At 44.8% G+C, this 127763-nt stretch overlaps 4 protein-coding genes across 40 annotated transcripts; 3 read left to right on the plus strand and 1 right to left on the minus strand.

Moving 5' to 3' along the window:
- Nucleotides 1-13003: 13003 nt before the first annotated feature.
- Nucleotides 13004-23217, plus strand: LOC119714124 (von Willebrand factor A domain-containing protein 5A-like). Of its 3 annotated transcripts, none has more exons than XM_072028867.1 (18): nt 13004-13507; nt 14525-14583; nt 14993-15240; nt 15347-15569; nt 15922-16064; nt 16275-16386; nt 16832-16959; nt 17268-17356; nt 17770-17914; nt 18216-18295; nt 18789-18900; nt 19240-19404; nt 19549-19652; nt 19981-20162; nt 20341-20547; nt 21042-21262; nt 21443-21569; nt 21764-23217. In XM_072028867.1, the coding sequence occupies exons 2-18, from the start codon at nt 14535-14537 to the stop codon at nt 21898-21900; spliced, it is 2472 nt and encodes an 823-aa protein (XP_071884968.1). In that variant the 5' UTR covers nt 13004-13507; nt 14525-14534; the 3' UTR covers nt 21901-23217. The 3 variants fall into 3 exon arrangements, with proteins under 3 accessions (XP_071884968.1, XP_071884969.1, XP_071884970.1); XM_072028868.1 differs by having other exon boundaries at nt 13012-13507; nt 15196-15240; XM_072028869.1 differs by lacking the exon at nt 14993-15240 and having other exon boundaries at nt 13012-13507.
- A 9089-nt stretch (nt 23218-32306) lies between these two features.
- Nucleotides 32307-33248, plus strand: LOC119714005 (olfactory receptor 6E1-like). Its single transcript, XM_038168563.2, has one exon. The coding sequence runs from the start codon at nt 32307-32309 to the stop codon at nt 33246-33248; it is 942 nt and encodes a 313-aa protein (XP_038024491.2).
- Nucleotides 33249-37928: 4680 nt separating this feature from the next.
- Nucleotides 37929-41169, plus strand: DAD1 (defender against cell death 1). The gene is made up of 3 exons (XM_027445275.3): nt 37929-38228; nt 40267-40417; nt 40969-41169. Exons 1-2 carry the CDS (start codon nt 37979-37981, stop codon nt 40395-40397), a joined length of 381 nt encoding a protein of 126 aa, XP_027301076.1. The 5' UTR covers nt 37929-37978; the 3' UTR covers nt 40398-40417; nt 40969-41169.
- Nucleotides 41170-45395: 4226 nt separating this feature from the next.
- LOC106020188 (M1-specific T cell receptor alpha chain) lies at nt 45396-113130 on the minus strand. 35 transcript variants are annotated; one of them, XM_072028920.1, is made up of 5 exons: nt 113065-113130; nt 48189-48458; nt 47696-47743; nt 46396-46502; nt 45396-45963 (listed from the first exon to the last, which is right to left on the minus strand). In XM_072028920.1, the coding sequence occupies exons 1-5, from the start codon at nt 113090-113092 to the stop codon at nt 45958-45960; spliced, it is 459 nt and encodes a 152-aa protein (XP_071885021.1). In that variant the 5' UTR covers nt 113093-113130; the 3' UTR covers nt 45396-45957. The 35 variants fall into 35 exon arrangements, with proteins under 35 accessions (XP_071885021.1, XP_071885022.1, XP_071885007.1 ...); XM_072028921.1 differs by having other exon boundaries at nt 113077-113107; XM_072028906.1 differs by lacking the exon at nt 113065-113130 and adding an exon at nt 110621-110757.
- Between the last annotated feature and the right edge of the window lie 14633 nt (nt 113131-127763).

Below are 127763 nucleotides of genomic sequence, written 5' to 3' on the forward strand. Positions count from 1 at the left end.
CTAGTGGGGAATTAAAATCTCTTTCCCACAGCTCAGAAACAGAAAGCCAACAGAAAGTATGGTAGAAACAGCATCTTAAAATGATGGACCCTGTCCGTCATTTTCAGTGCCAACTTACTATTTCCTTGGCAGCAAGAATCCACTGCTGCAGGATGGGAGCAACTTAGCGCACTTTGGTGACTCCAGCCCTCAATTAAAATAGACTTTGCCTTGGGGAACAACGAGGCCTAAGTGGTCCTCAAAACAGTACCCCACCTCTGGATATAGGCTCACCCATTACCGAACCATTTCCAGCTTTGGCAATCAATTGTCTGTGGGTGTGTGCCTTCAAGCAAGCTCAGCAATGTCTACAAGAAAGATCCAAGATGCCCATGTCTTCTTCAAGGCTTCTTCACTGCTCCAAAATTGGCTCCCTACCTGTATCCTGTTGGACCCAATGAGGCATGTTGGCAAAGCAAAAGGTGTAGTGGGTTTAGGTGGCAAGGTTTTGGTAGCAGGGGGGCCATAGGAGTGGTTTCTGTGAGAAGGATCTAGAAGCTGCCCCATGTTTGGTAAGGGCCCCACTGCTGACCAGAGCTGAGCCAATAAGTGATGTTGTTTTGCACCTCTGTGAGAGCATATTTAAGACAGGGAAAAAAAAAAAAACACTGCACCACACAGCAGCTGGGAGAGTGAGAGGAATGAGGAACAGCCTTGCAGGCACCAAGGTCAGTGAAGAAGGAGGGGGAGAGGTGCTCCAGGTGCCGGAGCAGAAGTCCCCTGCGGCCTGTGGTGAAGACCATGGTGAAGCAGGATGTCCCCCTGCAGTCCATGGAGTACCACGGTGGAGCAGGGTTCCAAGCTGCAGCCCATGGAGGAGACCACGGTGGAGCAGGTGGACCTGCACCAATGGAGGATGCCACCTGTGGAAGACCCCTGTTGGAGCAGATTCCGGGCCGGACCTGTAGCCCGTGGAGAGGAGACCACGCAGGAGCAGGTGACCTGGCAGGAGCTGCTGCCCGTAGGGGAGCCAGGTTGGAGCAGTTTTCTCCCGAGGGATGGACCCCATGGTGCGGACCCATATTTGGAGGACTTCTGGAAGAGCTGCTGCCTATCGGAAGCCCATGCTGGATCAGTTCATCAAGGACTGTATCCCGTGGGTGGGACCCCACAGTACAGGGGACGAGAGTGACCGAGAAGGAGCGGCAGAGAAGTGCTGTAGACTGACCATAACCCTCAATCCCCCGTTCCCCTGCGCCGCTTGGGGGAAGGAGGTGGAAGAGGGTGGGGGGGAAGGTGCTTTTGGTTTCTTTCCTTTGTTTCTCACTTCTCTAGCTTGTTAGTAATAGGCAAAAAATCTTACTATCTCCTTATGCCAAGTCTGTTTTGCCCGTTACAATAATTATTGAGTGATTTTCTCATCCTTATCTCAACCTTTGAGCTCTTTTCACATATTTTCTTCCCATTCCTCTTTGAGGAGTGGGAGTGGGAGAGCGGCTGTGGTGGAGCTCGGCTGCCCACTCGAGCGGAGCCATGACAAATATGCAGTTCCATTGCAAAACAGCACTGAAGATGTTTAGCATGTCAGTTATCAAATGCATAAGGATTTGCAAAATGGTTCTCTGTTGTGGCAAGCTGCGCATCTGCCTGTCTCTGTGTGTGTGTTGACAACAAAACCTTTGTTTTCATAGTGTTTGGATACTCCTTACCACTGATCTGGCAAGAAAACATGCGTAAGCCAAAATCCATGGAGTACTAGCTTAAGCACATCTACATACCACAACGAAGATGCCTGAATTCCAACTGGAACTCGTTCAAAAGAAATTATTCTGAGTTTAATGAAATAGCATTTTTCCTGTAGTGCTATTCTTGATTTACCAACCTGGTTACACATAATCACACAGAATTGTTTATGTTTGACAGGCTCTCTTGAGATCATGTAATCCAACCCACTGCATAAACGGGGTCAGCTCAAACAAGCTGTCCAGAACCTTGTCTGATTGGGGTTTCAGTATCTCCACAGATGGAGAGTCCACAGGTTGTCTGGGCAACCTGTTTCAGTGTCTGACCAACCTCTCACTAAAACATTTTTTCTTGAGCTCAGATTCAATTTCCTAATTCTTTAAACTCGGTCTGAACACAAGAAAACACAGGAAAACACTAGTAAATTAAACACAGGACAGCTCTGAGGACTTTGACATTTTTTAATATCACAGGCATACTCGTCTAATGCCAGGATGTTATAGGCAATATTATTTGACTGGGACTATTCAGTGCACCATGGGACAAAGTCAAATACTTCTGCTATTGTGAACAACCTATAGGTCAGATATTTAATATTTGATCAGTTTTAAATTTTATACACAAGAAATGCAGAAAAATGAGCAGGTGAGAAATACGGAGTCATAAATTCATTATTCTGCGCAGAAGAGAAAACAATCAAACAAACACAAAAACTACCTTTGCATTCAGAACTTGTTTGTATGAGAGGAAGATAGAAGCAGTTGTATCTCTTGCAAAATTCTCTTACTATTATTGGACACATTCAGCTTTGCTTTTGCAAGGAGATCTTTGATTTTAGTCTCGGAGTAGGACATGTTAAAAGTAGAGAACTTACTTCTGTATTCTTCAATTTTATCTAGAAAACAGAAAACACTGTGTAAGTAAATGACAAATATAAAGCTACAAGATCATCCAAGAAAAGCATGGACTTGTGGAAAATATTAATCCCTGAAGACCCACAAGTTTCACATAAAAATTTTTTATCACATTAAGATAATGCTGGAGCCAGCAACATGAGAAAGCAGAAGTTCAATCACAATTTCAGAGGTACTTATTCGATCACCAGCTTTATCAGTTATCTAAGAGAGAGAGATAAATCTGCAACAACCTGTTCCTCATCAGTAACTATAAGGGAAACAGTAATAAATATCCCCAATTTGGATTGTCTAACTTCTAAATGTGATATCTCCTCAACTTCTTTTTAATGGGAGGTCCGCAATTTAATTAAAATGATCACAGAATCACAGAATCACAGAGTGGCCGAGGTTGCAATGAACCTCTGAAGACCATTTAGTCCAACGCCCCTGCTGAGCAAGATCACCTAGAGCACACTGCACAGGATGGCATCCAGGTAGTTTTTAAATATTTCCAGAGAAGGAGATTCCACAACCTCTCTGGGCAACCTGTTCCAACGCTCTCTCACCTTCACAGTAAAGAAGTGCCCCCTCATATTCAGACGGAACCTCCTGTTCTTCAGTTTGTGCCTGTTGCCTCTTGTCCTGTCACTGGGCACAACTGAAAAGAGACCGTCTCCATCCTCATTAAACCCTTTCCTCAGGTATTTATATACGTTATTGAGGTCTCCTCTCAGTCTTCTCTTTTCCAGGCTAAGCAAGCCACATTCTCTCAGCCTGTCCTCATATGACAGGTACTCCAGTCCTCTAATCATCTTTGTAGCCCTTCTCTGAACTCACTTCAGTAGTTCTATGTTCCTTTTGTACTGGGGAGCCCAGAACTGGACATAATATTCCAGGTTTGGCCTCACCAGGGCTGAGTAGAGGGGGACGATCACCTCCCTTGACCTGTTGGCAACACTTCTGAATGCAGCCCAGGATAGCATTGGCCTTCTTGGCCACAAGGGCGCATTACAGAATCACAGAATCACAGAATTTCTAGGTTGGAAGAGACCTCAAGATCATCGAGTCCAACCTCTGACCTAACACTAGCAGTCCCCACTAAACCATATCCCTAAGCTCTACATCTAAACATCTTTTGAAGACTTCCAGGGATGGTGACTCCACCACCTCCCTGGGCAGCCTGTTCCAATGTCTAACAACCCTTTCGGTAAAGAAGTTCTTCCTAACATCCAACCTAAACCTCCCCTGGCGCAACTTTAGCCCATTCCCCCTCGTCCTGTCTCCAGGCACGTGGGAGAACAGGCCAACCCCCACCTCACTACAGCCTCCTTTAAGGTATCTGTAGAGAGCAATAAGGTCACCCCTGAGCCTCCTCTTCTCTAGGCTGAACAAGCCCAGCTCCTTCAGCCGCTCCTCGTAGGACTTGTTCTCCAGGCCCCTCACCAGCTTTGTCGCCCTTCTCTGGACCCGCTCAAGCACCTCGATGTCCTTCTTGTAGCGAGGGGCCCAAAACTGAACACAGTACTCGAGGTGCGGCCTCACCAGAGCTGAGTACAGGGGGATGATCACCTCCCTAGCCCTGCTGGTCACACTGTTTCTTATGCAAGCCAGGATGCTGCTGGCCTTCTTGGCCACCTGAGCACACTGCTGGCTCATATTCAGCCGGCTATCAACCATCACTCCCAGGTCCTTCTCTGACAGGCAGCTCTCCAACCACTCCTCTCCCAGCCTGTAGTTCTGCTTGGGGTTATTGCACCCCAGGTGGAGGACCCGGCACTTGGCCTTGTTAAACTTCATGCAGTTGACCTCAGCCCATCGGTGCAGCCTATCCAGATCCTCCTGCAGAACCTTCCTACCCTTGAGCAGATTGACACAAGCACCTAACTTGGTGTCATCTGCAAACTTACTGAGGGTGCACTCAATGCCCTCATCCAGATCATTGATGAAGATATTAAAGGGCACCGGCCCCAGCACCGAGCCCCGGGGAATGCCACTAGTGACTGGCCTCCAGCTGGACTTGAGTCCATTTACCACGACTCTTTGGGCCCGGCTATCCAGCCAGTTTCTAACCCAACAAAGCGTGCGCCAGTCCAAGCAAAGAGCAGTCAGTTTCTTGAGGAGAATGCTGTGGGAGATGGTGTTAAAAGCCTTGCTGAAGTCAAGGTAGACCACATCCACAGCCTTTCCCTCATCCACCCAGTGTGTCACTTTGTCATAGAAGGAGATCAGGTTCATCAAGCAGGACCTGCCTTTCATAAACCCATGCTGACTGGGCCTGATCGCCTGCTTGCCCTGCAAGTGCTGCGTGATGACTCTCAAGAGAATCTGCTCCATGAGCTTCCCTGGCACTGAGGTCAAACTGACAGGCCTGTAGTTTCCCCAATCTGCCCTCCGGCCCTTCTTGTAGAAGGGCGTCACATTTGCTAGCCGCCAGTCAACTGGGACCTCCCCCGATAGCCAGGGCTGTTGGTAAATGATGGTAAGCGACTTGGCCAGCTCCTCTGCCAGTTCTCTCAGTACTCTTGGGTGAATCCCATCCTGCCCCATCAACTTGTATGCATCCAAGTGCTGTAGTAGGTCACCAACCAGTTCTTCGTGGATAGTGAGGGCCACATCCTGCTCCCCATCCCCTTCCACCAGCTCAGGGTACTGGGTATCCAGAGAACAACCGGTATTGCCGCTAAAGACTGAGGCAAAGAAGGCATTAAGCACCTCCACCTTTTCCTCATCTCTTGTAACTAAGTTTCCCCCCCGCATCCAGTAAAGGATGGAGATTCTCCTTAGTCCTCCTTTTTGTGTTGATGTATTTATAAAAACATTTTTTGTTATCTTTAACGGCAGTACCCAGATTGATCTCCAGATGAGCTTTGGCCTTTCTAATTTTGTCCCTGCACAGCCTCACAACATCCTTATAGTCCTCCTGAGTTGCCTGCTCTCTTTTCCAAAGATTATAAACCCTCTTTTTTCTCCTAAGCTCCTATGTATATATTGATCAAAGTGGAAGGATAAAGTGGAAGGATAGCTACGGATTTAAATGAAATTTGGAAACAGATGTAGATTTTACAAAGAGTACAAAGGAACAACACTTCTTTAGGTTTCTCCAAGGTCTGGAAATGGCTTACTTTCTGGTTTCCAGACTTGGGAATTTGGTTCTGAAAAGTGATTGAGTTAGTGGTAACCAGGGAAATTCTGTTTGTATGTATATATGTCATAATCCAATGTTGTGTAAGCTGCTGTAGCCAAATACTCAGAAAAAGGGCTAGACAGTCATTTGAAACTCTAGTGGAGATGAAGGGGAAATCCAACATGACAAACAAAGAAGATTTCCTGAGAACTCTTGAACAATTAAGAAGAAACAGAAATAAGAAGTGAGACTTGAATAAAATAGAAGCTAATACTCTTCATTCTGGTCTCAAAGAGAAGTATAGTGATAGTGAATTATATAAGTAAGAGTTGGTGGAATTTCACAGAGAAGGAAGCATGATGATCAAAGGTTAGTCACAGAACGTTAGGCCCTAAATATGCAACCAAGGATATCCTGGCTCAAGGAAGGGGAGAAAGGGGAGGATTCCATGGTAAATTCAGAAATGAAGAACATAGGAAAATGAGTTCTGACTAAACACATAAATTGACACTTGTCAACAATAAGGAGATAAGAAATAGCTGAAAGAGCAAGATGACTTGTTGGTCGAACTTTGGGTGAACTATCTTCATTTACATCTAAAAACCACACCTCCTGATCAGAAATAGCCCCTTCCTCACTTTTAACCCACTCCTCATATGGTATTTGCAGGGAATTTAAGTGTCATGGTGTCTTTAAACCAACACAAGACAGGGAATTAACCAATTAGAAGTTGTCATTCTCATTTAGCCACCAATTGTATTAAGTTTGTGTCTAATTGATTTGTGTAAAGATGTGTTTGCAGCATTGAAAAATGTGCTAGTTTTGTGGAACTACCACCTAAGTACCCAACTCTGTACAGATATGAAATAAACAAATATCTCAACTCTGTGTGTTAATCATCTCTTTGCACACTGGGTAGAGAACCCAGCTGTGGGACAACAATTTAGTGACCCAGATGGGATGGCCATAAGGCCTTGCCTGGCTCAACTTGCTGCCTTTGGATGGGAGAGGGTACAGTCCAGAGGGCACCAATCTGTTGGTCGGGGACTCTTCCACTCCCAACAGCACCAGAGCGGTAAGCAACTCAATGGTGCAACACCAACCAGAGATGGGTGGGGGGCAGCAAGAGAGAAGGTAGTCATGGAAGGCTGAGTATTGACCCCATACAAGTGATGCTCCACCTGTTGTGCTTTGAAGTACACAGTGGGAACCCACAATAAACACATGCAGACATCTGACATCCAGTAAACTATCTTTACTGACAGGTGATCAGAGCTAAGTGCACAAGGAAAACCTTTTGAGAAATATGGGATCTAGCCAACATTGGGGGGATGTTTAAATCCAGTTGTGCACTTCCAAAATACCCCATAGAGTGAACTACTCACCCTACTTCTTCATCACTGTTTGTCCAGGGGTGAGCTTTTTCCTTGAAGGGTCAGTATTGAGATGCACACCTTCCCCCTGGGGTATCCCCACTTTCTTGTCGGCATTTGCCCACAGATGAGCATCTTCCTCGAGGATTCAGCCCTGAGAAGCACATGCTCTCAGGGGTACCCAGCTCAGGGGGAAATCAAGAGTGCAGCCCACTGTGGTTCCTGTGATGAAAGGCTAATGAATAAAATAAAACAAGAAGACCATAGTATGAGTCACCAAGAAAGAACAGTACGATCTTGGGCATGCACACAAATAAATAAATAAATAAAAATTACAGACAGACAGACTTAATTCCAAAAACCAGGAAACCTCACTTGGCTATATTCTATAAAGTTACCCAAGTCAGCTAGATGAACTTAATTCATTATAATGTGAAATACTTTGAAAATCACGCCTTCTGAAGGCAAGACCTCTCCTCACATTAGCCCCCTAGTCATAAAAAGACCACTCCTCGCTTAAGACCATTCCTTATATGCACAGGCATAGCAGATTAAAACATTACTGCATCTTTACATGTTATTTAGAAATATAGGAACTAACTTCTATTCATCAGTTGTAATAATTAAGCAATAATAAGGAAATAGACTAGTATAAAGAAACTACAATTGGGACAATCAGTGTGCTAGCCCTGTGGAGTTACCACTTAACACCCATCTTTGTGCAGACATGAAATAAACAAATATCTTGACTATGTGTGTTAACCAGCTCCTTGCATACCAGGTAAAGAGACCAGTTTTGGGACAACACCTGCAGATTTCAAGGGACTCTTCTCTTAGGACTACTAATTATAGAACCATGAGATGATTGACTATTACTTAGTACCATTCCATCCTGCCCATGATGGTATGATAAAGCAATTTTGGTATTTTCCACCAACCTTGCTATTCTGGTACCTTCCAGAATGCACAGTGCTGGTACTCCCCAGAACCCAGGCTGCAGGGTCTAAGATACAATCAAGGAGTGCCTGTTCATATTCACCTGATTCACTCATTGCTTGCTTCTCCAGTTACTTTCATTCAGTCTTGTTAAAAAGCACATGTGGAGAAGCAGTTTCTGGGGTTCTTCCTAAGAAGGAAACAGGAAATTCAGCTGCAGTTAAAAAGAATATTTTATGTACCAGGAAGCTGTGAATGAGCTGACTATAACAGAAAAATCAAGGCCGTTTTCAACACACCTTATTTCAACACCCTCATGTATCATACTGCATACTGGGATGTTGTTTGTGGTTCTGCTTTCCACATTCTTTACTTGGTCCCATTCACTTGGAAAAGCAAGTTCACAAATATCACACCCTACATTGCAAAGATTTTCTATTTTTTCATATACCACAGAGAATTGCTCAATACAGACAGTGGGGTCTGGAGAGTACACCATCTCTCTCAGAAGCAATTCCCTGGCAAGCTTAAGTGATCTTTATACACTGCTGAATCTAATGACAAAGGTCTAACTTCAGCCAGCCATATATACTGTTGATGCTACTTTATACACCCTAGGATGTCTCTCCTGTCATCCAGCTGTAACTCCAAAAGAAAAAAGTTTATCACTATACTCATAATCTTCAAAGACAGAAAAGGGGCTTTTCTAGAACATGTTCACAGAAAAGGCAAACAAGATTAGTTGCTAGAGCTGTCTAGCAACAGAAATTTCCAAATCTATAAAAAGAACATTTCTGGAAAACAAGTTAAAGTTTCTAAGCCTTCATTCCTTTTGCATACTTGCATACAAACAGAATTGAGGGTGAGAGAGGAAAGAAAGAGAGAGAGAGATCTAATTCATTTATCTCATGGGTGGGCCAGAGAAATCCCAAAGAAGGCCTAGAAAAAAAAATATATATAAAGGAATTATATGAGCTTGTGGAAGAGGATCATTTTTCTCTATTTGTCACACAAATTACAGGATAGTTGAGGTTGTAAGGGACCTTTGGAGGTCATTTGCTGCAAACCCCTTGCTTAAACAGGGCTACCTATAGCCAGGACCATGTCCAGATGGCTTTTTAGTATCTCCAAGAAGAGAAACTCCACAACCTCTCTGAGAAATCTGTGCCAATACTTGGTCATCCATACACGAAAAAAAAATAATAAATCTTGATGTTCAGATGGATCCTCCTGTTTGTGTCTTCTGCCTCTTGTCCTGACAGTGGGCATGACTGCAAAGAGCCTGGCTCTAGCCTTTTTGCAACCTCCCTTCAGATATTTTTATACATGGATGAGATTCCACCTAAGCATTTTCTTGTCCAGCTCTCTCAGTCTTTACTCATAGGAGAGGTGCTCCAGTCCCTTAATCACATGTGGCCACTTGTTGCCCTCTGTCCAGTAGCTCCATGTCCTTGTACTGGAGAAACCAGAACTGAATACAGTATTTCAGGTGCTGCCTCATCAGTGCTGAATAGAGCAAAAGGATCACTTCTCTCATCCTTCTGGCAACACTCTTCCTAATGCAGCCCAAGATACAATTACCCTCACAGAGCAAGTGCTCCACCCCCAGCAGTTTCAGTGACATTCCACTGGACTTGCCCCAGTTTATCTATGTCTTTGAGGAGAACAAAAGTGGACATTAAATCCAGGTGTGGTCTGATGAGTCCTGAGGAGAGGGGGACAATCAATTGCCTTGATCTACAGGCTCTGCCCCTGTTGGGAGCTGGATACCCTCGCTGGACATTCTCTTCTGCATATGTATTCACCTCTTCTTAATTTCTTTCTGTTCATTCTTTTATTTAATTATTTTTCAGTCTAATTTCTCCTGAAAATTTCTATCACCTGTCCACCTCTCCATTGAGCCAGCTCTTTTCAGGGTTCATGTCCAGAAGAAACTGGATTTTGTCAGACCCACAGGAAAAAGGATGTCATTAAAAAAAAAAAAAAAAAAATAGACTTTCTTACTTTCACTAAAACAAGCCACAAGACTTTAAATTTTGGGGTAATGGTGATGAATATTCCTCCTGCTTCTGTGCATTGTTAGTACAGCAAATAAAGACGGGGTAATTAGAGCAGGCATAGACTCTGCAAATAGCTGTGGCCCTGCTGTGGGCTGCAGTAGCAAGAAAAGAGACTGTAACAAGAATTGCTTTATTCCCAGAACATGAACCAAAGGGTGTCTCTGGCTACCGAAAGATACTTTCCTCTTTCTGCCTGATTCCCACCAGGACATAAACCAGAATACTTTCCTTTCAAAATATCTTCATTTTCCATTCTTGCAATACATAATTAAAACAAGCGACAAACAAAAGTGATGCTGTATTTATTCACTGAAACACATCTGAGAGCTCCCTAATTAGCTACACAATGTTTACAACTCTGAAGGAAGTGGCTGGAAACCACATGCAGAACTCATTAGAGCTGCCAGCATTTTAATGAGTCCCTTGAGGAATGTGGTGCTAAAGTCTTTGTTACTTTGCAGCTCTGGTAAAATCTGGCAAGGTGCCTTGACAAAATGACAGGCAGAAGCAGAAAGAAAAGTTAGTTGGACTTTTAATGGAGACCAGTGTTAGATGCAAGACTGGAAATGGAGTTGGACAATACGTTCCCACTGGAGCTCATCAGAGCAGAAATTCACAGGCTTTGATTACAGACAGAGCAGAAAGTCATGGACTTCTTCTGTATCAAACTTCCCTTACAGAAGTCAAACAGCAATCTCCAGGTGTTGGGAAACATGATCCTTTCAGTCAGTAATCCATCCCACACAGAATGTGGAGAGGAAATTCCATGGATCCACCTACGCAAACTCATGTTTGCAAGAGACTGGCAGATGCACAGGACCTGCTCTCCAGGCCTCCATCATAGTGACCAGCCAAGACACTCTGATGGCAATACATGTGCCTGAGATGTTTATCACAAGCCTGCTGACAGGCTCCATCCTAACTCACAGCTCCGTCCCCTCCATCGTGATCCAGGTCATCTCTGGATTTATGTACGGGCTTAAATGTTGCATCTCAGCCCCAGTCCACTGTTATATAAGCCTTTGAACACCCCTTTCTCTGCTCAGTGCAACCAAACCCATGGGCTTAATGGCTTTTCTTGATGTCCTTCTACTTCTGAGGATGTTCCAAGTAGGGAACTACAATATTTCACTTTATGACTGGTATGACAACATAGTGAACACAGTGTTCTTTATCTCCTGCCCCAGCCCTGAAAGCACTTAAGGTCAGGTTGGATGCGGCTTTGAGCTACCTGGTCTAGTGGAATGCTTCCCCCCGGGGGGGGAGGGGGGGGGGGGGAGAAGGGGAGAAGGGTGGGGGGTAGGGGAAATTCGATGATCTTTAAGGTCCCTTCCAACCCAAAACATACTCTGATTCTATCATTCCACAATTCCTCATTACAAAGGAGATGAAACAGACTAAACAAATGGCTCCTTGGCACTGACCCTCTACCTCACAAGTTCTTCTCCCTGCCACTTGCTGAGTACACTCACACATCACAATCCTCTGATCACCATTGTTTTATCAGCATTTGTGTATTCTTTTGGAGTGAAACCTTGAGTTTACCCTATAACAAAAATAGGATACAGGCTTGTATACAGTTTGAGATGCCCTTGAGTTCCCCACCTGGTCAATTCAGAAGAGTTTGGCTTTCTTATACTTTCTACATCATATTTACTGTTGATGCAGCCCAGGATGCCCTTGGCCTTCTGGGCTACAAGTGCACACTGCTGGCTCATGTCAAGCTTTTCATCAACAAGAATCCCCAAGTTCTTTTCTGCATGGCTGCTCTCAATGAGTTTTTCTCCCAGTCCATGCTCATATCTGGGATTGCCCCAACCCAGGTGCAGTACCTTGATGCAGGTGGAAGATAAGGTTTAATTTTTAAGAGTCCTGTGTGGAGCCAGGAATCAGACTTAACGATCCTTGTGAGTTCCTTCTAGCTCAGGATATTTTATATGATTCATTTGCACCAAGTCAATTGGAGACAACGTGAGGTGTTCAACCGGTACTTGAAGGTAGTAATCTCCCAATGGCATGTTCACCCATTTCATTAAAGGACTTGATCTCTATAAGTGTAATGAGGCTGGTCTCACTGTGGCACAATTTGAAAAAAGGGCAACTAGAATTGTCTGTGATGATCAAGGCTGTGACACCATCAGCATAGCCCTTGATGTCATCTTGTCTGAGGAGCACACCAATACATAGAGGCAGTTTGAAGAAAACTGCCCAGGTTTGGTTGACAATTGAGAGTTGTGCTGCGGGATCATCTGAAGTCAAGTGTAATTTGGCCTCCTAGGCATCCATAGACCACAAATGAGGTGTGTTGTCTCAAACTGCTGCCTGGGTGGTATAAGCATGGAGCTATATTATGAGAGGAAGGTGGAGTCAGAGTATTCCAATCCCGCAGAGGCAACATACCAGTGAAAAGGAGGTGTGTGAGTCTGAGCTTGTCTACCAATTCTCTCCCTTATTCAGCTAGCCAGAATGTTGGGTTTGAGGCTTCACAATCTCTAACCCAATTAAACAGCCTGCCACTAATCCATGTAAGGACTTGAGACAATCCTCCAAATCTGCAGCCAGTGCTGCAGGCCTGGCAGTGGGACAGGACTGTGGAGGGAGGAGTGCTGTCACACAAGACACCAGCCTGGCTGCACGAGGCCTTTGGCAGCTAATGCTCATTGCACCAGAAGTGAGGACTGAGCTGAAGAGCTGGGCAGTGTAGGGAGGTTTGGCAGACACTGCTTGGCCAGGAGCAGTTCTGCTGAGGGATTTGCAGCACTGTCCTTGGAGGCAGCGAGTGCTGGGCACAGCCTATACAAGCCTGCGGTGAGGGATGACGTTCCCTGCCCCGCTTACCCTTCCCGTTCAGGCGCTGTTGGGAACAAGGCGTGGAGGCTGCACTGGCTGCAGCAACGCAGTCTGTATGCAGACGCTTCCTTGCCCACCGCCACTTTCGCTTCCGAGGTGGGACTTGGCGGGAGAGGGGTCCCCAGGGACCCCCACTAAGTGCCGTCCACCGGGGGTGTCCCCGCGCCCCTCCTCGCCCCGCAGCCCCCCAGGCTTCCCGAGACGCACGGCCCCGCCCGTCCCCAGGGCAGCCAGACCCTCCGGCCGCACGGGAGGAGCTTGGCGTCCCCGACGGCCTCTCCCCGCCCCTGCCCGCCTTCCCCTGCCTGTCCATCCGCCCTTGCGTCCCTCCGACTCTCTCCACATCGCAGACGCTTCTCCATCTCCGTGGCCCTGCATCTTCCCGTTTGCCTGAACATCTCTTGCTCGGTCTCTCCATCTCTTCCTCTTCCGTCCCTTCTGTTTGCCTGTTGTTTGCCTCTTACTGCCTCTTCCCCTTCCTCTTCTATCTCTTCAGTGCATCTGATTGTCTGTCTCTCCCAGCTGACGACCCCGGCTGTTATTCTGGTGAGTGCCTGCTTGTTTGTTCTACGTTTTGTTATTTTCTCCCTGTTGTCTGTTCATTTTCCTCCATCACTGGGAAGAGCTTGCTCCTGTTCCATCCATCCCTCTGCCCATCACTCAGCCCTACTTCCGCAAGGAAGAAGAAAGAAAACACCCTATTTGGTTTCTTTGTCCACACTGTCAGCATAATGGTGGGGTGGGGATTTTTCTGATGCTGCTGACCCTGCCACCCCAGAACAGGAGAAAGTGAGGCAAGTGTATTGTAATCAGAGAAACTTATATGGGTGACTTTGGGATACAGGTGGTGGAGTCCCATTCACCTCTAGGCACTTGGGCAGAAGGCAACCAAACATAACTTACCTGCACACTCCCCCCAGTGCCTTTCTGGGATTTGCTCTGTCACCATGGAATACCTGACCCTGCCTTCATTTCTCTCTCTGCCATTTCCCCCCACATTGCCTGGCCTTTCAGCCTGTCCTTGCAAGCTACTCCATGAACATATCCTCACAGGTGCTGTCTCTTGTGCAGCAGCATTCACACAATACTGCCTGTGGTGGGTCTGCACTCATCCCTTCTAAAATGGACCCTTCCACCTATCCATCCATTGTTCCGTCTATTCATCTACTTCAACAAAAAATCTCATGTCTCTCTTTGTCCATCTCTTCATCTGTCTGTCCCAAAATGGATCCCATCTGCCATCCTGTTCATCCAGACATGGATTGTTCATCACAATAAAATTACAGACAGCTACTCTTGCTTTCCTCTGTCTCCTGTTGCTATCTCTCAGTTCTCTTCAAGATTCTCCCATGATGGGAATGGGATGCAGACCTCTTCACTGCAGAGTCATTGCACAGTCTTTACAAACAGGGATTTCTGAATCCCTGGGTTTGCTCTGGCTGTACCTGGTGGGTTAGGGCCTTCAGCCACATACATAGGACTGGGGAAACAGCAAGGAATCTTCACCAGATAAAGGCTACCTGGTGGTATCTCCTCTTACAAGAGACCCCTTCCTGTCTACAGGTCTCCAGAAATGTGGCGTGAGAGCTTTGGACTTCTAGAAAAATCCTACGTCAGTGGCGGTGAGCTGTGGATCAGACAGGGATATTTTGGGAATGCTCCCAAAGGAGGGTAAAGAAAGAGGGAGAATAGGCTGGATCTTCCCAGAGGGAAACACGGATTGGAATGGTCAAGGGGTCTACAGGATCAGGGTGGGGGACAGAGGTATGGAGGAAAAAGGAAGCTGAGATGTAGAAGTAGGCACTGTTCTGTGGCAGGCTCATGCTAGACCTTCAACAATGTTAAACATGATCCATGGATAAAGACTTAGGATCCCCTTTTGCCATTAGGAGGGGAGAATCTGTCATTGTGTACTGTTCATTGGCCACCTAGTTTTAATTTCCTGGGTGGGAACACACACTTGAAGCAGCTCCAACTCTCTCCTTGTGTCATTCATGTGTTCTGATGGAAAGGTTGCATCTCTCCCAACAGCACCAGCATCCTTTTTGCTGGGGAAGGATCTCCATATACCCCTGTGCCCAGTACCCCTTTGTAGTGCAGTGGTGGATGTTGCCATCCAGGACTATGTGGCTGATGTGGCCTCTGAACTGATCTACCAGAACAAGAGTCGTACCTCCTCAGAAGTCATCTTTGTCTTCCCCCTCGCCCCCCACATGACCATCTACTCTTTCCAGGCCTTAAATGAGGATGCCAAGGTTCAGGCCTTGCTGCAGGATGAGGTACCAGCATTCAGGAAGGAATGGGGGCAAACACCAGAGGGGCATGGAATGAGCAGCCCATGGTCTGCCTGGGGATCAGCTTTTTGTCCCTCCCCTTTCCGTCCAGACCCAGCAGCTGCACAAGGCTACAAAGGGCCAGGAGAACTGGGAGTACCTTCAGCATCAGTCTGAGCATTCAGGCGAGGTGTTTGCCTGCTTCCTGGGTTCCTTGTCCCCTGGCAAGGAGATGGTCGTGACCTTACGCTATGTCCAAGAGCTGCCACGGAAGCTAGGTGGAGCAGCCCAGTTTTTGTTGCCAGCCACGCTGCATCCTCACTGGAACTACTACAGTGAGTAACCCCATAAGGACCTTCCCTCCCAGTCACACACTCTACAGAAGGACCAGAGCTTCCCCATATACTTTACAAGCAGATCTAATGCAAACTTTCTTTGTACCCACAAAGAAAGAGACACACATTTTCCCCCGTGCAACCCATGAACAGATCCACTCTTCCTTCCTGTGTCCCTTGAAACGGATCCACACCTCCCCCACACATTTCACATAAACAGACACTGGAACCCCTCTGTACACTTTATCGACAATCCCTAGTTATCCTCATATGTCTTATATATAGATGCCAAATCCCACATGCACTCAAGAGAGAGACTGTGTCATTGTCAGTACCATGTTTCTCCCTGCAGCCTGGAATTGTCACAATAACAAGCCTTACTACAGCCTGCTGCTCACCGCCAGCCTGCAGTCACCCCGTGGTGTGGTCAATGCCGAGGCCAACTGTGCTCTTACTCCTTTGATCTACACTGCCCAGGACCACAGCGCTGCACAGGTATGGCCTCCTGAGGGCCAGGATCCTGGAGATATTGGGCAAGTGGCGTCATCACTGATGGCCTCCTGAGGGCCAGGATCCTGGGGATAGTGGGCAAGTGGCATCATCACTGAGAAAAAGGAGATGCGCTGGGATTGGTGCTTGTGCTCCTGGCCTAATGCTGGGCCTGGGCCTCCTCCTCCTGTGTATGACCAGGCATCCCTTCTCTAGGTCTCACTGGCTGAGACCCCTCCAAGAGATGATTTTGAGCTGCTTGTGTATTATGGAGACCCCACTGAAGTCAGTGCTGTGGTGGAGAAGGGAGACCCTGGGGCCCCCGTTGGTGAGTTCATCTGGGGAGGGAACGTGGGGGCACCTCTGAGTAACAGGAGTCATTGAGGCACAGGAGGACACTGGGGATTGTGGGGTGAGAGGCTTCATTGGACAAAGATAGGAGGCATTCAGATGGGATAGTGTGTGTCCTAGGGTTCCACAGTGAGGTGCTGGGGACATTGTGATGAGGTATTAGATGTACCAGGATGGCTATGAGGACCCCTATATTAGGGCTTACTGGGTAACCTGTATTGGAGCCACTGGGCTGGAGTACTGGGGGCAATGTGTTGTGCAGCTTGTGTACATTACAGTAGGGTAACAAGGCACCAGTGTGGGTTATCAGGAGCTCTGGGATGGTGTAAGCTGAGGGCACAATGAGGATCAGAACCAGGATGAGGAGAGGGGTCTCTAACTGGGCATAATTGGGCTTTATCCCCACCCTATACCTCCTCCAGGCTCCCTGCTTGGTGACCCCCTCGTGTTGGTGACTCTGTCACCCAGCATCCCTGATGCAATGCCTGGGCAGTGCCGGTCTGGGGAGTTCATCTTCCTTCTGGACACCACTTTCCTTGAGCGTGCACAGGTACCTCCACAGAACAGGGACCAAACTCGATTTGGGGAGCAAGCTGAGAGGGAACAAAGCCAGGGCAGGTGTTTGAGACACAGACATGGGGGGGGGAGGGGGGTGGAGACAGGGGGAAACAGGGTGGGTAGGGGCAATGGTGGGCTCTGAAAGGGTCCTGGAATATCTTGGGTGCCTGGGAGGGGTCAGGACACTGGCTGGGGTCATCCAGAGGAGTCCAGAGGCTTTAGCCAGACCAAGATAAGGGCAAGGGCATCTGTATCCACCACTGGTACCTCCTAAGACCTGCCTGCAGTTTCTTTCCACAGGAATCCCTGCTCTTCCTTCTCAAAAGCCTTCCCCTGGGCTGCTACTTCAACATCTACTGCTATGGAGCAACATCTGTGGGCATCTATCCGTGAGCAAACATGGGGCAGGCTGGGTGTTATGTGTCTGGATTAGATGCTGGCGAGTAGGGCTGGATGCTGTGGGGCTTGACTGGTTGCTGTGAGGCAGAGCAAGATCCTGGAGGATAGGTCTGGATTTTCTGAAATAGGCAGATTGGTATGGGGCAAGGCTGGGTACTGGAGTGCATGGCTGGGTGCTGGAGGGCAGGACTGGATTCTGGGGACAGGATCTTTGTGGCACCATGGGAGAGCATTTATTGGGGTTCTGTTGAGCAAAATCTTGTAGGAACTATGAGGCAAGGTCTCTTTAAGACCTCCTATGGGGCAGGATCTTGCAGAAGATATAGCTATGGGGGTGAGTCTTGGGGAGCACCACGGCCAGCACAGGGTGATGTGCTCTGCAAACATGTTGTGCCTGCTGCAGGCAAAGTGTTGAATATACCCAAGACAACCTGACCAAGGCAATGCAACGCATCCCGTCCACCAGCTCTTGTCTGGGTGATGCTGACCTGCTTGGAACTCTTCGCACAATCTACAATACGCCCCAGCCCCACGGACATGCACGACAGGTCTGGGCACAGGAGCATGGAGGAGTGGTGGGATAGGTGTCCCCGAGGAGCACAGAGTGTGTGGGGAAGGAGTGACACAAGGGGTGTCCTGGTCCAAGGTGAACAGACTATATGGGGGAAAGGAAAAAAAGGTGGGTCCATATCTCGGGGGGGTTCTGTCCCCTGAGAGAATGGATATCTCTCCTTGGGGGTAGTATCTCTACAGGGTCTCTCTCACCTGGGTCCCTTTTGGGGACCTGCTGTCCCCATTTTGGGGTCTTGTGCAAGGTGTCACCATTCATTTATGTCTCCTATCTCCCAGCTCTTCATCTTCATGACTGGGCTACCTCCTGACAAGGAAGCCATTGCTGCTGAGGTCTGCCATCATCGCAACAGCCACCGGTAATTGGAACTCTCTGCCCCCAGTCCTTAGTCATCCCTTGATCCCCTCCCATCATTGATGAGGGCCCCTGTTCACCTGTCTGAATCCTTGAACCCCTTCAGTGTCCCAGAGACCCTTCCCACCCTGCGCAGCTCTGTCCTGTGTCAAGCCTCCACAGGGGAGTCTTTACTTAATACTCCCACACCCAAGGTACCCATCACAAAGTGAGGAGGGATTTGTACACCCTGATGTGCCCCCAAGCTCTGCCCCAGCCCCACCATACTGGTCCCAGCTCTGCCCCAAGCTCCAGCTCTTCCCTGCCACCTCCTGTCTAACCCCAGCTCCAACCCCAATTCCTCACTCCACTCCTTACTCTTCCTCCTGCCCCTTGTTCTGCACCCTAGATTTGTTCCCCTGCCTAAAACTCCAGCCTGTCTTCTCCAACTCTTTTCCTACATGCGTGCATCCATCTCTGGCTCCTATTTCTGACACCTTTCCCTGCTTCCACCATAGGTGTTTCTCCTTCTGCTTCTCTGAGGACAGTGCTGCCCTGGCCATGACTCTGGCCAGGGAGACAAGGGGTGAAGCTACCTACGTTAAATCTGACAAAGAACTGGCAGTTGTGGTAGGAACCCAGGAGCCCTGGTTCGTTCCCTTCTTTCCACAGATACACTACTTTCCAGTAACCCTGGCACCTGGACTGCCCACCTGTGGTAGCCAAGACCCAGCTGCCCCAAGGAACCCAGGCACCCAGTCTTTCCCTAACTCTCTACCCCACTGCCCCACCCCACAGAAAACCCAGATGCCTGAACTTCTTCCCCCCATGGCACAGACCTGACTGCTACCAGGGAAGCCATCTGGCACCCCACACATCCCCGTGCTATCCAAGGAATTCAGACAGAGGGGCCGTATGCTGAACTCTAATGGAGCTCCCAAAGTGTGGTGTCTTGCCCTTTCTACCCAGGTGCTGAACTGCTTGAAAAGAGCCCTTAAGCCAGCAGCTGAGGGAGTCTCTCTGAGCTGGACTCTGCCCCTTGGCCTGGAGGCTGAGGTGCTGGGAGGCACACCTCGGTCCATCTTTCAGGGTGAACACATCCATCTCTATGCAAAGATTCGTGGAGAAGCCCAGGTGAGAGCTGCCACTATGTTTTTTTCCAGTTACTTCCTAATAACCTTGCATTAACTACTAGTAATCTTTGAGTAATTTCCCAGTACCTCCCAGCAGCAATCATGTATTTCCAGTAACCTCCAGTATCTTTCCATGTGTTACCAGGATATGAAAGTGGCCACTGGTGTCTTGACTTTGCAGTTCAGCCTGAATGGCCAGAATGTCGCTCACACGATCCCGTTCCCACTATGCCCACAGGGAGATGGCCGGTGAGAGCCTGTCCTACACATGGACTCCAGCTGAGAAAGGAAACATAGCTTGTTTATTCATTCCCACCTTCCACGTACCATCCCAAACTGGGAGAGAACCCAAGTGTCCAAGCATGCTCTCCTTCCCTGCTTTGAACCCACAGGGATAGGACTCATGCACCTGGACCTCATTTCACTGCAGACAGGGGACCCATGCATCCACATCTTCCCTCTACCCATTCTTACCCCTGAAGGGAGAGAACCTAGGTGTCCAGGACCAATCTCTGTCCACCTTTCTCCAGCACGGAGAAAAGCCAGGTAGTTGGGCCTCACCCCACTCTGTCCCCAGGCTGGCAGGTCATCGTCTGGCTGCAAGGTGCTTGCTCGGGATGTTGTTGGCAGACGCTGTGAGTGGGTCAGGGGATGAACCAAGGCAACGTGCAGTCGAGATCAGCCTGACTTCAGGGATCATCTGCCCCTTCACCAGTTATGTGGGGGTTCGCACATCTCAGTGGGTTACCTGGTACCAAGGTAAGGAAAGATGCTTGGGGGAAAGATCTGGAGGGGTGTCTCCATGGGATGTTCTCATTCCACAGGAGCCAGAACCCCAACCACAGGGCACCCCCAGTCTCATGGGGTAGGCCCCATCACCACCAGGTACTCCGTTCCCATGGGCTTAATTCAGTCTCTTTCCCTGTTTCCTTCAAAGGGCCCCTGGCACTGCTGCCACCCCACCAGTCACTGGTTGCCTGCCAGATCCTTCAACTACGTGGCTCCATTTGCAGCTCTTCTTGCTTTCCTAAGAGCATCTTCATCCCACCTGGCTGGCTGACTGCAGTACAGGAGTCATGGTTTGCCATCCAGCGTCTAACCCATGACATTGCTGCCTTGGCTCAGAATGGGGCTCACTCAAAAGGTATGGGATCTTGATCCAGACAGGAGATTTAGGGATTAATTAAATGTCTGACAAGAGGGTTATGTTGTCACTCTCCATGTTTGCTCTTGGTCTGAAAACTAATGAATTTTGCCTTTAACCTTTCCGCTAATCATGCTTAAAGCTTAAAGTCCTTCAGCAATTATGGGACCCAGGTCAGGGACACCCAGAGACAGGTCAGGACCAGTGCTGCATCATGAATGCACATTTGGATGAGATATGTTCTAAGGATATCAAGAGAGGGTTTGGGGACATGGCTGGGCAGGAAAGCTAGGAGAATAAGGATGAATTAGGGATGTTCAGAAAGGGTTGATGATAGGAATATTTTGGAGATATGCAGGGAGGTCCTCAGCCTGCAGGTAATTGCCCAAAGAAGATCACAGTGTTCTGGGCATTTTCTCAGAGCACAGGGGAGTAGAGAGGGGCCAGCTTTCCTGTGATTCCTCAAACCCTCCAGTTTACATTTTTTCCCACAGCACCTAAACCACCGCCACCATCTATTTATTCTCTCGAGAGTGTGGATCCCAATTTTGTTTTGTCCTCTCAAATTTTTTGGCCATGGGTCAGCAAAGCCATTGATGAGTGTCAGGAGCTGGTTGCACTGCAGAATGTAGATGGCTCTTGGACCCTCAGCTCAAGCTTAGCTTCTGCACTGCAAGTCGATGAGGCTGAAATCAAGGGAAAGATGCCTGGTGAGGTAAGGAGATAATCCTTTGTGGTGCCAGGGTGTAGACTTGGGGCAGTGGGAACACCTTGGCTGGTGGAACCCCTTGGAATCCCAGGGCACCCAGAGGTGAGTGGAGGGGTCAGGAACCAGAATCACAAAGGAAGAGGTGCTCAACAATGTCAGCGGGTCTGAGTCATTGTTCTTCTACAGGTCACAGAGCCAAGCATCTGGGCCACAGTACTGGCTGTGACCTGGCTGCAGAAGAAAAACAGGTATTATCAAGGCCTATGTGAGTTGCTGGAGGCCAAGGCTGTGACCTGGCTGTGCAGCCGAGCTGGTGAGTCTCGTTTTCCAGATCTCCACAGAACGGCTTCCTCCCTGCTCTCTCCAGTGAGGCCTACTAGAGGCCTAATAGTGGACCTCTTCAGGACCACTGTTTCCTGGGAGTCCTGTGTCCCCTTTCTTCTTTCTGCCTGTGGACCTTTCTTCCTGCCTTACTCCCATGGTGCCCCTATCTCTCCCTCATTGCAGCGTCCCAGCTGGACAAATGCCTGGAGGCAGCCAACACCCTCCTCGAGAGCAGCGTGGAGCTTGTTGCAGGAAAAGCGGCCGAAAACTTGACAGACACTAGTATGGTCAGATCATGCTCCATTTTATTACCCGAATAGCCTGACTTTTACAGTGAACTTAACAGGGGCGGATAGTGTCTCACACAAGATTATTGGTCAAAAGCACTCAGACAAACAACTACAAGAAAACAACCCCCTTGTGATTAGCAGTCACGTAGACCTTGTCCTTGAAGCCAACTACTGGCAACAATATTTTTCTAAATTCCTCAGCTGGGTGATGTGGGAACACTGTCATGGGAACTTCTCATAGTCATCCTGGTAGCTTGGTTTGCTCAGATGCAGCAAGCCATGGGATCTTTGCTGTTTCAAAAATCCCTCAACAGGAGCTGAGTGTTTTTAGGCTCTGAGCTCAACACATGCCTTGTGCTTCAGACCATCAGCATTCGTGGAATAAAACAGGACCACAAAACACAGCTTAAATTTACCTGCCATGCTGGGATCCCACTGCTGCTGTCAGTTGGGGTTTTACATAACAGATGAACCCTCACTGCTTTTCAGATATCTTCTACTAGGTGAGCTGCATTTGTAGCATGCTGAACTCCTGAACAGTTCACAGCCTCCGGCATGTTTGGTTTGGGTGGGAGTGAGAGTTGGAGATAGCCTCTTCTAATTGTGCCTGTCATCAGCATCTCCAGACACGGTCCATCATGGCCTAACAGAAACATGTTAGAGTGTGGGTGAATCACCATTTTGAGTCGCCTATCCATCCCAGGATTTCTATGGACCTCCTAGGTGTTTTCCTTCATCTTCATTTCCCTCTAAAGTCTTTACAGTCATGGGGAGGGAATCATCAGGGTTATTATTATGCTCATCTGCAATGCTGGGAAAACCCTAGGAAGGGGCCCGTTTCTGTGTCCTTGTGTCGACTGGGACAGAGTAAATGTTCTTCATATGGTATGGTGTTGTGTTTTGAATTTAGGATGAGAATAATGTTGATAAAACAACAATGGTTTAGTTGTTGTGGAACAGTGCTTATACTAAGACAAGGACTTTTCAGCTTCTCACTCTAGCCTGCCATTGAGGAGGCTGGGGGTGCACAAGAAACTGGGCTGGGAGTGGACAGAATTAGGACAGCTAACCCAAACAGCCAAAAGGGTATTCCATACCGTATGATGTCACGCTGAATAATAAATATGGGATGGCTGGCCAGAGTGAGGGCTGGGGCCGCTGCTTGGGGATGGCATGGGAAGGGCATCAGTCAGCAGGTGATGAGTGATGCATTGTGCATCACTTGCTTTCCATATCCTCTTATCATTATTATTTATATTTGTTAATACTATTTTTACTACTATTACTATTATTATTAGTTTTCCTTCATTTTCTCTCCTATTAAACTGTCTTTATCTCAACCAACAAGCTTTTATCATTTTTTTCCCCAATTCTACCCCCCATCCTCCTGTGTGTGTGTTTGGTGTGCGTTTTTGGAAGGGGGGTGGGGTGGGAGGAGGGTGGTGAGTGAACATCTGTGTGGTCCTTACCTGCCTGCTGGGTTAAACCACAACACTCCACACATGGACTTTCCCTGGGCAGACAGTGAGGCACATTCTGGGTATTTACTACAAGAATGCGCTAGGTGATGCTCCTTGCCCACTTAACCATCACTCAGCCACCTACTGGCAATCCTGAACATAGAGCCCCAAACCTACAGGACAAAACAGACGATAAATGCAGCGCCAATTCTTCTACTGATACAAAAAAGGACATCAGTTATGATATGACATCACTTGGGGAGCATGTGAAGCATTTACTGTTACTGGAAAGTGTGAAGCGTTAGCTAGTGAGGAAAGAAACTTGGGACTCTATGAAGAACATAATGATCTTTAACAGCTTACGTAAATCATGGCACATAGGTATGATAATCACAGCAATAGCAAATACATTCAGGACAGTTATGTTTGTTGAAATTTGTTAGCATGTGACTACAATATAACTGTACTGCGATTAATTCTGATAATTGTCAGTAAATGCCTACCAGAAATGTAGCTGCACACAAGCATGGTTAGTGATAGCAGTATAATGTTGTTTGTCATGTCCCCCTTAACATATTTGCACTGAAAAGCACTGAAAAGATCAGGTAACCCTACTGAACACACCTTCCAAATACCTTTGCAGTCAGCACTTCCAGACACTTTGCTTAGCAGCTGCGTTTTTTAAGCAACACCTTCATGTCATGTCCCCAGAGACACTGTGTAACTTTGGTTTGAATTGACTGCTAATTCCCCCTTTCATGTAGTTCTTTCAGCAGGCTGGGCAGTCAGATGAATCCTCCCAACTGGACCAAGGACAGGGAATCCTTTCTATTGTCCTTTCCACTTGAAAGACACAAATCTTCACTCTGCTCCTGATGATTTAGCTGTTCACTCACCTGGGGAGCATGGTCATCATTTCCACAACCATTTGACCACCAGTTCCACACTTCAAAAGTATTTCTTCTTCAGCAACTTGCCCTTTGATATTCTTCTTTGATATTTCTTCTTTGATATTCACCTTGGTGAATTCCCCAAAAATCTGTGTCAGCCTTATATTGGAAATGAAGATGGGGTGGCTGCTCATGATTCTCAACCTTCTCCTTCATCCGGATTCTGCAGCTGGGACAGGGCAACCCTGGATATTCATACAGCCTAGGGGATGGGAGGCTGAAGAGCAGCCCCATGGAAAGGTATCTGGAGAGTTTGGTTGATAGTAAGTTGAATATGAGTTAACAGTGTGCCCTGTCATCCAAAAGGGCCAATCATATCCTGGGGTGCATCAAGGACAGCATTACTAGCTAGTCAAGAGAAGCGATTGTCCTGCTCTGCTCTGCACTGGTGCAACCTCACCTTGAGGACTGTGTGCAGCTTTGCATGCCACAATACAAGAAAGACATTAAAAAAAAGACATACCTGCTATCCTAAAAAATAATCCACTTTCTGTCCATGTAGATCATTCTATCGCTCTGTGCTTTCTGCAACACTATCTAGAACAGAACGTTAATAGTGTGTGGTGGTTTTACTCGGGTGAGCAGCCAAGCTCCACCACAACTGCTCTCTCATTCCCCTTCCACAAAGGGAAAGGGGGAGAAAATACATTGTAAAGGGCTCATGGTTTGAGATATGGATGAGGAGATTGCTCAGCAATTATTTTGATGGGCAAAAACAGACTCAGAGTAGGGAGATTAGTAAGTTTTTTTGCCTATTACTAATAAGCTAGAGAAGTGAGAAACAAAGGAAAGAAACCAAAACCACCTTCCCCTCATCCATCCTCTTTGACTTCCTCTCCCCAAGTGGCACAGGGGAATGGGGGTTGCGGTCTGACTATAGCACCTGGTCTCTGCTGCTCCTTCATGGTCACTCTCTGCCCCTGCTCTACATGGGGTCCCTCCCACGGGATGCAGTCCTTCCCAAACTGATCCTGCGGCATCTGCCCACAGGCAGCAGCTCTTCAAGAACTGCTTCAGATATGGGCCTGTACCACAGGGTCCATCCATCAGGAACAGACTGCTCCAGCCTGGGCCCCCCATGAGCAGCACCTTCTGCTAAGTCACCTGCTCCTGTGTGGGCTCCTCTCCATGGGCTACAGGTCCGGCCTTAAAATCTGCTCCAGCGGGGGCTCTCCATGGGCTACAGCCTCCTTCAGGTCAGATCCACCTGCTCCACCATGGGGTCCTCCATGGGGTGCAGCATGGAAATGTGTTCCACCATGGTACACCATGGGCTTCAGAGGGACAACCTGCTTTACCATAGTCCTTTCCACAGGTTGCAGGGGAACTTCTGCTCTGGCTCTTGGAGCACCTCCTACCCCCTCCTTCTTCATTGACCTTGGTGCCGGCAGGGCTGTTTCTTACTCCTCACTCTCCCAGCTGCTGTTGTGCAGCAGTTTTGTTATGTTTTGTTTCTTAAATATGCTTTCACAGAGGTGCAAACAACATCGCTTATTGGCTCAACTCTGACCAGGGGTGGGACCCTCATAGGGCAACTTTTGGATTCTTCTCACAGAAGCCACCCCCGCAGCCCCTTGCTACCAAAGTCTTGCCACATAAACCCACTACATAGAGTTATCAGAGAGTGTCCAAAGGAGGGCAACAAATATGTTATACAGTCTAGAGGGGAAGACATATGAGAAGTGGCTGAGGTCACTCGGTTTGTTCAGCCTAGAGAAGAGGAGTCTGAAGGGAGGCCTCATGGGGAGGCCTGCAGCTGCAGCTTCCTCATGAGGGGAGCGGAGGGGCAGGAGATATCTCTGCTCTCTGGGGACAGTGACAGGACCCAAGGGAATGGCATGGAGCTGTGAGAGGGGAGGTTCAGATTGGGTATTAGGAAACGGTTCTTCACTAAGAGGGTGGTCGGGCACTGAAGCAGACTCCCCAAGGAAGTGATCATGACACCAAGCTGCCAGAGTTCAAGAAGTGTTTGGACAATGTTGTCAGAATTATGATTTCATTTTTGTGTGGTCCTGTGTGGAGCCAGGAGGTGGACTCAAAGATTCTTTTGGGTCCCTTCCAATTCAGGATGTTCTGTGAGTATATGATCTTCATGGACATCCTTCAGCTGCCTTCATACGACTTCCATTGATGTATTTTAATTGTTAGTGGTCACTTGCAACCTGTTGCACTACACTGTCAATTTGAATGGCTGATCATTCTCCACATTCCTCCTTAACTGAATGATGACATATCAGTCTGCACTCAGCCCCACCATCATGTAAACCAAGCTAAACTTCTGTTCACAAGAGACACAGCATTTCATCTACAACATGATATATTTTGGAGCAGAGATCAGTCCATGTATGCATCAGTCAGCTTGTGTTGAAAATAAATAAATCAATATGTATATGTACACACACTAAGGAATTATTGACCACTGTCATTGGAGTGTTTAGACGACAGATAAATTAGGCCTGTTTTAAACTTCGAAACAAAGCATAACTTGGTTCATGTTCATTAATAAAACAGAGAGACAATGGTAAATTTTTAATCATTCTCATTCAATATCAGCATATATGAAGGCCTTAACAAAGTTATTCTATACCTGTTAGAGTATGACACAACCAAAGCTGCTCCCTGGAATTGAGGAAAGTTACTGCTGCTCAGATGACACTGATAATAATTTTCCTCAGCCCTTCCATCAACCGTATGTGGAGAAATTCCTGGAATAAGCTTTCAAGGGGACATTTTTTCCTCAATAGACAGACTCCTGATGTAATCTACACATTTTTTAAAAGGAATGTAGAAAGAAATCCATGGATTGATCATGTTATTGATCCAAAGACATTTGATATGTTTTTCTTCCTGAAGAGACTTTTAGGTGTACTCCTTATCACTCTTTCCCAAGGATATTTCTGCTTTTGGTTTATCGTTTTTTTCCTGGGTATTTGGCTAGGATAGAGTTAATTTTCCTCCTAGTGGCTGGTAAGGTGCTGTGTTTTGGACTTAGGATGAGAATAATGTTGATAACACGCTGACGGTTTAATTGTTGCAGAACGATGTTTTGTAGACATTCGTAGTAGTAGTGCTATTATCACTATTATTTTCCTTTCTTTTCTGTCCTAAAAAACTATCTCACACAACACACAACTCAACACACAAGCATTCATTTTAATTTATTTTTTTTAATTCTCTCCCCCATCCCATGGGGCGTGGTGCTGTGTGGTGCTTAGCTTCTAGCTGGGTTAAACCACAACCAAACTTTGGTGCTTCACGCTCCTTCTTCACTGTCCAGAAGGTGCCATGGTCCTTCTGCATGACTTGTGTGGCAAAGTGCTTAATGACAACTAGTTTCAGCCACAACGAATAATTATCTTTTACAGCTAAAGGAGGAAACGGCCTGTAGTATCCTTACTGCATAAAAGTGTAAGGCCTATGCTGCTTCCTACTGACATCTCTCCAAGTTTGAGAGAGAAATGCTACTGTGACTCTGACCTGAAAGGAACCTTGTAAAAATGCATTTAGGCATTATGGTTCCCAGAACTGCAGCATGCAAAAGTGTCATTGCCTGAAACTAAAGTTCACAATGCTAAGATATGTCTGCCCCCTGTTTTGATAATAAACCGCATACATTCCCAATGAATGGTATACATGTAAACTGAAAAGCTAAGGTCAAATGAAGCACAGTGCAGGTAATGGAAATCCTACACAAATTTGTATTTAATTCAGATGTTGACAGAATTCCAGATCCCTCCTTCTGTATTTTTTTGATACGCAGTGCTATGAGAAGGCCTGTTAAATCTACTACTTCAATTTTAATGTGTTCACCTGGGGAGCACAAGACAACTAATCCCATTCTTGTTTCATTGCGGTCATTTGGGAACTCTTCTCTAGCATGTTCATAGGCAGGTCTACTGTGTACAGTTTGCTGAAATCGTTAAGTTGTTCTGTCCAACTCTTCCTTTTGTTCCAAGGAATAAAGACATTATCCACTATCTTACTATACGCATTAATGATGCTTAAAGAGAGACTCCATCTCTTGCCTTCCTCTATACCATACCACCTTGATTCCACCTATTCATTCATCCACCTAGTAAGTCTGATGCTTCAGTTTCTGTTGTATACTCTATTATATTATAAACCACAAGGAAATCATTCCAGTGATCTTATTTCAAAGCCACCAGACAGCCATGCTAGCAGTCGAAATGCTTACGTCATGGTGTCATGGATGCATTCATCCCTCCTAAATTTCCTTAAAATACTTAAATATAGGCAGGAGAGATGAGGGTGCAATTCATGTCTCCCTGAACACCAAAAACACATTAGATAAACCTCTCCTAAGACATTAATTAATAATCTCAACACCTATATAGTCTACTTCAGCCATTTCCATCAGGACAGGCATGGTAAACAACATTAGATGTGAAGACTTTCTACTTGCATGATGTTTCTCCCTATCATCACGTACACCCATCGTCACAAATGTTAGTCTAGCTAAACATGACAGACAATGAGATGAAGTTCAACAGGTGTAAGTGCCAAGTGCTGCACTTTGGTCACAACAACCCCATGCAAAGAATACAGGCCTAGAACAGAATGGCTGGAAAGCTGTGCAGAGGAAAAGGATCTGGGTGTGTTGGTCAATGCTTGCCTGAACTAGAGCTGCCATTGTGCCCACGCATCCTGGCATCCTGGCTTGTGTCATGAATCACCCCAGCCAGCAGGACCACAGAGGTGATCGTCGCCCTGTACTCTGCTGTGGTGAGGCCACACCTTGAGTACTGTATTCAGGTTTGGGCCCCTCACTACAAGAAGGACATTGAGGCTCTGGAGTGTGTCCAGAGAAGGGCTACGAAGCTGGTGAAGGGTCTGGTCAAAAGTCCAGAGTGTGTGGCGGAGGGAACTGGGGTTGTTTAGTCTGGAGAAGAGGATCCCAGGGGAGACCTTATTGTTTGGAACATCATAAATACAACCTCAACAAACTTTATTATTACCTTCCTGTCATAACAAGGGATGATGACCACGGGAGCTAAGCTACAAGGAGATACATTCTTTAACAACTACAGAGCATTCTAGAAATAATAAAAAGAATAAGCCAAAACGATACCTAAACCAAAACATATGCGCATGGCTTGAGCCGGTGCTTGTGAAGTCACTTGTGGCTGAGGAGTCGATAGGGCAGGAGCGGTATCATAGCTTGTGTCTTTGGTTGTGAGGTGGCACAGACTGCATAGGTGCTGGAGATATCTGCTGCTGGTCTTCCTGCTCACTTCTATCATTTCTTCAGTTCTTTGATGGACTTTGTGTTGGGGCACTTGAAATAAGGAAACGGGCAGTCTTCTTATCAAAGGAATTCATGATGAGGAAAGGGGGATTCTTGGGAGAAAGGAGGATGAATAGGCTGTAACATGGTAATTTCAGGTTGGACTGGTAAAGAAATCTCTGCTCTCTGAACTGATCTCTTTTCTGCATAAGGTTCACCTCTGCATTAAACACTGCTCTCAGCAACCGTTTGCCCTCTGTTCCAACCAGCCACATTTGCATAGCTGGAGTCTGTTTGTTGTCAATGCCAAAATGACTGAAAAGGAGACAAGAACCGGTGCTGTAAGAGACTGCTTCACTGTGGTGCTCCTCTGCTCTGGGTCAGCTTAATTTTCATGAAGATGCAGCTATCATGGGCGATGGAAATGGGAGTGAGCTGACAGGTACAGGGGCTGAGGGAGTTTTGCCTTCCTGAAGCCAAGTCGGTTACAGAAGCAATGTAATAATTGTCTATTTTTAATTGACAATAAATAAGAGTAATCTTCCCCAAATCAGGTCTGTTTTGCCTGTTGCAGTAATGGGTAAGCCATCTCTCTCTCTTTCCCGCAGCCTCCAAGATTACGTATACCTGTGCACAGTGCACAGTGAAAGAACAAGAGTCACGGCTGAAACAAGGAAACCTCCACTGGACAGAAGGAAATTACACCTCACAATGAAAATGGTGAAGCATGGGCAGTGCCCAGAGAAGCTGGGGGATCCCCATACTTGAAGATATCCAAGCTTATGTAGATAAAGTCATGACCAACCTTGTCCATCTTGGAAGTTAGCTTGCTTTTAGCAGGAGACTGGACCTCCAGGGGTGCTTTCCAACCTCATTTTCTCTATGGTACGACTATGTTCTTGCTGCTCTTTAAACTCTCAGAAGTGTTTTCCCAGAAGGTATTTGGCAGATTTCGATACCAAATTGGTCCCTGAGGTTTGACTCAGTGAGGAAGTACAACAGTGTATAATACTGACAGCATTATAAGAAGGAGCTCAGAAGTGGAAATTTATTTGCTGGAAGTCAGACTACATACAGGAGAAACATCAGAATTAGACTTCTTTTTGAAGCGTCCTGGCTTGCTGTGGATATATTGGTAACTCTTTGGAGCACTTCTTAGAGACTGGGTGTGATTGTTTTGGAGATAGGGAAAGAAGAAATGGATAAGGGCTTGGAAAACTGACTGGCTCATTTTTAAAACTCAAGTAAAAGCTTTAAGATGTTACTGAGGGAGTCTCTGGTTTTAAGGGACCAAGCTCAGCTTCCAGATAATGTCTGTCCATCTGTGGTATTAAAAAAGGATGTCCTATACTTTATGTGATAATGTGGGGGAAGAGGGTGTTCTATTTGCATGTGTGCTTTTTTTTATTTTGTCTGTGTGTGTGTTTTGTGTCTTTTTTTGTTTGTTTGGAGAAACAGCCATGAGATGCAGCTAATAAACGCCCATGTTTTGCTGACACCAAGTGCACCAAAGGAGAAAGAACTGATGGAAGTAGTGTGATCAGGATAGTCATAGTGTTCTCACTCAGATTTACCCTTTTCTTGAATATTTTGTAAGTTGCACTTGAAAAGAGAAAATCAGATGGCAAATTTGGTATGGGCTATGTGTTGTCTAAGATGTGCTTGCCTTCCCCGGAAACTCATGTTGGTACTCCTTTTAATCATTCAGAAATAGCTGAAGTGAGTCTGAAATGAGTGTGAAACCAGATTCAAAGACACAAGATAAAATCTGGGAGATCTGAGTGCAAAACTAGCTCCACATCTCTTTTTAGGGCTAAGAGGCTTGGTATCTGGGAGAGAAGGGAGGGAGAGTGCAGCTGAAATGCCATAGATAGTATCTGGTAAGCCTGCAAGAAAACAGCGTGGTTGAGTTGAAGGGCATCATCCAAGGTTTTGAGGCTCCCCTTCACTTCCACAGAGTAATGGCAACCACAGTGGTGACTGCTACAGTAATATAGTACAGTAGTGCATTAGACACAGTGCATTGGACAAAGTACCTGTCTGAGTTTAGGGCAGGATGGTGTAGTGTGGCAGGATACTTGGAGACAGGTGCCACAAAGAAGAAACCATCAGCATCAGAGTTGATCCACTGGAGCTATAGTGCTGAGGTTAAATGAAAAGTAAACAGAATTTCTTCCCGTACTTTCCCCCTTCTCCCTCTTTTACTTTTGCTTAGTGTGGTATCCATCCATTCCTTGGTGCATTTTCCCTTTGCTCGGTGGTAACCAGCTCTACAAACCTGTCTTTGGAGCACTGTTCCCATCTATCCAGCCTTTTCTTTGTAAAGTCTCTTTCCCTCTCTCTTTGTCGTTTTAGCTCCTTTAAACTGCAGCAAGTTCATTTTCTGCAATACTACTTTATCCATCACTACTGTGTCTAATCTACTTCAGTCTCTGTCTACTGTTGATGGGGAATAAACACTGTCATTACCATTCAGACAGTCATAGTCCCAAGGTCGAAAACAGTTCCCGCACATGTAGCCCTCTCAACTGTCCTGAGAGGGGACCCATATGGGTTGCCTGAACTGGAATGAGGACTAGGCATTGCAAATGGTGCTTGGGACCCTATCTACCTGAAAAAGATTGTTTAAATGTAGTTACTGCATCTGCTCCAGTCTCTCCCAGGGGGTTACTTACTGGTATCTCCCTTATATGTTAACAAAACCATATTGACTTGTGTCCTGTTGTTTTCCACTAGTTCTCAAAACAGGTCTTTTCTTGTTCCGCTAGCAATGAAGATTCAATGAACCACACAACAGTAGTGGAATTTGTCCTCTTGGGGCTGACCAACAGCCGCCATTTGGAGATCATCCTCTTTCTGATTCTGGTGATTGCCTACTTCTTGATCCTGTTTGGAAACATTACTGTCATCAGCATCACTCTAGTGGACCATTTTCTTCAGACTCCAATGTACTTCTTCCTCAGGAATTTTGCCATTTTGGAAATCACATTCACCTCCACATTCATTCCTAGCACCCTCTATAGCCTTCTGACAGAGAGGAAAATAATTTCCCTGCCTGGTTGCTTTCTTCAGATGCTGCTTTTCTTTTGCTTGGGTACCTGCACTTTTTTCCACGTGGCGGCAATGTCCTTTGATCGGTATGTTGCCATCTGCCGCCCCTTGCACTACACGACTATTATGAACAACAGATTTTGCTTCCAACTGGTCCTGGCTTGCTGGGCAGTGAGTTTTCTCCTGATGCTTTCTCCTGCAATTATATTTCTCCAGTTGCCTTTCTGTGGTCCCAATGTCCTGAACCACTTTTACTGTGATGCTTCACAGTTGTTGCAGCTGTCCTGCACAGACACGTGGTTCATCGAAGGACTGCTGTTTATCCTATCGATTATCATTGTGCCAGGTACCTTAACAATAACTGTCATTTCATATGGTTGCATTATTATCACCATCCTACATATGCCATCTTCCTCAGGAAGGAAGAAAACGTTTTCCACTTGCTCAGCTCACCTTGTGGTGGTGACTGTATTTTACAGCACGTCTATTTACAGATATAACCGCACAGCACAACGGGGTGGGCAGGGCTCTGACAAAGTTCTTTCTTTCTTCTTCTCCGTGGTGACTCAGATGCTTAACCCATACATCTATTCACTCAGGAACAATCAAGTCAAACGAGCGTTGAAGGAGAGCATGTCAAAGGCATTTTCTAGCTCCCGGAGGCACCCATGAGAGCTGGAGTAGACCTTCCAAGTGACTGAATTGTTGCCCAGATGCATCAGCATTGTGCAAATGAATGAATGACTCTGAATTCAAATGGTTTATGCTTTATAAATGTTACATAGTACCTTTTTCTATCAGAAGCCCAGACATTCCAACACAGGCAGGGTCTTCTAGTCCACCAGTACCTGCACTTGGTTTTGCCTGTGCCTTCTTTCCACTCGGTTCTGGTGGGTTAGCCTTGGCTAACAACCAAATTCGCTCCCAGCTGCCCAGTGTAGGGCAGAAGAATTTCTTCCTTATATCTAATCTAAAGCTACCCTCTTTTGCTTTAAAGCCACTACCCCGTGCTCTTTCTCTGCACTCGCTGATAAAGAGATCATAACAATGTGTAACAACCACTGTGATGTAACATATAGACAAGTTAACACCATGTGTTGTTTGTATGTTTGAGGGTTGTTGGTTTTTTGTTTGTTTGGTTGTTTTTTTTTTATGTTGTTGTTGTTGTTTTGTTTTTAGTGGTGGAGGTGGGGATGGTGCTTTTTTGTTTGTTTATTTGTATTTTGAGATATTTTTCCTGTTTGGTTCTTTAAATACAGCTAGGTGAGAAGGTAGATTTATGTTTGCCCTAACAAGAGCTGAATCCTTTTGGACTGGTAACATCAGTAATTTCTCCTGTAAAGCTTGTTTACTGTCTTTACATTTCTTAGCCAGTGGATTTGGTTATCTTTACTGACTTTGACATCTCTTCTTTTTCTTTGTTTATTACTTCTATGGATAAGGATAAAGGGATGGCTAACAGGGCAGACATCCTGCTGGGGGTCTGTTATAGACAGCCAAACAAGGATGAAGAGACAGATGAGGTGTTCTATAAGCAGCTGGCAGATGTCGCGCAATCACCAGCAGTTGTTCTCATGAGGGACTTTAACTCCGCGGACGTATACTGGAAATACAATACAGCCCTGAGGAAGCAGTCTAGAAGGTTCCTGGAGTGCGTGGAAGATAGCTTCCTGACTCAGGTGGCTAGTGAGCCTCACAGAGCTGATGCCCAGCTTGACCTACTGTTTACTAACAGAGAAGGACTTCTGTAGTCAGACCACTTATCTTTGGGGTATTAAGCCTCCTGACCTAGAAGTCCGGGACGAGGAGTAGACGAACTCCCCTCCCCTCCCACCCCATGGTTCAGTTGGAAACAATTACAGAATCACAGAGAATCACAGAATCACAGAATTGTAGGAGTTGGAAGGGACCTCAAGAGATCATTGGGTCCAACCAGCCTGCCAAAGCAGGTTCCCTAGAGCAGGCTGCCCAGGTAGGTGTCCAGATGGGCCTTGAATATCTCCAAGAAGGAGACTCCACAACCTCCCTGGGCAGCCTGTTCCAGTGCTCCATCACCCTCACCATGAAGAAGTTCTTTCGTGTATTGTTGCAGACCTTCCTGTGACCATTTTGTGGCCATTGCCCCTTGTCCTGTCCTCAAAACCACTGAACAGAGGTTGCCCAAATCCCTCTGCCTCCCACGCTTAAGATATTTGTAAACATTATTAAGACCCCTCTCAGTCTTCTTTTCCCCAGGCTAAACAGACCTTTGTCTCTCAGCCTTTCCTCCTAGGGAAGATGCTCCAGGCCCCATATCACCTTTGTGAACCTCCGCTGGACTCTTCCCAGGAGATCCCTGCCTTTTTAAGCAGTTAGAGACCTGCTGCTCCACCTGGACTGTCACAAGTCCATGGCGCCAGATGGGATCCATCTGAGGGTGCTTGAGGGAGTTGGTGGATGTGATTGCTGGGACACTTCCCATCATCTATCAGCAGACATGGTCATCTGGAGAGGTCCCAGATGACTGGAGACTTGCTAATGCGATGCCCATGTAAAATAAGGTTCTTAAAGAGGACCTTAAAATTACAGGCCTGTCACCCTGACATCGGTGCCAGGAAGGGTAGTGGAACAGGTCATCTTGAATGCAATCCCACGGCATATGTGCGACAACCAGGGGATCAGGCCGAATCAGCATGTATTCATGAAAGGCAAGTGCTGCCTCACCAACCTCATCTCCTTCCATGGCTTGGACAGGTACACTCTTTGCTGGGTTAAAAACTGATCAGGCCCAGAGAGTGGTGGTGAATGGAGTGAAATCCATCTGGTGACTGGTCACCAGTGGTGTTCCCCAGGGGTCATCATTGGAGCCCCTCCTCTTCAATATCTTAATTCGTTTAGACAATTTTGAGTCTTTTTGAGTTTTTGAGTTTAGACAATTTTGAGGGTGCATTGAGTGCACCCTCAGTAATTTTGCAGATGACACCAAGTTGGGGGAGAAATGTCATTCTTCCAGAGGGTAGGAAGGCCCTGCAGAGGGACCTGGGCAGGGTGGATTGATGGGCAGAGGCCAGTGGGTGAGTTTCAACAAGTCTAAGTGCTAGGTCCTGCACTTTGGTCACAACAACCCCATGCAATGCTACAGACTCGGAGCAGAATGGCTGGAAAGCTGTGCAGAGGAAAAGGATCTGGGTGTGCTGGTCAATGCTCGCCTGAATGTAAGCCAGCAGTGTGCCCAGATGGTCAAGGAGACCAATGGCTTCCTGGCTTGTATCAGGAATAGTGCAGCCAGCAGTACCAGGGAGGTGATCGTCCCATTGTACTCAGCTGTGGTTAGGCTGCACTTCAAGTAGTGTGTTCAGGTTTGGGCCCCTCACTACAAGAAGGACATCGAGGCCCTGGAGCATGTCCAGAGAAGGGCTATGAAGCTGGTGAAGCGTCTGGAACACAAGTCCTGTGAGGAGCAGCTGAGGGAACTGGGGTTGTTTAGTCTGGAGAAGAGGATCCCAGAGGAGACCATATTGCTCTCTACAGTTACCTGAAGGGATGTGTTGTACAGCTGAGGGTCAGCCTCTTCTCTCAGTTAGCTAATGATAGTACAGGGAATGGCCTCAAGTTGCTCTAGGGGAGGTTTAGGTTGGAAATGAGGAGACATTTCCTGTCAGAAAGAGTAGTCAGGTACTGTAACGGGTTGCCCAGGGAGATAGTGGAGTCACCATCCCTGTGGGTGTTTAAGGAAAGGTTGGACATGGTGCTTAGGGACATGGCTTAGTGGGTGATATTGGTGGTAGGGGGATGTTTGGACCAGATGATCTTGGAGGTCTTTACCAACACTAATGATTCTATGATTCTTGTTACAGATGACAAATATCAGCACTTGCCTCTAGTTACAACTACAATTTTATTTGCACTTGGGCCACCAGACTATTGGACTTTAAGTATTCGAATCACCAGAAATACAACCTCAACAAACTTTATTATTACCTTCCCGTCATAACAAGGGGTGATGACCACGGGAGCTAGGCTACAAGGAGATACATTCTTTAACAACTACAGAGCATTCTAGAAATAATAAAAAGAATAAGCCAAAACGATACCTAAACCAAAACATATGCACATGGCTTGAGCCGGTGCTTGTGAAGTCACTTGTGGCTGAGGAGTCGATAGGGCAGGAGTGGTATCATAGCTTGTGTCTTTGGTTGTGAGGTGGCACAGACTGCATAGGTGCTGGAGATATCTGCTGCTGGTCTTCCTGCTCACTTCTATCATTTCTTCAGGTCTTTGATGGGCTTTGTGTTGGGGCACTTGAAATAAGGAAATGGGCAGTCTTCTTATCAAAGGAATTCATGACGAGGAAAGGGGGATTCTTGGGAGAAAGGAGGATGAATAGGCTGTAACATGGTAATTTCAGGTTGGACTGGTAAAGAAACCTGTGCTCTCTATTGCTAACCTTGCAAGAGTTTAGTTTAGTAGTTTAGTTTAGTTAATTTAGCTTTTAACAGTTGTGATTAAATGTCTAGGTCTCGGGGTTGGGCTTCTTTAGATTACATTTTTCTTCCCTCTGGAAAAAGAGAAAGAACCACAATGATGGAGAGAGCAAAAATGAGAAAAATGAGAGCAAAACAAGACAGCTTCTTTTAGTTTTGAGAAGGGAAAAAAAAAAAAAAAAGAAAAAAAAAAAAAGCAACTTTTCAAGAGGCCAGAAAGATTAGTTTCCTGCCAAGTCTTTCTGCTGTTTTACTCATTCCAGCTTCCCTGTCACACCCAAGCAGGGGTGCTCTGACAGCTGATACTAAGGGGCTGCCGCAGCAGCAGAGGGGCACGCAGGAAGCCCCTGCCTTCTGCCAAGTGTGTTTGTGTCACTTCAGCTACACCAAGGCATGGCTCCGGTAGGCTGAATCTTTGGGCACTTCACAGAATCACAGAATCACAGAATTTCTAGGTTGGAAGAGACCTCAAGATCATCGAGTCCAACCTCTGACCTAACACTAACAAGTCCTCCACTAAACCATATCACTAAGCTCTGCTCCCATATGGCTCGTGTGCTTGCTGCCCCGGGTATGTTCCCCAAGGGCTTGTCTTTATTGTTATTATTGTTATTATTGTTATTATTGTTATTATTATTGTTATTATTGTTATTTAAAATATCCTTCAGGTCTCATCGGCGCCCGGAAACCGCCAGGGCACTGGCCTCAGTAAGACTTCAGCGCATGCGCCAGCTGAGAACCCACTCCCTTCCCCGCCCCCACCCGACCTGCTCTATGTGCTGGCGCGCATGCGTACACTGTCTGCTGACACCTCGCTTCCGCCCTTCCCTGGGCAGAACTAGGCCTGCAGGGAGGCCACACGCCTGCGCTTCTCAGCTGTGTCCCGGAAGCGGTTCCCGGCGCTGCTTCCGGCCAGCTCAGCTCACTCCGCACCTCAACATGTCGGGCGCGGCGGGGTCGGGCGCGGGCGGCGCGGGGTCCGCGGGCTCGGTGGGCTCGGTGGTGCGGCGCTTCCTGGCCGAGTACGGCAGCGGCACGCCGAGTCGCCTCAAGGTGCTGGACGCCTACCTGCTCTACGTGCTGCTCACCGGCGCGCTGCAGTTCGGCTACTGCCTCGGCGTCGGCACCTTCCCCTTCAACTCCTTCCTCAGCGGCTTCATCTCCGCCGTCGGCAGCTTCATCCTCGGCGGTCAGTGCGGCCCCTGCGCTCGCCTCGGCCCCTGCGCGGTTTCCCCTGGCAGCCAGGGCGTCCCCTTGGCAGTGGTGGTTTGTGGGGGCAGGGCAAGGGGCAATGGCCACAAAGTGGAGTGCGGGAAGTTTTGCACCAATATGCGAAAGAACTTCTTCATGGTGAGGGTGACGAAGCGCTGGGACAGGCTGACAGGGAGGTTGTGGAACCTTCTCTGGAAGTATTCAAGGCCTGTCTGGACACCTACTTGGGCAGCCTGCTCTAGGGAACCTGCTTTGGCAGGGGGTTGGACCCGATGATCTCTTGAGGGCCTTTCCAACCCCTATATTTCTGTGATTCTGCTCACTCACCATGGTGATGCTTTAAGATCCCTCAGCAACCTGAGAGCCACAAGCAATGTGCCTAGCTTCCTGGAGCTCGGAGTTCTCTTTGAAATGGACAAATCTCTTTTATTGACTGTAGTAGCCCCTTAGAGATCCCCAAATGACCCCCGGCAGCCCAGGGAGCCTCTGCAGCAGCCCCTGAGCCTCTCCTGGCAGCTGTCGAGTCCTGGTACTTGGTATTTTTCTATCAATTATTCCTGGAAGTTGCTATAGCAAAAAAAAAATAATGTTCTGAGCTATCTGAAAACTGCGGAGCTCCATGCTGCTTAGCAGCCATGGGTGTACCCTGTTGACGTTAAAGCACACAGCTCTGCTCTTGGCAACCTCCAGGCTTGTCCCCCTGCAGCTACTGCATCTTGAGAGCACCCTCAGCTGTGACCTCTCCCAGCGGGCCAGGCCTGATGCTGTGCATCACAAGAGGACGCTCTTCAGCAGATGATGAGCCTGCACGGATCTGCCCATGGGCACCACAAGTCCAGCTCCTCACCAGCCACAGGGTGTCCCTCGTTCTCCATGTTGATCAGGGAAGCATCCCTTTTACCATCTTGTATCACAGAATCATAGGATGGAGTGGGTTGGAAAGGACCTTTATGATCATCTAGTTTCACTCCCCCCTGCCATGGACAGGGATGTCACCCACTAGATGAGGTTGTCCAGGGCCTCTTCCAGTCTGACCTTGAACACCTCCAGGGATGGGGCATCCGCAACATTTCTGGGCAACCTGTTCCAGTGCCTCACCACCCTGAGTGAATTCTGAGTGAAGAATTTCATCCTTATCTAAATTTCTCCTCTTTTTGTTTAAAACCATTCCCTCCTTGTCCTATCCATATAAGCAAAAGGTTGTTCATAATTTTTATATAAGCCTCTTTTAAGTACTGAAAAGCTACAGTGAGATCTTCCCAGAGCCTTCTCTTCTGCAAGCTGAACATCTCCAACTCTCTCAGCCTTTAATCATAGGAGAGATGCTCCAATCCTCTGATCATCCTTATGGCCCTCCTCTGGACCTGCTCTAACAGATCCACATCCTTCTCATTTTCGGGGCCCCAAACCTAAATTCAGGATTCTAAGTGGGGCCTCGTGAGAGCAGAGTAGAAGGGGACGGTAACCTCCTTCGACCTGTTGGCTACTCCACTGATGCAGCCCAAGATGCAGTTGGCCTCTTGGGCTGCAGCACTGCTGGCTCATGGTGAGGTTTTTGTCCACCAGAATCCCCAAGTCCCTTTCTGCAGGGTTGCTTTCTTGTACTGATATTTTTCTGTAGCAACCATCCTATGGTGAACCAAAACCTAGCAATGACTGCTTAAAAATGTTGCTCTCCAATAATGCACCCTAAAAAGCACGTTTCTTCCCTGCAGCCCTGCCCAGTGTACCCAGTAGAGTGTTGCTTTCCCCATTTTTGTGCCTGTCCCATCCTGTTATAAGCCTGTTCCACTCAGGTCTCATTTGGACATCCCCTGTAGTGCTGTGTGAGAGCTGACTGCATATCAGCCCTATGCAAATCCCCTGGCAGTGATCTTGTCTTATAAGAAAGATAGAATCGACTTTTCTTGTACGCTGGTGGAACAGCGACCTGTGGACTGCCCCAACAAGGCTATGCTTCCCACCGTGGCTTCTCTTTGTGATCTCTGATCTCTCATTTTCTCTCTACTATGCAGTTTGCCTCCGGATCCAGATAAACCCGCAGAACAAAGGCGAGTTCCAAGGCATTTCTCCAGAGAGGGCATTCGCCGACTTCCTCTTTGCCAACACTATCCTGCATCTTGTCGTTATTAATTTTGTTGGCTGAACTCTTGAAGAGACTGTAAGGTACTGATCCGTGGGGCCGCAGAAGGGGAAACGCCAGCACATGATTTCTCTATTTCTGTAGAGTAGGGAAAAAATAGATAGTGAAACCAGAAGTGTACCTCCTGGCTTTTTCCAGGACAGGAACAGTTAAGCCATTTTTCTCTACAGTGCTATAGAGCAAGAATTTAGTGCCTTTTGATTTTGTGAATTTATTTTTTGTCTTTCCACATTTAAAAGGCAGCTTAGCTAGGTGTGCCACAGAAATCTACCCATATTTCTCTTTTATATGAGAAATACGCCTTTATTTCTTGAAGGAGGGTCTCTACGGGCTGGGACTTCTGGTATCTGTCCCTGATGGTTGTCTATTTGGAGGCCATAGTATGGCTGGTGTGCAAGTCGGAAATTTCTCAGCAGATCAGAGAAAAATGTTCAGAATAGGGAGAGTTTGATGCTAGAAAGTGCACAGCATGTTCTATTATAGTTGCAAAGAGGCCACAAGCTGTTTGGAGCTTGTGGTGCATTTTCTGTCCCTTTGCAGATGCATTCTTCATGTTGTCTTTCTCTCTTTACAGGTCTCGAATTCCTCTGGGGTTCTGATGTTAAAACCTGTCATAGGGAAGTGTTGTTCCCCATCAGACTTGTAACTGCTTCCATGGTGAGGAAGGGGAAGCAGGGAGTAAAGTTTTTGCTACAGACTGTCCTATGGAAGGGTCTACTGCCTCATTTCAGTTGCTGTAATCGTTTATTTCAATAAAGCCCTTCATAGTACTGCACACTTTTCCTTGCTGAAGACAAATACAGAGTTTCTTCCTATGCCCAAGTTCCCTCAGTCATGGCTTCTTGTTTTTCCCTCCTTCTCTCTCTCTCCATTTCTCCCTCTCTACCCCCTAGGCTTTTATTTTGTGCCCCAGTTTCTGGGGGAAACTGGAAGCAAGTTGTCATGGAAACACAGATGTCATCTGGCCTTTATCTTATGGAAAGTATGTTGCCAACACAACCCCAGGCTTCAAAGCTGCAGAAAACTTTGTTTAGACTGTGGTTAGAGATGAACGGAAGGAAGCTGGGGGTGTCATTCAGCCATCCCCACCTGTATCCATTTTGGCAACCCTGCCCAGTGCATGGGGGTTTAAACTAGATGATCTTTAAGGTTCTTTTCAACCCAGGCCATTCTGTGATTCCCATGGGCCCTCCCATATCCCTCGGCATCACATGGGGCACAGCTTGATGCACCAACTGGGCTTACAGGCTCACTATGGCTTGGTAGTAATACAACCACCCTAAGACAAAGTTAGTTTTTCTGCAACCTGAATTGCTGATAAACCCAAGGATGCTGGAAGGGGCTGCTAGGCTGTGTCAGTGTCTGGGACAGAGCTGCACTTGAGCTGTCCTAGCTCAATGGAGAAGGTTTTCCTCAGATTGAATCTTGAAATTCTTTTCTCTTTTGAGGTACTGTGAAATGTTTAATCTCAATGGCCCCAGGCCTCGAGCATTGCCTTCTCAAGCCTCAGCTAGCATCTGGTTGAAGCCAATTGCTTTTTAGTTGTGATGGAAATTAGATCCCTGTGATAATCAAATTATAGGCACAGGGTAGGATGTTAGCTCTAGCTATTCCTTCCTGATCGTTGGATGAAGAATTAACCCGAGTTACCTTCAAGCTTGAGGCTCTGTCATTTTACTGATCCTGCCCCATGCTTGTCTTGTCTGGTCAGCAGCTGAAACAGTAGCAAAAACACATACAAGATGATGTTACAAAGGAATGCTTGACTGCTGGCATCCAGGAGTTAAAACATGGGGTTCAATAGCTTCAACATCTCAGCACTGGATTATGGCACCTGTTTACCACCTTTTTCCATCTAGCATTTCCAGCTGTGCTGCAGCCATTAAAACAGTAGAAGTGTGATGTACGGGCCTCCAAATAGTCCTGAGTAGTCAGGTATGAGGAAGCAGGGTCTTTACTGTCTTGAAGGGTGTTGTCTGGGTCTGTGGTGGGAACAACTCATGCCAGCTCTGACCCACAGCCCCCCAGGCATTAGGCTGGGCTTATTTATGGTGATGATACCAACTATGTTCTGATGTTAGGGTGATGGGGATCACAGAATACTCGAAAGCATGTGGGAATTGTAAATGAGCTACTGGGCTCTTTTTCCTGTAAGAGCCCTCTCTGAAACAGGCTCGTGGCAGACAGAGCCAACGAGTTCACAGAAGGAGGAACGCGCGCAGGGAACGTACTGGAGCAGCTGCTGCTGTTCGCAAGGCACGAGTGCCTCCCTGTGGGGTCTCTGCAGTGGTCTACCCATGCTTTGGCTTCAGGGAGAGCTTGAGGCTGGGGCCCTCCTGTGGCCAGTACATGGTGGTGTAAAGAGAGAAACCTTCTGTGGGGTTTCTTTCTTTTTTTTTTCTCTGAGTTTTAGTGGTTTTCAGTGCCTCTAGTTACCATAAACTAGCCCAAGATTTCAAGTTCTATTAGAGGTACTTCCATGCCTGAATGAGCTTCAACAAATCTGTATGTGTCTTCAAACTCTGCTCCTTAGAAAGATGATACCAGAGGTCCTTGTGGACTATGTAGAAAAGGGCAAGAAAGAAAGTTGCTTCTTATATAGGGCTATGTTTAGTGAGGGATGAGAAGCACAGGGCAGGGTGTTTTCTCCAACAAGATCCCAAGAAAAGATACAAATTCATGTCCTACCCATCAGTAGATAGTAGGGGGCAGCAGCTGGCACAGAGGAGGAGGGCGTAGGTGGACCATGGCACCATCTTCTCTGCCAATATGAGAAGATTCTGGCCTCTGCCATGTTCCGCCTTTGTCTTTTGGGTCAGAAGTGGAAGGATTTTCGTGCATTGGGTCACTGCCTGTATAAGAGGGTGCAGAGATGTATCATATCAGCACATTCTGAAATCTTATATGCTTGTAAGATCTTTCCCTGCTGCTGCCTTCCCTCCTCCCCTCTCCCCCCCCCCCCCCCCCCAATTATTTATTTTCTCCCCTTCCTGTGCTCTGCATAGCTCAGTCTTTCCTGTTGTACCCAGAACTCCCTCCACACACCCAAGATAAGGTTACAGTGAGGGGGCAGGAAGGGAGGGTGTCTTAACCTCATTCTACTTTGGTTTGTGGTCTAACGTCTGCTGTCCTATTTCACATGCTTCTCCTCCCTGCCACGTGCCACACTAGCATTGCCCGCCCCGCACCCAACCCCTGTTTTGCACTCTACTTTACAGAGGAAGAGGTTTCTGCGGTAAGGTGTAGGGGAGTATCAAAAGGTGACCCAGATCTCAGCACTGGCGTCATGGAACTAGTGGTTTGTCCTTTCCTGCCCCAAATGGGCCATGAGACCCCCTCTTCCACATCCTGTTACTTACCATGTTATTTCCTGCTTTTGCTTTGCACTGTGGTTTTTCTTTCTTGAAATAAACAAGAAACCACACGGGGGAAAGGGTGTAAGCATCAGTGGTGGGAGAGGATCAAAACCCTAATCTCAGAGAGCATCTTTGAACGAGACCTACAAATTCAGTGCTTTGGAGATCACATGTTAAGGGTCACTTCAGTCAAAACACAGCTTTAGCTATATGCTCATCCCCTCACCTTACAGCTAGGAAAGGGTTTGAAATGCAATGCAAAAGATTTGAGACAAATATTAATATTTTTTAAAGTGATGTTAAAGGTAAAGGAGTGTGGAGAATTTATTTTCCACATCCCTAAAGGTTTTAGAATGAGGTTAGTCAATTGGAAATGTGTGAACATGGTACTGGTCCTGCTCTGTAATTCAGAAATGGTTTAGGCAGCTTCATTGAGTGCTGTTTCTCTGTGATGCAGCAGCTTTCATCATAAGCAAAATGCAATGTTCAAGGCATGGCTGGGATTTAAATAGCTGTAGGCTTTTTACAGCTGGTTAAAAATGAGAATGACTGTTCTGTCAAGGAGTCAAACAAATGAGTCCCTGAACATCTCTTCTATAAGATAATCAGAGTTTTAGACCTGCAATATTGGAAGTTGTTCCTGGACAGGAGAGGTCAGTAATGGTCACCCAGCAACAGGCCATCTACAAAGTGGTCAGGTGGCAGCACCACAGCAGGAGCTCGGGGAGACTTTGTTTTGCTGCTGCTCGGAACTGTGGATTCAGATACCATGGCAGGAGTGCTAACACCATCTGCACAGAGAGGCCCTTAACATATGAAGCACCAGGACTTTTGACTAAATGCATTTAAGTAGGAACCTTCCCAAAATCAGAGGTCCTTGTAATGGCTGTGAATCCACTGAGGTGAGAAATATTCTAAGAGCGAATCATGCCACCCAGCATAGCAAGGCTTTTCCCTACCACTTAGTTTGGGCTTAGTGTGAGGTACAAGCAAAGCTCAAGATTTGCAGGGAGGTTATGTTTCCTTCCAAGCACCTTTCTTGTCTCTTTCTCCAGAGGAATCTTTGCTGCTTTAGAATATGGAGAGACCGTTGTCACAGGAGAACAGTCTTTCCAGTCTTGACTTTGAGAGCCCGAATTTGGAGACTCAGACCAATGTCAGTAATGTCATTAATGCAAAGCAGATACCTTGTTCTACCATGAAACTTGAGAACAGAGGACATTTAGGGGCAGGATATTACAGACTGCTGTGCTTCCCATAGGAGTAGACAACTGCCTTCAGGAACCTGGTCCACTTCCTAGTCCTCTCACTGTTGGAAAGCTGTATTTCACCATTGTCTTCACATAGCACAGTGCCTAGGTTTGGAGGGGATGTGCACACTTCTGTTCCCCCACACACACCTCTAAGCCAGCCATGATATTCTCCTCCAACACAGCAGGGAAGTGGATGTCCTGAAAAGGGAGGTTGTAGATGCTCCTCAGGTGTGGATCAAGCCCATTATTGCAAGCAGTCCCTGGGGGCTAAGCTGTGTTCTGCTCTTCCTGGCACCCCTTCCCTCCTTCACCCCAAAGGCCATCTCTGATCCTAAAACTCATCTGAAGGGCAAAACAAATTCCTCCAACAAGAGATACAAAAGACAAACAAGTTTCTTATTATTGGTAATGATTATTTAATAGCATCCAAAGGCCATGTGGACTTTAAAAAAATGGCAAAAAGCATTCTTCTGTGATAGAGAAGCAAGAATTTTACTAATTTAAGGACTTCTGGGAGACCTAGCAGCATTTTTTTTTCTTTTGGGGGGGATGGGGTGGGGTTAGAGGGAGGAACACCTTGCTCGGACAGCAAAAGTCAGAAAAGAAATGGTGCATAGCACCCTGACTAAGACTCCCTTTGCCATTTCAGTTGCAAATGAATACTCTGAGAAGCAATCTGCTCTTCAGCCAAAAAAAAAAAAAAAAAGTCATCATCATGCTAAATGAATCAGATCTGTGGGAGAGCACAATGCTGAGAATTGTAAGCATATCTCTGCGTAGCTTTTAAAAATGCAAATAAAGCAATTTAGACTATAATGACTTTTTTGATGTACAGAAAACACAATGTGATATCTGTTGCAACAGGAACGCTGGTCTGTGTTCCCTCTTGCACCCGATGCTTCTGTAAAGATTCTCAGCAGATTTTTTTGGTACTTATGTCTTCACTGGTTACATTCATTCCTGTAACAAAAAATAAAGGTATATTAAATTTGGGGTACAGTCACAACTACATAATTGTAGATCTGAAGCAACATATTAGGTCTTAAAGTCAATGACCATCAAACTTTCACTGCTGGAGAATGGTCAGGTGATGAATCTGATGGATGAGTGCAGACAAGGGAAGAAAAGGTTGTAGGAACAGGAGAGAGAGATGTCTAGAAAGAAGACAAAAGTTAAATTTGTGTGTGGATAAGGAAGGGTAAATAGACTCATGTAGTGGAGAAAACAATGATAGGTCCAAGTAATGACTTGTAAAGAATTGGAGGGATTTTACTGGTGATAGATAAAAGGTGTATGAACAGAATATGTAAAATACAGAGGGAACATTCATAGCTAATGAACTGATACAGGTATTTTCTGTCAGAGGTCTTACCACCTCCCTTGCATACTCACTTTTTTCTTCCACATAAGGATTGTCATCACCACATTAAAAATTACTGCTTTCATTAAAATTATTTTCAGGCCCAACTGTGTGAAAGACAGCATGTTCAGGTTTTCATCTGTAAAACCAGGAATGAGAGTCACAAGAGCACTGGGACATCCTGACTTCCAGACAGACATGAAAATACTTCTTAATGAAGCTGTTCTACTTTGCATGGTTGAGTTAGCTTATAGGACACCTAATGAGACAGTGAGCAGGACTACCTCACTGACAGACTGTTTCAAGGGCCAGGCTTTCATTCAGCAAACATTAATTCTCCAGTAAGGAAGACTGCTAGCCATCTAGTTGTTTTTAAATAACAGCGTATTATGAACCACAGATGCAGGAAGAGTTCCTCCTTCCTCTCCCAATTTTCTAAGAGGGCAGTAGGAAAACAAGTTAAATTTTATCCATAGAAAAAAGAGTCTATCTGAATGTTCTGTTATTCATAGTTACAAAGTCATTTTCATCAGAAAAAAAAAATATTGTTCTATATTGGAAAAGCAAGGAGTTATTATCAAAAAGTCATTTGAAAACCTCTCTGAAAAACTTGTCAAATCAGCCAAGTTTACTGATGAGTATTTTTCTGAAGTAGTGTTTTGGAAACATTTGGCTAACTGTTTTTTGGTGGTTTTTTATTTTTTTTTTCCTCTCGTTTTGTTTTTCCTCTCCCTCTCTTTCAGCAAGGCTGCATATTTGCAAAAGTACAGCTATTCTGCAAACAAGGCTAGAGCAGAGCAGAGGCAGGCTCAGGTCCTTTGAACTAGCACAAACAGCAATTGCTTGGGCTCCAGTGCAGCGTAGCATACTCCCATAGCCACAAGCTGAAGCAGAGCCTGCTCAGTGCACGCATACTGCAGAAACCACTTGCTTATCTTTTGGCTCATTAGGCGTTTGCACACACAAAAATACAAACAGCTCTTTTGAAATCTGAAATGCAGCAGACTTTCAGTGAAGCTGATGTATCTGTGCCTTAAACCATTATAGGGTGAGCAGTGTCTGTTTGGCAACACCTTGCAAGACCATGTAGGTGCCAGCTACAGAGGTCACTTTAAATTACCGATTCAGATCTGGAAGTCTACATCAACCCAATGACTTCCAGCCTTTGTATTTAAATCCTGTGTAGCCCTTTAGAAAATTCCCAGTGTTTGATTTTTGCTCCAACAGGAATTCTGAAAACAGGGAACATTCAAAAAAAAAAAAAGGGGGGGGGAGGGAGGAGGAAGACAGTTCCTTTAATTAAATTTTACTCCTAAAATATTGTGTTCATACCTGTCTTGAAGTGTGGTGACATCCCTGTTACACAGACAGTGCTGGCACCTGCAAATAGTAACAATATATTTAATTAATAACAGGAATTGACTTCAGAAGTTCATAAAGATGTCTCTACTTAGAAGAACTGAATTATAGTTTCTAGCCTTAAAACCATCCAATAAATATTAATGTCTGCTATTTTCAGGGTTAGCATTTAATATGATCTAAAGTTTAGTGTCCCACCAGACAAAAGAATTTCAAGCTTTATATCCCCCATGGCATGATTTTGAAATCTCTCTGTTGTGACTGTACCAGCCTACTGAGCTTTAATCTTGTTTCTACCAAGAAGGCAAAAGAAAAGAGATGCAACAAGACAAGATTCCTCTAGAGCATGGGAGCATAGTTCAGTACTGCTTGCAGGGTTGGGAGATGTGAACAAGTCCTGTTCATACTGGAGAGACAGAGACCAGATTGCCTCTAACCCTGAATGCACATCCAACAGTGACATTACCGCTTTTAGGATCCTTTCCTTCTAATTTTCCAGCTTTCTTGTCCTCTGCACCGCACTCCATTTCATTTTTATTGGCCCAGTAGGTTGTCAGGTAGCTTGCTTCCTGTTTATTCTCGGATGTTGCCACCTCCACAACAGCTTCAGTCTTTCTATCATCTGAGTTTGGTTTAACCTTAAGGTTTTCAGGGGCATAATCTGTGATAAGGCACATTTCCAAATCCTCATCATCTTTAGCGGTCAGCCTGTAGACCGAAGGAGATGGAACAACCTCTGAAAGTGGAGAATAGAAGAGACATTAGGTGAGATTACACAGTCATAGTTCTTTGAATCTTGATGTACAGACATAAGTATAGAGGTCACTACATGATGGTCACTCCATTGGGAGATTGATCATAAGGACCTTGCGCTAGGACATCTATAGAAAATGAAGGCATCCGTAGTAGGTAATGCAGGAGCTACATGAGACTTATGCTGTCTGAGAGCCACAGATGGGGAGTCAGACAGGATCTTTAGAGCATCTCAAATGATACTCATGTGGCCACCCACAGCCTAGATGTTGATATCTAACCTAGGCATTCCTCTCTGTAACAGCTTGTTCAACTCTACTCTGCAGCCTGGGATTCCTTTAGGGTCTTGGCCTGAATGCACTGGGGGATGTGTTCTGGGAACGGGCAGAGAGCACTCTCTCTCTTATTGCTTCACTGCTATGAGAAGTTATGTGTCTGGGGAGGAGTAATCATAATAATAAAATGTTAATAGTATTGCAGTACTCTAGTGATGAACAAGTAAAACATCATTAAAGAGATACTGTAGCCAACATGTAAATATGGGTCTCTCAGTAGCCCTCTGAATGCATTTTCTGTTGGACTCTATGACCACAAGTTTGAACCTGAGCTTCATACCACATCTGTAACTGAGAAAGGGTTACTGGGTAAGGTTCAGAGTTTAGATTAACATTTGCTTAGTCCCTGCTCTCACACCACACTGTTAAGTATTGTAGAAATAGCAAAGATAGATTAGTCCCACATGAAGAAGTTTTAATTTCTTCCCTCTGGGGAAATGTAGACTAAAATCTTGGCTTTTAGAAACCACCTCAAAATCTTATCCAAGCACAGGCTCTTGTTCCACCGAGAGAAACTGTTCTGATCTGTTCAACTGCCAGCTGGCAGCATCTTAAAGAAATGTCTGTACTTTATTAATACCACCTCAGAAAAACCTTATCCACAAAGCCCAGTGGTATTTTTCTCTGAGTCTTCTCCTGAATTGCAGTTCATCTGTACGGGCTTTGTCCAGGCTTTGAAAAACCCAATGAGACTGTCTCTTTCCCAGCAGTGCAGAATATGGTCTAGTGTATACTCTGACTTCCCCAGCTCAACTCACCTGCCCCAATAATCCCCATGCAATACAGTTATTCTTTTGAAAATAAATTTCAGTGCAGAGTCAGATAAAAAGCTGTATGGGAGACTCCTGTTTAAAATAATAATAATAATAATACAGATGAACCAGGATATATCATTACCATGGAGTACAGGGATACAAAAGAAAAGAGGAACTGATAGATGTTCTTCTCTCTCATATTGAGTGCTCTGCTTTCTGAAGAGCTACTTATGCACCACTCTCCAAATTAGTGTTGTTGTTTTTTTGTTTGTTTGTTTTTTCTCACTATCTCTGTTATGCTTTTATCTTGAGCAGATTATGAAAAGCACATCTGTTTCTGCTGGCAGCTTCAGCACCAACTTTGCAAAATGCTCATTTCTCATTCTTGCTCAGAGAGGTTGCTCACTTTGTTCCGTAACTGGAGGCTTTTTCCCAATACATTCCTTTGCATATTTGCTCACCGTTATGAAAGTCTGCAGATAGCAGTCTTGGTAAATATAAGCTATTATAACCGCAGCACTGTGATATGTTTCATGTCATTGTCTTAATGTGTTGGTGGATATGTTGGAAACGTTGTATTGATGTCTATTACCTTTATTTGCAGAAAATATTGAGAATGATGATATTCTGAGCTGTCCACCCTGCCTAATTTCATCCTTACTGAAGGATATCTTCTGTGTGGAAGAACAGGAGCTATCTGAGTACTATTCCCGCCCAGTCTACTCAGATAGCCAACTCCAGAAATCGGGAGATTTCAGGGAGAGAGCAGTAGAAGACTGTTCCAACGTAGGTCTTCAGACGAAGACCTATGCCTCTTTTTCCAAACAGGATGCATTAGAAATCCTGAACTGGTTTAACACGCTATTGTGTATAGAGAATTATCTAATTACCCATTCCCTTGCAGACTCTCTCAATTGCTGATCAGACTGGAATTAATTTGACAGAGAGTCTTTGATCATTTAAAGCTCACAAGTGAATGCAATGGCTTATCCCATCTGTGTAATAATTGTCTTTGAAAACATGAAGACTTGAAGAGGCTGCTCATTAACTTCCTGAGAGCCTCTGTCATTTTCACCATATACTTTTCAGGCCTTTTCTTTCAAAGCCAGCATGAATTTTAACTGTTGGAAATTGTTTTCAATTTTATATTCTAGAGTAGTTTCTGGAAGAAAAAATCAAATGTCAAGTCCAAACAAGTACATTATTGAATTAGAGAATAACTATACATGTAGTATCAGGAAAAAAAAAAAAAAAAAAAAAAAAAAGATTTGTTTAGTAAGTAAGAAAATCAGCCAAAAATCCCTGCCTAAACACAGGTAGAAGATAATTTTTTATGTTGTTACCAGAGAGTCAGAAGAATTTTCAATCTTATATTTGTGGATGCCTCATATACAGATGTGTATTTCACACCTAAATAATAACCTTCCCTAATCACTCTATTTAATCACTCTATTTAATTCACTTTTAATCAGATAACTTATTTGGGATCACAGATAGATAGCTTTGTGCCATTTCCAAAAATTACTCTCCTAGCTCTGATATCCCAGACACTGAGTTCAAATCATTAAAATAACATAGTGTAAGTCACCTGGGAAATTTACTCCTGATGCAATGTGAAACTATGATTTCAACATGAAACCAGGGGTGTCTGAATTTTTCCCTTCAATCTAAGGAAAAAATGTAGACCGGTTTCTGTGTAACAATGTTAGCCCTGTCAGGCTAATACTTTCCTTTTCATATTTACTGCATAAACCTTCAAACTGTCTTACAAGACTCCAAAGTTAAGGTCAATGATATGCTGATGACACTAGCCTAAGAAATTGATGATGCTCTCGTCTGCAGTATTCCCAGGCTCCTACTCTGTCTTGCCTAGCAAGCTGAGAAATAATCCTGGTTTCATTTTCTTTCAGCCTTCTCTAGTCCCTTTCCTCTTCATCTAGAGGCTATGTTCATCCTCCAAAACGACTCCATAATATCTTTCCATAATAGATCTATTTAGAAACACAAACTGGTAGTCACTGCTTCCATCTTCATAGCCTGTCCTCCAGATGTTACTCACCTGAGCTGATTTGTAATCTAGTCCCTCTTCTAAAGACAAACATACTGTATCTTTCAGTTTTCCACTCAATATTAACCCTTCGCAATAAATTCTTGCCTACCAGGTGCATATTTCAATGGCTGCTCATCCAAAATATGTGAGAAAACTTTCTACTAGAAGATGACGCACAAAGTTAGATGAAACTTCATTATGTATTCTCAGGTTTCTAAAGCATTTTGAAATGTTACTGAGAAAAGGACGAAGACTTACAAAGCATCACAAGAAGTTCAGTCCCTTTTCTAATAACTGACTTCACACTGCAGTATCAGTTTATATCAATATGGAAGGGACTTCACTTTTGCATTTTAAAACTAACAAATATTGACATAAGCTGAGTTAGAAAATCCAATTTTTAGGCCACTAATCAGAATAACCCCCAGACACCATATAATTATTATTTTAAAGATGCACAAATCAAGTCTGAAATTAGTAGCCAGAAAGTCTGTAAATGTGTTAAACTTCTTGTGCAGCATTTGGCAGCATGTAAAATGTGTTGCAGCTCTCTATGCATGACTGCACTATGCTGTGACTACTAAGCCTGTGTAAAATCTTCAGCAACAGAAAACCATAGAAAATATGACAGTCTTCTCTAGCTGGTCTTTTCTGCAGCAGTTCACAGCCACACCATACTCAAGCAATCCTTGGATTCCAAGGCAGCACCTCTATTCCAACTGATTTTCATCAGGGGAAGTCTAAAATAATTTGGGAACGTGCTTCCATGTAATCCTTAGTCCACCTACCCTAAAAGTAATTACCAATCCCAGTGTTAATATGATACAGAAAGCTGAAACTTACTTGGGATAACAAGAAGTTGGCTGCCAGCTCCAAATGCCAGTTTCACATATCCCTGATTGGCACACTGATGCCAATCACTACAAAAATGTAGACAGACTTTCCCAACTCATACTGCCAATCAGATCATACAGCCATTCTAGAGCAGAGAATAACTTGAGGGAGCAGTAGCTAAGCACATTGATTTAAGTCACTCTAAAAGTACCACAGAAATCTAAAACAAAATAATCAGGAACAGAGGGATAAAGTGAAAAATCACTCATTCATTGGTTAGAATTGTTTATTGCACTTTGTGGGACAATAGTAGAATAATATGCTTTTTTTCCATCAGTAATATCACCTAAAATCCCTGTTCAGTGTGCCATGTAATTAGGACCATCTCCTGTCAGTCCAATGTTTCTCCTTAATATTTCACTGTTTGTTACCCACTTGGTTTGATCATCAGCAAGGTTCCTTTCCTAATGTCAGCTTGTATCCTTCTTCACCCCCGTAATTTACAGGAATTATCTTTTATTTATCCAGGAAAACTTTACAAGAAATCCTTTGACTGTACTCATAGTTATCTTCTCCCTGGAATTAACAGCACACTGAGATCCTATCCAGATCTTAGAACCTCACAGCGAAAAAAGTATCTGAGCCTTCTAAATCTTACCAGATCAGGATTCATACACCCTCACTTAGTAAGATAAGTAATAGCAGAAGTAAGGATTAAGTATGGACTTGTAGCTGTTACAACTTGATAAATCTGGATTCAAGTCCCAGTCATGTACACTTGCAGAATGTGTGGATAACACCATATCTTTATATCACAGTAACCAGCTAAAAGACAGCTCAGTTCCCATTCCAACACTAATATTTAAAAATGTTATGAGTATATTGTTCCTTGATGGGATTCTGCTAAAAGTAAAGACCAGATAAAATGGTGATAGTCACAATAAGTAGGTATTTTCTAAGTATTATAGCCATTCTTCTATTTCAACACTTGTACACCAGACACATAATCCATGACTTTGCTTGAAGCCAATGGAAGTTAAATGGATTTACCCTTAGAACAGAAGAAATGCATGTGACTTGACAGAACACCAAAACTGGTCTTTGTCTTAGCTTATTATAGGAATGCGATTGAATGAAGATCATTGTAAGCACAAAGAATAATTCTTGGACAGCCGCCTTGGAATAACTTCAGCCAGTTAGGGTGAAACCTCTGGCTACCATAAATTTGAGAGCTGCCATTTCCCAGATTTTAATGTGTAACAACAACTAGTTTGCAAATTAGGCAAAAAATCAGGATGAATGTACCTGGCAGAACCAGAAGTCTTGTCCCAGAGCCGAATGTAAATTTGTAACCACCTCCGTAGTTACACAACGGCACAGACCTCTACAATATCCAGAGTGGCATTGAATGGAACCTTCATCTATGAAATATTCCACCAAAGGAAATCCCATTTATTGGTATAGTTAGACAGAACCACCTATCTAGGACTTTACTTCCCTTTGACCTTCTTTTCACATTCCCTTTATGAAGCACTATTATCATGTACTGCACCTTTCAAACTCTCAAACTCCTCTTCTTTAATATTCCCCTATATCATATTTATCCGGTTGCTTCCAGAAAACCACATGCATCACAAATCTGTTCTTCACCTCATTCCTCAATTACTTTGTCTCACTGTCACCAGATTCATCTCTCAAAAGTAAATACTTTTACTTCACAGTTCACCTAGTGACTGATGGCGTAGTATAAACTTCATCATCACATTCTCTTGGATTTGCCATCTAGATTAATCAAGAGTGATGTCAGAGCAAATTTGCCATTTAGATTTTAAGCAGAAATTATGCTTTTTAATATGTAATTTCTTTGTGGAAGGGAAATTGTTCTACCATCGATCACTGAGCTTTCAGTATGTATTCAGGAAATTCTTAGGTTTTACATTGTGAACACGGCTAAGAACCAGAGACAACCCAAATTGCCCTTGATATCAGAAGAACCTGGATAATATGACTATTGTGAGAAGAGTTGAAAAAAATGCAGAAACATTAAATATCAGAACTTGAATTCATGGATGTTTGCATCTGAGCTAAAAAAAAAAAAAAGGGGGGGGGGGAGTAGGAAGTGGGGAAGCGAATATCACAACAAGAAAGCAGTTGAGCAGTTGGAGACAAACTTGGGTAATTTAACTGTCAGTGTCCAAATGTATGCTCCCGGTTTGTAGGATTAGCTAGTTTTACCTGACAAAAACTGGCTAAGTATGGTGAAAGCTCTGTATACCAGGTTCTATATAACTAGAAAAATGCATTCATATAAAAATGGATATTGGATCAAAATGCATTCTAACCTCACTCACTGGTTAATGTCAAGCCCAGAATCCCTCCTTAAAGAACACAGTCCATAGGAGGTTCCTGTTGCTAAGGAGCTTGCAAATTAAATTGAGAATGAGATCATAATTAATTCATTACTTAATATCTGAACAAAATCCAATAATTAGTGACACCACACTCTCATTCTTCCTGCAAAACCTAGACCATAATTAAGTTTGCTCTCCATCCCAAGTAGAAAATGAGATTTAACTTCTGAGAAAGCAGAGATAATATCTGAGACACAGGTGAACTATTTTTAATTCTTTTCACTCTCTTCCTATGGAGAAGGAGGAAAAAAAGTCTTGACAGTCTTTCTCCAGAAGTATTTTTTTTTCTTAAATAGCTTTTTTTTTTTTTAAGTAAAAAGTTCCTGAAAAATCTACAGTACTTGAAAATTTGCTTGAGATTTAATTACTAATGAAAACAAACAAACAAACAAAAACAAACAAACAAAAAAAACTTGAGTTTTCTGATTAAAATGCTCAAACAAGTTTGTCAGTTATGAGTATACGCATACACAATATTCAAAGGAGGAAAGATTTATTTATTAAAATTTCATTCCTTAATATTGTGTAGTATGTCTCCAAATTCAAGCAACTATCATAATAATTAATAAATGCACTGAGGACCATCTCTATCTTCCTACAATATCCAGTAGGTACTATAGTAACTGTGAGTTCATTATCATTACTTTTGGGCAACAACATGCATCTGAACTGCATTTCATTACTCTTTTAGTGAACATTTAATTTTTTTCAGGTGGACCGCTAAACAACTCCGAGATCTTACTTGGTTTTACCATGAGCCTTGTTCCATCTCCAAAGGTTAGCTTGTAGGTATCCAGAGACACACTGTGTTGTTTGCCATAGCAAAAATCTTTGTACACTCCTATCAACCCCAGTCCATGTAAATAACTTTTCTCTGCCCTGATTGCTTCAATAGACCATGAGACTCAGTTTTTCTTCCAGGTTATATATTGTAAGGAAGTGCCATGAAAACAGTATTAGTATCTTGGACCAGATTCTTCTCCTATATGTCACAGACTATCATGTTTGCTTCACATGTCGTATCTACTGCTAACTCCAAGAAAGATATAGTCCTACACAATGAATAATAACTCTGACCATTTGCAGTTTTGTATCCATCCCTGTCCTAGTGTCTCAAGAAACAGGAATGGAACACAGATTATGAGCACTTATCCTTATATTCCTTTAATTTCTCACCCCACACACTTGGCATGCATTCTTTCTTACTTCTGTGCCCTTTACTCATTCTTCTTCCTCCTCACACTGTAGTCTCATTAACACCTAAAGGAAGAGCCACAAGGCAATTGCCCTGCCACCTCCATCCCTGACAAACCCAAACCTGCACCACTCAGCAAAGGCCATTATATTTTTTCACATCTCTGTTCTTGTATTTCACTTGTTTGTTTGTTTGTTTTTTCATTTTCAACTTGCTTTCTTTCCCCAGAATAGATGCATTTCTAGTGCACAGTGATTAAATAGAAAGTCTCCAACTTCTTTCCAGTGAATAGTATAACGTCCCAAATTTCTCTACAGAGCCACTGTACCATTATTTTTAAAGTCATATTATAGTATCCCCTGTTATGAGTCCCTCTTGAAACAGTGATCAGACAGCTCACCTGGTGCAACGAGAAGTTTTGTTCCACTCCCCCATGTATATTTTCCCCATCCTCCAGAATCAGCACTGTGTGACAGGTCCTTACAAAATGGCTCTCTTCATTCAGCTAGGTAGGTGTTGAAGGGCAAGCAACATGGAGAAGTCATGGGATAATCTTTTCAGCCATGTCTCTACCTCTGAGAAAAGCTATTGACACCTAGACACATTTCCACAGATCTTCTCCAGCCTCTTTTTGCCAAATACATTTCCCTATGTTCACATGCATGGGAATAATTGGCTATGAATACAGTCACCTCAGGTGTCAGAGACTGGAGTATCTACTCCTTAGTTAGCAAGGAACACTGTATGTAGATTCCTTTGTTATATCTGAAATATAATGCCTGCTATTAGTCATTGCATATGGTTTCTCAGTATCTGGGTCTTCCCACCCATCCTTCTTTACTTCCTCATCATCTTTTATTGCTGAAGAACATTGTGTGTGTTCATTACAGCATAATGATTATCTAGCTATTAACAAGCGCTGAGACAACTGGACTCCCATTGTCATCATTTTTCCATGCAATGGTCCAAATACTTATTGCTTTAATGACAGTTTTATACCTTTACCAAAAATGAAGTTATTTCCTGACCCAGTATTCATATAGTGATATGAAGCTTCCCACACAAGCATACATGGAAAGAAAACAACAACAACAAAAAAAAAACATACTTTCCAAGCCAAATTCTTTGTTTCCTTCTCAATCTACAAGTCAGAGATCATTTTGTCTCTTACTTTCTTAAGCAAATATGAATAGTTACTAACACCAATATTTTACAGATAAGACAAGATAATAGAGAGCATTATGTCTTTTTCAGGCCATTCTTGCTGAGACTTAATAGAGGTAATACCTGCATGACACAAAATCCTCACATTTTGGATGCAATGGAATAATGCAGCATTGACCACCAGATCAAGAGGTCACATAGTGTTTATCCAGTTCTAGCACAAACAGCAAGATCTGTGAGCACTGACTTAGTGTATGAAGGTAACAGTCCAACTATCAAGAGAAGTGGAGAAGACAACTGCATATCTGTTTGCCCTCAATGACACATTCACTAGCACAACAGCAGATATTCCATATTTTTCATCTTCTCCTACAGATTATTCTAAATTCAGAAGGAAAAAAATGCCCTTACTTTAGCATCTCATTTCATTAAAAAAAAAAAAAAAAAAAAACCAGCCTTTGGAAAAAACAGTCTTGTCTACTTGCAGTTGTGAATTTGGAATTTGGAGCCAATGTTCACTGTTTCTCTGCCTAGAAAAAAATGCATTCATACACATTATTTTTCACAAATTCCAGTCTTGTTCTATTCCCATCTAAAGTTTCAGATATGCATCATGAAGATCAGAAAAAAACACTGCACAGAATTTTCTTTCTTTCTCCTCCCCCTTTGATATGATTAATACTGTGGGCATTTTGATAAGGCTTTTTTTTTTTCTTCTTTTTTTTTTTTTTTCAGGAAAACTATGAGAATTTGCTGCAGCCCAAAGAGTCACAGAATCACTTAGGTTAGAAGGGACCTCTTGAGGTTATCTAATACAACACTAATGTGATTGACAGGGATCCCCAGTACAAGAAAGATGCAGATTTTCTAGAGCAAGTCCAGTGAAGGGCCACAAAGATGATTAAGGGAATGAAACATCTGACATACAGAGAGACAGAGAGAGAGCTGGGATATGAGACAGAGAGAGAGCTGGGATTTTTTAGCCTGGAAAAGACAGAGCTTGGAGGGGGAGGTGTTACATGGGTATAAATGCCAAATAGGAAGAAGTAAAGAAAACAGAACTAGACTCTCCTCAGGGGTGCCTAGTAACAGGACAACAGGCAATTGGCACAGACTGAAAAATGGGAAATTCCACTTAAACTTAAGGAAAAAGATATAACTGAGGGGATGGTTAAACACTGGAGCAGCTTTCACAGAGAGGTTACAGAATCTCCACTCAGAGATGTCCATATCAACAGAAACTTCTTTTTGTTGACCCTGCTTTGGACAAAGGGCTTGGACTAGATGATCTCCAGAAGTCCCTCCCAAATTTTGTGATTTTATGATCCTATGAACACTAAACTTCAAAAAAACCTCACATGTTGCTTGCTAAGAGCATGTACAGGTATAGTTACAGAGATTCACTAAAGTATGGTAATTTGTTGAGCCATGCTAATAGACCATTAGTAATGAAGCTGTTTAAGATCCCTACTGATGAAAAAAGGTCTGGTGACTTCACTGTTAGATGTGGTTCAATAGCTGCACCACAAAGCCTTGTTTGCTGGAATGGCAAAAAGGGATATGAACAACATGACCATGGTCTAGGGTCAGAGTAACTGATGGAAACCATCCTCTTATCAGTCCGTCTATGGTTTGTTTGTTTGTTTGTATCTTTCTATGATATATCAAATGGGCAGATAATGCAAGAATGACTACAGTAATTTAAATCAGTTCTATCATCAACTAACGAATTCCTTTAATTGCCAAGTCATGGTGCTAAAAGCCACTCTGCTATTCAAATCTAAATCTACAATAAAAACTGCAAATACATATAACCATGTTTCTTACTTGGTTTCACAAGAAGCTTTGTCCCTTTTCCAAAGATGATGGTATAGCCAGCATTCACACAATGATAAACAAGACAACAAAAACCATCCCTGCAGCCATCACATCCATGGCTACAAATATAGGTTATGTGATCTAATCACAGGAAATTTAAAACAAAATACAGCACTTCCTTCATGGAAAGATGGGATTATGCGAATTTAAATGCCTAATCAAACTGCTATTCCTCTCTTGGATACTCTGCATCTTGGGATTTTCAAATGAAGGTAAGAGAAGTAAGACAGTGCTTCAAACACATCTAGAATCCATTATATTAGGTGAGAGCAGTGCTCTGGTAATGACCTAACATAATAGAATAAATAAACACTAATTTCCACTTTGCTACTGCATATCATGTAATTTTTTTTTATTATTTTTTTTTTTTTGGCCCATGTTTTCAAGACAGTTAAAACATTTTAGCAAATCAGCTCTTGGTTTCATGAAGGTTGATATATGGGGACATCTCCTTATTACTCCCTTTTATCCTTCCCCTCCCCATGTTTAAGTATTTTAGGAGTTATGCGTCTGTAAATTTACAATGAGCATGCACAAAATTTGGCAGGAATTTGTCAACTACATTTGGACTTATCTTTAAGGAGACTTCTTGATTTTTCTCAATGTAAAGAGTTACATAGCAGTGTGGACACAAAAACACACACACACACATTAAAAAAATAAAAAAATAATAAAAAAAAAGCATTTTAACATCCACTTAGCAACAAAATCAGCATTTCCTGAGGGCTGAAGTTACTTTTTCTCTCCTGGAACACAGCCCCCAGGACATGACTGTGGAGTGAAATTGCAACACACAGGGATTAACCCACCTACTTGGCAAGAGGGTAACCTTAACCCCTGAGCCAAAAGTGAATTTGAGGGTGTTGTCACAACAGCACAGCACTTGACAGAAACCCAGAGGGTTCAGATTCCAGCAGATGACACTGCCACCACTCAGGCTGTATCGTAGACTCTTTACTTACATTCCGGGCAAGTGGGATGCTGAGATTCAGCTGGAAACCAGCTGGTTTCTGCAGTGTGGATTTATGGTGTGCAATTTCACTTTCTTGGCTTTTTCAGGAGTCCTCTCACTGCAAGCTATCTGCTCACAAACATAAGGTTCCTACTTTCACTGCCCACAAGATATCCAGGCTGAAAACTATCATATTAATCCACAGCTTTTCTTTCTCTGGTTACACTCAGAACAACAGTCTACCTATCAGAGCTAGGTAGCATGACTAGCAGGAAACAGCTGGATCATGCACAGCCTGGACCTACCCTGAAATAGCTAAAAGACCCAAGTAAGGAATAGAACTGATTTCCATTACGCATTCCCCATGAGCCATACACAGACACAATGAACAAGATGGTCAACCTATCCATCTCCCTAAACAACACCACACTTTCTGCACCCTCCCAGACTATCAGCGGCCTAGAGCACCATGTTCACAGCATCTTTATCTCAATAGAAGAAGTTCTCCACATAGAAAAAAATTAGTAGGCACAAGAGCATCTTTCAATGGTGATTGCTAACTTGTGTGGGGATTTCATCAAAGATCATTATCTCAGAGACACCTCTGATGGCATACTTTGGCAGCAACAAATGAAATAGCGCCTAAACACTCCTTCCCCTCTGTAAGGAGACATAAATACCACGAGGATGTCTACAGAATGAAACACTGGATACGTAAGGATATCTGACAAAGGATAAACAGGAAAGCTGAGCACTCACTTGGTTGGACAGACAGCCTGGTCCCTGAGCCAAAGGTCAGTTTGCCATATCCAGAGCCATAGCCACACAGCATTTCCTCCCATAACAAAAAACCCAAGCAGTTCATATGGCTTTCTTGTGCCTCAAAATGCCAGAACTCATCTCAGGCCCCTGCTCATCTAGGGCTGTTCACAGTCACAAAGTAATCACCCCTGACATGCCTTTGTAAATAGCTTTCCCACCATTCCAGGGACAAACTTCTGCCCTAACATCTCTTCTTCCCAAAACACCTCACAGCTCTGCCATACCCAGAGAGAACACACAGGCTTGTGCACACTCATAAAAAGCCTGACCAAAACTTACATTCCAGCATTACTGTCCGAGCTATTTCTGCCTCGCCCAGCAAGGACAAGTAATACCTGTAACTGTACTCACGAGGCTTTACACAAACCTTTGTTCCAGCTCCAAAGGTGAGCGTCTTACTGGCAGCACTCACAGTAACAAATACCGTTATGCAAAAGCTCTCATCTCCCCATAATAAGGAAGCCCTTCGTATGGCTGGCAGAGACCCTTCCCAAAAACACACAGGTCACCCTTTCCCAAGGACATGAAGACCTCGAGATAACCTTGGCCCCAACTACCCAAAACCTCATTAAATACTGCATCCAGGGAGCTCTCAGAGCCTGCACAGGGAGAGAAGGCATTTCAGCTTGGCAAAGCTGAGGGTAAAGGATGAAAATGGAACAACATCTGTAGCGAGAGTCCCATATGGAACACCTATGGAAAGCTCCACACTCACTTGGTTGGACGGACAGCCTGGTCCCTGAGCCAAAAGTCAGCTGGCTGTAGCCAAACACACAGCATTTCCACCCATTACAAAAAGCCTGGCTCGCTTTGTCATCACAAAGGCAAATCCCTACCAAGAGGCAAGGAAACCAGTCTGACAGTGCAAAGGGAAGGAAAGAACGAGACATGTAAGGGAGACAAAGTAGCATAAAAAACTGCAAGAAGCCCAAGTCATTGGGACATGTGGGGAACCCAAGTCCTAGGGATGCTCAAAGAATAGCCCAGTTGCTTTTCGGAAGTTCTTCCCCTGAAAAAAAAAAAAAAAAAAAGAAAAAAAAAATGGAGAATAAGGTAAAAGGGAAGCCACTCCGTTTTACAGCACGATTTTCTGAGTATCTGGTACAACTGAAAGCACAATTCCTTTTCCAAAACTGACTTTGCCCGCATCATACACAATGTCGCACATCCTATTACAAAAATATCTCTGCCAGCCCTGTACATGATCTCAAGCACAAAGCACCTGGAGTCAGGTCATGGCAGAAGTCCCTGACACAACAGGCTTAAGGACAGGGCCACTACCTGCAAAAAAGGAAAATCCATTCCCTAGCCAACTTGCTCTTTTCAGAGGAGTGTTCCCTGTTGCCTTAGATAATTGTTAAGCCCCACAACTGACAAGGAACCACACACAACAGAGGGAAGCTCTGAACAGATGATATGACCTCAGGAAAGCCAGTACTGGGGGATTGTCAGGGAACAAAGCATGCAGACTTCAAGTTGACCTTTGCTCCAACCACCCAAAAAAAACCATTAAATACTGCACCCAGAACACTCTCAGAGCCTACAAGGGGAGAGAAGGCATTTCAGCTCGACAAAGGTGAAGTTAAAGGATGGAAATGGAAGAACACCTGTAGCAAGAGTCCCATATGGAACATCTATGGAAAGCTCCACACTCACTTGGTTGGACGGACAGCCTGGTCCCTGAGCCAAAGGTCAGTTTGTAGTTCCCATAGTCACACAGCATTTCCTCCCATTACAAAAATCCCAGCCTACCCCACTTGAGAAACACCACCTCTCCTCAGTCCCTGCTTCCCTGTCCTGACAAACTGTCTCAGCAGATGTCAAGATCCTCTGTCTACCATTCAGTGCTGCACACTCCTGACAAACCGTGCACCACTCCACTTGTTGGGGGCGAGGAGGAGAAGATGGAAAAGACGGGACCAGAAGAGCCCAGCTCAGGAAAGAACACTGGAAATAGGGGCTGTCTTCCTCCCAAACCCTACCTTTCTGTTACATTACAGTTAAAATGTATTGAAGCACCTCTAAGATGTTACAGAGATAGACACCCACCACTTGCATGCACTTTTTTTTTATTTTTGCAGTCTCCTGGAGAGCTTGAGGAACAAGGTAAGTACAACACCAAAGTTGTCTGAAGCATCAGTTGTCCAAGACACACATAGCAATCAATGCTCAGAGCAAAGGGAAGGAAAGAACCAGGCAAGTAAGGGAGATGAGGTGCCATAACAAACTGCAGAGAGCCCAAGGCACTGGGACCTATGGGGAAGCCAAGTCCTAGGGATGCCCGGAGAATAGCCCAGTTGCGTTCCCAATGTTCTTCCCCACAAAACAATGAAGAACAAGACAAAAAATTGATAATTAGATTTTGAGGCAAAAAAGCATGTTTCAATGGTGATTGCTCACTTGTGTGGGGATTTCATCAAAGATCATTATCTCAGGGACACTTTGGTGGTTTGCAATGGAAAAACAAATGAAATAGTGTCTACACACCCCCTCCCCTCTGTAAGGAGGTGTGGATAACACACAGGGATGTCTACGAGATGAAACACAAGATATGTACGGACATCTGACAAAAGATAAACAGGAAAGCTGAACACTCACTTGGATGGACAGACAGCCTGGTTCCAGAGCCAAACTTTAGTTTGCCATATCCAGAGCTAGAGCCACACAGCATTTCCTCCCATAACAAAAAGCCCAGGCAGCTCCTGCAGAAGTGGCACTTGTCCTCAAAGCTGAGCCAAACAGTGTCAAGGCTAGGAGGGGCAGCAGAGGGTAAGATGGGTCTGAAGGATCCTAGGCCGCAAGTGGAGGTTAAGAGTCTGGCTTCACGGAATGTAACAGGGCCCAAAACTGAGAAACATCTCCCCAGTACCCCCACTACACCTGACCCTACAGTACTGCTGCGCAGTCCACTGGCTTGCCATCAAAAAGGAAAAGACAATTTCATTTTTAGTATGATTTGCTGCTTACCTGGTACAACTGAAAGCACAGTTCCTTTTCCAAAAGTGACTGTGCGGTCATCATACACACTGTGGCATATCTCATTACAAAAATGTCTCTGCCAGCCCTGCATGTGATCTCAAGCAAAAAGCACCTAGACTGATGCCATGGCAGAGCTCCCTGACACAACAGGTTCAAGCTCAGGGTCACTACCTGCAATAAAGGAAAATCCGTACCGTAGTTCAATTGCACTTTGCAGGGGAGCATTCCCTGTCACCTTTGGTAATTTTTATGCTTCACAAGTGACAACTCTCACCTACAGTAACTCTTGCCCAGAATCAGGGGGACCATGTGTGTGGCACTTCTTCTGTGCACAAAGCATGTGGAAAACCATCATGCCAGGCAATCCATGTATTTCAGAGACAGCTGTGAGATGTCAGGACTGCTGCTTCTGTCAAGAGCCAAAGCCTTTCCTGATGTAAAGCACATCACGGGTGGCTCTGCAACTGCAGAAGCACAAGGTCTGAGAACCGCAGCAGACTGAGGCACGTTCAGATAGCATCTCATGAACAGCCCTGCAAGAGCCATGAAAAAAACATTTGGTCAGCAACTACACAAGCTTGATTAAGAGAAGATGTTAAGCAAAAGCATGCTCCTGGTAGCCTCCTTTGCTACAAAGTGCTACTGTGCGCTCGGTGCTTGTACTCACGGTGTTTTACCGTCAGTGACATTCCATTACAGAATCTCATCTTTCCAACTCCTGCATTATACACACAGTGTTTTCTCATGCCTCAAAACACCAGGAATTGCCTTGGGACCCGGCCCGGCTGAGCATGCACTGCCATGGCCAAAAAGCAATCACCCCTGACATGCCCTTATAAATAGCTTTCCCTCTGTTTCAAGGACAAACTTCTGCTCTGACACCTTTTCTTCACGAAACACCTCACCACTCTGCTATAATCAGAGAGAAGGCACAGGCTTGTGCACTCTCAAAGTGAGCTTGACCAAAACTTACACTCCAACATTACAGTCTGGGCTACATCTGCCTTGCCTTGCAAGTAACTGTACTCACCATACTTTACACAACGCTTTGTTCCAGCTCCAGATGTGAGCCTCTCCCGGTCAGCAATCACAACAACAAAGACCATTATGCAAATGTTCTCATTTCCCCATAACAAGGAAGCCCTTCGTATGGCTGGCAAAGACCTTTTCCAGCAATACATAGGTCACCCATTCCCAAGGGCATGCAGACCTCAAGTTGAGGCTTGCTCCAACCACCCAAAAACTTCATTAAATAATGCACCAAGGGCACTCTCAGAGCCTGCACAGAGAGAGAAGGCATTTCAGCTTGGCAAAGCTGAGGGTAAAGGATGAAAATCGAACAAAATCTGCAGCATGAGTCCCATTTGGAACACCTTTGGGAAGCTCCACACTCACTTGGTTGGACAGACAGCCTGGTCCCTGAGCCAAAGGTCAGTTTGTTGTTCCCATAGTCGCACAGCATTTCCACCCATTACAAAAAGCCCAGCTCGCTTTGTCATCACAAAGGCAAATCCACAACAAGGTGCATGGAAACCCGTCTGACAGTGCAAATGGAAAGAAAGAAACAGGCATGTAAGGGAGATTAGGTGCCATAAAGAACTGCAGGGAGCCCAAGGCATTGGGACATGTGGGGAACCAAGTCCTAAGGATTCCTGGAGAATAGCCCAGTTGCGTTTCCAAACTTCCCCCCCAAAAAATGAAGAACAAGGTAAAACTAAAGCAGCTCTGTTTTTCAGAACGATTTTCTGCATACCTGGTACAACTGAAAGCACAGTTCCTTTTCCAAAAGTGACTTTGCCCGCATTGTATACACTGTGGAACATCTCATTACAAAAAATGTCTCTGCAAGCCCTGCATGTGATCTCAAGCACAAAGCACCTGGAACCAGTCCACAGCAGAGCTCCTTGACACAACAGGCTCAAGTGCAGGGCCACTACCTGCAATAAAGGAAAATCTGTTCCCTAGCTCAATTGCACTTTTCAGAGGAGCGTTCCATGCCTCATGTTGTAATTATTAAGTCCCACAAGCAACAACTCTCACCTACGGTAATTCTTGCCCAGAATCAGGGGGACCATGTGTGTGGCACTTCTTCTGTGCACAAAGCATGTGGAAAACCATCATGCCAGGCAATCCATGTATTTCAGAGACAGACGTGAGATGTCAGGACTGCTGCTTCTGTCAAGAGCCAAAGCCTTTCCTGATGGAAAGCACATCACGGGTGGCTCTGCAACTGCAGAAGCACAAGGTTTGAGAACCACTGCAGACTGGGGCATGTTCTGATAGCATCTCATGAACAGCTCTGCAGAGCTGTGAACAATGCCTTTGGTCAGCACCTACACAAGTTTGATTAAAAGAAGTCAAGTGAAAGCATGCTCCTGATAGCCTCCTTTGCTACAAAGTGCTACTGTGCGCTCGGTGCTTGTACTCATGGTGTTTTACAATCAGTGACATTCCATCACTGAATCTCATCTTTCCAGTTACTGCATTATATAAACAGGGTTTTCTGCTGCCTCAGAAACACCAGGACTTGGTTCAGGCCCCTGCTCCAACCGAGCAAGCGCTGTCCATGCCACAAAGCAACTAACTGTCCCTGACATGCCTTTGTAAATAGGTTTCCCCTCTGTTCAGGGACAAATTTCTGCTCTGATGCATCTTCTTCCCACAGCATCTTGCAGCACTGCCATACCCAGAGAAAAGGCACAGGCTTGTGCGCACTCATAGGAAACCAGACCAAAACTTACACTCCAACATTACTGTCTGGGCTATTTCTGCCTTGCCCTGCAAGGCTAAGTAATAACTAGCTTGGTGAAGCTAGTCACACAGCATTTCCTCCCATTACAGGGCTAAGTGCCCTGTAACTGTACTCACCACGGTTTACACAAAGTTTTGTTCCAGCTCCAAAGATGAGCCTGTTCAAAATATTACTCACAGCACCAAAGACCACTACACAAATGCTCTCATACCCCCATAATGAGGAAACCCTTTGTGTGGCGGGCAGAGACCCTTCCCAGCAACACACAGATTTCTCTTCCCAAGGGCATGCAGACCTCAAGTTGAGCTTTGCACCAACCAACCAAAATGTCATTAAATACTGCACCCAGGGAGCTCTCAGAGCCTGCATGGGGAGAGAAGGCATTTCAGCTTGACCAAGGTGAAGGTGAAGGATGAAAATGGAACAACATCTGTAGAAAGAGTCCCATATGGAACACCTATGGAAAGCTCCACACTCACTTGGTAGGACGGACAGCCTAGTCCCTGAGCCAAAGGTCAGCTTGAACCTCTGAACAGATGGTATGACCTCAGGAAAGTCCGCACTGGACGATTCACAGGGAACAAAGCATGCACACCTCAAACTGAGCTGTGCTCCTAACAACCAAGCCCTCATTAAATACTACACACAGGGAAGTCTCAGAGCCTGCACAGGGAGAGAAAGCATTTCAGCTTGGCAAAGGTGGAGTGAAAGGTTGTAAACAGAACAACATGTGCAGCAAGATGCTCATATGGAACGCCTAAGGAAAGCTCCACACTCACTTGGTAGGACGGACAGCCTGGTTCCTGAGCCAAAGGTCAGCTTGTTGCCAGAGCCAAAGTCACACAGCATTTCCTCCCATTACAAAAAGCCCAGTGAGCTTTGCCACAAGGTCACAGCAAAATCTGGGAGCTGGTGTGGAGCCACATGTTCCAACGCAGACAAAGAGACAGCAGTCAGGGTCATGTTGGACCATCCTGGCACACTCCCATCAAGCAAAGCCGATCACTGGAGATAGTCACCTACTGCAATCAAACACCCAGGCACCCTGCAGCTCTCAACCACCCATGGAAAGTCCTGGCACAAAGCACAAAGCGCGGCCACATGCAGCACTTACGTGACCTAACAGTAATTCTTGTTACACAGCCAAATTCAAGCTTGTAGCTAGCATCTCCTGTGCTCACACAGCAACCCCTCAATCCACCAAAACATTGCCAACATATTGGAGAAGAGCACTCACTTGGTTGGACAGAAAGCCTGGTCCCTGACCCAAAAGTTGGTTTGTTGTATGCAGAGCCATAGCCACACAGTATTTCCTCCCATTGCAAAAAGCCCAGGAAGCTCCTGAAGAAGTGGCACTTTGCCTCAGGGTGAGGCGTAGCTGTGCAAAGGCTAGCTAGGTCAACAGAAGGGTGGGAAGAGGCTGAAAGATCCTAGGCCAGAAGTGGAGGTTAAAAGTCTAGCTTCGTGGAATGTAATAGAGCCCAAAACTAAGAGGCAACCCCAAAACTGTCCCTACCCCTGTCTCCACTGTAATTCCGGGCAGTATCCCAGGTTGCCACGGCAAAAGAAAATACACTATGATTTTCAGCATGATTTCCTGCTTACCTGGAACAACTGAAAGCACAGTTCCTTTTCCAAAAATTCCTTTTCCCGTATTGTAGAAACTTTGGAACATCTCATTCCAAAAATATTTCTACCAGCCCTGCATGTGATCTCAAGCACAAAGCACCTGGACTCAGTCCACAGAAGAAATCCCTGACACAACAGGCTGAAGTGCAGGGACAATACTTGCAACAAAGGAAAATCCGTACCCTAGCTCACTTACACTTTTCAGAGGAGCATTCCCTGTGACCTTTGGTAATTGTTAAGCCCTATGAGTGACAACTATCGCTTACAGTAATGCTTGCCAGAACCAGGGGGACCATGACTATGGCACTGCTTCTGTGCACAAAGCATCATGCCAGGCAATCCATGCATTTCACTGGCAGATGTGAGATGACAGTACTGCTGTTTCTGTCCCAAGCCATAGCCTGTCCTGAGGGAAAGCACATCACAGGTAGCCCCACAGTTGCAGAAGTGCAAGGTTTGAGAACCGCAGCAGACTGAGGCACATTCAGATAGCAGCTCAGGAACGGCTCTGCAAGAGCCATGAAAAATGTATTTAGGAAACAACTGCACATGCTTAAAAAAAAAAAAAAATAAGGAAAAGCTGGTCCTGGTACCTTCCTTTGCTACAAAGTGCTACTGTGAGCTCAGTGCTTGTACTCATAGTATTTTACAGTTAGTGACGATCCATCACGGAACCTCACCTGTCCAGCTCCTGCATTATACACTCACTTTGGGTTTTCTCCTGCCTCAGAACTCCAGGACTTGGCTCAGGCCCCTGCCTGCTGGAGTATGGGCTGTCCATGCCCACAAAGCAACCTCCCATGACATGCCTTTGTAAATAGCTTTCCCACCATTCAGGGAACAAACTTCTGCTCTTCCATCAATTCTTCCCACAGCACCTTGCAGCTCTGCCATATCCAGAGAGAAGGCACAGGCTTATGCACACTCATAGGAAACCAGATCAAAACTTACACTCCAACATTACCGTCTGGGCTATTTCTGCCTCATCCTACAAGGCTAACTAAGAAGTGTAACAATGCTCACTAGGCTTTACACAAAGCTTTGTTCCTGCTCCAAAGTTCAGCCTGTTCAAGACAGCACTCACAGCAACAAAGGCCATTCATTACACAAACGGTCTCATCTACCCATAACAAGAAAAGCCTTCCTGTGGCTGGCAGAGACCCTTCCCAGCAACACACAGGTCACCCTTTCCCAAGGACATGCAGACCTCAAGATGAAATTTGCTCCAACCACCCAAAACCTCATTAAATACTGCACCCAGGACACTCTCAGAGCCTGTACAGGGAGAGAAGGCATTTCAGCTTGACAAAGGTGAAGTTAAAGGACAGGAATAGGAGAATATCTGTAGAAAGAGTCCCATATGGACCACCAATGGCAAGCTCCACACTCACTGGGTAGGACGGACAGCCTGGTTCCTGAGCCAAAGATCAGCTTGTTGAAGGATCCAAAATCACACAGCATTTCCTCCCCCTACAAAAAGCCCAGCTCGCTTTGCAATCACAAAGTCACAAAGGGAGAGAAGTCATTTCAGCATAGCAAAGCTGAAGTTAAAGGACATGTATGGAACAACATCTACACAAAGAGTCCCATATGGAACAACTATGGAAAACTCCACACTCACTTGGTAGGACAGACAGCCTAGTCCCTGAGCCAAAGGTCACCTTGTAGCCAGTGTCACACAGCATTTCCTCCCATTACAAAAAGCCCTGCCAGCTACCACTGGAGAACCTGCACCTCTCTCCAGTTCATGCTTGTCTAACCTGACAATCCTTGTGCTGATCAACAGCTTGAGGAAGAGGAAGGGAAATCTGGGGAGTAAAAGACCAGATCAGATCAGCTCTGCTCAGGAAAAGCCATAGGCACCTAAGGGGCTCTCAGAGCCAGGAACAAGCTCTGCTCAGCTGCAGATAACTCCTGGGGAATTATGAAAGGGCTGATTAGGATAGTGGAGCAAGGGAAATATCCCATGCTGGGGACTCCTTGTACTCACTCATCTGCAAAACTAGGATTTTTCCGTGTCCCTTGAATCACTTTGTAGTTCTGCATGTTAACAAAGTCCTTCACACCACAGCAAAAAACATCAGCTCTCTTGCCAATAACTCTCCAAAGAAACTTGAGGAGAGCAGATTCTTCCTATCAAAACCTTTGAACTGAAGCCAGGACTATCTCCAGCCTTGACAAGCCAGGACCTGGAAGAAGACAAGAAACGCCTGCATCTGTGCCATGACAGAGTCTGACCAGCACCTTATGGATAAGGGATCCCTTCTGGACACCTCCTCACTGGTCATTCAAACACCGTGAGCTGTTCCAGTATCACGGCATTCCTGCTGTGTCTTTTGAGATAGGCATACATGTTCTTGCAGCTGAAACCAATGATGCTGCTTAAATGTACAGGAGCAGAGAGTCTGGATAGGCTTTAGAAACAGCACAAAAGCAATCACACATCCCAGCTATCTGTAACAGTTGTCACTCGTGCAGTTTTAACACTGGCAGCTACAGCTAGTACAGGAACCAAACATGAGTTTCACTGCTACCAAGACCGATCTCCCCAGGAATCTCATTCACAAGGGGAAGAGGATTGGGTGCAAACAAGAACATTATTATTTTGGCCGTGTTCTTCTGACCTCTCCACGCAGACACTGTCATGAAATACATGAAGTGGGAAATCTGACCTTGGGCCCAGGTGGACAGGTAAGATAACATCCACCACCCTCTGTGGGGTTTCACAGATAGCTCCGTACCTTGCCCAAATGTGAACATTTTTGTTCCACTATTCATAGTTCAGACAGCACGCTAAAGGTTTTATGACTATACAGTAACTACATACAGCAGAGGAAACCTCTGAACAGACAGTGTGACCTCAGAAAGGTCAGTACTTGAGGATTCTCAAGGACCAAAGCACGCAGACTTCAAGTTGAGCTTTGCTCCAACTGCCCCAAACCTCATTAAATACTGCACCCAGGGTGCTCTCAGAGCCTACAAAGGGAGAGAAGGCATTTGTAGCAAGAGTCCCATATGGAACACCTATGGAAAGCTCCACACTCACTTGGTAGGACAGACAGCCTGGTTCCTGAGCCAAAGGTCAGCTTGTAGTTGCCAGTCACACAGCATTTACTCCCATTACAAAAAGTCCAGCTCGCTTTGCCATCACAAAAGCAAATCCTCACCAAGAGGCAAGGAAACCAGTCTGACAATGCATAGTTCCTAGAGCTCTGAGAGCTTTAAGAGCATCAGGCACACCTGCCCCATCAGAGACCACTTGCCAGACACTTCAAGGAGTCTTGTCCCACTCCTATTACAAAATTACCAGTGAGCTTTGCCACAAGGTCACAGCAAAATCTGGGAGCTGGTGTGGTGCAACATGTTCCAACCCAGCCAAAAGGACAGCAGTCAGGGTCATGTTGGACCAACCTGGCACATTCCCATCAAGCAAAACCAATCGCTGGAGGTGGTAACCATCAGCAATCAAAAACCCAGTCATGCTGCTGCTCTCAGCCACCCAAGGAAAGGCCTGGCATAAAGCACAAAGCTCAGCCACATGCAGCACTTATGTGACCCAACAGAAAGTCCCATTGCATGGCCAAAGGCAGGCTTGTAGCCAGCATCTCCTGCACACACCCAGCAACCCCTCAATCCACCAAAACTATGACAACCTCTCTGCAGTGCTTGCTGTCCACAGACCAGCTGCACAGTGATGCAGGTAACTCAGAGCCAGCTGCGTCCTGAAGTCAGGACCCCCCAGGCTCTCTGTGGGACCAAGAGCACCACAGGGCTCATGGGATAGGAAAATCCTTTTTGAGAGAACTGCTGCTTTTGTCCTGACTCAAAGCCTGACCTAAATGCAAGCTGATTGCATGCAGCTACACAGCTACAGCATTACATGCCTGAGAGGAGAAGTGCCAGGTAGCCACTTACAACTGCAGAATGGGTGGGTTTGCCCCACATGGAAGGAGAATACAAGGTGGTGGTAGCACTTACTAGGCAAAACCTGAAGTCGTGTTCCCTTCCCAAATGTGAGCTTGTCGTAGTTCACACAGTGCTTTTTGCCTCAACAAGAACTATAAGCCCTTCCAACATCCTCTGTTAGACAGGCCACCTGTGTTCCTAGGGAGCTGAGCTCCCATCTTTGTCTGGTGGACACAACAGAAACGTTTCAGCAGACAAGATTCTCTGCCCAATGGATTGTCCTCTGTCCACCATTCAGTGGTGAACACTCCTACGAAACCATGCACCACTCCACTTGTTGGGGGCAAGGCGGAGAAGTAGCAAAGAATGTCTTAGCTCAGGAAAGGACACTGGCAATAGGGGCTGTCTCCCTCCAAAAGCCTACCTTTCTGTTACATTACAGTTAAAAGCAGTTGAGGCAACTATAAGATATTACAGAGATAGGTACCTACCGCTTGCTTGCACTTTTTCTGCAGTGCTATTGCATAGCTTCACTGCAGGCTCCTGGAGAACTTGAGGGACAATGGAAGCATGACTCCAAAGAATCAGTTATCCAAGACACACATAGCCAAGAATGCTCAGAGTCATCGGAGGGAAAGAATCATACATATAAGGGAGATTAGCTGCCATAACAAACCGCAGGGAGCCCAAGGCATTGGGACATGTGGGGAAACCAAGTCCTCACGATGCCTGAAGAATAGCCCAGTTGCGTTCCCAAAGTTCATCCCCACAAAACAGCAAAGAACAGGGGAAAATTGTAGCCACTCATATTTTGAGGCACAAGAGCATGTTTCAATGATGATTGCTCACTTGTGTGGGGATTTCATCAAAGATCATTATCTGAGAGACATCTCGGATAGCTTACGTTGTTCACAACAAATGAAATAGTGCCTAAACACTCCTTCTCTCTATAAAGAGATGGAAATACCACAAGAATGTATATGGGAGGAAACCCAAGATACATAAGGACATCTGACAAAGGATAAACAGGAAAGTTGAGCACTCACTTGGTTGGACAGACAGCCTGGTTCCTGAGCCAAAAGTCAGTCTGTCATATCCAGAGCCATAGCCACACAGCATTTCCTCCTATTACAAAAAGCCCAGGCAGCTCCTACAGAAGCAGCACTTGTCCTCAAGGCTGAGTTGAACCGTGCCAAGGCGAGGAAGGTAGGCAGAAGTGCAAGATGGGGTGAAGGATTCCAGGCCACAAATGGAGCTTAAGGGTCTGGCTTCATGGGATGAAAAAGGTCCCAAAACTGAGAGACAAACCCAAAACTCCCCCTCCCACTGTCCCCACAGTTCTCCCAGACTGTACAAAAATCCCAGCTCTCATTCTAATCACAAACACAAATACCCACTAGGGTCTAAGGAAGCCAGACTGACAGTGGCAAGAGAAGGAAAGAACAAGGCATGTAAGGGAGATTTGGTGCCATAGCAAACTGCAAGGTGCCCAAGGAACTGGGACATGTGGGAAAACCAAGTACTAGGAATACTCGGACAATAACCCAGTTGTATTTCCAAAGTTCTTCCCCACACACACAGATCAATGAAGAACATGGCAAAAGGGAGACCACTCATTTTTTCAGCATAATTTTCTGCTTACCTGGAACAACTGAAAGCACAGTTCCTTTCCCAAAAGTGACTGTGCGTGCATTTAACTCACTGTGGTATGTCTCATTACAAAAATGTTTCTGCCAGCCCTGCATGCGATCTCAAGCAAAAAGCACCTAGACTGAGGCCATGGCAGAGCTCCCTGACACAACAGGCTCAAGCACAGGGACACTACCTGCAACAAAGTAAAATCCATTCCCTAGCTCACTTGCACTTTTCAGAGAAGCATTTCCAGGATGCCCCAGGCTCTCTGAAGAGAACAGGACAAAAACTGTAGCCACTCACATTTTGAGACACAAGAGCATGTTTCAATGGTGATTGCTCACTTGTATGGGGATTTCATCAAAGACCATTATCTCAGAGACACCTTTGATGGCTTACGTTGTTCACAACAAATGAAATAGTGCCTACACTCCCCTTCCCCTCTGTAAGGAAGTGTGGATACTACATGGATGTCTATGGGGTTAAACCCAGGATACATTGTCAAATGTAAGAACATTTGACAAAGGAGAAACAGGAAAGCTGAGCACTCACTTGGATGGACAGACAGCCTGGTCCCTGAGCCAAAGGTCAATTTGCCATATGAAGAGCTAGAGCCACACACCATTTCCTTTCATTACAAAAACTCCGGCAGCTCCTAGAGAAGCAGCACTTGTGTTCCAGGCTGAAACAAACTGTGCCAAGGCTAGGAGGGGCAGCAGAAGATGGCTTTGGATCCTAGGTCACAAGTGGAGGTTAAGAGTCTGGCTTTGTGGAATGTAACAGAGCCCAAAACCGAAAAGCAACTCTCCAGAATCCCCATTCCACCTAACCACACAGGACTACTGGGCTGTCCACTCGCTTGACAATACAAAGAAAAAGACACTTTGATTTTCGGTGCTATTTGCTGCTTATCTGGAAGAACTGAAAACACAGTTCCTTTTCCAAAAGTGACTGAGCGGGCATCGTAGAAACTGTGGAACATCTCATTACAAAAATGTCTCTGCCAGCCCTGCATGTGATCTCAAAAACAAAGCACCTGGAATCAGGCCATGGCAGAGCTCCCTGACACAAAAGGCTCAAGCACAGGGACACTACCTGCAACAAAGTAAAATCCATTCCCTAGCTCACTTGAACTTTTCAGAGGAGCATTCACTGTCGCCTTTGGTAATTGTTAAGCCCTACGAGTGACAACTATCACCTAAAATAATTCTTGACCAGAAACAGGGGGACCATGTGTGTGACACTGCTTCTGTGCACAAAGCATGGAGAAAACCATCATGCCGGGCAATCCATGCATTTCACAGACAGATGTGAGATTGCAGGACTGCTGCTTGTGTCCTGAGACAAAGGCTGTCCTGAGGGAAAGCTCACCACGGGTAGCCCCACAGCTGCAGAAGCAGTAGCTTTGAGAACAGCAGCAGACTGAGGCACATTCAGATAGCAGCTCATTACCAGCTCTGCAAGAGTTATGAAAAATGCATTTAGTCAGAAACTACACAAGCTTACAAAAAAGAAAAAACAAGGAAAAGCTGGTCCTGGTACCTTCCTTTGCTACAAAGTGCTACTGTGAGCTCAGTGCTTGTACTCATGGTGTTTTACAGTTAGTGACGATCCATCACAGAACCTCACCTGTCCAGCTCCTGCATTATACACTCACTTTGGGTTTTCTCCTGCCTCAGAACCCCAGGACTTGGCTCAGGACCCTGCCTGCTGGAGCATGGACTGTCCATGCCCACAAAGCAACCTCCCATGACATGCCTTTGTAAATAGCTTTCCCACCATTCAGGGAACAAACTTCTGCTCTTCCATCAATTCTTCCTGCAGCACCTTGCAGCTCTGCCATATCCAGAGAGAAGGCACAGGCTTATGCACACTCACAGGAAACCAGACCAAAACTTACACTCCAACATTACCATCTGGGCTATTTCTGCCTCATCCTACAAGGCTAACTAAGAACTGTAACAATACTCACCAGGCTTTACACAAAGCTTTGTTCCAGCTCCAAAGTTCAGCCTGTTCAAGACAGCACTCACAGCAACAAAGGCCATTCATTACACAAACGGTCTCATCTACCCATAACAAGAAAGGTCTTTCTGTGGCTGGCAGAGACCCTTCCCAGCAACACACAGGTCACCCTTTCCCAAGGACATGCAGACCTCAAGATGAAACTTGCTCCAACCACCCAAAACCTCATTAAATATTACACCCAGGACACTCTCAAAGCAGGCAAGTGGAGAGAAGGCATTTCAGCTCAGCAAAGGTGAAGTTAAAGGATGGAAATGGAACAACATCTGTAGAAAGAGTCCCATATGGAACACCTAAGGAAAGCTCCACACTCACTTGGTTTGACAGACAGCCTGGTTCCTGAGCCAAAGGTCACCTTGTTGTAGGATCCAGAATCACACAGCATTTCCTCCCACTACAAAAAGCCCAGCTCGCTTTGCCATCACAAAGGCACAAAGGGAGAGAAGGCATTTCAGCACAGCAAAGCTGAAGTTAAAGGATGGAAATGGAACAACACCAATAGTTATAGTCACATTTGAAAAAACTATTGAAAGCTTCACACTCACTTGGTAGGACAGACAGCCTGGTCCCTGAGCCAAAAGTCAGCTTGTTTAAGTTAGTCACACAGCATTTCCTCCCATTACAAAAAGCTCAGTGAGCTTTGCCATCATAAAGGCTAATCCCCACCAAGGGGCTGGGAAATCAGTCTGACAATGCATAATCCCTGGAACTTTACAAGGACTTTACAAGCTTTAGGCACACCTTCCCCATCAGAGACTGCTTGTTGGCCACTACAAGAAGTCTTGTCCTGCTCCCAGAAGAGAATTTGCTATAAACACCAGCATTCACACAGTGCTTCCCACCCACTCCCACATGCACAAACCCTGCTAGGACCATAGGACATACAAGAGACTCCCCACGGGGTCGCAGCAGCTGGGAGCTGGTATGGTGCAACATGTTCCAACCCAGCTAAAGGGACAGTAGTCAGGGTCATGTTGGACCATCCTGGCACATTCCCATCAAAGGATGCACTCACACAGCAACCCTTCAATCCATAAAAACCGTGACAACATCTTTGCAGTGCTTGCTGTCCACAGACCAGCTGCATAGTGATGCAGGTAACAGAGCCAGCTGCGTCCTGAAGTCAGGACTCCCCAGTCTCTCTGTGAGACCTAGAGCACCACAGGGCCAATGGAATGGGACAAACCCCTTTTTAGAAGACTGCTGTAAAATGGGTAGGTTTGCCCCACATGGAAGGAGACTACAAAGTGGTGGTGGCACTTTCTAGGCAAAACGTGAAGAATCCCCTCCCAAAGTTGATCTTGCCTTAGTTCACACAGTGCATTTCATCTCAACTAGTACTATACACAATTCTACATCCCTTCAGAGGTAGGAGACCACTGTTCCTGGGAGCCTGAGCACTGACATTTTTCCCTTGGACAAAGCAGAAACCTGTCAGCAGACGTCAAGATCTACTGTCCCCCAGATTGCCCTTTCTACATCATTCAGTGGTGCACACTACCGCAAAACCATGCACCATTCCACTTGTTGGGGGAGAGGAGGAGAAGATGGAAAAGACAGGACCAGAAGAGCCCAGCTCAGGAAAGAACACTGGCAATAGGGGCTGTCTTCATCCCAAACCCTACCTTTCTGTCACATTACAGTTAAAAGGTGTTGAGACAGCTTCGAGATGTTACAAAGACCAGCACCCACTACTTGCATGCACTTTTTTTCTGCAGTGCTATTGCACAGCTTCACTGCAGGCTCCGGAAGAGCCTGAGGGACAAGGGAAGCATGACTCCAAAGTTGCCTGAAGCATCAGTTATCCAAGACACACAGAGACAACAATGCTCAGAGCCATGGGAGGGAAAGAACCAGGCATGTAAGGGAGATGAGGTGCCATAAAGAACTGCAAGGAGCCCAAGGCACTGGGACATGTGGGGAAACCAAGTCCTAAGTATGTCTGGAGAATAGCTGAGATGCGTTCCCAAACTTCATCCCTACAAAACAACAAAGAACAGGGCAAAAATGAAGCCACTCACATTTTCACTCACAAGAGCATGTTTCAGTGGTGATTGCTCACTTGTATGGGGATTTCATCAAAGACCATTATCTCAGAGACACCTTTGATAGCTTACGTTGTTCACAACAAATGAAATAGTGCCTACACTCTCATTCCCCTCTGCAAGGAGGTGTGGATAACACATGGATGTATACAGGATGAAACCCAGGATACGTAAGAACATTTGACAAAGGAGAAACAGGAAAGCTGAGCACTCACTTGGATGGACAGACAGCCTGGTTCCTGAGCCAAAGGTCAATTTGCCGTATGTAGAGCCAGAGCCACACAGCATTTCCTCCCATTACAAAAACCCCAGCAGCTCCTGGAGAATATGCACTTGTCCCCAAGGCTGAGGTGAGCCATGACAAGGCAAGAAGGGGCAGCAAAATGGTAAGATGGTTCTCAAGTAATCTAGGCCACAAGTATAGTTTGAAAGTCTTTCTTCATGGGATGAAAAAGGTCCCAAAACTGAGAGGAAAACACAAAACTCCCCCTCCCCATCTCCCCACAGTACTGCTGGGGAGTCCACTGGGTTGCCATCAAGAAGAAAAAGACACTGGTTTTCAGCATAAATTGCTTCTTACCTGGTACAACTGAAAGTACAGTTCCTTTTCCAAAAGTGACTGCACGTGCATTGGACACACAATGGCACGTCTCATTACAAAAATGTCTCTTGCAGCCCTGCACGTGACCTCAAGCACAAAGCACCTAGACTAGGGCCACAGCGGAGCTCCCTGTCACAACAGGCTCAAGCGCAGGGACACTACCTGCAACAAAGGAAAATCCGTTCCCTAGCAGTCCCTGTTGCCTTTGGTACTCATTAAAATCCATGAGCAGCAACTTTCACCTACAGTAACTCTTGCCCAGAATCAGGAGAACAATATGTGTGGCAATGCTTCTGTGCAAAAAACGTGTAGAAAAACATCATGTCAGGCAATCCATGAGTTTCAGACGCAGAAGTGAGATAACAGGACTGCTGCTTCTGTCCCAACAGAAAGCCTGTCATAAGGGAACTAACAACCAGGAGAGCCCCATAACTGCAGAAGCACAAGGTTTGAGAAACGCAGCAGACTGAGACATGTTCAGATAGTACTTCATGACCGGCTCTGCAAGACTGGTGAAAAATACATTTAGTCAGCAGCTACACAAGCTAAAAAAGAAGAAAAAGCCAGCAGAATGCAGGTTCCTGGTACCCGACTTTGCTACAAAGTGCTACTGTGAGCTCAATGCTTGTACTCGTAATGTTTTACAGTCAGTGACATTCCATCACTGAATCTCATCTTTCCAGCTCCTGCATTATGCATGTACACACGGGGTTTTCTCTTGCCTCAGAACCCCAGGACTTGCCTTGGGACCCTGCCCAGCTAAGCATGGACTGTCCACGGCCACAAAGCAACCGCCCCAGCATGCCTTTGTAAGTAGCCTTCCCACTGTTCCAGGGACAGACTTCCACTCTGCTGCCTTTTCTTCTTGCAGTACCTCACAGCTCTACCACACCCAGAGAGAAGGCGCAGGCTTGTGCTTGACAAAATCATGACCAAACTTAAACTCCAACATTACTGTCTGGGCTATTTCAGCCTCATCCAAAAAGGATAAGTAATACCTGTAACTGTACTCACGAGGCTTTACACAAAGCTTTGTTCCAGCTCCAAAGGTGAACCTGTTCCAGTCAGCACCCACAGCACCAAAGGCCATTACACAAATGGTCTCATCTCCCCATAACAAGCAAGCCGTTCATGTGGCTGGCCAAGGCCTTTGCCAGCAACACACAGGTCACACTTTCCCAAGGACATGCAGACCTCAAGTTGAGATTTGCTCCAATCAACCAAGCCCTCATTAAATACTGCACCCAGGGAAGTCTCAGAGCCTGCATGGGGAGAGAAGGCATTTCGGCTCGGCAAAGGTGAAGTGAAAACATGGAAATGGAACAACATCTGTAGCAAGAGTCACATATGGAACACCTAGGGAAAGCTCCACACTCACTTGGTAGGACGGACAGCCTGGTCCCTGAGCCAAAGGTCAGCTTGTCACTGCTGTAGTGACACAGCAATTCTTCCCACAACAAAAAGCCCAGTTCCTGCCTTATAATCATCGGGTTTTCTACTGCCTCAAAACACCAAGACTTGGTTTGGGACTCTGCTTGGCTGAGCATGGGCTGTCCATGGCCACAAAGCAACCACCCCTGCCATGCCTTTGTAAGTAGTTTTCCCCTGCATTCCTGGGACAAACTGCTGCTCTGCTGCATCTACTTCCCACAGCACCTTTCAGCTCTGCCATACCCAGCCAGAATGCACAGGTTTGTGCACACTCATAGGGAGCCTGAATAAAAGTTACACTCCGGCATTACTGTCTGGGCTACATCTGCCTTGCCCTCCAAAGCTGTGTAAGAGTAATGGTACTTGTGAGGCTTTACACAAAGCTTTGTTCCAGCTCCAAAGGTGATTCTGTTCCAGTCAGCACTCACCACAACAGAAGGTCTACCCAAACGCTCTCATCTACCTGTAACAATGAAGCACTTTGTGGCTGGCATAGACCCTTCCCAGGTCACCCTTTCCCAAGGACATGCAGACCTCAAGTTGAGCTTGAATCCAACCACCCAGAATTTTATTAAATATTGCACCCAGAGCAGTCTCAGAGCCTACAAGGGGAGAGAAGGAATTTCAGCTCTGCAAAAGTGAAGTGAAAGGATGGAAATGGAACAATATCTGTAACAAGAGTCCCATATGGAACACCTATGGAAAGCTCCACACTCACTTGGTAGGACGGACAGCCGGGTTCCTGAGCCAAAGGTCAGCTTGTTGCTGAAGCCAGAGTCACACAGCATTTCCTCCCATTACAAAAAGCCCAGCCATCCCCCACTGGAGAAGTTGCACCTCTCCTCAGTCCCTGTTACTCTGTCCTGACAAACCTTCTGCTGGTCAACAGCTTGTAGAACAGGAAGGAAAAATCGGAGGAATATGTGTCCAGCTGAGCTCAGCTCAGGAAAGCACATGGACACCGAAGGGGCTGTCAGAGCCAGGAACAAGCCTTCTCTGCTCAGCTACTGTAGCTCCTGGGGGACTTGGAAAGGGTTGATTAGGATAGCGGAACAAAAGAAATACCCTGAGCTGGACACTAGTTGTACTCATGTGTTCCTACATGACTGAAAGAGAACAAGAACTGTCAGCGGGAAGCAGAATGAGGATACTCACAGGCTTATTGACTCAAGGCCTCTGCGGCTACCTGAGCACTCTCCATGAAAAGCCGACTGATTTCACCAGTCTACCTCTGCTTTCCTGATGCTAGCTCAAAGCCACAACTTGTTCCACAAGGTGGAGCAGCAAATGACTTTCAAATTTCCTTGCATTTATCCTTAGCTGAATCCCACCACCAGTGTTGACTCGGTTGTCAGAACTGGCTATACCCTATTGGCCTTCTCAACAAAAACCCTGTAAGCCATCTCTCCCCTGTGCTACTTTATTCTTATAAAAGGCATTGCTTGCTGGCTTCCCATTTCTTATAAAAGAGTCTCTGGTGGTCGCCCCTTGCAGCTTTGGCTGAGATGACTCCTGAGTGCATCCTTGTGCCATGTAGAGAAAAGATGCAGGAATTGTGAGCACAATTCCACTTTCTGACCTGCATTAAAAAGCAATAAAAATAGGCATCATCCCCTCATTGCTCCTGCACTCCAGGGATGTCTTCAAAATGTTTCTTTTGTCAAAGTAGGGAAGGCAACTTTCCTTTCCTTACTCATTCAGGCTGGTTTCCACCTACCAGGTTTCACCACCAGCTGTGTCCCACTTCCAAAGGTGGCTTTCCAGGTGGACGTTGAAGTCACACAGTGACACATCCACTAGCAAAAACCTGTGCAAGCCTTACTCCAGAAAACAGCTTTCCCACATAGATCCACAGAGGGACAACCGATGTTACCCTTGCCACCCACCCCCATTTAAACTATTTGGTCTTTATCTAGACACCTTCTCCTGACCTCTTCAGGCAGAAACTATCATGAAACACATGAAGTGGAAAATCTGACCTTGGGCCCAGGTGGGCAGGTAAGGAAACAGCCACCACCCGCTGTCCCCACAGAGAGCTCTGAACCTTGCCAAAGGCGAGCCTTGTGTTCCTCTGTCCGTAGTTCAGCCAGCACACTAAAAGCTTTAAGGCTATACAGCAACCACATACAGCAGAAGGAACCTCTGAACAGATGATATGACCTCAGGAAAGTCCGCACTGGGCGATTCACAGGGAACAAAGCACGCACGCCTCAAATTGAGCTGTGCTCCTAACAACCAAGCCCTCATTAAATACTGCACACAGGGAAGTCTCAGAGCCTGCACAGGGAGAGAAGGCATTACAGCTCAGCAAAGGTGGAGTGAAAGGTTGTAAATGGAACAACATGTGCAGCAAGATGCTCATATGGAACACCAATGGAAAGCTCAACACTCACTTGGTAGGACGGACAGCCGGGTTCCTGAGCCAAAGGTCAGCTTGTTGCCATAGCCAGAGTCACACAGCATTTCCTCCCATTACAAAAAGCTCAGTGAGCTTTGCCAGGTCACAGCAAAATCTGGGAGCTGGTGTGGAGCCACGTGTTCCAACACAGACAAAGGGACAGCAGTCAGGGTCATGTTGGACCATCCTGGCACACTCCCATCAAGCAAAGCCGATCACTGGAGATAGTCACCTACTGTGATCAAACACCCAGGCACCCTGCAGCTCTCAACCACCCATGGAAAGTCCTGGCACAAAGCACAAAGTGCGGCCACATGCAGCACTTACGTGACCTAACAGTAATTCTTGTTACACAGCCAAATTCAAGCTTGTAGCTAGCATCTCCTGTGCTCACACAGCAACCCCTCAATCCACCAAAACATTGCCAACATATTGGAGAAGAGCACTCACTTGGTTGGACAGAAAGCCTGGTCCCTGACCCAAAAGTTGGTTTGTTGTATGCAGAGCCATAGCCACACAGTATTTCCTCCCATTGCAAAAAGCCCAGGCAGCTCCTGGATAAATGGCACTTTGTCCCAACTTTGAGCGTAGCAAAGGCTAGCTGGGTCACCAGAAGGGTGGGAAGAGGCTGAAGGATCCTAGGCCAGAAGTGGAGGTTAAGAGTCTAGATTTGTGGGATGTAATAGAGCCCATAACTAAGAGGCAACACCAAAACTATCCCTACCCATGTCCCCACAGTACCGCCGGGCTGTGTTCTGGGTTAACTTGACAAAGGAAAAGACACTTCGGTTTTCAGTGCAATTTGCTGCTTACCTGGAAGAACTGAAAGCACAGTTCCTTTCCAAAAATTCCTCTTCCCGCATTGTAGAAACTGTGGAACATCTCATTCCAAAAATGTTTCTGTCAGCCCTACATGTGATCTCAAGCACAAAGCACCTGGAATCAGACCACAGGGGAGCTCCCTGACAAAACAGGCTCAAGCGCAGGGACAATACTTGCAACAAAGGATAATCCATACCCTAGCTCACTTACACTTTTCAGAGGAACATTCCATGCCACATTTTGTAATAATTAAACCCCAGAAGTGACAACTCTCACCTACATTAATGCTTGCCCAGAATCAGGGGGACCATGAGTATGGCACAGCTTCTGTGCACAAAGCATGGAGAAAACCATCATGCCGGGCAATCCATGCATTTCACTGGCAGATGTGAGATTGCAGAACTGCTGTTTCTGTCCAAGCCAAAGCCTTTCCCAAGGGAAAGCACATCACAGGTAGCCCCACAGCTGCAGAAGCACAAGGTTTGAGAACTGCAGCAGACTGAGGCACATTCAGATAGCAGCTCATTACCAGCTCTGCATTTAGTCAGAAATTACACAAGCTTACAAAAAAGAAAAACCAAGGAAAAACTGGTCCTGGTACCTTCCTTTGCTACAAAGGGCTACTGTGAGCTCAGTGCTTGTACTCATGGTGTTTTACATTTAGTGACGATCCATCACAGAACCTCACCTGTCCAGCTCCTGCATTATACACTCACTTTGGGTTTTCTCCTGCCTCAGAACCCCAGGACTTTGCTCAGGCCCCTGCCTGCTGGAGTATGGGCTGTCCATGCCCACAAAGCAACCTCCCATGACATGCCTTTGTAAATAGCTTTCCCACCATTCAGGGAACAAACTCCTGTTTTCCCATCAATTCTTCCCACAGCACCTTGCAGCTCTGCCATATCCAGAGAGAAGGCACAGACTTATGCACACTCATAGGAAACCAGACCAAAACTTACACTCCAACATTACCTTCTGGGCTATTTCTGCCTTGGCTGACTAAGGCTGACTAAGAACTGTAACAGTACTCACCTGGTATTACACAAAGCTTTGTTCCTGCTCCAAAGTTCAGCCTGTTCAAGACAGCACTCACAGCAACAATGTCCATTAAATAAACGGTCTCATCTACCCATAACAAGAAAGGTCTTTCTGTGGCTGGCAGAGACCCTTCCCAGCAACACACAGGTCACCCTTTCCCAAGGACATGCAGACCTCAAGATGAAATTTGCTCCAACCACACAAAACCTCATTAAATACTACACCCAGGATAGTCTCAGAGCTTGCACAGGGAGAGAAGGCATTTCAGCTTGACAAAGGTGAAGTTAAAGGATAGGAATAGAATATCTGTAGCAAGAGTCCCATATGGAACACCAAAGGAAAGCTCCACACTCACTGGGTAGGACGGACAGCCTGGTTCCTGAGCCAAAGGTCAGCTTGTTTAAGGATCCAGAATCACACAGCATTTCCTCCCACTACAAAAAGCCCAGCTCGCTTTGCAACCATGAAGTCACAAAGGGAGAGAAGTCATTTCAGCATAGCAAAGCTGAAGTTAAAGGACATGTATGGAACAACATCTACACAAAGAGTCCCATATGGAACAACTATGGAAAACTCCACACTCACTTGGTAGGACAGACAGCCTAGTCCCTGAGCCAAATGTAGGCTTGTTGTAGCCAGTGTCACACAGCATTTCCTCCCATTACAAAAAGCCCTGCCAGCTACCACTGGAGAACCTGCACCTCTCTCCAGTTCATGCTTGTCTAACCTGACAATCCTTGTGCTGATCAACAGCTTGAGGAAGAGGAAGGGAAATCTGGGGAGTAAAAGACCAGATCAGATCAGCTCTGCTCAGGAAAAGCCATAGGCACCTAAGGGGCTCTCAGAGCCAGGAACAAGCTCTGCTCAGCTGCAGATAACTCCTGGGGAATTATGAAAGGGCTGATTAGGATAGTGGAGCAAGGGAAATATCCCATGCTGGGGACTCCTTGTACTCACTCATCTGCAAAACTAGGATTTTTCCGTGTCCCTTGAATCACTTTGTAGTTCTGCATGTTAACAAAGTCCTTCACACCACAGCAAAAAACATCAGCTCTCTTGCCAATAACTCTCCAAAGAAACTTGAGGAGAGCAGATTCTTCCTATCAAAACCTTTGAACTGAAGCCAGGACTATCTCCCGCCTTGACAAGCCAGGACCTGGAAGAAGACAAGGAACACCTCCACCTGTGCCATGATGGAGTCTGACCAGCATCTTATGGATAAGGGGATCCCTTCTGGACACCTCCTCACTGGTCATTCAAACACCGTGAGCTGTTCCAGTATCACGGCATTCCTGCTGTGTCTTTTGAGATAGGCATACATGTTCTTGCAGCTGAAACCAATGATGCTGCTTAAATGTACAGGAGCAGAGAGTCTGGATAGGCTTTAGAAACAGCACAAAAGCAATCACACATCCCAGCTATCTGTAACAGTTGTCACTCGTGCAGTTTTAACACTGGCAGCTACAGCTAGTACAGGAACCAAACATGAGTTTCACTGCTACCAAGACCGATCTCCCCAGGAATCTCATTCACAAGGGGAAGAGGATTGGGTGCAAACAAGAACATTATTATTTTGGCCGTGTTCTTCTGACCTCTCCACGCAGACACTGTCATGAAATACATGAAGTGGGAAATCTGACCTTGGGCCCAGGTGGACAGGTAAGATAACATCCACCACCCTCTGTGGGGTTTCACAGATAGCTCCGTACCTTGCCCAAATGTGAACATTTTTGTTCCACTATTCATAGTTCAGACAGCACGCTAAAGGTTTTATGACTATACAGTAACTACATACAGCAGAGGAAACCTCTGAACAGACAGTGTGACCTCAGAAAGGTCAGTACTTGAGGATTCTCAAGGACCAAAGCACGCAGACTTCAAGTTGAGCTTTGCTCCAACTGCCCCAAACCTCATTAAATACTGCACCCAGGGTGCTCTCAGAGCCTACAAAGGGAGAGAAGGCATTTGTAGCAAGAGTCCCATATGGAACACCTATGGAAAGCTCCACACTCACTTGGTAGGACAGACAGCCTGGTTCCTGAGCCAAAGGTCAGCTTGTAGTTGCCAGTCACACAGCATTTACTCCCATTACAAAAAGTCCAGCTCGCTTTGCCATCACAAAAGCAAATCCTCACCAAGAGGCAAGGAAACCAGTCTGACAATGCATAGTTCCTAGAGCTCTGAGAGCTTTAAGAGCATCAGGCACACCTGCCCCATCAGAGACCACTTGCCAGACACTTCAAGGAGTCTTGTCCCACTCCTATTACAAAATTACCAGTGAGCTTTGCCACAAGGTCACAGCAAAATCTGGGAGCTGGTGTGGTGCAACATGTTCCAACCCAGCCAAAAGGACAGCAGTCAGGGTCATGTTGGACCAACCTGGCACATTCCCATCAAGCAAAACCAATCGCTGGAGGTGGTAACCATCAGCAATCAAAAACCCAGTCATGCTGCTGCTCTCAGCCACCCAAGGAAAGGCCTGGCATAAAGCACAAAGCTCAGCCACATGCAGCACTTATGTGACCCAACAGAAAGTCCCATTGCATGGCCAAAGGCAGGCTTGTAGCCAGCATCTCCTGCACACACCCAGCAACCCCTCAATCCACCAAAACTATGACAACCTCTCTGCAGTGCTTGCTGTCCACAGACCAGCTGCACAGTGATGCAGGTAACTCAGAGCCAGCTGCGTCCTGAAGTCAGGACCCCCCAGGCTCTCTGTGGGACCAAGAGCACCACAGGGCTCATGGGATAGGAAAATCCTTTTTGAGAGAACTGCTGCTTTTGTCCTGACTCAAAGCCTGACCTAAATGCAAGCTGATTGCATGCAGCTACACAGCTACAGCATTACATGCCTGAGAGGAGAAGTGCCAGGTAGCCACTTACAACTGCAGAATGGGTGGGTTTGCCCCACATGGAAGGAGAATACAAGGTGGTGGTAGCACTTACTAGGCAAAACCTGAAGTCGTGTTCCCTTCCCAAATGTGAGCTTGTCGTAGTTCACACAGTGCTTTTTGCCTCAACAAGAACTATAAGCCCTTCCAACATCCTCTGTTAGACAGGCCACCTGTGTTCCTAGGGAGCTGAGCTCCCATCTTTGTCTGGTGGACACAACAGAAACGTTTCAGCAGACAAGATTCTCTGTCCACTGGAGTGTTCTCTGTCCACCATTCAGTGGTGAACACTCCTACGAAACCATGCACCACTCCACTTGTTGGGGGCAAGGAGGAGAAGTAGCAAAGAATGTCTTAGCTCAGGAAAGGACACTGGCAATAGGGGCTGTCTTCCTCCAAAATCCTACCTTTCTGTTACATTACAGTTAAAAGCAGTTGAGGCAACTATAAGATATTACAGAGATAGGTACCTACCGCTTGCTTGCACTTTTTCTGCAGTGCTATTGCATAGCTTCACTGCAGCCTCCTGGAGAACTTGAGGGACAATGGAAGCATGACTCCAAAGAATCAGTTATCCAAGACACACATAGCCAAGAATGCTCAGAGTCATCGGAGGGAAAGAATCATACATGTAAGGGAGATTAACTGCCATAACAAACTGCAGGGAGCCCAAGGCATTGGGACATGTGGGGAAACCAAGTCCTTGTGATGCATGAAGAATAGCCCAGATGCGTTCCCAAAGTTCATCCCCACAAAACAACAAAGAACAGGGCAAAAATGAAGCCACTCACATTTTGAGGCACAAGAGCATGTTTCAATTGTGATTGCTCACTTGTGTGATTTCATCAAAGATCATTATCTCAGAGACATCTCGGATGGCTTACATTGTTCACAACAAATGAAATAGTCCCTAAACACTCCTTCCCTCTATAAAGAGATGGAAATACCACAAGAATGTATATGGAAGGAAACCCAAGATACATAAGGACATCTGACAAAGGAGAAACAGGAAAGCTGAGCACTCACTTGGATGGACAGACAGCCTGGTCCCTGAGCCAAAGGTCAGTCTGTCATATCCAGATCTAGAGCCACACAGCATTTCCTCCTATTACAAAAAGCCCAGGCAGCTCCTACAGAAGCAGCACTTGTCCTCAAGGCTGAGCTGAACCGTGCCAAGGCTAGGAAGGTAGGCAGAAGTGCAAGATGGGGTAAAGGATTCCAGGCCACAAGTGGAGATTAAGGGTCTGGCTTCATGGGATGAAAAAGGTCCCAAAACTGAGAGACAAACCCAAAACTCCCCCTCCCACTGTCCCCACAGTTCTCCCAGACTGTACAAAAATCCCAGCTCTCATTCTAATCACAAACACAAATACCCACCAGGGTTTAAGGAAGCCAGAATGACAGTGGCAAGAGAAGGAAAGAACAAGGCATGTAAGGGAGATTTGGTGCAATAGCAAACTGCAAGGTGCCCAAGGAACTGGGACATGTGGGAAAAACAAGTACTAGGAATACTCGGACAATAGCCCAGTTGTATTTCCAAAGTTCTTCCCCACACACAAATCAATGAAGAACATGACAAAAGGGAGACCACTCATTTTTTCAGCATAATTTGCTACTTACCTGGAACAACTGAAAGCACAGTTCCTTTCCCAAAAGTGACTGTGCGCGCATTTAACTCACTGTGGCATGTCTCATTACAAAAATGTCTCTGCCAGCCCTGCATGTGATCTCAAGGACAAAGCACCTAGACTGATGCCATGGCAGAGCTCCCTGACACAACAGGCTCAAGCACAGGGACACTACTTGCAACAAAGTAAAATCCATTCCCTAGCTCACTTGCTCTTTTCAGAGAAGCATTTCCAGGATGCCCCAGGCTCTCTGAAGAGAACAGGACGAAAATTGTAGCCACTCACATTTTGAGACACAAGAGCATGTTTCAATGGTGATTGCTCACTTGTATGGGGATTTCATCAAAGACCATTGTCTCAGAGACACCTTTGATGGCTTACGTTTTTCACAACAAATGAAATAGTGCCTACACTCACCTTCCCCTCTGTAAGCACAGTCACAGGAAACCAGACCAAAACTTACACTCCAACATTACCATCTTTGATATTTCTGCCTTGTCCTACAAGGCTAAGTAAGAACTGTAACAATACTCACCAGGCTTTACACAAAGCTTTGTTCCTGCTCCAAAGTTCAGCCTGTTCAAGCACTCACAGAAACAATGTCCATTACATAAGCAGTCTCATCTACCCATAACAAGAAAGGTCTTTCCGTGGCTGGCAGAGACCCTTCCCAGCAACACACAGGTCACCCTTTCCCAAGAACATGCAGACCTCAAGATGAAATTTGCTCCAGCCACCCAAAACCTCATTAAATACTGCACCCAGGACACTCTCAAAGCAGGCAAGTGGAGAGAAGGCATTTCAGCTTGACAAAGGTGAAGTTAAAGGATGGAAATGGACCAACATCTGTAGAAAGAGTCCCATATGGAACACCTAAGGAAAGCTCCACACTCACTTGGTTTGACAGACAGCCTAGTTCCTGAGCCAAAGGTCAGCTTGTTGAAGGATCCAGAATCACACAGCATTTCCTCCCCCTACAAAAAGTCCATCTGTCTTTGCCATCACAAAGGGAGAGAAGGCATTTCAGCACAGCAAAGGTGAAGTTAAAGGATGGAAATGGAACAACACCAATAGTAAGAGTCACATTTGAAAAAACTATTGAAAGCTTCACACTCACTTGGTAGGACGGACAGCCTGGTCCCTGAGCCAAAAGTCAGCTTGTTTAAGTTATTCGCACAGCATTTCCTCCCATTACAAAAAGCTCAGTGAGCTTTGCCATCATAAAGGCTAATCCCCACCAAGGGGCTGGGAAATCAGTCTGACAATGCATAATCCCTGGAACTTTACAAGGACTTTACAAGCTTTAGGCACACTTTCCCCATCAGAGACTGCTTGTTGGCCACTACAAGAAGTCTTGTCCTGCTCCCAGAAGAGAATTTGCTATAAACACCAGCATTCACACAGTGCTTCCCACCCACTCCCACATGCACAAACCCTGCTAGGACCCTAGGACATACAAGAGACTCCCCACGGTGTCGCGGCAGCTGGGAGCTGGTATGGTGCAACATGTTCCAACCCAGCTAAAGGGACAGTAGTCAGGGTCATGTTGGACCATCCTGGCACATTCCCATCAAAGGATGCACTCACACAGCAACCCTTCAATCCATAAAAAACGTGACAACATCTTTGCAGTGCTTGCTGTCCACAGACCAGCTGCACAGTGATGCAGGTAACTCAGAGCCAGCTGCGTCCTGAAGTCAGGACTCCCCAGTCTCTCTGTGAGACCTAGAGCACCACAGGGCCAATGGAATGGGACAAACCCCTTTTTAGAAGACTGATGTAAAATGGGTAGGTTTGCCCCACATGGAAGGAGACTACAAAGTGGTAGTGGCACTTTCTAGACAAAACATGAAGAATCCCCTCCCAAAGTTGATCTTGCCTTAGTTCACACAGTGCTTTTCATCTCAACTAGTACTATACACCATTCTACATCCCTTCAGAGGCAGGAGACCACTGTTCCTGGGAGCCTGAGCACTGATATTTTTCCCTTGGACAAAGCAGAAACCTGTCAGCAGACGTCAAGATCTACTGTCCCCCAGATTGCCCTTTCTACATCATTCAGTGGTGCACACTACTGCAAAACCATGCACCACTCCACTTGTTGGGGGAGAGGAGGAGAAGATGGCAAAGACAGGACCAGAAGAGCCCAAATCAGGAAAGAACACTGTCAATAGGGGCTGTCTTCCTCCCAAACCCTACCTTTCTGTCACATTACAGTTAAAAGGTGTTGAGACAGCTTTGAGATGTTACAAAGACCAGCACCCAGCATTTGCATGGACTTTTTTTGCAGTGCTATTGCACAGCTTCACTGCAGGCTCCGGAAGAGCTTGAGGGACAAGGGAAGCATGACTCCAAAGTTGCCTGAAACATCAGTTATCCAAGACACACAGAGACAACAATGCTCAGAGCCATGGGAGGGAAAGAACCAGGCAAGTAAGGGAGATGAGGTGCCATAAAGAACTGCAAGGAGCCCAAGGCATTGAGACATGTGGGGAAACCAAGTCCTAGGTATGTCTGGAGAATAGCCCAGATGCATTCCCAAAGTTCATCCCCACAAAACAGCAAAGAACAAGGCAAAAATGAAGTCACTCACATTTTGAGACACAAGAGCATGTTTCAATGGTGATTGCTCACTTGTATGGGGATTTCATCAAAGATCATTATCTCAGAGACACCTTTGATGGCTTACGTTGTGCACAACAAATGAAATAGTGCCTACACTCTCATTCCCCTCTGCAAGGAGGTGTGGATACCACATAGATGTCTATGGGGTTAAACCCAGGATACGTAAGAACATTTGACAAAGGAGAAACAGGAAAGCTGAGCACTCACTTGGTTGGACAGACAGCCTGGTCCCTGAGCCAAAGGTCAATTTGCCATATGAAGAGCCAGAGCCACACACCATTTCCTCCCATTACAAAAACCCCAGCAGCTCCTGGAGAATATGCACTTGTCCCCAAGGCTGAGGTGAACCATGACAAGGCAAGAAGGGGCAGCAAAATGGTAAGATGGTTCTCAAGTAATCTAGGCCACAAGTATAGTTTGAAAGTCTTTCTTCATGGGATGAAAAAGGTCCCAAAACTGAGAGGAAAACACAAAACTCCCCCTCCCCATCTCCCCACAGTACTGCTGGGGAGTCCACTGGGTTGCCATCAAGAAGAAAAAGACACTGGTTTTCAGCATAAATTGCTTCTTACCTGGTACAACTGAAAGTACAGTTCCTTTTCCAAAAGTGACTGCACGTGCATTGGACACACAATGGCACGTCTCATTACAAAAATGTCTCTTGCAGCCCTGCACGTGACCTCAAGCACAAAGCACCTAGACTAGGGCCACAGCGGAGCTCCCTGTCACAACAGGCTCAAATGCAGGGACACTACCTGCATCAAAGGAAAATCAGTTCCCTAGCAGTCCCTGTTGCCTTTGGTACTCATTAAAATCCATGAGCAGCAACTTTCACCTACAGTAACTCTTGCCCAGAATCAGGAGGACAATATGTGTGGCACTGCTTCTGTGCAAAAAACGTGTAGAAAAACATCATGTCAGGCAATCCAGGAGTTTCAGATGCAGAAGTGAGATAATAGGACTGCTGCTTCTGTCCCAACAGAAAGCCTGTCATAAGGGAACTAACAACCAGGAGAGCCCCGTAGCTGCAGAAGCACAAGGTTTGAGAAACGCAGCAGACTGAGACATGTTCAGATAGTACTTCATGACTGGCTCTGCAAGACTGGTGAAAAATACATTTAGTCAGCAGCTACACAAGCTAAAAAAGAAGAAAAAGCCAGCAGAATGCAGGTTCCTGGTACCCGACTTTGCTACAAAGTGCTACTGTGAGCTCAATGCTTGTACTCGTAATGTTTTACAGTCAGTGACATTCCATCACTGAATCTCATCTTTTCCATTATACATGTACACACGGGGTTTTCTCTTGCCTCAGAACCCCAGGACTTGCCTTGGGACCCTGCCCAGCCAAGCATGGACTGTCCATGGCCACAAAGCAACCGCCCCAGCATGCCTTTGTAAGTAGCCTTCCCTCTATTCCAGGGACAGACTTCCACTCTGCTGCCTTTTCTTCTTGCAGTACCTCACAGCTCTACCACACTCAGAGAGAAGGTGCAGGCTTGTGCTTGACAAAATCATGACCAAACTTAAACTCCAACATTGCTGTCTGGACTATTTCAGCCTCGTCCAAAAAGGATAAGTAATACCTGTAACTGTACTCACGAGGCTTTACACAAAGCTTTGTTCCAGCTCCAAAGGTGAGCCTGTTCCAGTCAGCACCCACAGCACCAAAGGCCATTACACAAATGGTCTCATTTCCCCATAACAAGCAAGCCATTCATGTGGCTGGCCAAGGCCTTTGCCAGCAATACACAGGTCACACTTTCCCAAGGACATGCAGACCTCAAGTTGAGATTTGCTCCAATCAACCAAGCCCTCATTAAATACTGCACCCAGGGAAGTCTCAGAGCCTACATGGGGAGAGAAGGCATTTCAGCTTGACAAAGGTGAAGTGAAAACATGGAAATGGAACAACATCTGTAGCAAGATTCACATATGGAACACCTAGGGAAAGCTCCACACTCACTTGGTAGGACAGACAGCCTGGTCCCTGAGCCAAAGGTCAGCTTGTCACGGCTGTAGTCACACAGCATTTCCTCCCCCTACAAAAAGCCCAGCTTGCTTTGCCATCACAAAGGCAAATACCCACCAAGGCGCAAGGATGCCAGTTTGACGGTGCCAAGGGAAGGAAAGAATCAGGCATGTAAGGGAGATTAGGTGCCATAGCAAACTGCAGGGAGGCCAGGGCATTGGGATATGGGGGAAAAGCAAGTACTAGGGATTCTGGGAGAATAACCCAATTGCGTTTCCAAAGTTCTACACACCCCCTGCCCCCCCCAACAAATCAATGAAGAACATGGCAAAAAGGAAGCCACTCTGTTTTTCAATGTAATTTGCTGCTTACCTGGAACAACTGAAAACACAGTTCCTCTTCCAAATGTGACTTTGTCCTCATTATACACACTTTGGCATGTCTCATTACAAAAATGTCTCTGCCAGCCCAGCATATGATCTCAAGCACAAAGCACCTGGCCTCAGTCCACAGGAAGAAATCCCTGACACAGCAGGCTCAAGCGCAGGACCACTACTTGCAACAAAGTAAAATCCATTCCCTAGCTCACTTGCACTTTTCAGAGGAGCATTCCCTGTCACCTTTGGTAATTATTAAGTCTCACGAGTAACAAATCTCAGCTACAGTAACGTTTGCCCAGAATCAGGGGGACCGTGTGTGTGGCACTGCTTCTGTGCACAAAGCATGTGGAAAACCATCATGCCAGGCAATCCATGCATTTCAGAGGCAGCTGTGAGATGACAGGACTGTTGCTTCTATCCTGAGCCATGGCTGTCCTGAGGGAAACCACATCACGGGTGGCCCCACAGCTGCAGAAGCACAGGGTTTGAGAACTGCAGCAGACTGAAGGACATTCAGATAGCAGCTCATTACCAGCTCTACAAGAGTTATGAAAAATGCATTTGGCCAGCAACTACACAAGCTTAAAAAAAATAAAAAGCCAAGGGAAAGCTGGTCTTGGTAGACCACATACAGGACACCTATGGCAAGCTCCACACTCACTTGGTAGGACGGACAGCCTGGTCCCTGAGCCAAAGGTCAGCTTGTCACTGCTGTAGTGACACAGCATTTCTTCCCACAACAAAAAGCCCAGTTCCTGCCTTATAATCATCGGGTTTTCTACTGCCTCAAAACACCAAGACTTGGTTTGGGACTCTGCTTGGCTGAGCATGGGCTGTCCATGGCCACAAAGCAACCACCCCTGCCATGCCTTTGTAAGTAGTTTTCCCCTGCATTCCTGGGACAAACTGCTGCTCTGCTGCATCTACTTCCCACAGCACCTTTCAGCTCTGCCATACCCAGCCAGAATGCACAGGTTTGTGCACACTAATAGGGAGCCTGAATAAAAGTTACACTCCAACATTACTGTCTGGGCTACATCTGCCTTGCCCTCCAAAGCTGTGTAAGAGTAATGGTACTTGTGAGGCTTTACACAAAGCTTTGTTCCAGCTCCAAAGGTGATTCTGTTCCAGTCAGCACTCACCGCAACAGAAGGTCTACCCAAACGCTCTCATCTACCTGTAACAATGAAGCACTTTGTGGCTGGCATAGACCCTTCCCAGGTCACCCTTTCCCAAGGACATGCAGACCTCAAGTTGAGCTTGAATCCAACCACCCAGAATTTTATTAAATATTGCACCCAGAGCAGTCTCAGAGCCTACAAGGGGAGAGAAGGAATTTCAGCTCTGCAAAAGTGAAGTGAAAGGATGGAAATGGAACAATATCTGTAACAAGAGTCCCATATGGAACACCTATGGAAAGCTCCACACTCACTTGGTAGGACGGACAGCCGGGTTCCTGAGCCAAAGGTCAGTTTGGTGAAGCCAGATTCACACAGCATTTCCTCCCATTACAAAAAGCCCAGCCATCCCCCACTGGAGAAGTTGCACCTCTCCTCAGTCCCTGTTACTCTGTCCTGACAAACCTTCTGCTGGTCAACAGCTTGTAGAACAGGAAGGAAAAATCGGAGGAATATGTGTCCAGCTGAGCTCAGCTCAGGAAAGCACATGGACACCGAAGGGGCTGTCAGAGCCAGGAACAAGCCTTCTCTGCTCAGCTACTGTAGCTCCTGGGGGACTTGGAAAGGGTTGATTAGGATAGCGGAACAAAAGAAATACCCTGAGCTGGACACTAGTTGTACTCATGTGTTCCTACATGACTGAAAGAGAACAAGAACTGTCAGTGGGAAGCAGAATGAGGATACTCACAGGCTTATTGACTCAAGGCCCCTGCGGCTACCTGAGCACTCTCCATGAAAAGCTGACTGATTTCACCAGTCTACCTCTGCCTTCCTGATGCTAGCTCAAAGCCACAACTTGTTCCACAAGGTGGAGCAGCAAATGACTTTCAAATTTCCTTGCATTTATCCTTAGCTGAATCCCACCACCAGTGTTGACTCGGTTGTCAGAACTGGCTATACCCTATTGGCCTTCTCAACAAAAACCCTGTAAGCCATCTCTCCCCTGTGCTACTTTATTCTTATAAAAGGCATTGCTTGCTGGCTTCCCATTTCTTATAAAAGAGTCTCTGGTGGTCACCCCTTGCAGCTTTGGCTGAGATGACTCCTGAGTGCATCCTTGTGCCATGTAGAGAAAAGATGCAGGAATTGTGAGCACAATTCCACTTTCTGACCTGCATTAAAAAGCAATAAAAATAGGCATCATCCCCTCATTGCTCCTGCACTCCAGGGATGTCTTCAAAATGTTTCTTTTGTCAAAGTAGGGAAGGCAACTTTCCTTTCCTTACTCATTCAGGCTGGTTTCCACCTACCAGGTTTCACCACCAGCTGTGTCCCACTTCCAAAGGTGGCTTTCCAGGTGGACGTTGAAGTCACACAGTGACACATCCACTAGCAAAAACCTGTGCAAGCCTTACTCCAGAAAACAGCTTTCCCACATAGATCCACAGAGGGACAACCGATGTTACGCTTGCCACCCACCCCCCTTTAAACTATTTGGTCTTTATCTAGACACCTTCTCCTGACCTCTCCAGGCAGAAACTATCATGAAACACATGAAGTGGAAAATCTGACCTTGGGCCCAGGTGGGCAGGTAAGGAAACAGCCACCACCCGCTGTCCCCACAGAGAGCTCTGAACCTTGCCAAAGGCGAGCCTTGTGTTCATCTGTCCGTAGTTCAGCCAGCACACTAAAGGCTTTAAGGCTATACAGCAACCACATACAGCGGAAGGAACCTCTGAACAGATGATATGACCTCAGGAAAGTCCGCACTGGGCGATTTACAGGGAACAAAGCACGCACGCCTCAAATTGAGCTGTGCTCCTAACAACCAAGCCCTCATTAAATACTACACACAGGGAAGTCTCAGAGCCTGCACAGGGAGAGAAGGCATTACAGCTCAGCAAAGGTGGAGTGAAAGGTTGTAAATGGAACAACATGTGCAGCAAGATGCTCATATGGAACACCAATGGAAAGCTCAACACTCACTTGGTAGGACGGACAGCCTGGTTCCTGAGCCAAAGGTCAGCTTGTTGCCATAGCCAGAGTCACACAGCATTTCCTCCCATTACAAAAAGCTCAGTGAGCTTTGCCACAAGGTCACAGCAAAATCTGGGAGCTGGTGTGGAGCTACGTGTTCCAACACAGACAAAGGGACAGCAGTCAGGGTCATGTTGGACCATCCTGGCACACTCCCATCAAGCAAAGCCAATCGCTGGAGGTGGTCACCAACTGTGATCAAACACCCAGGCACCCTGCAGCTCTCAACCACCCATGGAAAGTCCTGGCATAAAACAAAAAGTGTAGCCACATGCAGCACTTACGTGACCTAACAGTAATTCTTGTTACACAGCCAAATTCAAGCTTGTAGCTAGCATCTCCTGTGCTCACACAGCAACCCCTCAATCCACCAAAATATTGCCAACATGTTGGAGAAGAGCACTCACTTGGTTGGACAGAAGGCCTGGTTCCTGTGCCAAAGGTTGGTCTGCCGTATGCAGAGCCATAGCCACACAGTATTTCCTCCCATTACAAAAAGCCCAGGCAGCTCCTGGATAAATGGCACTTTGTCCCAACTTTGAGTGTAGCAAAGGCTAGCTGGGTCACCAGAAGGGTGGGAAGAGGCTGAAGGATCCTAGGCAAGAAGTGGAGGTTAAGAGTCTAGATTTGTGGGATGTAATAGAGCCCATAACTAAGAGGCAACACCAAAACTATCCCTACCCATGTCCCCACAGTACTGCCGGGCTGTGTTCTGGGTTAACTTGACAAAGGAAAAGACACTTCGGTTTTCAGTGCAATTTGCTGCTTACCTGGAAGAACTGAAAGCACAGTTCCTTTCCAAAAATTCCTCTTCCCGCATTGTAGAAACTGTGGAACATCTCATTACAAGAATGTTTCTGTCAGCCCTACATGTGATCTCAAGCACAAAGCACCTGGAATCAGACCACAGGGGAGATCCCTGACAAAACAGGCTCAAGCGCAGGGACACTACCTACAACAAAGGAAAATCCATACCCTAGCTCAATTGCACTTTTCAGAGGAACATTCCATGCCACATTTTGTAATAATTAAACCCCAGAAGTGACAACTCTCACCTACATTAATGCTTGCCCAGAATCAGGGGGACCATGAGTATGGCACGGCTTCTGTGCACAAAGCATGGAGAAAACCATCATGCCGGGCAATCCATGCATTTCACTGACAGATGTGAGATTGCAGAACTGCTGTTTCTGTCCAAGCCAAAGCCTTTCCCAAGGGAAAGCACATCACAGGTAGCCCCACAGCTGCAGAAGCACAAGGTTTGAGAACTGCACCAGACTGAGGCACATTCAGATAGCAGCTCAGGAACGGCTCTGCAAGAGCCATGAAAAAATGCATCTAGTCAGAAAATACAGAAGCTTACAAAAAAAAAGAAAAACCAAGGGAAAGCTGGTCCTGGTACATTCCTTTGCTACAAAGTGCTACTGCGAGCTCAGTGCTTGTACTCATGGTGTTTTACAGTTAGTGACGATCCATCACAGAACCTCACCTGTCCAGCTCCTGCATTATACACTCACTTTGGGTTTTCTCCTGCCTCAGAACCCCAGGACTCAGCTCAGGCCCCTGCCTGCTGGAGTATGGGCTGTCCATGCCCACAAAGCAACCTCCCATGACATGCCTTTGTAAATAGCTTTCCCACCATTCAGGGAACAAACTCCTGTTTTCCCATCAATTCTTCCCATACCACCTTGCAGCTCTGCCATATCCAGAGAGAAGGCACAGACTTATGCACACTCATAGGAAACCAGACCAAAACTTACACTCCAACATTACCGTCTGGGCTATTTCTGCCTTGTCCCACAAGGCTGACTAAGAACTGTAGCAATACTCATCTGGTATTACACAAAGCTTTGTTCCTGCTCCAAAGTTCAGCCTGTTCAAGACAGCACTCACAGCAACAATGTCCATTAAATAATGGTCTCATCTACCCATAACAAGAAAGCCCTTCCCGTGGCTGGCAGAGAGCCTTCCCAGCAACACACAGGTCACCCTTTCCCAAGGACATGCAGACCTCAAGATGAAATTTGTTCCAACCACACAAAATATCATTAAATACTACACCCAGGATAGTCTCAGAGCTTGCACAGGGAAAGAAGGCATTTCAGCTTGACAAAGGCGAAGTTAAAGGATAGGAATAGGAGAATATCTGTAGAAAGAGTCCCATATGGAACACCAAAGGAAAGCTCCAGACTCACTGGGTAGGACGGACAGCCTGGTTCCTGAGCCAAAGATCAGCTTGTTGAAGGATCCAAAATCACACAGCATTTCCTCCCACTACAAAAAGCCCAGCTTGCTTTTCCATCACAAATTCAAAAAGGCAGAGAAGGCATTTCAGCATAGCAAAGCTGAAGTTAAAGGACAGAGATGGAAAAACATCTACACAAAAAGTCCCATATGGAACAACTATGGAAAACTCCACACTCACTTGGTAGGACAGACAGCCTAGTCCCTGAGCCAAATGTAGGCTTGTTGTAGCCAGTGTCACACAGCATTTCCTCCCATTACAAAAAGCCCTGCCAGCTACCACTGGAGAACCTGCACCTCTCTCCAGTTCATGGTTCTCTGACCTGAAAAACCTTGTGTTGATCAACAGCTTGAGGAAGAGGAAGGGAAATCTGGGGAGTAAGAGACCAGCTCAGCTCAGTTCAAGAAAGGCCATGAGCACCGAAGGGGCTCTCAGAGCCAGGAACAAGCTCTGCTCAGCTGCAGATAACTCCTGGGGAATTATGAAAGGGCTGATTAGGATAGCGGAGCAAGGGAAATATCCCATGCTGGGGACTCCTTGTACTCACTGGTCTGCAAAACTAGGATTTTTCCGTGTCCCTTGAATCCCTTTGTAGTTCCTCATGTTAACAGAATCCTTCACAACATCTGTAGCAAGAGTCCCATATGGAACACCTATGGAAAGCTCCACACTCACTTGGTAGGACAGACAGCCTGGTTCCTGAGCCAAAGGTCAGCTTGTAGTTGCCACTCACACAGCATGTACTCCCATTACAAAAAGTCCAGCTCGCATTGCCATCACAAAAGCAAATCCTCACCAAGAGGCAAGGAAACCAGTCTGACAATGCATAGTTCCTAGAGCTCTGAGAGTTTTAAGAGCATCAGGCACACCTGCCCCATCAGAGACCACTTGCCAGACACTTCAAGGAGTCTTGTCCCACTCCCATTACAAAATACCCAGTGAGTTTTGCCACAAGGTCACAGCAAAATCTGGGAGCTGGTGTGGTGCAACATGTTCCAACCCAGCCAAAAGGACAGCAGTCAGGGTCATGTTGGACCAACCTGGCACATTCCCATCAAGCAAAACCAATCGCTGGAGGTGGTAACCATCAGCAATCAAAAACCCAGTCATGCTGCTGCTCTCAGGCACCCAAGGAAAGGCCTGGCATAAAGCACAAAGCTCAGCCACATGCAGCACTTATGTGACCCAACAGAAAGTCCCATTGCATGGCCAAAGGCAGGCTTGTAGCCAGCATCTCCTGCACACACCCAGCAACCCCTCAATCCACCAAAATTATGACAACCTCTTTGCAGTGCTTGCTGTCCACAGACCAGCTGCACAATGCTGAAGGTAACTCAGAGCCAGCTGCGTCCTGAAGTCAGGACCCCCCAGGCTCTCTGTGGGACCTAGAGCACCACAGGGCTCATGGGATAGGAAAATCCTTTTTGAGAGGACTGCTGCTTTTGTCCTGACTCAAAGCCTGGCCTAAAGGCAAGCTGATTGCATGCAGCTACACAGCTACAGCATTACATGCCTGAGAGGAGAAGTGCCAGGTAGCCACTTACAACTGCAGAATGGGTGGGTTTGCCCCACATGGAAGGAGAATACAAGGTGGTGGTGGCACTTACTAGGCAAAACCTGAAGTCGTGTTCCCTTCCCAAATGTGAACTTGTCGTAGTTCACACAGTGCTTTTTGCCTCAACAAGAACTATAAGCCCTTCCAACATCCTCTGTTAAACAGGCCACCTGTGTTCCTAGGTAGCTGAGCTCCCATCTTTGTCTGGTGGACACAACAGAAACGTTTCAGCAGACAAGATTCTCTGTCCACTGGAGTGTTCTCTGTCCACCATTCAGTGGTGAACACTCCTACGAAACCATGCACCACTCCACTTGTTGGGGGCAAGGAGGAGAAGTAGCAAAGAATGTCTTAGCTCAGGAAAGGACACTGGCAATAGGGGCTGTCTTCCTCCAAAAGCCTACCTTTCTGTCACATTACAGTTAAAAGGTGTTGAAGCAGCTTCGAGATGTTACAGAAACCAGCACCCAACACTTCCATGCACTTTTTTTGCAGTGCTATTGTACAGCTTCACTACAGCCTCCTGGAGAGCTTGAGGGACAAGGGAAGCATGACTCCAAAGAATCAGTTATCCAAGACACACAGAGACAACAATGTTCAGAGCCATGGGAGGGAAAGAACCAGGCAAGTAAGGGAGATGAGGTGCCATAAAGAACTGCAAGGAGCCCAAGGCATTGGGACATGTGGGGAAACCAAGTCCTCACAATGCCTGAAGAATAGCCCAGTTGCATTCCCAAAATTCGTCCCCACAAAACAACAAAGAACAAGGCAAAAATGAAGCCACTCACATTTTGAGGCACAAGAGCATGTTTCAATGGTGATTGCTCACTTATGTGATTTCATCAAAGATCATTATCTCAGAGACACCTTTGATAGCTTACGTTGTTAACAACAAATGAAATAGTGCCTACACTCTCATTCCCCTCTGCAAGGAGGTGTGGATAACACATGGATGTCTACAGGATGAAACCCAGGATATATAAGGACATCTGACAAAGGATAAACAGGAAAGCTGAGCACTCACTTGGTTGGACAGACAGCCTGGTCCCTGAGCCAAAGGTCAATTTGCCGTATGTAGAGCCAGTGCCACACAGCATTTCCTCCTATTACAAAAAGCCCAGGCAGCTCCTAGAGAAGAAGCACTTGTCCTCAAGGCTGAGCTGAACCGTGCCAAAGCTAGAATGTGTAGAAAAAGGGTAAGATGGTGCTGAAGGATTCTAGGCCACAAATGGAGCTTAAGGGTCTGGTTTTGTGGGATGAAAAAGGTCCCAAAACTGAGAGACAAACCCAAAACTCCCCCTCCCACTGTCCCCACAGTTCTCCCAGACTGTACAAAAATCCCAGCTCTCATTCTCATCACGAACACAAATACACACCAAGGACTAAGGAAGCCAGACTGACAGTGGTAAGAGAAGGAAAGAACAAGGCATGTAAGGGAGATTTGGTGCCATAGCAAACTGCAAGGTGCCCAAGGAACTGGGACATGTGGGAAAACAAAGTACTAGGAATGCTTGGTTAACAGCCCAGTTGTATTTCCAATGTTCTTCCCCACACACACAAATCAATGAAGAACATGGCAAAAGGGAGACAACTTGTTTTTTCAGCATAATTTTCTGCTTACCTGGAACAACTGAAAGCACAGTTCCTTTCCCAAAAGTGACTGTGCGCGCATTTAACTCACTGTGGCACGTCTCATTACAAAAATGTCTCTGCCAGCCCTGCATGCGATCTCAAGCAAAAAGCACCTAGACTGATGCCATGGCAGAGCTCCCTGACACAACAGGCTCAAGCACAGGGACACTACCTGCAACAAAGTCAAATCCATTCCCTAGCTCACTTGTACTTTTTAGAGCAGCGTTCACTGTCACCTTTGGTAATCATTAAGCCCCACAAGCAACAACTATCACCTACAGTAATGCTTGCCCAAAATCAGAGGGACCGTGTGTGTGGCACTGCTTTTGTGCACAAAGCAGGTGGAAAATCATCATGCTGGTCAATCCATGCTTTTCAGAGGCAGCTGTGAGATGACAGGATTGCTGTTTCTGTCCCAAACCAAAGCCTGTCCTGGGGGAAAGCACATGACAGGTAGCCCCGTAAATTCAGAAGCTGTAGCTTTGAGAACCGCAGCAGACTGAGGCAAGTTCAGATTGCAGCTCATCAACAGCTCTGCAAGAGCTGTGAAAAATGCATTTAGTCAGCAACTACACAACCTTAAATAAAGAAAAAGACAAGGGTAGCATGTTCCTGGTATCCTCCTTTGCTACAAAGTGCTACTGTGAGCTCAGTGCTTGTACTCACGGTGTTTTACAGTCAGTGACATTCCATCACTGAATTTAATCGTTCCAGCTGCTGCATCATACACACAAGATTTTCTCATTCTCCAAAATCCCAGGACTCGGCTCAGACCCCAGCTCATCTAAGGCTATATACAACCACAAAGCAACTGCCCCTGACTTGACTTTGTAAACAGATTCCCTCTGTTCTAAGGAAAAAATTCTGCTCTGCCAACTTTTCTTCCAGCAGCACCTCTCAGCACTGCCATACCCAGAGAGAACGCACAGGCTTGTGCACATTCATAGGAAGCCTGACCAAAACTTACACTCCAAAATTACTGTCTGGGCTGTTTAAGCCTCGTCCTGCAAGGCTAAGAATTAAGTGTATCAACACTCACAAGGCTTTACACAAAGTTTTGTTCCAGCTCCAAAGTTCAGCCTGTTCAAGACAGCGCTCACAGTACCAAAGGCCATTACGCAGATGCTCTCATCTCCCCAAAACCAGACAGCCCTTCACGTGGCTCACAAAGATCCTTCCCAGCAACACACAGGTCACCCTTTCCCAAGGACATACAGACCTCAAAATGAGCTTTCTTCCAACCACCCAAAACCTCATTAAATACTGCACCCAGAGCACTCTCGGAGCCTGCAAAGGGAGAGAAGGCATTTCAGCTTGACAAAGGTGAAGGTAAAGGGTGGAAATGGAGCAACATCTGTACCAAGAATCGCATATATAACATCTATGGGAAGCTCCACACTCACTTGGTAGGACGGACAGCCTGGTCCCTGAGCCAAAGGTCAGTTTGTTGGTGTAGTCATAGTCACACAGCATTTCCTCCCATTACAAAAAGCCCCGTGAGCTTTCCCATCATATAGGCAAATCCCCGCAGGGTCGCTGCAAAATCTGGGAGCTGGCGTGGAGCAACATGTTCCAACCCAGCCAAAGGGACAGCAGTCAGGGTCATGTTGGACCAACCTGGCACATTCCCGTCAAGCAAAGCCGATTGCTTGAGTTTTTCACCATCAGCAATCAAACACACAGGCACACTGCTGCTCTCAACCTCCCAAGGAAAGCCCTGGCATCAAAAACGAAGTGCGGCCTCATGTAGCACTTACATGACCCAAGAGTGAGTCTCGTTGCACAGACAAAGGCGGCTTAGAGCCAGCGCCTCCTTGCTCACACCGCAACCCCTCAATCCACAAAAACCTTGCCAACCTCTTGACAGTGCTTGGCATCTTCAGTCCAGCAGCATAGTGCTAAAGGTAACTCAGAGCCAGCTATGTCCTGAAGTCAGGACCCCCCGCGCTCTTTGTGGGACCAAGAGCAAAACAGGGCAAATGCTATAGGACAAGCACCTTTTTTGAGGACTGCTGTAAAATGGGTATGTTTGCCCCACATGGAAGGAAACGACAACTTAGTGGTGACCCTTACTAGGCAAAACCTGAAGTCGTGTTCCGCTCCCAAGGGTGATCTTGCCGTAGTTCACACAGTGCTTTTTGCCTCAACAAGAACCATAAGCCCTTCCACATCCCTTATGAGAGAGGAAACCTCTGCTTCTAGGGAACTGAGCTCCTAGCATTGTCTGGTGGAAAAAGCAGAAATATTTCAGGAAACATCCAGATCCTCTGTCCACTGGAGTGTTCTCTGTCCACCATTCAGTGGTGCACACTCCTGCCAAACCATGCACCACTCCACTTGTTGGGGGAGAGGAGGAGAAGATGGCAAAGACGGGACCAGAAGAGCCCAGCTCAGGAAAGGACACTGGAAATTGGGGCTGTCTTCCTCCCAAACCCTACCTTTCTGTCACATTACTTTTAAAAGCAGTTGAGGCAACTTTAAGATGTTACAAAGACCAGCACCCACCACTTGCATGCACCTTTTTCTGCAGTGTTATTGCACAGCATCACTGCAGCCTCCTGGAGAGTTTAAGGGACAAGGGAAGCATGACTCCAAAGTTGCCTGAAGCATCAGTTATCCAAGACACACAGAGACAACAATGCTCAGAGTCATCGGAGGGAAAGAACCAGGCAAGTAAGGGAGATGAGGTGCCATAAAGAACTGCAAGGAGCCCAAGGCACTGGGACATGTGGGAAAACCAATTCCTAGGTTTGTCTGGAGAATAGCCCAGATGCGTTCCCAAAGTTCATCCCCACAAAACAACAAAGAACAGGGCAAAAATGAAGTCACTCACATTTTCACTCACAAAAGCATGTTTCATTGGTGATTGCTCACTTGTATGGGGATTTCATCAAAGACCATTATCTCAGAAACATCTCTGATGGCTAACATTGGCAACAACAAATGAAATAGGGCCTACACTCTCCTTCCCCTCTGTAAGGAAATGTGGAAACCATATGGATGTCTATGGGGTTAAACACAGTATACAAAAGAACATTTGACAAAGGAGAAACAGGAAAGCTGAGCACTCACTTGGTTGGACAGACAGCCTGGTCCCCGAGCCAAAGGTCAATTTGCCGAATGAAGAGCTAGAGCCACACAGCATTTCCTTCCATTACAAAAACCCCGGCAGCTCCTAGAGAAGCAGCACTTGTGTTCCAGACTGAAGCAAACTGTGCCAAGGCTAGGAGGGGCAGCAAAAGGATGGGATTGGGTTGAAGGATCCTAGGTCACAAGTGGAGGTTAAGAGTCTGGCTTTGTGGAATGTAACAGAGCCCAAAACAGAAAAGCAACTCTCCAGAATCCCCATTCCACCTAACCACACAGGACTACTGGGCTGTCCACTCGCTTGCCAACACAAAGAAAAAGACACTTTGATTTTCTGTGCTATTTGCTGCTTATCTGGAAGAACTGAAAATACAGATCTTTTCCAAAAGATCTGTGCAGACATCATAGAAACTATGGCACATCTCATCACAAAAATGTCTCTGCAAGCCCTGCATGTGATCTCAAACACAAAGCACCTAGAATTAGACCACAGGGGAGATCCCTGACACAACGGTCTCAAGTGCAGGGACACTACCTGCAACAAAGTCCGCACTGTGTGATTCACAGGAAACAAAGCGTACCCTAGCTCAACTGTACTTTTCAGAGGAGCATTGCCTGTCACCTTTGGTAATTGTTAAGCCTTACGAATGACAACTCTCACCTACAGTAATGCTTGACCAGAAAAAGGGGGAACGTGTGTGTGACACTTCTTCTGTGCACAAAGCATGGAGAAAACCATCATGCCGGGCAATCCGTGCATTTCAGAGGCAGCTGTGAGATGACAGTACTGCTGTTTCTGTCCAAGCCAAAGCCTTTCCTGAGAGAAAGCTCATCACGGGTAGCCCCACAGCTGCAGAAGCACAAGGTTTGAGAACTGCAGCAGACTGAGGCACATTCAGATAGCAGCTCAGTGTCCTGGTTTCAGTTAGAACAGAATTAATTTTCTTCCTAGTAGCTGGTGGAATGTTGTGTTTTGGCTTAGGATGAGAAGAGTGCTGATAACACCCCGATGCTTTAATTGTTGCAGAGCAGTGCTTATACTAAGCCAAGGACATCTCAGCCTTTTGCTCTGTCCTGCCAACGGGCAGGCTGGGGGTGCAGTAAGAGCTGGGAGGGGACAGACCCAGGACAGGTGACCCAAACTAGCCAAAGGGGTATTCCATACCATCTGACGTCATGCTAAACAATATATAGGGGTGGCTAGCCGGGGGGAGGGGGCCGGACTGCTCGGGGTTAGGCTGGGCATCGGTCAGCGGGTGGTGAGCAATTGCATTGTGCATCACTTGTTTGTACATACTATTATTACTTTCATATTATCACTATTGTATCATTATTATTATTATTGTTATTATTATTTTTGTTATTATTATTTTCCCTGTCTTATTAAACTGTCTTTATCTCAACTCACGGGCTTCACTTTCCATTTCTCTCCCCCGTCCCAGAGAGGGAGGGGGGAGGGTGAGCGAACGGCTGCGTGGTGTTTAGCTGCCGGCCGGGTTAAACCACGACACTCAGGAACGGCTCTGCAAGAGCCATGAAAAAATGCATCTGGTCAGAAAATACAGAAGCTTACAAAAAAAGAAAAACCAAGGGAAAGCTGGTCCTAGTACCTTCCTTTGCTACAAAGTGCTACTGCGAGCTCAGTGCTTGTACTCATGGTGTTTTACAGTTAGTGACGATCCATCACGGAACCTCACCTGTCCAGCTCCTGCATTATACACTCACTTTGGGTTTTCTCCTGCCTCAGAACCCCAGGACTCAGCTCAGGCCCCTGCCTGCTGGAGTATGGGCTGTCCATGCCCACAAAGCAACCTCCCATGACATGCCTTTGTAAATAGCTTTCCCACCATTCAGGGAACAAACTTCTGCTCTTCCATCAATTCTTCCCACAGCACCTTGCAGCTCTGCCATATCCAGAGAGAAGGCACAGGCTTATGCACACTCATAGGAAACCAGATCAAAACTTACACTCCAACATTACCGTCTGGGCTATTTCTGCCTTGGCTGACTAAGGCTGACTAAGAACTGTAACAGTACTCACCTGGTATTACACAAAGCTTTGTTCCTGCTCCAAAGTTCAGCCTGTTCAAGACAGCACTCACAGCAACAATGTCCATTAAATAAATGGTCTCACCTACCCATAACAAGAAAGGTCTTTCTGTGGCTGGCAGAGACCCTTCCCAGCAACACACAGGTCACCCTTTCCCAAGGACATGCAGACCTCAAGATGAAATTTGCTCCAACCACCAAAAACCTCATTAAATACTGCACTCAGGACACTCTCAGAGCTTGCACAGGGAGAGAAGGCATTTCAGCTTGGCAAAGGTGAAGTTAAAGGATGGAAATGGAACATCTGTAGCAAGAGTCACATTTGGAAAAACTATGGAAAGCTCCACACTCACTTGGTTGGATGGACAGCCTGGTCCCCGAGCCAAAAGTCAGCTTGTTTAAGTCATTCACACAGCATTTCCTCCCAGTACAAAAAGCCCAGTAATCTTTGCCATCACAAAGGCAAATGCTCACCAAGAGGCAGGGAAATCAGTCTGACAATGCATAGTCCCTGGAACTTTACAAGGACTTTACAAGCTTTAGGCACACCTTACCCATCAGAGACCACTTGCTGGCCACTACTAAAAGGTAGCCTGGTACCCTTTTTTTCTAGAAAGTGTTACTGCGAGCTAAATGCTTGTACTCGTGATGTTTTACAGTCAGTGACATTCCATCACTGAATCTCATCTTTCCAGCTCCTGCATTATACATGTACACACGGGGTTTTCTCTTGCCTCAGAATCCCAGGACTTGCCTTGGGACCCTGCCCAGCTGAGCATGGACTGTCCACGGCCACAAAGCAACCGCCCCAGCATGCCTTTGTAAGTAGCCTTCCCACTGTTCCAGGGACAGACTTCCACTCTGCTGCCTTTTCTTCTTGCAGTACCTCACAGCTCTACCACACCCAGAGAGAAGGCGCAGGCTTGTGCTTGACAAAATCATGACCAAACTTAAACTCCAACATTACTGTCTGGGCTATTTCAGCCTCATCCAAAAAGGATAAGTAATACCTGTAACTGTACTCACGAGGCTTTACACAAAGCTTTGTTCCAGCTCCAAAGGTGAACCTGTTCCAGTCAGCACCCACAGCACCAAAGGCCATTACACAAATGATCTCATCTCCCCATAACAAGCAAGCCGTTCATGTGGCTGGCCAAGGCCCTTGCCAGCAACACACAGGTCACACTTTCCCAAGGACATGTAGACCTCAAGTTGAGATTTGCTCCAACCAACCAAGCCCTCATTAAATACTGCACCCAGGGAAGTCTCAGAGCCTGCATAGGGAGAGAAGGCATTTCATCTCGGCAAAGGTGAAGTGAAAACATGGAAACGGAACAACATCTGTAGCAAGAGTCACATACGGGACACATATGGCAAGCTCCACACTCACTTGGTAGGACGGACAGCTTGGTCCCTGAGCCAAAGGTCAGCTTGTCGCCGCTGTAGTCACACAGCATTTCCTCCCCCTACAAAAAGCCCAGCTTGCTTTGCCATCACAAAGGCAAATACCCACCAAGGCGCAAGGATGCCAGTTTGACGGTGCCAAGGGAAGGAAAGAATCAGGCATGTAAGGGAGATTAGGTGCCATAGCAAACTGCAGGGAGGCCAGGGCATTGGGACAAGTCCTTACTATGCCTGGAGAATAGCCCAGTTGCATTTCCAAATTTCTTCCCCCCAGTAATCAACGAAGAACATGGCAAATGGGAAGCCGCTCTGTTTTTCAATGTAATTTGCTGCTTACCTGGAACTACAGAAAGCACAGTTCCTTTTCCAAAAGTGACTTTGCCCTCAGTGTACGCACTGTGGCACATCTCATTACAAAAATGTCTCTGCCAGCCCAGCATATGATCTCAAGCACAAAGCACCTGGACTCAGTCCACAGAAGAAAACCCTGGCTCAACAGACTCAAGTGTAGAGCCACTACCTGCAATAAAGGAAAATCCATTCCCTAGTTTACTTGCACTTTTCAGAGGAGCATTCACTATCACCTTTGGTAATTGTTAAGGCTCACAAGTAACAAATCTCACCTACAGTAATGCTTGCACAGGATCAAGGGGAACGTGTGTGGCACTGCTTCTGTGCACAGAAGCACAGGATATGGAAAACTATCATGCTGGGCAATCCATGGATTTCAGAGGCAGCTGTTTGATGACAGGAGTGCTGTTTCTGTCCCAAACCAAAGCCTGTCCTGGGGGAAAGCCCGTGACAGGTAGCTCTGCAGCTGCAGGTGTACAAGGTTTGAGAACAGCTGCATACTGAGGCACATTCAGATAGCAGCTCATTACCAGCACTGCAAGAGCTGAGAAAAAATGCATTTGGTCAGCAACTACACAAGTTTTAAAAAAGAAAAAGCCAAGGGAAATCAGGTCCTTGTAGCTTCCTTTGCTACAAAGTGCTACTGTGATCTCAGTGCTTGTACTCGTGGTGTTTTACCATCAGTGACATTCCATCACTGAACCTCATCTTTCTAGCTACTGCTATATACACATAGTGTTTATACTCACACAAAACCTCATTAAATACTGCTTTCAAGGCAGTCTCAGAGCCTGCATGGGGAGAGTAGGCATTCAGCTCAGCAAAGGTGAAGTTAAAGGATGGAAATGGAACAACATCTGTAGCAAGAGTCACATTTGTAAAAACTACAGAAAGCTCCACACTCACTTGGTTGGACGAACAGTCTGGTCCCTGAGCCAAATGTCAGCTTGTTGGTTCCATAGTCACACAGCACTTCCTCCCATTACAAAAAGCCAAGCTCTCTTTGCCATCACAAATAGAAATCCCCACCAAGGCCCAAGAAAACCAGTCTGACAGTTCATATTCCCTGGATCTTCAGAGTTTTATGAGCATCAGGCACACCTGCCTCATCAGAGACCACTTGCTGGCCACTACTAGAAGCCTTGTCCTGCTCCCAGAAGTGACCTTGCTATTAAGCACCAGCATTCATACAGTGCTTCCCACTCACCCCAGCACCAAAGGCCATTACACAAATGCTGTCATATCCCCATAACGAGGATGCCCTTTGAGTGGCGGGCAGAGACCCTTCCCAGCAACACACAAGTCACCCTTTCCCAAGGGCATGCAGACCTCAAGTTGAGGCTTGCTCCAACCACCCTTAACCTCCAGCCTCATTAAATACTTCACTCAGGGCAGTCTCAGAGCCTGCAAGGGGAGAGAAGGCATTTCAGTTCTGCAAAGGTGAAGTTAAAGGACTTGAATGGAACAACATCTGTAGCAAGAGTCCCATATGGAACACATATGGAAAGCTCCACACTCACTTGGTTGGACGGACAGCCTGGTTCCTGAGCCAAAGGTCAGCTTGTCACTGAAGCCAGATTCACACAGCATTTCCTCCCATTACAAAAATCCCAGCCAGCCCTCACTGGAGAAGCTGCACCTCTCCCCACTCCATGCTTCTCTGTCCTGACAAACCTTCTGCTGGTCAACAGCTTGTGGGACAGGAAGGGAAATCTGAGGAATATGGGTCCAGCTGAGCTCAGCTCAGGAAGGCCCATGAGCACCCAAGGGGCTGTCAGAGCCAGCCTGACATTCTTTCTTCAGCAGAACAGAGTCCAGCTACCCAGCGCTGTGCTAGAGACAGACATCTGACCTACCCCAAGTTTCACAGGTAGGCATGTCCATGGAATAAAATCTGTTTCTCTGATCATGTAAATTTAGCACGCTCTTCTTTTCATATGAAATCAATAAAGGAGAAGGAGCAATATTATTTGAAACATGAGGGTATTGCTCAGCAGAACTTTTGACAAAACCATACTCATATAGCACTTGTCTTTAAAAGAAAAAATTGAGAATAGAAAGATGAATGTAATTTTAATAATATAAAAATTCAACATCGTCCAGATAGTGCTTAATCTTAATTAAGATAGGCTTAATACTTACTTGATTTTACTCTTAGTTGAGCTCTACTTACAAAGGTGAATTTGTGTCCATGTATATTCACACAGTATTTGCCTTATCAAGAAAAACCGTGTAGGTGTTTTCTCCCCTCCAGTAGCTTATTACCTCCTGAGCTGTGTTTTTTGGCTTGGCCTTTTTTTTTTAAACTCATTGTTCACATGTAAATTCCATGAGAATATTAGTCTAGATCTCCCTTCACAATTTTCTTAATTAGCCATTTCTTTCTGCTTTGAGACAGTGTTCTCAGTAGAGACACAAACTGCAGTTCCCAAGAATAAACTTAGACAAGGTTCTGAAGAATGGAAATAAAAGGCAGCTTTTGGAGATTTCTGGAAACATAGTGCTGAAGAAAATGATTATGTGGCGTAAGACTCCTTTCTTTAGGTATAAAGCTGTAACTGATTGATTTGTTTATTCTCTTTGAATAAAAATAAATATCTAGCATTTGGTCCTTTGGAATGAATATTATCTCTCTCTCCTCCAGAGAGGACAATGGATATTTGTAGAGGCTGACCAGAAAAATATTCCATTTATTGCTCTAAAACCTGTATTAAACTCATTTCGAGTATTTGCAAATGAAATAAAGTTTTTATCTCTCAGTAAGACATAAAAAGTGAAAAGTGTACTCTCTTGTAAGACTTCCCCATTCCTTCCAAACACCTATTTAGCTTCTTAATGACTTTTGTCCCTGATGCAAGGTCAGTCTTGACTTTTAATCATGCACAAAAGGAAAAAACAATGGAATTTTAATATCAGTATCACAGAAATGGGAATTTAGCTTTCCTACCCCTACTCATTTAGGTTGGGTTTCTACCTACCAGGTTTCACTACCAGCTGTGTTCCACTTCCAAAGGTGACTTTCCAGTTGGATACTGAAGTCACACAGTGACACGTCCACTAACAAAAACGTCATACAACTTTTAGTCCAGATAAGTATATGCAAAAGCCAGTAACTGGGAAAACATGTATCACCATTAGCATATACCTTTGACTCATCTCTGTCTCCTACAAGGTTTCATGTCAATACTTTTTATGGGTCAAGAAAAATGAAGTGCTCTGAACATGGGATGCTTTGGAATAGTCAGGAAAAAAAAAATAATGTACCTAGCACTCTCTTTATGACAGTAAATCTTAATTACATGGTTTCTAAACTGTGCCTTGGAAAAGAGAGAGAAACACTATCAGAAACATTTAACTCCACTGTCCTGAATGGTTTTGCAGGGGAAGATGTAAATGAGAAGTAAGGATAAATGTCTAGGGAGGCAGAACTTCCCCAGCCTCTCCTACCTCTATTAATGCATATCAAATCACTTTTAAATGTACATATATATATTCGTTGTTGTTTGTTTGTTTGTTGTTTTGTTGCGATGATTGCAAGATGCAATACTGAAGAATATTCCTCCTTTTGCCACCACCGCAGAATATAAACTGTATATTAAATGGGATCTGAATCAAGTCAAGTCTGTAGCTGAAATCACCTACATTTTGTAATGGTGACCACTTACTAAAAAAATCTTGTTTTTCTTCCCATCACTTTCTATATACTCACTGTGATTCAATTGACAATGAAGTCAATAAACCTAACAGAACTAGATCACATTTATGATTTACATTTCTGAACACATGCAGGATATATCTGAATTCATCAGATGAGTGTGCAATGCTCTGTAAGAAGGTATCTATGACCAAGACACAAGAACATTTTTGTATCCATCTCCACTGAAGACACGGGAGTTGAACCGTATGGACTCTGGGTGGATCTGGGATTTGCTGAAACCATACAGTCTAAGATCAGTATTTTTACCTGAAGACTTACTTGGAAGCACAGACATGCGAGTTCCTCCGCCAAAAGTGAACTTTCCATAAGTACCAAGTACACTGTGATAAGGTGCTTTACATAAACTGTTACTGGAAGAGTTTAACAGATTCCCAATCACCACTGAATGACAGAATTAAATGTTGCAATGCCAAAATCCTTAGGAGCCAATATAAAGCAAAATGTCTTTCTGTGCTGATGACTGTATCCTCCAAAGTTTACTCTAGCAGGTTAAATATATGCTAAATCACATCTTATCACAAACAGCAGAAAATAATACTTTGATGTCCACATTAGTACACATTTGGGGGCTGTAAAAATAAACTAGTTTTAAGTTTCTGTGTTTCTCCCAATTGAGATATTTCAAATGAGACATGGATATAAAAAAGAGGACAGCATTTAGCATGTAACATTTCCATGCAACCATTATTTTACCAATTTATTAATTTTAAAATAAATTAAAAATTGTCTTAATTGTTTGACACCCACCACCCTTGTAAGACAGTATATGTTGGAAGACCATGGGGCCATATGAAAAATCAAAATTGAGAGGTTTTTTCAGTCTTAAGGATACTTAGCAAAATAGACATGAGATTCCCTAAAGACAGGATTTCCAAACAAATTAAATGGAAAAAAAAATGGAGGTGAAATTAGTAAAATTAGTTTGATATAAGAAGCTGAATCATGGAAAAAGAAGCTGGCCTGTTAATGTTTGTGTATGACATTCTTTATTTCTCGTTTACTTAGTATTATAAAAATGCTTACTCATTGGCCAAATATTACTGCCCCCAAATTTCATATTCATACAGACAGCAAGTGCTTTATACAAATAATCCATATATATATATATTCCTTTTAACTCTCCTTCTCCTACCTAAATGCAATTGAGAGTATTAAAAGATGACATCCATAGTTTATTACTGAATGTGACTCATGGCTTGACTGAAGAGATGACCCTCATGACTAAAGACATTATCCTTCATCTCTTTAGTTATGTTGTTAATAATAGTCTTCATTCTATTTGTATCTAAAGAATTTACATATAACAATAATGTGTTGTTGGTTTTGTTTGTTTGGTTTTGTTTTGTTTAAAGTGCCTGTAAATGTCTTCCTTTCTTTTCTTTCCCCTCTAAATGGGAAACTAATTTATTTCACAAAGGAATAATAATCTCTCTGTTTTATATATACATTTACTTTCAAACCTCTACAATTCATTACTTCACGAGGAAAAGGAAACTGTTTTTACCATCACTGTATTTCCTATTCCGAAGGTGAATGTAATGTTAATTTTCTTGATAATAGTTTACATAGTGCTGTGCTTTGGATCTGTGATGAAAATAGTACTGAGAACAAAACCATATTTTAGTCGTTGTCAAGCCAATTAGTCAAGGACTTTACTTCTGATACTGCCCTGCCAGCATACAAGAAGCTGTGAGGGGACACAGCCAGCTCAGCTGACACTAACTGACCAAATTGATATTCCATACCATATAGCATCATGCTCAGCAATAAAAGCTGGGGAGAAAGAAAGTGGGGGCCTATACTTGGGAGATGGGGAGCAACAACATTTGGAGTGACTGATGGCATTCATCTTCCCAAGAAACCATTCCATATGATGAGCCCTGCTTTCCTGGAAATGGCTGATCTGCCTGCTGATAAGAAGTAGTGAATGAACGTCTTGTTTTGCTGTACTTGTATGAACAGCTTTTGCTTTACCTCTTAAACTGTCTTTTATCTCAGTCCATAAGTTTTCTCACTATTACCTTTCTGATTCTCTCCCTATCCAATGGACGGGGAATGAACAAGCAGCTGTGTGATACATATGCCTGCTGGGCTTAAACCACAGCAGTGAATTAACTGTTGCAGAGAGAACTCAGAACCATGGTACATGCAATAACACAAGCTTTAATGAATTCAATAAACTCAATTTCTACTGGTACCTCATTTGCTGTCAAGCATACTCAGATCAACTCTGGCTTAAAATTGCTCCCTGTGAATTTGCTTCTACTTCTCTTCAAGGATTGTTCCTTATCAAATCAGACAGACAGGAATAGACTCACTCAGGCAGTCTGTTAAAGACTAATAATTAATAAATTCATAATAACCTTAGATATTTCAGTGCTTTTTAAATCATTTTTAAATTAATACCTAATTAGGTATTCACATGTCATTCACTGTTTCTATTCTGGAAACTCAGATTAAAACAATAACCCCCAAAATTAGTTAAACTATATGGGGAACTAGTACTGAATTGGACTTCTTCTTTGGCCTACATATATGTACATTTGTATACATGCAATCCTCAGAAACACAGGCACTTGCTTTCTAAAGCCTTGGACATTTCTTTTAGGCTTACATGGCTTTAATTTAGGTGCATTCCTCCTCTGAATTTAAGTTCCAGGTTGCCACATCCAAAGTTACAAGCACAGAGCTTGGAAAGCTTTTGATCTGGGACAGAATTTCTGCAATGCTCTTTTCACTTCTAACTGTAAAACTAGTAAAAATTTAATTTGGAAAGTCTTTTCCACCCCAATCCCTCATTGACCACTCCTCCTAGCCTTCACATAGTACAAAGAAACTGAGACTCTGGACTACATGTTCAAGGAAATTTTATGTCCTGAGACAGACCAACAACATATCCTAAGCATCTGAGTTATCTAAATTTAGTACAGATGTACTAGGGCGTATCTGTAATTAATGGAAAGACACAGGTAATTCTCAAGCACAGTTCTCATCTTAAAAAACAAACAAACAAACAAACAAACAAAAAATAACCCTCTAAAACCTAACAAAAATATAAACAGAGAAACAAAAAACTCAAAATCCAGTGATAAAGATAGAAGCAAAAGTCAGCTTGGGTTAGTAGATTTGTTCTTGAATGCTTGGTACTAAAGGGACTAAACCTAGTCTCTCATGTCAGACAATTTCAAAATGAGCATTCACTTGTTCTTCATCAAGAAAATCGCTTCAAGAAATTATTCTTAAATCACTAAATGACAAAGCTCCTCACAGCATCATGAAGATCTGTTTTTGAGATTTTTATTTCTGGCACTTACTTGGAAGAACAGTCAGCCTTGTCCCCTCTCCAAAACTGAGTGTTTCATAGGCACGTATGGAGTTACACTGTGACAAAGAGCTTTACCAAAGATTCTGGCAGTAGCTGTTGACACAGAGGAGGGGTTCTTTTTGTTTGTTTTTAAAGCTTTGATGTGTATACACAGATCTCTTGGGGGTTTCTTCTCAAGCTTTCTAGATCAAAACCCTAAAAGTCCTCATAACAATTCACTACTTTGCTATTTTACCCCTCTGTGGTGTGCTGTGGGATTCTATCTCACCAGCCCAGTTCTTATATATCATTGAAAATACTGTAGCTGCATCTTTCTATGATAATTGTTCTAACTTCTACAATTGCTGTTAACTGTAGTCTTGAAGGTGGGTAAAAAAAAAAAAAAAAACAGGGCGGGAATGGAAGATTTTCTATAGCACTTTCTCCATCCACCTCAGTTAGTGAATATCCCCTCCTACACCAACCTGCTACACTGAGACAACTTGTATTTAAACTATCTAATGTCTTCATCTAATACAAACTAAACATAATGATGTTTCTTCTTTTTTTTTTTTCAGATGCCCATGATTCCCCTGACCAAATGTATTACTTAAGAATGTATTACTCTCTCAGATGTGAATCTGTCTTTGTTCTCTCATTCCCAAGTTTGGGGGCTGGTATTTCTTCCATTATCTTCCTTTATAACTGAAATTATAAACAGACAGTCTACAGTGGAATGTTTTCAGACAACTCTGTATTCCAACATGGTTTATTTTTTCCTCTTCCAATCTTAGAAGAGATTTTGTCTCAAAGCTAAGCAAGTAGCCACTTACAGCATTCCCCCTGCAATGAACCACCTCAAAATGCCTCTCAAAACTCAGGTTAAAAAAACTATGGAAGTCATCCAATTCCATCCAAACTGTCCAGTGGTTACCCTGGAAGGATCAGATCCTTGACAAAAATTAAGTTGGTATTTGCAATATTTTTGCTCCTGTAGAAAATTTTGCAAAAAGTAATTTGGGTTAAACAAACAAGCAAACAAAAAAAACAAACAACACAACAGACTAATTTTTTCCATCTAATTATTTTTTAACTCTCATGCACTAGTTCTAGTCTTTTCAAATTGCTGATGGACAGAAAAGAAGCATCCTAGGAACAAAATTCAAAAATAGTCTCTTCACAAATATTACTTCATATTTCTCCCCAGAAACAAACCTTCCTACTCTGTGCTTCTCTCTATAAACAGGCAGTAACTTTCAAGTCCTTTCTAGTGTGTGAAGAGAATGGCATCCATGATCAGCACTTCCACAGTCAGAAAGGAGTCCTGAATGTACAGGATCAAATCAGACTGAAAGCACATGATTTTGTAGCAATAATCTCAGTTCTTAAAAAAAAAAAAAATATATATATATATATATATATATTTATACATATATATTGCCCACAGCTGGCTAATTTTATTTTAATTTTAATGCACATAGAATAAGAATATGATACATTTGGAGTATATCCATATTTTTGCGGGATTTTTTCCTCCAGTTCTTCTTATCTGACTGTACTTCCTGTTCTGAATATCTGAATATCATATCTGAGGAGATGCTTCATCACTATAGTAATCAAGAGCTTTGCAAAGTACCTACTGTGAATGGGATTTTATTCATGAGATTTATTTTACTTCACAAAACTAACTGTTGTATATGGCAGAAAAGTGATTTGTGCTCCTGGCATTTTCACAGAATCACAGAATCACAGAATTGGAGGAGTTGGGAGGGACCAAGAGGACCATCGGGTCCAACCCCCCTGCCAAAGCAGGTTCCTTAGAGCAAGCTGCCCAGGTAGGCGGCCAGACAGGCCTTGAATATCTCCAAAGAAGGAGACTCTACAACCTTCCTGGCAGCCTGTTCCAGTGCTCCATCACCCTCACCTTGAAGAAGTTCTTTCACATGTTGGTGCAGAACTTCCTGTGAACAAATTTGTGTCCATTACCCCTTGTCCTGTCCCAACAAACCACTGAAAAGGGGTTGGCCAAATTCTTTTGTCTCACACAGACACACAGCATTTTATTCCATGTTTGAGAATTTTAAACGGGAGTGAGGCCCTTGGAAATTACATTCTCATTTTTCTATAGACAAAAATGAGCAGCTTACCTCTTGAGCTTGCACATTTAGACATATTCCATGCACAAATATGATCTTATCAATTTTCATACAGTAGTTCATCCCTTTACAAAAGTGTGATGTCCATGCTCTTCTGAAATTTAAGAGGTTTTCATTGCAGTTAATACTTTGATGTGATAATGAATGATTAAAATTTATGATAATTTTAACTTTAAAGCAACTTGACTATCATACATGGGAACAGAATATTAGAAGCCTTGAAAAATCCCTTAAAATGAACAGGATATAAAAGCAGATATTCCTTTGTCTGCTGAGAAAGACCAACCAGTATAACAGTGGTGAAATAAATTAATCTTTCAGTAACTTTGCTAAGATAAGTGAATACCTGTAGATCTTCTTTGGGGGAAGGAAAAAAATATATATTTTTTCTGAAATTGTTACTTTTTTCATGAATGCACACTTCTTATAAAATAATTTTCTTTCTGTACCACAGTCCACAGAGAAGAAAAACATTTTAAATAGTTATAGATCAGTGTATAATAACTGAGCATCCTTTCCAGAATAGCTTAGCCAGTCAGTTCCACTCTAGCCACACACTGCAGTCTCAAGCATATTTACATGCATCAAATGAAATGAAAAAAAAAAAAAAATAGAACCAGCAGCTCATCAGATGTTTTTCTTGGGTAGCAAACACAGCAGAGTTTATGTTTTTATTCAGCATTATACTAGTTGAATTGAAGAGTAAGTGTGGTTTCTATGCCAGCAGTACCTTCCCTTCCAAATTTTAGTGCCACAGTGTTTTAAAAATACAAATATCACTTCTTTCATTGTCCAGATATTTTTTTCTCTGTAAGATAATCACTGCACGATTTGCATTAATTAGTATTGCTCAAATTGTAACTTTACTGCTGGGAAACCTCTGTATCTATCCATGCAAAAATGATTTATGTATGAAATGTCTATGTTTCCAATCTGTATTGTATGTGCAACACCTACTGAAGTCAAAGTCTCAAAGGTGGGAAGGAAATATTGTCCATATCCTTATAGAATGAAGAGCGGTAGATCAAATACCTCAGAAGTTTTAAGCATCTTCCCCAGAGTTCCAAATGCACAAACTTGTTATACAAATAGAAACGCTCCCACTGATGCTAATATAAAATATAGAATCATAGAATATCCCATGTTGGAAGGGACCCACAAGGATCATCAAGTCCAACTCCTGGCACCGCACAGGTTTGCCCAAAATTTTAAACCATATGACTAAGTGCACAGTCCAATCGCTTTTTAAATTCAGACAGGCTTGGTGAAGTGACTACTTCACTGGTTCCAGTGTGCAACCACCCTCTCGGTGAAGAACCTCTTCCTGATATCCAGCTTAAACTTCCCCTGCCTCAGCTTAACACCATTCTCATGGGTCCTATCACTGGTGTTTACAGAGAATAGGTCACCTGCCTCTCTACTCCCCCTCCTGAGGAAGCTGTAGACTGCGATGAGGTCTCCCCTCAGCCTCCTCTTCTCCAGGCTGAACAGGCCCAGTGACCTCAACCACTCCTCATAATGAATCTTCCCCTCTAGGCCCTTCACCATCTTCGTTGCCCTCCTCTGAACACTCTCCAACAGTTTAATGTCCTTTTTGTCCTGTGGTGCCCAGAACTGCACACAGTACTCAAGGTGAGGCTGCACCAGCACAGAGTAGAGCAGGACAATCACCTCCCTCGACCGACTAGGAATGCTGTGTTTGATGGACCCCAGGATACAGTTCACCCTCCTGGCTGCCAGGGCACACTGCTGGCTCGTATTCAATTTGCTGTCAACCACAACACCCAGATCCCTCTCTGCAGAGCTGCTCTCCAGCATCTCGTTGCCCAGTCTGTATATAAAGCCAGGGTTGCTCCATCCCTGGTTCAGGACCCGGCACTTGCTTCTGTTAAACTTCATGCAGTTGGTGATGGCCCAGTTCTCCAGTCTGTTCAGATCTCTCTGCAAGGCCTTTCCACCCTCATCCAAGTCCATAACTCCTCCAAGTTTGGTGTCGTCAGCAAATTTGCTCAGAACACCTAGTCCTACATCCAAATCATTTATAAAAACATTGAAGAGGACTGGCCCTAAAATGGAGCCTTGAGAGACCCCACTAGTGACCATCCACCAGCCAGATGTGGCCCCATTTACCACAACCCTTTGAGCCCTGCCCTTCAGCCAATTGCTCACCCATCGTATGATGCTTTTGTTAAGTTGTATGCTGGACATTTTGTCCAGTAGGATCCTATGGGAAACCGTGTCAAAAGCCTTGCTAAAGTCCAAAAAGATCACATCAGCTGGTTTCCCTTGATCAACTAGATGGGTGATCTTATCATAAAAGGAAATCAAATTTGTTAGGCAGGACCTACCCCTCATGAACCCATATCGGCTGGGACCAATGACGGCATTGTCCCCCAGGTGCGCCTCAATAACTTCAAGAATCATCTTCTTCATAATTTTACCAGGCGCTGACGTAAGACTGACAGGCCTGTAATTGCTAGGGTTTTCTTTCTTACCCTTCTTGAAAATTGGCACAGCATTTGCCAGCTTCCAGTCTACTGGAACCTCTCCAGATTCCCAAGAGTGCTGAAAAAATAATTGAGAGAAATAGAAGAGAATTAGAAACAAAAACAGTCCCATTCTGTCTTTATGCTTAAGTCATTTCATTTTCCTCCTAGTTCCTACAGCATTTGGGTACATAAAAAATTCTAAAGAATTTATCTACCTCATTTCACACCCAGTGGAAACCAAACGATAAGTCATTTTACTCGAATCACATAGCAAATGACCACTTCTAAGGCCAGTCATTTAACAGCCTCCTAACCCATGACTGAGTGTACCCATTTACATTTGTTCAGGAGCATAACTTCCAGAGAGAGTCTCACACCTCAATATAGTCATTACTGTTATTGTGGTATACCTAATGAAGCAAAGGGTCCCAAGGTATGACACACCGAATTCTCGAAGAATAAAGGGCCACCCAAATTAAAAATCTCTTTTGCAATGGAGGAATCTTAATCCTTCAAATCCCAGTAAAATACAGAAAATATTTTATTTTTGACATAGGTTTGTAGCATACAAAGTACCTTGATAACAGCAATTAGACTTACGTGTTTCAAGAAACGGACAGGTCCATAGGCAGGACTTTAATGGAACTGAAGTGTCTGGGTCCTTCCATGGTGAGAAACTTTCCATAGTACAGAAGACCATGACATTCAAAGGAGAAAAGGGCTTCACCAGGACAACACAGCTCCTTGGTGCATCTCACCCACAGCCTTCCTAGCTGCAACAAATTATACTGTAATTTCTTCATCACAGGGCAACAGACATTATGGCATTTCAAATTACTCCATATTGTTATTATTCTATTCATTTACTGAAGCCAGAAAACTTCATTTCTTTCTGTGTCAGTCTTCTTCCTTGTTTAGCAAGACATCCATATCTTTGAAAGGCCTTAACCTGCTTTAGCCATAACAGATTTTCAGGGAACAAACTCATCCCTTAATCCCAACAACACATCTTTCTACCAGCTGGAATATTCTGACTGCTGAGTTTGGGTTGTTGTTGTTTTGTTTGTTTATTTATTTGTTTGTTAAAAAATCTTACAGCGCAAAGCCTTCCTCCCCTCCCCCCCAAGTACTAACTTATTTCAAGAGTAGTTATACAAGCTTTTTTTTTTTATTATACTCTATTTCCCTTGTTTTCCGACTTTTATGTATAACCATTTTAATTTAATAAAATAAAGCATCTTTGAATCTCAGTTCAGTTATTCATCTTTTTTTCACATGTGCCTTTCTGACACTGGACTTTCTAAAGCCTGTATATCATACAACAAGAAGTTTCATCTGCACCTATTGGCAATCAAAAAAATGCAAAGTGAAAGCAAATTAATTTAATCATGTGCAGAGGTAACAGTTCATATTTTTCAGTTTGTTTGTTTGTTTTTGCTTTTTGTATGTTTTGTTTTGTTTGTTTCATTTGTTTCTTTTTCTTTTTGACCTATTTATTAGAATTCATCAAGTATAAGATGTTGTAAGAAAAATAAACACTTTAACCAGCAGGTAGCAGGAGAGATCAAGGAAAGAAATTCATCTTATTTCAATGCACCTAATTTTATCAGAAGCTTCCTAATATTTCAGATCATACAGGACAGATTATTACCAGCAGAATCCAGGGTTCTTTCTATAACATTTTTAATGCTATATAAGACAACATAAAGATTTAGTTGTAGAAAAGTAATTTAATGTTTTTCAGTTTTATGCAGTTTTGTATTATTTAAAATGATAGCAAAAGAACAATTAGCTTATATTCTCTGTATCTGTAAACACTTAAAATATCTATAAAATATGTCAAAAAGTGAAATAAAAATAGCTTTACCATCTCAATTTCAAAGTCCAAAAGAAAAAGGATAGACTGGTGGAATTCAACCCACTCCCTCAAAAAAGTCATTTGGGATTTTTTTGCCTCATTCTCATGCATTTTATTTACTTTTAACAAGTTAAAAATCCTAGATATATGCTGTATTTTTCTTTGAGAACCCTTTAAAATATATGTATAGTCTATATTCCAAAAGCAACTCCTCCTGCACAGGAGAATAGGAGAATACAAACACATACAACAATAATCACATAGCTCTTATATACTGTTGGGTTTTGCAGTTGAAAAAAAAAAAAAAAATCTTTCCTCTCTTTTAACAAGAAATTACTAAATTACTGAAAGAAACAAAGAAACTCCAATTCAGGCTGAAATTCTGTGCATGTAAGCAGCTTAAAGACCTGCTTTAAGACCCACTCTAGCCCTATCTAGTGTGAAAAAATGACAGTGGGACATCATACGCAAAGCAAACAAACAAACAAGATTTTCTGCAAAGGTAAGACTGAGGCTTGTTCATGGCACTGAGTTGTGTGCTCGAAAGGGGTTCAAATAGGCATTTCTTCTTCTTTTTTTTTTTTTTTTTTCATATGACTGGAGTAAATATTTGTGTTGAAGCAGCTTACTGCAAGTTACAAAGTTCCATGCATTGTTTGAGGTCGATCTAAGTGTGTTTCTCTGCAGCCTGAGTACAAATATGTTGATGTTGTCCCTGAACTTCTCCCTTTCTGTGACATTTTTGCTAGCTCTAAGAAAGCCAAGGCACAAAAGAAATCAGACTGGGAGTCCTTTCTTGTGCTCCAAGAGCCTTGCTGACTATGAAGCTTTACCATCTTTTGAGTTGTGTAACAAGATGAAACCTAGGAGACATCTAAAGCACCTTGCATAGGGGGTTGCCATACATTCCTGTAGCAATGAGAAATGTACAGAGTGGAGGTGTAAACACCCTTCTCCCCACATATAACTAGAAATATGAGAGAAAATGCAAAACATTCTCATTGCTATTCAGGTTTTCTAGCTGTACATGACACTGTCCCATTTGGTCATTTGGAAATATATTTATTTAGGGTGCATTTATTGTCCCCTAACACAGGAGAGAGCTATCATCATTTTGACATGCTCAGCAAGAAAGGACATACAGGTGTTAGACAGTATACTTTACATTTTCTGTTGTTTGTTTTTTGTTTTTTGTTTTTTGTTTTTTTTTTTTTTTTTTATCTGAGTTTGAACCTCTGACTTCTGATGCTGTCTGACTATCTAATTTAATGAGCAATCAAATCATTATTTTGAGAGAGACTGAAAGCCCTTTGCATCTTTTTTTTTTTTTCTAGAATTATTGCATCCATTAAATTAACAATAATCTTGCACTGAGCACAGACATGAGCATCCTTCTCTCCAGATTGAACTCACAAAAACATATTTCCCTTTGGTGTCATGAATTGTCATGCAGAGCAGGATTCTTCTGGTGTGTTTCTTCTAGCTGTAACCCAACTGTTTGCCAGACTACAGTCAGTGGAGGGAAACAATTCCTAAGTAGTTTAGAGAGGCATGAATAATGTGCTAGAACTATTTCTATATACAAAGGTGAAACATTTTTCTTCTGTGATAGACGAGGAAAAAAGTTAACATTTGTAGATATGAGTCTCTGTAGCCTTTGCAGATATAACAATTTGTTTTGATGCAGCTTTCTATGCTGCAACTTCGTCTCTTTTCTAAAAGTGTCATTCTGTCTCTTGGTACTGTTAAGAGTGAGAGAGAAGGAGAAATGCAGGTAAACAGCTTGCTTTGGATAAGAAGAAAACAGAGCATGAACATCATTTTTTTTCTTCCCTTTTTCTAGAGAAAAAGGCTCCAATTTGGTCTGTGGGTGGCAAGCAGAAAGTTTCATAGAGCAATGCAATTAATGACAGAAAATGGAAGAAAAAAATCCCTTGCTGACATGTAGCAGAGAAGAAGAGAAAACATTTCTGAGCAATCATTTCAAATGAATTGTGTAAAAGTTCACTAGCAAAGGGCTTGCCTTATTAGTTTTCATTGCTTTGGTGTTTTTTTTTTTATTTTATATTATGGTATTTTATTCTTTTTTATTTTATTTTATTTTATTTTATTTTATTTTATTTTATTTTATTTTATTTTATTTTATTTTATTTTATTTTATTAACGGAATATTTCCCAAGGAAGAAAATCACAGCTACTTTCAAACTTACCTAGGAAGCCATGCCCTATGCCATTTTCACCACAATGAACGTCTAGAACTTATAGCATACTTCAGCTATAGCTTTACTTATTATGGACACACTGTTGTTTGGTATAACTGAATGAACACCTTCCATTTTCTTAAGTCCATGTTAAAAGGAGAAAGGATGTGAATCAAAAACTTTAAATAAAACAAAACAAAAACCACAATAGCTCAGAAGAGGTGAGGAAATACACACTGCAAGCCACTAAGATCCCTAGCCTGAAACGTGCATGACCTTTACCTACAAAGAGGAAAATTCCCTAGCTCGGTGACATAGGTACCTTTGCTGTGTGACTTAGCATTACCCAGACCTATATGTGAGATCTTTAGTGCCTGAGGTGAGAATGCGGACTAATGCACCATTGCAAATAGCCATGAGCATTAATGTCAATCAAAGAAAGAAAGAGGGAAGACCACAGACTCTCTATCTTGAATAAATGCATTTGCATAAGTAGGAAGATACTATTTCCAGGCTTTAACACTGGGTAGACAGAGAACATTGGAGAGTCTTAAGAGCAAGCTTTCATTTTGGGTGAATGGCTCTCTGGAGGTTGTACTTATTCTAAACCAGCAGTAGTGTTGGGAGCAATTTCATATACCCAGGCCTGATTCATGTTTGAATAATACTCCATTAGACAAAACCTGTGTAGTCAGATGGAGAGAAGGGAAAGGTCAAACCACATCATTACTCGCAATTTTTGCACCATTTTCTGTGCTGTCCATATGATCATTTATAACTCTGAATAGCTACTAGCCTTAACCTGGGCTGAACATGTTTTCCCATATGCACATTGTCATGGCTTGGGCTGGAATAGAATTAATTTTCTTCATAGAGGCTTGTATGATGCTGTTTTGGATTTTATTTTTTATTATTTATTTTTGAAAATAGTGGTGATAGCACACCAATGCTTTAATTATTGCTGTGCAATGCTTGCATGTAGTCAAGGAATTTTCTGCTTCTGGTACCACCCAGCCAGCAAGGAGATAAGGAATGCACAAGAAGCTGCACAAGACACAGACATGACAGCTGACCCAAACTGGCCAAAGGGATATCCCATACCATAACTAGACCTAGACAGCTTCTGAGAGGGGACATGGTCCTGATAAAAGATCCAGAATAATCTACCTAGAAGTAGATTCATAGAAGTTTAAGAGCTGAAGAGGAATTGTGTGTCTGCATATATATCTGCTTCTTCCACCTGTATTGTGTGTTATAATAAGGTATTGCTTTTCCCATTATCTTTCTTCTCTATACAATGGCTGGTGCCAGAAATCTTCATTGGGTACAGATACCTCTCTTTTCCTCAAGGGCAGATAAAACAGTTAAAGTAGTTAAAGGAATTATAGCATTTTAAGCAGTTTTTTCCCTTTTTCTCTTTTGTCCCCAGTTAATGTAAGGCATCACAGTCTACTTCTTCCCAAAGGAAGCTAATCCCTTCCTTCCAGAAGAAGGCCAACATTTTTTATTTTTTTCTCTCCAGAGGAAATGAGAAAAACAGGTTGCACCAGGTTTTACTACAGTAGGGTAGCTGGGTTGCCTCTGATTGTCTTCAATATCCACCCTTGGAACCATGTCTCAGAAACATCATACTGGACAGCTGTGACACAGTCCTCTTATTTCATGTAGTCTGACCTGAAAAGCAGTCTCAGGGGAGTTATAGGCCTGGTCACTAGTCTAGATTACTCCAATGAAAGCTAACTGTAGTCACAGTGGTTGAGTGATAGACTGTGGTAAAAGTCTGAGGGACAAGTACTTCCACCTCACAATTCACAGAGCTGAAGATTCTGTCAAAATTGATCTCAAAGACGGAAGTTTCTCTCCATTTGACCGAGACCTAGATAATAGGTTCTTGGGCAACTGATATTTTGGAAGAATAGTGAGGGGATAAGTGTTCCCCTCTGATCAACACTGTGCCAGTGGTGCAGAGAAATATGAGATAACTGACTACAGAAGTGTCACACAGGTCATGTATGTCTTCATGATGGAAATGAGGGTTCTGGTGTCCTGTAACTTTATGAATATGTATTTAAAACAATAGTGACTGATGTCACTATTATATATCAAGCTGATATATCCAATATATCCAGCTGATATATTTCTGTATGAATGAGTACTATGTCACTCAGTAGTTAGACATCTGTAGATCCCGTTCTTTGCTTGTGCACTGCTACAAGATTTTCATTCAGTCAAAGTTCTCAGACACAACCAAAGACAACCCAGAAAAATGACATTCCTTGACCTGCACAGAGAACCAGAAACAGTATTCCCAGTCATATCCTTGCCTGAGAGATTGGGAAAATGTATGATGTGGAGTGCAACACAAAAAAGTTGAGGGTATCATCAGAAAATCAGGATAAAAATATGAACAAGCAAGTGTTTCTATTTTACATTATGGGGGTGGAATGGATTTTAAAATAATTTTTTTAAATTACTGTTTTTGGATTTACTGTGCAAACTTCACTCATCTTCTGGGTAGGGTGAGAGTCTTCATCTAGGGGTTTGCAATTAACCTGACAAGGGTTAATTAAATGGACTTTCTTATGCACTTTTTGTAGAGTCTGTCTTGAAGCTAGCAGTAACTCAGGCAGTATCTGAAAAATGTCATTTTCCCTTCAGGATGTGGTTAACTTGTTTTTCGAAACGAGGGGGAGTTTGCCTTGCATCTTGCAAGTTAGTCATAGGTGTTAACCACAGCATCCTGCCCGTTGCTTCTGAGAGTAAGATGAGTTGGGGAATGTGTGTGTTGTGGGTCTTTTTGACTAATAATCAAGTTGCTGTAGAAACTGTATCACTCCATCAAACCATCATACGTTATTTCCTGTTGGTCCCTTCCTAGTATTAATGAGTGGGAAAAAAAGAAACATGTTCTCATCTCTTCTGATACCTATATTTTTC

This window comes from Anas platyrhynchos, chromosome 28 (genome assembly GCF_047663525.1).
Source record: "Anas platyrhynchos isolate ZD024472 breed Pekin duck chromosome 28, IASCAAS_PekinDuck_T2T, whole genome shotgun sequence".
In the NCBI taxonomy this organism is placed as follows: Eukaryota; Metazoa; Chordata; class Aves; order Anseriformes; family Anatidae; genus Anas; species Anas platyrhynchos.

What these genes read in the sequence shown, in the direction of transcription:
- LOC119714124 (XM_072028867.1), top strand. Translation starts at nt 14,535, where the DNA reads ATGTGGCGTGAGAGCTTTGGACTTCTAGAAAAATCCTACGTCAGTGGC. An exon ending in AAAATCCTACGTCAGTGGCG is followed by an intron (nt 14,584 to 14,992) that starts GTGAGCTGTGGA and finishes CTCTCCCAACAG; the next exon opens with CACCAGCATCCTTTTTGCTG. An exon ending in GTGGGTTACCTGGTACCAAG is followed by an intron (nt 20,163 to 20,340) that starts GTAAGGAAAGAT and finishes TTTCCTTCAAAG; the next exon opens with GGCCCCTGGCACTGCTGCCA.
- LOC119714005 (XM_038168563.2), top strand. Translation starts at nt 32,307, where the DNA reads ATGAACCACACAACAGTAGTGGAATTTGTCCTCTTGGGGCTGACCAAC.
- DAD1 (XM_027445275.3), top strand. Translation starts at nt 37,979, where the DNA reads ATGTCGGGCGCGGCGGGGTCGGGCGCGGGCGGCGCGGGGTCCGCGGGC. An exon ending in CGGCAGCTTCATCCTCGGCG is followed by an intron (nt 38,229 to 40,266) that starts GTCAGTGCGGCC and finishes TCTACTATGCAG; the next exon opens with TTTGCCTCCGGATCCAGATA.
- LOC106020188 (XM_038168913.2), bottom strand. Translation starts at nt 61,761, where the DNA reads ATGTCTCGTTCTTTCCTTCCCTTTGCACTGTCAGACTGGTTTCCTTGC. An exon ending in CAGGCTGTCCGTCCAACCAA is followed by an intron (nt 48,459 to 61,586) that starts GTGAGTGTGGAG and finishes CTCCACTTTCAG; the next exon opens with AGGTTGTTCCATCTCCTTCG. An exon ending in GTCACCACACTTCAAGACAG is followed by an intron (nt 46,503 to 47,695) that starts GTATGAACACAA and finishes CTGGTTTTACAG; the next exon opens with ATGAAAACCTGAACATGCTG.